This window comes from Populus nigra, chromosome 1 (assembly GCF_951802175.1).
Source record: "Populus nigra chromosome 1, ddPopNigr1.1, whole genome shotgun sequence".
NCBI lineage: Eukaryota > Viridiplantae > Streptophyta > Magnoliopsida > Malpighiales > Salicaceae > Populus > Populus nigra.
This window is the reverse complement of record NC_084852.1, coordinates 38,929,670-39,053,945: the sequence shown is the minus strand read 5'-3', so window position 1 is coordinate 39,053,945 and position 124,276 is coordinate 38,929,670. Positions and strand designations below refer to the sequence as shown.

Below are 124,276 nucleotides of genomic sequence, written 5' to 3'. Positions count from 1 at the left end.
CTAATATTTTCTAAATTCTGATATCTCTATAATCTTGCAAATCACTCCATCTAATGGTTTTTTGGATTCTGTTTGAGAATGTCATGTCCCTCCACCAAACGAAGACAACATTCATAGGTTTGCTAGAAGCATGCATGCATGAAGAGTGAATGAATGGGTCGTCGCTCGAAAACCAGGTGATGCTCTCAAGGCAAAATTACCTTATAGAACTACGGATTAGGATCGAAGAAAGATAGACTCAACACTCAGAATTTGTTATCAAAAACCATTTTTATAATGATTCTGATATAGTTTTCTTAATGGTTTAACGTTATCTTGGTAGTATTCAATAGAATAATGTAAAAGGCCATGTCCCAAAAAGAATACGAGTGATGTCTGGTAAAACATCATTATAGGATATGTTGAAGTTTTTGTTTTAACAAATCCTTTTTTTTCTTTTAGGGAAAGTTGTCAAGAGACTTCATTGCTAGAAAAATATTAGGGATTGATTAAATATTCATTATCAGATCATAGCAATTCATTTAATCATAAGAAGTTGGATTACAAAAATATATTGTGTGTGGGTACACACACTAGCTATGGAACGCGCTCCATCACGGGTTCGTATTTTTTTTAACGTAAAAAGTGATGTCTAAAGCATTGTCTTTGCGTTTCAAAGAAATAAAAAATAAAATGATTTGGAATATAGCCCCGATTGGTTGAATAAATCGGTCTTATTTTAATGAGACAATAAAAAAATATTTGGCAATGATAGCAAGTGAACACTTTTTTTTTTAAATGACCTTGATAATTTAGAGATAAAAAACCTTTAACAATGTGTAATTTGATAAAAGAAAAAATAGAAAGAAAAAAAAACAAACTCAATTCACGTAACTCTGGGGTTGTATGATAAACATGTAACTTAAATAATAAGTGGTGAGTCGACCCGAGTTAACCAGCAAAACCTTTGATCCAAATAATTAGATTAAGATAACTTTACAAATCATTGTTTTAAAAACCGACATGACTTTACAGTGTAACTCGTGACCCAGGTGATCTAGGGCTTAGATAGGGTCAAGTTTCTACAAAAATAAAGGGAGAAATGACTCCATATGATTTGATAAAAAAAAAAAGCAGGATGACTTGTAACCTAATTAGCCCTACTAAAACATAATTAAAACTCGTTGATAACTTTTTTTTAATTCTTTTTCCATGACTAAAAAATTGAGGTTGAGATTTTCCTTGCAAAAAATGCAAAGAACATGTCAAAACTCTTACAGTGAAGACTGAAGGGGGTGAAGGTCTAAATCTTGTTGTTCTAGAATTGAAAAGGCTCAATGGTATTCGTTTATTCTTTGGCAATAAATTGAACCTGCGGTCCAAAATTAATTTGGTAAAAACTATTTTTTTTTAAAGGGGTTTAGCTTTTGTTGATATAGACCTATCATATATCTTTATCCCTTATTTTTTATTTTATAATAAATAATACTTTTAAATTAATTCATATGTCTACCATACTAGGCAAGAAATACAGTTGTCCCGTGGGGAAGGCGTGCCTAACGCGTAATGGACCCTGCTTTCTAGGCTTTTACAATTCCTTACCTACTGGGAAAGCCCATTTGTAATGGACCCAGGTTCGTCTTCACCCTGCTTTTTTATTAAGGATTTTTGTCCTTTGTCTTCTCGTGTAACGCGTCAACAATCATTTCTCGTCGCACTGGTTCATGACCAAAAAGTCATTGGGTAAAAGTCAAATTTCAAAAATCAAACCAAAGCACGGAACTGTCTTCGAGGTCTGGCGTCCATGGCAGTTGTGCTTAGTTCTTACTGTTCACCGTAGCCATCTCCACTTTGGAGTTTGGATTCAAGAAAGTAAACGACAAAAAGTATGACAATATTGCTTAGGGTCTCTTTTGCTATTGTCTTATCTCGATGTACTTAGGCTAATATACTGTGTTATTCACGAGTAAAATAACTATTTGATATCTGGCTGTTAAAGTATACGAGTAAGAAAAAATGTTTGATAATTGATTCTTATACTTTTTAAAAAATAGAATTTTTTAGTTTGTCCAGTGAAAACAAAGTAGTTTTTGTATAAAATCTTTCGCTGTTTGTTCTTGTTTTGGAATCTTATTATTATAATCTTATAACTAGAGCAATAAATTTAGTTTAGTAACTCAATATTTTTTTGTTCCTTTTTTTATACAATATTAAATTCCATCATTCAAAATTGAATTTTTTTTAAAATTAAGCTTCATTATTTTTCTTGTTTCTCCTCCTGTTAGGTTATCCTGTTTGTATGATTTGGCTCGTAAGTTTTGATAATCTTAAGTGAGTTTGGCAGTGTTTTATTTTTTTTAGGCTTCTTTTTGTTGATTGTTTTTTTATTTATTTTATTGTTGCTATTTATTATTGTAAGTTAATACATTTGGATTGTTGCAGATTGATCCTCTTTCTTTTCCTTTCTTTGAAGTTGGCCTAGACTAACAATTCAGCAGGTGAGTTTTTCATGTTAACTCAAGTTGACTCGAAGCATTTTATTTTGTTATTTTTCTTTCAATTTCATCATTTAACATTGGGTTATCTTGAAATTCATCATTGTAATTTCTTCTCTTTAACAAACACTCTTTTACTTTTGGTTATCATTATCTCCTTTTTTAAAAAATAATCAGTCCATTTACTTCGTTGCCTTTTCTATCATATAATTGAATGAAACCATCTTATTGGACCTAATAAGGTCTATGACTCGAGTCGTTGATTTTTTTTTTGTTTTAAAATACACTAGTTGTGCATGAGCATCGTTTTTATACGTTACCAAAAAAAAGAAGCTTGAATCACAGCGAAGCGTGAGCCACCTATTTAGTATAAACTAAAAGTAGAGAAATTATGGTACTTACTTGTTGAAGAAACACATAAAAACAAAAGCTAGCGAGTTGTTGTTTTAAAAGATAAATCTTTTGTTTTTAAGGTTTTATTGTTCATCACTTGGTGCAAATGAATGTATTAATGTATGCAATCAACCTCTGAGGATTTCGGTGACTACTCTTTTAAAGTATGCATTTACTTTAAAAGTCAAACCAAAAGAATTTTGTAAACCCCCGGGTTAAGATTTAAAAAAAATATTAAGTTAGAATATATTTCAAGCGAGTTTGAATGAGTATTCAATTTTATAAGATAGATGTGGACACTAGGGGTCAAGAAGAAAATATTTATACAAATCTCTGATTATAATGGAAACATTGGATGAAAGATAAATATATAGATAAATAAGATATTAGAAATAAGATATTTTCTTAAGGTTATTTGAGGGATACGAATAATTCGATCGAATTTAATATCAAATTGTATTAGGAACCGGGAAAATTACCTAGAATTATCAAATAAACATGGGATAATGGGAAAACTAAAAATTTAAATAAGATCTCCAGCCTCTCTTTGTTAAAATAAGTTGTTGGCCATTGAAGATATAAAAGAGCTTTTTTCTTCTCGTTTTCTTGTTTTTCCTCCAAATATCCCATGTAAAATCAATTTCTGGGACATTATAGGTGAGATTAGTATGGTTTAAACATGAAAACAAAAGTCTTAGAAGAGATTAAAGTGATAAGAAGTGAGAGTTAGAGAGAGAAATAAGAAGATTTGGAAGAGCAAGAAGAAGAAATGGAAGAATTCACCTGGATGACATATCTCGAGTTTAAAATTGAAGGTCAAAGAGTTCTCTACCAATTATTTCATTGTTGAATGGGGTTTAGGTAAATTTTAAGTAAAATCTCTATTGTTTTCAATTAAGGTTTCTTAGTCAGAATTAGAAGAAATGCAAAATTGGTCTTAAATAGGTTCATTGGTGTGGAATATAAGGTGATTAAGGTGAAAAATTGATAAAATGAAAAAAAAAACATGGCATCAAGGAAGAGCATAGGGCTAGCCATAGGGAGAAATTTAGAGAATTGAATAAATTGATGAAAATCATTATGAATTATGATTAATTTATGTGTATTGTTGATGTGATAATGTCTGGAAGGGTATTGGTTGAAATTGTTCAATGAATTAAGATTTGCAATTATACTTTCAAGTAAGGGTTATAAGTAGAAAAGTTGGAAAATGAATAAGTGATAATGGATTATCCAAATTGATATGAAGTTAGTATAAATGAGAATAAAAAGGTTGAAAAAGAATGAAGTTAACTTAAAAATTTGAAAAGAAACAAATTTATAGAATTGGCCAAATACATAAATGTAAGGATACCATGAAAGATTTAATGATCTTGAAAAGATTCATGTATTGAATTTATTTGCAAGAATATCTAAATGTTGGGGAAAGAGTTTTGTATGACATGTACATGTTGTAAATTGCGGTGATTCTTTGTTGAAGATATAATAAGAAGGTGGAAATTTTGGTATTGGACTATGTTAAATTAAATTGTTAGAAAGTAAAGTGGTGAGATTTGAATATGAATAGTTGATGTTAAAGGACCCGAAAAGATTTAAATACCTTTTATAAGAAAATGGTAGATTTAATAAATTAAGAAATTTTATAGTTAAAACACATATTGATGAAATGTGAACTAAGTTGAAAATATATGCATTAATAATAGAAGAACTATATTTTTATGGGTATATATTATAGTGATTTTGGTTTAACATGCAGCGAGAAAAGTGAAAGAAATGTTGTTTGAACTATGTAAATTAAATGATTGGTATGTATGTTAGTAACACTTAGAAATGGATTAAAAAGATCACATGATTTTAAAATGGTATAGCATATCTTTGTACATATGAAATGGATGAAAGGATTATAATGAGTAGTACAAAAAAAAAATTGTAGATGTATTTGTGAAATTAAATGAGCAATATGGTCAAAAGAGAATCATTAAAGGTTTAAATTAAATTATGTGGGTTATGTAAATTATCATGAAATAAATAAGGGATAAAATATTGAGATTATATTTATATATTAAAGTTGAAAGAAATGATGATGATGAGATTGAATGGTTGAAATTAAAATAACAAGAATATTTATACATATGAAGAGATTGATAATATACCAAGAATAACATTTTTTAAAAAAAATCAGGAGAGACTTTAAAAGCAAAATCATATGTTATAAGAGGAACTCAAGTGACTAAAGGAGAAAGCAGGTACCTAACACCTTAACTTTTTAAAGTTATTAAATTCTTGTCAATATTTCCTTAATTGTTGTATTTTTAATGGTTAAGTATATATGTAACAGAAAGAACTAATGTATAAGAATATAATGGATGTGATACGTGTTATGATTGAATTAAAAAAGTAAATATTTTAATAGTCGGAAGATAGGATTTACATGGTCGCTGAGAGATCGAGACTAAGGTTATAGAATCTACTTAGTCACCTGGAGATTGGAGATCAGGATTAAGGTCATAGATTTTACTTAGTTGTTGGGAGATCGAGACCAAGGTTATGAATTGTTCTGTAATTGGTTATATGATGGATGACTAAAATGAGTATTTTGGGATCATAATGGGATAACTTGATAAAAGTCTTGTGAACATAATTATACTAAAGCTAATGATATGAATGATGTTCTATTTTAATTAATAATGCAAGTGAAATATCTTTGAAATTATATGTGAGAAATTATAAGATGATCACCGAGTTAAATTTTAGCATGTTGAGGAATTGGCATAAAAGTTGTGATAAATATGTTGATTTCTTCTTCTTTGTGGACAATATAAGTATATATTATGTTTAGCTAATGTATCTTATAATATTATAATTGTACAAGTCCATCGCATACTGCAATACATAGTTGACTCAATTGTATTATTGTACAGTTGTTAGGTACAATACTAAATAGTTAGCACACATTTCGCTGCGGGCTGGACTGAATTTTCTATAATTTAAAAAATGAATGCTCAAGCACTATTAATGTATTTTAAACAAGAGAAAAAATCCATGATTTAACACTATAAAAAGAAAATTGAAAAAAATATGATTGTCATTCTCGAAGAATCCAAACATATAAGGATGAAATTGAAAAAAAAAACAAGATAATAAAAGGAAGTCTAATAAAACAAAGCACCAACAAATCCAGATGAGGTTGCCAAAACTTGCGAGAGAGATCATGTGAATGAGATAACCTAGTAGAAGATAAAACAATGGGTTGACCTATGACTCGGGGCCTAGGGCAAATCGAGTTTTAAAAGAAGTTCAGTGAGAATTGACACATTATGAAACGATAAAAAAACACGAGTTGACTCGTGACCTAGTCAACCTGTGGCAAACTTAGTCAAGACCAAGTAATAAATTATTGACTATTTTCCAATATTTTTTTTCCAAAATGATGTCATCCTTATTTTGTTATAAAATAAAAAAATTCATTTGACTTGAGTCAACCCAACTAATAAGTGACTGGTATTTGCTCGGAATCGATTCCTGAAAAATAAGAGAACAACCTAAAATCTTGAATTAAATGGCAAAACCAAAAAGAAAAATCAAGAGAATGAGGATAAAACTTGAAGAAATAAAAAATTAAGATTATGGATCCAATGATTAAACTAAAAACAAATTTAATTTTAATAAAAGGGTTAAGAGTAAAAAATTAAAATAAAAATATTGAGGGCCTAACCTTAAATGTCATAAAATTTTGAATTGAAGAGTAAAATTAAAAAGAAAAATAAAATTAACAAAAAAATCTAAAACAAAATATACAAATCAAGAGAATGAGGATCAAGTTTGAAAAAAAAACCACGATTATAGATTCAATGATAAAATTGTACTTTTTTTTATATAAAAGGGTTAACAATCAAAATTTAAAATCAAAACATTGAGGGCCTATCTTTAAATATCATTAAAATTTGAGTTGAATAGTAAAATTTTAAAAATTAAATTCACAGAATAACCCAAATTAAAAATAAAAATAAAGAGCATGATAACCAAACTTAAAGAAATTAAAAATCAAGATTCTGATCAAGGATGAAATTGAAAATAAATTAAAATTTAATAAAGAGCTAATAACCAAACTTAGAAATCAAAACATTTAGAGCTAAATATAAAATATCATAAAATAAAAGGATAAAATTTATTTTTTTAACGGCTAGTATGGAATTCAATGTGGAAGAAAGAAAGAAGAGGAAAAGAAAGGAAATGGGCGACCGGAGCCAAACCATCCTTCAAAACACTACACGCACTGCCTCACGTGAAAGAGGATGCCATATAGCTTTAAACTTGATGGTAGAAGCTAGTGTTCTTCCATTAGCTGGTGTTCTTCCATTCGATGGCAAGAGCTAAACCATCATTCAAAACACTACACGCGCTGCCTCATATTAAAGAGAACGCCATGTAGCTTTAAACTCGATGGCAGAAGTCGATGTTCTTCCATTGGATGGTGACTTATGTATCACTTAAATAGCCCATAGCTTTTTTAAAAATAAAAAAAGATTGAATTGCTCATAACCCAACTTAATAATAACATAAAAACATATAGGAAATGACAAAAACACTCCTTAATGTAAAACTTATAAAGTTTGATTTTAGGGTTAATTTAGTAGTTCCAATATATAAAAAAATGTAAAAAACCAAGAATACCACTAAAAATAATTAAATGAAAATAACTTGTAAGGTGAATTAAGTAATTTAATTGTACAATTAAAATATAAGATTACTATAATGAACCTCGTGAATTTAATAATGATATTTACACCCTTATAAAGTTACCAAACTACCCTTTCAGTAGCTATATTGACTATGGGTAAAGTGGTAATTTTATTGTGCAAAATGCACATTTTAACTTTATATATAATATTTCTATATAAACTGTGTGGTTCTATTTTTTTTTTGTTTAAAACTTTATTTTTTTTAATGTATTAAACATGTGATAACTTTTTTAATATTCAATGCATCAATATCTTTTTATCATGCATGCATTTTGTGTCATTATACACATATTTAATAAATACGTGTTTATAGATAAGATGAAAAAATAAAAATGATACTAAATAATAATGAAATGTAATGTGAAATGGCCTAATAAATTAGTATTACGTCCAAGACTACTTATAAAAATAATGTGAAGTGTTTATATACAGATTATCGTAAGACAAGATTTAGGTAGGGTTCTGTATAGATGAGATTCTACTAAAATTTTATTAAATTATGAATTTTTTTATAAATATAATAAATAAAATAACTAGTTTAAAAAGTATGTGAAATATTTAATACATGACATTTAAAAAGAGAAACCATGCCAAATTGTTTTTTGAAAGGATAAATAGATGTAGATAATGGTAGTATATAAAGTAGTTTGTTAAGACTTATTTTTTATTGTCACAATATAAATTAGAAGAAATTATTTTTTAATTTTATATGAGAGATAAAGAGTTTTGAGTTTTATAAAAATATACCTACCAATAGTTTTTAGATGTCAATCTCTTATTCACTCTCAATTTTTTTAATCATGCTAATATTCTTTGTTAATGATTTTTTATTAAAAAATAATTTTCAAGAAAGTTTTTAACCATAAAAGTGAGGGATATCATTTTAATTTTGATATTAAAATAATGGTTAAGATTGTGGTAATAGTTGTTTTTTAAAGTGTTTTTTACTTGAAAATACATCAAAATAATATTTTTTTTTATTTTTCAAAATTTATTTCTGATATTACCACATCAAAACAATATAAAATCATAAAAATAATTAATTTAAACCAATTTTTTTTAATTTCAAAAGCATTTTTTATATATAAAAAAAATATTTCCTTTTTATAATGCGCAATTGCACAGTACAAATACCTGAGACTACTGGCCCAGATTGCAGACAGAAAATTAAAAAAAATAACTCCGTCGAAGCTAAGGAATAACCATGGCCGAATGGGCAATCCATGATTTTCTTCTACTGACGATCTCCTCAACTCTGTAGAACAAGACGCCAGCAGTGTTGTCTCAGATCCGGCCCATAAAATATAAAGTGATAAAAAAGTCGTAGACCCCACCTCTTTTTCAATTTTTTAAAAAACCGTGACGGCGCTAAGATACTTACAAATTGACCATTAATCACAGTCTCACACGTGTCAGGTCTCTCGCTTTAACCCACGTGGGATCTCTCAACTCCGTCGATGAAAATCTTACCCAAATCCCACCGTCACTTGATCACTTTCTTGAGAATCCACATACAAAAACGCCGTCGTTTTCCTCCTTCGTCCCCGATTCCGGCTAATTTCACTACCCACCTAAAAACTCTCTCGCTCTAAGATCTTTTTTGTTTTTGTTTTTGTTTTAATATATATTTTCAGTTTTACTCTCCCCCCCTCCCTCCCTCCCTCTAAAAACTATATAAAAATAACTTTTAAGTATTTGCTTGACTCCGTCTCTATTGAATTATTTTCTTCTACTTTTTAAAATCCAATTCACACTTTCAAAACTGCATAATAATTACTCCTTTTTTTCCTCCCTTTCTCTCTCTCTCTCTGAATACATTTTTTCTCCCTATTCTCTTTTGGTGTGTTTGTTCGTTTACAGTGAAACATTCGCGTTTGGAATCATCGAAAGTGCGGAATTGTAAAGTGAGGATCGAAATCCCTGATTCAGTTGTTCGCAGCTTTCACTTATAGCGATGCGAGATAAAGTCAGTTAGTTTTATTTCTAAACGGTGTTTTGGATCTCGCAGGAACAGGAAGCTAATATTTTCCTCAATTTGAGCTTCCGCTTCTGCGAGATTCTTTTCTTTTCTTTTTTAGAGAATTGGATTGGTATTAGTGTAGATAAGTTGGATTTAGAGGGCAAAAAAAAATGTCGAAAGTGATATTCGAAGGGTGGATGGTGAGGTATGGAAGGAGGAAGATCGGGAGATCGTTTATTCACATGAGGTATTTCGTTTTGGAGCCTACGCTTCTCGCTTATTACAAGAAGAAACCGGAAGATAATCAGGTAACTGTTTTCTTTTCTTTTTCTATTATGATTATGTGAATTTTTTAGTTTATTTGGAAGAAAAAACGGAATGGAATGGAAGTATTGAGTTATCGTAAAGCGTTTTCTGAATGTTAAATATTTTAGGTACCAATCAAAACCTTGTTGATTGATGGGAATTGTCGAGTAGAGGATCGAGGCCTGAAGACTCAGCATGGACATGTAAGTTGTGCTTTCTCTGTGTTCCTGTTAGTTACTTGGCATTATGGTGATGATGCATTGTTTGTCAGTGAATCGGATTAGGAGTCGTTATCGAATAGGTTTTTCTGCTTCTCCTATCTATCCTTGTTCATGTTAATGTGGACGTGCTCTCGTTGTGAACTGAAGGTTAAGCAAATATTGTGATTCATGGATTGTTTTAATTATTACTTTTCTACTGATTTCTGTCTGTCTGGTGATTTTGCTTTCTCTAAAGTGGATTCTTTTTGTTGATTGCTTACTTAGTAGGCTGTAACATTGTTTTTCTAATGAGGGAATGCTATAGTGTATTCTCTGGAATTTATTTTTTGTTGATTAAATGATTCTTTTTCTATCTTTTTCGTGCAGATGGTTTATGTTCTATCTGTCTATAACAAGAAAGACAAGTATAATCGAATCACAGTAAGTGCTTTTTGCTTTTAGTTTGTGAATTAAGATTCTGTCTCTTATTTTCCCCTGGTATTCCAGGAATTTTTTTGTGTTGCTGTTTTAGAAATCAAACTAAGAAGCTGGTATCTGTTCTATAGCACTACCGTTTCATTTGCTCTTGCACTTAAGGTTGACCTTTGGACTTTGAAGTGGTAGATGCTCTTTAGTTTGCCACTGATAGATTAATTTGAATTTTGGTATAACATTCTGGCAGTTTCCTATTGAGCCTTGAGTCAAATTTTCTCTCTCTCATCCTACTGAGCTAATTCTTTTTGTCAATTAATGATCACCTAAGATCATCGGACCCTGGAAACTGCAGAAAAATTTATGAGACCCTTCCTTCCTTTTCCTTCACCCTCATCTATCCTTGTTATTATAACAGCACTTCTTGTTGTTATCTGCCTTAGAAATATGCAGAAATGAGATATTCCTCTGATTACAACATGATTAACTTTCTGTGCTTCATTAGTTGCTCATTTGTTGTGGCATCAGAATTGATAGTGGAAAAATACGACCTTTGTGAGCTGTTTTCTTATTCCAGATGGCAGCATTTAACATCCAGGAACAATTGATGTGGAAGGGAAAAATTGAATTTGTAATTGATCAGGTCAGTATGCTTCAGAATGTGTTGCCTGTCCAACTCCCTTTTATAATTTTTGCTTTTAATTTAAGGCACTGATAATATAACTATTATACATTTTCCTTTTAAAGTTGTTGGTTCCATGATGATTCCTTAGATTATCCATTCTATTGTTAATATTCTTGGTGAACTATAAAATGTTCTTTTGGCTCTATATTGAACATTTTGCGATTCCATACATCCATATACGTGTTAGGTAACTGGATCAAATGATTTGTATAAGACTCATTGCTTGCTTATATATATGCAGCATCAGGAGTCCCAAGTTCCCAATGGTAACAAATATGCCTCATTCGAATACAAATCTGGGATGGATAATGGGAGGACTGCTTCTTCATCAGATTGTGAAATTCAGTGAGTGCCTGTTCAACATTATTTCTCTGCTTGTGTTAGCTGTAATTCAGTTTCGCCTGTTTTAGAACTTTTTCTTTACTCGCCATTGTATGATGGAGTAGATACTGGAAAACCTATCCTGTATTTTTGCTAGGTGTAAATATGATTTTTTTTTTATCTTTCCTGATGTAAAGTTTTTATTATTTTTTAAGCTATCATTTTGTAGTGTTATATACTGATCCCAATAGTTAGTGCCAGTTTTATCAGTCATTTGAACTGCTGTTGGAGCTAGTTTTATCAGTTATTATTTCTGATGTGGAAATCTTGGATGAAAAATGATTAATCGCAGGTTCATTGCACAGGAGGATGAAGATGAAAGTCATACAAATTTGTTGAGGAGAACAACCATTGGAAATGGTTCTCATGCTTTCCTTCTCCTACTGACTTCAAGTTAATTTGATGCAATCTTCAAGCAAGTCTCATTTTTTTTATTGGCAGGTCCACCTGCCTCAGTATTTGACTGGACACAAGAATTCGATTCAGATTTGACAAACCAGAATGCCAACAACCAAGCATTCTCCAGAAAGCATTGGCGCCTTTTACAGTGTCAAAATGGTGATTTATTTTTCTTAGCCTTTTGTATTATTTAACAGTTCATTACGTTGATGATATTCAAGGAAGCATAGCAGTTTTGATTACTTCCAATGTTTGCATGTATATGACAGGACTCCGCATTTTTGAAGAGCTGCTTGAAGTCGAGTACCTTGTAAGGAACTATGTAGTCATTTGCATTAAGTGAATGACTTTGTATGCTATGTATTAGGCTGTTATTTGTTTTTTTCACCACTTCTTGTTTCATGATGCAGCCAAGGAGCTGTAGTCGAGCAATGAAGGCTGTAGGTGTTGTTGAGGCTAGCTGTGAAGAAATATTTGAACTTATAATGAGCATGGATGCTAAACGGTTTGAGTAGGTGTTTTCCTCTTTCATTCTACATTTAATAGCATGGCTCTAGAAGCATTGTTTATGCTACAAAATATTTCAGGCGTGCATCAAGAAGCTGTTTCGTTTCAAGATGGTTTGGAAACTTTAATTATGTTAAAGTTGCTTAGACAAAAGTGCACATGCAAAACTTGATTTCAAAAAACTTTGAAAAGCTTATAATCAAGACATCTGATATCACAGATACTTTATATTAAACTTTTTGAGTGTCATATGTACTTTTCTGAAAGGCTGAGAACTTATATCAGCAATCCATCCCCATCATATTCCTTTTCTTGCCTTGTTCAACATGTATCACCCATTATTGATGGAACAAAATATTATCAAATTATGATCTGAACCTTGTTTTGGGGTAGAGGGTGGCGGGGGAGTGGGTTAGTGATCAAACCTCACCCTGGCTAGTTATGTAAGACTTATTCATGAAGCACTAGTGTAATTACTTGAATGGTGTTCTAGGGTTTTCACTTTTGTTCTCATGCTTTGCCCATGATGCATGTGCTTACACAATTCATGAGAGTCATTTTTTCCATGCCATATGCAGGTGGGATTGCAGCTTCCAGCATGGTAGTTTAGTTGAAGAGGTGGATGGACATACAGCAATTCTCTATCATAGACTTCAGCTGGACTGGTTTCCTATGTAATATCCTCTCCCAAATAAATCACACTCTTGCATATATTATGATCAAAATGGAAGTATTTCATACTAGAATGTTATTGGTCTTGTTTTGGATGTGAAATATTAAATAGTCTTATCAAACTCAAAGTAAGCTTGCACCTTGCAGTGGAATTAATTGTGTCACAACCTTAATAGGTATTACCCAAATTTGTTTGTTTTTTAACTAAGAAGCATGAATATGAATACTGGATACGTGCTGATCTTAAAAAATTGAGATATGATACTATGGGAATATGCTGATAAATATGTATTTTATATATTGCCATCTGCATTATTTTATTTTTAACCATAAACAATGACTTACAGATTACAAGTTCACAAAGCTGAGTAAGCACTTTAAGCTAATGGATAAGAAACAAGTGTTAAGTTTGTAATTCTGTTAGACTAGGAGATAAGTTCGCCTTGAATTTAACAAAATTTATCATTATGTCATCTTAAAAAGAGTGGCTGTGCATTATAACACCATAGCAAAATAATCATGTCTGACTTATGGCATAAATCAGTTTTTAGTGATTATCTTGCTCAAACAAGATTATATAATTTAAATATGGTGGGCCTGAAATAATTGGTCTTCATGTTAGCATGCACAAAGATGCGCAGGGTTTCTCATTATTTATGCAAACCAAACAATATTCTTGAGAAAACTATAGTCTGTCCTAATTCAAGGTGGAAGTTCCCTTGGTTGCGGAAATGAGGCATTCATTTGTTCTCTAGTACTTACAAATGAATAGGTTGCAGATTTGTGTGGCCGCGTGACCTTTGCTATGTGAGATATTGGCGGCGAAATGATGACGGTAGCTATGGTAAATTGTTTGGCTGTCTACACCTTATTTGATCTTCTAACTTGTTACAAGCTTTAGAAATTTCCTTCTTGTTATTTGTGCAGTTGTGCTATTTCGTTCTAGAGTGCATGAGAAATGTGATCCACAACCAGGTTATGTGCGGGCCAATATCGAGAGTGAGTTCCATTTGTGCCTTCAGTTTATGCTTAGAAATCTGAGATCAGAATTTAGATATTTAGTTTTTGGCTATATTCTGCCTTTACAGGTGGAGGTTTCATTATTTCCCCTTTGAAACCTTGTAATGAGAAACCTAGAACACAGGTGCAGCACCTTATGCAGATTGATCTAAAAGGATGGGGTGTGGGTTATGTTTCATCATTTCAGCAACATTGTCTTCTTCAGATGTTAAATAGTGTTGCTGGTGAGTTACTTCTTCTACAATTCTTCTCACTCAAATCTTCCATTGTTGTAAGGAATTGATGTCACTCTTGTTTGCTAAATTTTCGAAACACTATGTGTTGCCACGGGTACATGCTTTGTGTAGTGTGTACATCCTTTAGTTAAGAAGCTTGTATAGGGTGATATAGAACAGAGAAGAGATGGGAAAAGCAGAATGCTAGAGAGGAAATAGGGTAGAGAAGGGGGAAGAAAGGGGCAGAGGAGTGGAGTAAGACAGGGGAAGATATGAAGGAGAGAAAGAAGAACTGTATGAAAGCAGAAGTTTCAAATCCCCATAGTAGTTGAACTATGGTTAAACATGATAGCAGGAGTCCTTATATAGACACTAAACTCTAATGAAACACTAAATAAAATAAGAAATACAACAAAATCTCTAGATACTTTTAAAGATTATAATAGCTTAAAATAAGTAGATTTTCTAATTAAAATAGACTATGAAATAAAACATCATCTCTAATTTTCCTATGGCTATTGCATTGCAAATCTTTTATTTATTCAAGCCATTGGGGCTGGAGGAATGGCTTGAAATTCTATTTTTCTATACTCACATCCTTTTAGCACCCAAGCTACTGTAGTAGTTTATTCAGCATTTCCTTTTCTTTGTTTCCTTGGTCAAAGCAACTGTAGTTGGTCTATCAAGCCTTTTCTTTTCTTTGTTTTTGCTGATCATTGACCCGTTCATTGATATGATCTTTTGTGGGGTCCCCCAATTCAGTGCGTTTTTTTTTTTGTGATTGATGTTGGTTAAATAGTGTTGATGCCAAAAGCACGGTGTTCAAATTATCAGACAAGAAAGGAGTACAAGAACTTGTAACAGTTCTATTGTTGCTTTTGTAGTTTGTGTTGGTTAAATATGCAAGCACTCCAATCTGAATGTGCTACTTTTTCTGGTTTATAATTTGCATTTTCTGGCAGGACTACGTGAATTGTTTTCCCAAACAGATGAGAGAGGTGCCCCTCCAAGAATTGCTGTTATGGCCAATATGGCATCAGCTTCTGCTCCATCAAAGAAAAATGTAAAGCTGCCAGAATCTTCTGTTCATCCTACTCCACCTTCTCTCGATCAGATAAATGCTGCCAGCAGACACTCTGTAATGGACGAAGACACCGATGATGATGAAGAATTTCCAATAGCTGAAGAAGAGCAAGAGGTGCGTTTCATGCTTGTTCTCTGTCTGATTTTTGCATTGTCTTGTAAACACTTTTTTTTCCTCAATTTTCAGGCTTTCGGAGCCAAGCATGAGAATGATGCAAAGAGAACAGGTGGATGACAACTGCAAGTCTGCAATATTACATTGTTTTATTTATTTCAATAAGTTCAATCTTTTGTTGCACTACTTGGATATTTAATAACAATCTTGATAACAGCCTTGGAAGAAGAATCAGTTGATCAAATCGATTTATCCTGTTTTTCGGGTAATCTACGCCGTGATGACCGTGACAATGCCCGTGACTGCTGGCGAATATCTGATGGAAACAACTTCAGAGTTCGTAGCAAGCGATTTTGTTTTGACAAATCAAAGGTCCTCTGATATTTTCTTCATATTTCCTTTAAAAGTACATGCTCTGGAGTTATAAATTCACCATCTTATGAACTTGCTAATCTCACTCTTGTTGCATTCCATGCAATTTGCATATGAAGGTCCCTGCAGGAAAACATTTAATGGATCTTGTTGCTGTTGATTGGTTCAAAGATACAAAAAGAATGGATCATGTTGCCAGGCGTCAAGGATGTGCTGCACAAGTAAGAACCTCTCTGGCCTACCTCCCCCCTCATTTTGTGCTGTTCACTTCAGACTTTCAAATTGACTCTGGTAAAACAGTCTTTTATTTTTGTGTGTGATTGTCATGTCAGGAGCCTTGTGTGCTTTTACCATGCACAGCTCCAATCTGTGCTGCAAAATATTAAAATTTATCCCATTTCAGGGAATTGCAGTATTTTTCAAAACATGATATTCCCTAAAAGGTGGATCATCTATAGTTCACCTACGTTTTGCCAGTTAATGAACCTTGTTAAATAAAATCATTATTCATCAAGCTGCAGTCAGTTTATGTTTGGTTCAAAGCTGTTTATAGTCATCAATGTATCCGTAGTCCTAAGAGATCAAACAACTTGGTCAACTATGTTTTTGTTGATAGTGTAATTTTTAGCAAGCCTATGGTTCTTAATTCTGTTAAGACTGTAACATGTTTATGGAATTTTTTAAATGTTTCTGTAGGTTGCTTCAGAGAAAGGGCATTTCTCTGTGGTTTTTAATCTGCAAGTAAGTTTATTTAACTTGGAGTGAATTTCAATTTTATCATTTGGAGACTGTACTAGGATAACTCTGTTTTTCCTTTGACAGGTTCCTGGTTCAACACACTACAGTATGGTATTTTATTTCGTGACAAAGGAATTAGTACCTGGATCTCTCTTGCAACGGTTTGTTGATGGTGACGATGAATTCCGCAACAGTAGGTTTAAGCTTATTCCATCAGTTCCCAAGGTACTTGTCTTTCTGTTCCTCGTGTTTTTTTAAGTGTTTTTGTCAGGATGCCAGGGCCATCAGAAGCTGTGATTGCTGTAGCTAGATAAGTATGCATGATCAGCATTGTTGGTCAGCAACGCTGGTCAGCCCGCAGGAACTACCCTTTGATTGCCTAACATGCTAACAGATTAGCACATCGAGACTGATTTTTTCTGTATGAATAGACATGGAACCATGTTGGAGAAATTTTTGGAACACAGTTGACCATACATTTTTAAGAGTTGATTGAGCCAAAATGACCGAGTTGCTTTCTGTAATGAATCATGCAGGGTTCATGGATTGTGCGGCAGAGTGTTGGAAGCACCCCGTGCTTATTGGGAAAAGCAGTTGATTGCAACTATATCCGTGGTCCCAAGTACCTAGAGGTAAATACCATTCAAATTTCTTTAGTTCCTGATATTAACTCTAAGTTACTTGGCCGCCAACACCAGTTGTTTGGTCTAACATGGTTTATTCAACTGCAGGTTGATGTTGATATTGGTTCTTCTACTGTTGCAAATGGAGTCTTGGGACTTGTAATTGGTGTAATTACAACATTGGTGGTTGACATGGCTTTCCTTGTACAGGTATTTGTTTTTAATGATTAGCAAGTTACGGAGCAACTGCAGTAGTAGGGGTATGGTGTCTAAAAGGCACAGCTACAATTTGTGAATTCCGTTATATTTGGCATTAGAGCAGAGATTATGTACTACAGTTGGTGTAATGCTCCCTCACTCAGCATTCAAGTGGAGCAAAAAGTAGTTGCTAAGAATATGAGAGATGGGAGTATTGCTTTGAATAGCGCTGTTCAGATGATATTATGTTTGCCATCTATTCTCGTGCTTTGAGATTTATGCATACAGGCGTGGATAGAGATTTGCAACTTCCTGTTTCCTTGGCCTGTACAAGTTTTATCGTCGTCCATCTTCTCTTAGTTTTCCCTTTTCTGCAGGCTAATACTACAGAAGAGTTGCCAGAGAGGTTGATAGGTGCCGTCCGTGTTTCTCATATAGAGCTCTCATCTGCTATCGTTCCTAAACTGGATCCAGATCCCTCGTGACTGACAGAAACCATTATTCTCCCCACTGATTTTACACAATCATTTGTTTAGATATATGCTTGCATCCCATTTCCAATTTCATTTTTTCTTGTATCATATACTGGAATGGTCATTGGTGTTTTCAAATGGAATTTTGTATGGAAAAAATAGTGAAAGGAAATTTGTTCAGTTAATTGTTCCAGCTTCCAGTGCTGCTCCTACCATTGAAGAGGTTGAGACATGGTCGTTGGCCTCTTTTAGGAAACTGTGCGCCGCATTCGGGTCTGTTTTAGGGATTATCAATTTCAGTTGACAAAAAAAAAAAAAAACAGAGGAAAATTTGAGTTTACGTCATGGCACACGTCAGGAAGCATTATAAGAAAAAAAATCATGTATTTGTAAAAAATCAAGTTAATTATATTTAGTACTGGAATCAATATCATTATTAAAGATCACAATTGCCCTTGTTTGTATCAATTTGTCAGGTAAGCCTTTGTTCAAACTTCATCATGTATTTGTAAAATGTTGATTCAACCCAATTGGATTATTAAATTTTTTTATTATCAAATCTGTAAAAAAGTATAAGAAATAGTTTTATTTCTTAAATGATTTTAAAAGTTTAAGTTCTCGTATAAAATTAAATTTTTTCCTTAAAATTATAAAAAATGTAAGAGAATTTTCTATTTTTTTATTCCATGAATATTTTCGAAGATTTCCTTGGGAAAATTATTAATATTTATTATTTCTTAAACTTATTTGAATAATTGCCAATCATCTTACAATATGAAGAAATTTAATCCAATTTTGTTGAATAGATTAAATTTTGCAAACGTAGATTAAAATTTATAAGCGCTTATTCGTTAAATTGATACAAACGAAGCAGCGATTTTGAGGGCTATTCCCCAATATGATGGTCAACTTTCATCTGTAAGCTACTTGGTGGGGTCTTAATTTGTGCCGCACTTCATATTTGAGTTGCTTTGGTACTTTCAAGTTATCTGTAAGGAAATGGTTTTTATTTAAAAATATATTAAAATAATATTTTTTATACTAAAAAAATTAATTTGAAAATTAATTTGAAGTAAATAATTTTTTTTAAAAAAAACACTTAAAATACAAAAACAAACCAAATGAATTTAAATGTTTAAGGATAAAATTGAAAAAAACAAGTCAATTAAGAAAATGATTAAAAATAACAACTAAAAGAGTTGGCATCAAACTTGACATAAAATTTTAATAAAAAAAATGATCAAGGATGGAATTGAAGAAAAAAAAACAAATAAAAAAAATAATTGAAAAAAATAGCAATTAAAAAAAAGACGATTAAATTTGATTAAAAAATTAACAAAATCAAACAATTAAAAACAAAATAAAAAATAAAATTTAATTAGAAACAATTAATGTAAATAAAAAATTACAATTAAAAAAAAATAGTTGAATATAAAGAAAAAAATTAAAGGGTTGATATTATTTTTATGTACATAAAACCAAAAATACCTCTATAACTAAACAATAACAACAAAAAAAAAACCCTTATAAAATTATAATCAAGCCCTCAAAGTCAAGTCTAAAAAACTTAAATGGCAAGAATAATAAAACAATTCAACTATTTATAAAATTATAAAATAATTATAAAAAAAACAATAATGCTCCTAGAACTAAATAATAATAACAAAAAACCTATTAAAAAATAACAATCAAGCCCTTGAAATCAAGATTAACAAATTTACATAGTAAAGGTATTTGTGTAATTCAATTCTTCATAATAAAATTAAAATTAACATACACCTCTAAAGGTTCTCAACTATTATTAAAAAGATAGTATAACCGCCAAACAAATAAAAAATAATAAATTAGCCGCATTCGAAGAACATCCTCCTCTCAAGTGAAGCTTTAAAAATTAAAAAATAAAAAGTAAATAGATAATATTACTGTATTCCCAGACAAATTTCACTGTAGATTGGAATACAATTTAGTAACGTTGGATCTTCCGTGCACCTGCAGCTCTGCTTATACCATCACATTCCTTTTACGTGCTTAAAGCTCAAAGATTGCACTGTCCAAATTCCTCATTCAGATTTGGTCAATTGTCGATGGAACAGTACTGGAAAAAAAAACATTTCAATAATGGAAGTAAAAAGGATATAAAACAGAATGGAGATTCGATATGAACATTCAACTGAAAGAAAGAAAAAATATAAGCATATTTTTGCACAGCGGAAGTACCGATCAACAATTCTTGAACTCGTTTCCATGTAGCAGACACACATGCCAGCCATGTTCTGTACAGCACATGACGGATAAGGTTATTAACCATAGCCAGATCAAGTTGCTGAGCTCAAACGACTGCCCTTTTGGTTTATGAAATCTCTGAAGGCATCTAGAGAATCCACTGAGCTCGCTGGAAACCCATGCTTAAATTTAGCACAAAGCAAAGCTGCTCTCTTCTTGACATCTTCGTCTCTCATTAGACTCTCTATTCCCTTGATTATATCGTCTTTCCTAATCGATTGTGAGAAATCATCAGAAATCATGCACCCAACCTTGAGATGCTTCACTATCAGTTTGGCATTATAGTCTTGGTCACCTCTGATAGGCCATGCTAAAATTGGGATACCACGTCCAATAGCTTCCATGGTAGAATTCCATCCACAATGCGATAAAAATCCACCGACTGATGGATGGCTTAGTATCAACAGTTGTGGTGCCCATCCACGTATTATCATGCCTCTTTGACCTACTCTTTTGTCTAGATCATGAGGAAAATAATCTTCTTCAGTATCAGCACTAGGTAATCCTGGTGGTGGACCTGGTCTGCCCGAACCAGGTTGGATCACCCAAATAAATGGCCGGTTTAATGCTTCCAGTGCGTTTGCCAAATGCCGATTCTCCTCCATTTCAAGACCCACTTCACTACCGAATGATACATATACTGCCGAACCAGGTGGTTTTGAATCCAACCATGCTATCACTTCCTCTTCGGTGACATTAGACCCCCGGCTGGTTCGAATTTCATGGTCATGAAGAAGTGAACCAGCCGATTTCCAATATAGCTCGGGTAATAATGGACCAATATCCCAGACTGGTTTCTTAACTTGATCAACTAGATACTGAATAAATGGATGCTCAAGATCATCGCATGTATTGATCATATATGCAATCGAGCCCTTCACTTCCTCCAACCATCGTGGTGGTGCACCGGGTTTCGGTGGACCCATCATTTTAGATGGGCCCACATCACCTGGTGGTCCAGGAAATCCGCCCATGGGACCGGGTTTTCCGCCCATGGGACCGGGTTTTCCGCCCATGGGACCGGGTGGCCCGCCCATGGGACCAGGTGGACCTCCTCTACCATCCGGAGGCCGGTGGGGCCTACTTTTAAGGTCGGAGTGTGTAAGAGCCATTTCCTCCGGTAAACCTTGAAGTAAACGGATCTCCCCAGGTTTCAAGTCATCCAGGTGGGCCTTCCACATGGCATACTCCATGGCTGCCGAGCACGCACCAGATGTGAAAAACCCAATGGTTGGAACCTCAAACTGTGCAAATACTTCAGCAGTCCAGCTCATCATAACATCAACAATAACACAAGCGGGTTGTCTTGACACCGGGTTCAGTGATCGGGTTGAAATGAGGTTTTCAAGGCTTTGTGCCATCTGGTTGTGATGCTTATGGGGAGGGAGAAGCGGGTCGGGTCCTGGATGCTGCTGCAAAGGTGGTGGAGAAGAGGGTAATTCAGCTATTTCAAGAAGTGGATATTGGTGAATAGAGGAGGGGACAGCGGAGGAGAAGTTAGAGGGAATGATAAGGGTGGTTCTGAAGTTTCTTGATGCCAAGTGTTTGCAAAGTTCCATACTTGGTAGGAGATGGCCCTGCCCAAAAAATGGAACAACCCATATCTCTTGAGTCATGACTGAGATAATCCTGGTTTCTTTTGTTTACCTAAAAATCTAACTCCTTCGCAGCTAGATTTTTATAGAGGAAGAAGGAGAAGAAGACTTAATCAGAAAGAAATGGATTAACGAAGGATTGTTTTGACTGTTAGTTAAAATATGGTAGTTGGGAACGAGGCTGACTGTCAACCTGAGGTTTCTCAGAAGCCAACCGTGTCGGTGTTTTGGTTGAAAAATTTCAGACAAGGTCGTTAGTGTAATCGTACGATCGTAGCTAGCTAGTTCAATTCACGAGGAAGCAAAGGTGGATCAGATAAGATCAACTTTCGGACAATAGTTTTCACTTGCGCGAGTATATCTAGATATTAAAATGTTATTTTATTAATTTTCTTGTAAAAATATTATTTTTAAAAGATATTAAAATATTATTCAGGGTAATAATATATATTTTTTTAAAACTTTTTAGATTTATATTTTTTTTACTTTATATAAAATTACCTTAGTTTCATGATACATGTCATATGTTTGATGAATTCATTTAGGTTGGTTTATATTATTTTTTTGTTGAAACTTTTTTAATTTTATTTTTTAATATTAAATTAATTAAAAATTATTCAAGTTATTTTTAAGCTCGTCAAGTCAATCGGATCGGATGATATTATGTTGTTACGGTAATTGTGTATCAAATATATTAAAATATAATTAGTTTTTCTAAATAATTTTTACTATTAAATTGCATATAAACTAACAAAAAAAAACTATATTTATATGTTATTAAAAATTTCATATTATCAATTAGCTATTTGGCTATTAGGAGAGATGCTAATGAACTGGGAAGTTAACAAATTAATGCTAATTTTATATAATAATAATCTATTTATTTATTTTCGAATTATTTTTTGAAAAATATTGAATAATTGGATATTAGTGGATATTTAAAAAATAAAACATAATATTAGCAATATTTGCTGAACATTCACATGTCTTCAAAAGCAATGCCAACCTTGTTAACAAGTTACAACAAGAGGAGGGGGGGGGGGGGTCAATAATCGATAATAAATTGGAAGAACAAGTTACGAGGAATCCAAATACAAAATATAACAAGCTTAGTTATAGCTAATTAAAGTTCACTTATCAATTATTTATAGCGTTTAGCATTAAGAAATTTATTTTAACATCAAAATAATAACAAGATTAGCTATAAAAAAATATTCGAATTTTTTTAAAAACACGCAAAATCAAACAGGCTTTAATTTCTGGTTAACAAAGTCACTGAAGGCATCGAACGCTGCGTCGGGAGTTGCATTATCAAATATTGACTTCATTCCTACCATCCGATCACGCATCTCTTCATCACCCATTAGTCTCTCCAATCCCTTGACTAAATCATCCCTTTTGACCGTTTCTGACAAATCATCAGCCACTCTATACCCCACCTTCAGATAATTAACTACCAGCTTGGCATTGTAGTATCGGTCGCCTCTAATGGGCCATGCCAGAACAGGGACCCCACGTCCGATCGCTTCCATCGTGGAATTCCATCCACAGTGTGATAAAAACCCAGCCGTTGATTCATGACTCAGTATCATCAATTGTGGTGCCCACCCATATATTATCAAACCTCTATTTCCAACTCTTTTCTGCAAACCCGGATCAGGACGATGGTCCTTGTCGTGTTGAACAACCCAAATAAACGGTCGGCTTCAATCTTCTAAAGCATCTGCCAGTTGCTTATATTCATCTACGCTGCGACGCGCTTCGCTACCAAAAGCAACGTATAGAACTGACCCACGTGGCTTTGTATCCAGCCACTGGATCACTTCTTGCTCCCTCGAATTTGATCCCCCCTCTTGCTCTCCAATCACAGGATCGCCGATCAAACTATATGACGATTGCCAATGCTTCTCGGGTAACAGTGGGCCCACACCCAATGTCGGCATCCCCGTTTGACCCTCCATGTATTTAATAAACGGACCATCTAGATCATCGCACGTGTTAAACATCAAACCCACCGACCATTCAATTTCTGAGACCCATGGAGGTTTGTCACCCGGTCCTGGTGGGCCGCCTCCACCAGGTATCCGACCCAGCCCACCTGGGGGCCCAAGTTCTTTTCTTTTGTGATCCCAATAAGTGATAGCCATTTCTTCCGGTAGCCCGGGAACTAGACGGGTCTCACCAGGCTTGACATCATTAGCCTGGACCTTCCACGTACCCCACTCCATGGCAGCAGCACTCGCGCCAAAAGTAAACAACCCAATTACCGGAACACTGAATTTCCGGAAAACTTGTCCCGTCCAGCCCAACTGGAAATCAATGATGGCACAGATTGGCAGGGGCAAATCAGGAACCCCGCACCTGTTGGAGAGGTGGGCACGGAGGTCCTCGGCAGCTTGTTGGCTTAAGAGGTCGCATCCAGGTAATGGTCGAGAAGAGGGTGCGATTTGGGCGATGGTGGTCAGTGGGTTTTGAGCGAAAGTTGGAGGAATGACAGAGGAGAGGGTAGAAGAGAGAACGAGGGTAGTGTGGTAATTGCGTATATTGAGGAGGTTGCAGAGGTGCATACAGGGGCGGAGATGGCCTTGGCCGGGACCTGTAACAACATAGATATCACGTCCCATTCCCATGTTTTATTTAGTGAAAGCTGTCTTGTTTTGTTTTGTTGGGAATTGAGACGCCTAATGCATGCTATCGGAGAGGAGAGGAGAGGAGAATTGAGAGGCCAGAGCTATGAATGGTGACGGGACTGGAGAGGAATTATTGAGATGTAGACTGTGACTGCAAAGCTCAAAGCCCCCAGATTGCAACTTATACTTGCCTGCCTAGCTAGCTAATATGAGTGGATTTGATTTTACTATTTAAAAAAATACAAAAAAAAATATTTATTTATTATTTGAATTTGGTTTTTTTTTATGCTCACAATAACATGTGTGAATTTATCTTTAGGTGTTTATTTTGAAATATCCTTGTATGATGCAGCAAGCAAATTTGAGTTGGACCTATACATAGCCATATAAGCCCATCAAGTATGAGAAATGTACTTTAAATTCATTTTGAAAATGATCAAGAATTGACCAAACCCAATTAATTTTTACCATCCTCTCTCTCAGTCTAATTCCCATTCTTCAAAAATAAGGATTAGGATATATTATCGGACGTAAATTCCAAATTATTTCCTTAGTATTAATTTAGTCATGCTCATGCGTATCGGGTATTTTTTATCGTTAAAAACAAATACAAAAGTAAGTTAAATATTTTAGGATATTTATATATTTTTTTAACATAATCAATCTTTTATTTAGAATATCTAGAATATCTAAAATACTAGTTAGGATTTTTAGTTACTATAAATAAATTCAGATAATAACTTCTTTTTTAATTTATCTTATTAATCCTACTAATAAGATAAACATTTTTTTCCTCTATAATTAAAATCATCAAAATTCTTATAAATACTTGTTTTGATTGTTATAGAATTAAATTAAAATAGATTTCAAAAATGGCTTTGCAGTAACGTGTGGGCATACAAATAGCAACTTAATGATTGAACAATGTATGTATAAAATAAATAATGTGTGCATATGTGTGTTTGCATATTACTCTTTTATTTTATATTAAATGATAAATATTACTTGACTAATGGATACTCAAATGAATAACTAAAATCCAATGAATAGAATATGAATATTTATATTTTTCTATCCAATTAATAAGGGTAGAAATATACTAGAAACCCAATTCGTAAATACTCATTGTCATTTCTAATTACTATACTTAAGCAATCAGCGCATGCTTGTGCAATGTGAGAATTTGTTGCTAACTTAGGTTATTTACTATTGAAATTATATATATATAATTTATCATTTAATATATATACATATATTATTTTATATTATATTAAATGATAAAAAATAATTGAGTAATGGATATATACTCGAATAAATATCTAAAACCTAATGAATATGATATAAATATTTAATTTTTTTTATCTAATTGATAAAATATATGGTATAAATTTACTAGAAAATTGACGCATAAGTATTGATTATCATTCATAATTACCAAACTTAAGTAATCATCATATGTTTGTGAAATTTGAGAATTTACTGCTAATTCAATTTGTTTACTATATATTGAAATTATTTTAAGTTGATCTAAATTATAATTTCATTCATATATAAATATCTTAAAATAAATTCTCAAACTAAACAAGATAAATTGAAAATAATCTTAACATAGCACTAGCGAGTAATAAAAGAAATAAAAAATACTTATCTATTTCAGCACGAGCATATATATGGCTAGTAACCTTACAACGCATCTTAAATATATATTATTATTTATTATTATTTATTGAATAATACATAATACTCGAGTAATTGATACTCCAATAGATACAAGAAATTTAATGAATAAAATATAAATATCTAAGTTTCTTATCTAATTAATAATAAATATGGTAGGAGTATAGCAAAAAACCTCACCCGCAAATACTCACTTGTCATCTCTAATTATCATACTTAAGATATATATCACCATATATATGTTCCTGTGAGAATTTATTGCTAACTGAGTTTATTCACTATATATTGGGATTATTTTAAGTTGATCTAAATTATAATTTTGTTTATATATAAATATTTAAAAATTCTCAAACTAAACAAAATAAATGGAAAATAATTTTAACGCAACAAAAAAAATGATAATTAAAATCCGATAAGTATTAGAAAATTGCATTTGGTCCCATAAAAAAATGATAAAGAATATTTTTTATTTAAGCTCAAATATTTTTTAATTCTCTTTCATTTTTATCCTTATCTAATTCCTTGTATCTATATTTTCTTTTGTAAGTATTGCAAGTTTGCTCATTGAAAAAATTTGTGTCTTCCCTAACCCAAAATCATGTTGCAAGGCCATCATATATGTTAAGATATACACACAAATCACTTGCAACTCAGTCAAATTAATAATTTGGGAGAAACTAACTACCATGTGCTTGGAAATTTTATTAGGTAGTGTTTGTAAATGAGGTATCAGTTTTTTTAAAAGTATTTTTTATTTATAAATATATTAAAATAATATTTTTTAGTTTTTAAATTTTATTTTTAATATCAAAACAGTAAAATTAAGTTTTTTTTTTTTTTTAAATTACGGTGTAGGCAGATAAATAAACACACCCTCAATGTCCAAAAACTAGAATGAGGATACCTTGGTATTAAAAAGAGAGAAAAAGAAAAGAAAAGAAAAGAAAAGGTGATCATGTCACCTTCAACAAACAGAAATCCAATGTTGTAGCTTCATTAATTAGTGAGATTTCTTCTTAAACAGTATTTCTTTAACTTAAAATTGGGAACACAAGTAGCAAGTCGGCTTCTAGCTAGTCACCGTGTCTTCTTTTCAAAAACACAGAACAAAGGTACCTGGCATTAATTATAGCGCGCAATATATTACACAGGCTTCCAATTATGGTAGTTCACTCTTGAAAAGCATGGAAGAAGAAGAAGCAGGCCTTGAGTTTGAATCCTGCTCTCGTCTTCTTAAGAAGTAGAAAAACAGAAATACAAATAGACAAAGTGGAGAATTATAAATAGCGTTTCATGTACTTCTCCACCGTGGTGTACTTGACTTCTGGATAAAGCTCCGAAGCTTCCTCTCCTTCATCACCAATTTCAAAATTTGTAAGGCATCCCTCGTAACAAACATGGTAGTAATGTGTCAATCCAACTTGCTCAGCATAATCTTGTTCTTCATTTTTGTTCATGGACACAAAACAAGCAAGTTGATTAGGCATTAATCATACAAGGATAATTTATTCGAATTATTGATTGTTACCTTTACTTCTGATATCTAAGTATATATGCCGTGTATTTTTACTTGAAAATACAGAAAAACAAACAACCCCTCACCTCTCATGCAAGCCAGGAACTCTTCCGAGGAAATTGTAGATTTACGCAGCTCTTTCCCGATGAGTTTCTCCCATATCTGAACTACTTCTCTTTGAGATAGTATGTTGTTGGGTGGCCTAATGTACAATGTCTTGTTCAGGGTCCGAGGGTCATCTACGGTCTTGATAGTGTACATGGCAATGTCATCTTCATCAACATAAATTGCTGTCGAATCAAATACACGTAGGAAAAGAGATTAGAACGTATTTTTCTAATTTTCAATTAAGCACAAATTACCAGAGAAAAACGATCTAGCTATGTAGTAATTAACCATCCTTAATATCGAGGTACCCTTTTCTTTGCCGTTTCCCAGTATGGATACATGTTCCCTTGAAGGAATGATGTGCCCAGGTTGACATAAACCTCCAAGAAAGTATCCAGCAAAGCAGTTTGCAGAAACATATGTAAAGGGAATTCCAGCATCTTCAATTGCTTTCCTAACTAACATTTTATCGTCAAATGTAACCCGTCCAGGTTCCATAGCATTCTCCATTTTTGCAGGGTCAGTGCCGAATTCGGAGGGCAAAAATCTCTGCGACAAATTTCACCCTTTAATTTAATGTTTGTACTTAATTATACAACATTAATGATGACTGAGAAGTGGTCAAGCCACAGAGAGAGAAGGAAATTAGGAACGAAGTTGGAAATAACAAAAGATAATACACTACTATCATTAAAGAAAGAACAGGCGATTCATATATTCATATAAGTTATCTACCTTAACATTTCCAGCCTCTTTGATAGCATCAACAAGCTTGAGTTGGAGGAGGATTTGGTGGCTCCTGAAATGGACACCGGAAACTGCACAGATAACTACATCAACTAACTTAACCGCGTCGACAAGGCTTCGCTGATCATTAAAGGAACCTTGCACAAGATGGGCTCCTTGCTCCTTGAATGACAGTAACATTTGAACCTTTTCAATATCAACACCTACCTCTGGCCTATACAATACGTATGTTTCATGGCCCTGACCTAAACTTGCCTTCACCAGCCTCTTTCCCAGGTACCCAGTCCCCCCTATAACGAGCACTTTGCTTTTGATCTCCATCTGATTTCTCTCTCTCTCTCTCTCTCTCGCTTATTCTCTCTCTACCTGATCTCTCTCTCGTGGGATGGTTCATGACCCTCCCTCGTGCCATTATATAGTAGTAGCCTTGAGTCCAAGCAGATAATGTTTAAACAAACATGGGGTTACCGTTGCTTCCTAGTTTAGCTTGGGAGGAAACTTTTCCTAACAAAAATAATAATAAAAAAAATCTGCAGGGATTTATTTAATAGTATATAGAGGTTGCTTCTCTTAAAAAATAAGCTAGAGATCTCATATTAACTTGGGATACCCAACAACTCTTTGGTCCCTATCAAACTAGAGGAAAACTTTCCATTTACAGAAGTCCATTCATATTATTATTTTTTAATTAAATATATTAATTTGTGTCATCCTTTTGTAGGTGTTCGTTTCAACAGCCAAGTGCTATCCTCAATTCACTTGTGCATCTTTGAAATATGCAGTTTAATATGCTAAACTAAGCCTTTTCAATTATTATTTTTTATTCTGATCAATCAATTAAATATTAAAAGATATAATTAAAAAAATAACCTGAATCAACTTAAGTTAACCTGTCAAATTCATGAATTAAGTCATAAAAGACTAAGATAACCTCATAAAAAGTAAATCTAAATAGATTATAAAGTTCAATTCACAATCAACTTAATGTTAAATGATAAAACTAAAAAAAAATTATATTAAAAAAAATTACTTAAATCAACCAGAATTAACCCGTCAAACTCATGACCTGATTCATGAGACCATAATAACCTCTTAAAAAGCAAACAAAAAAAATGACCCGATTGAACCTGAGTTATCCTGCTAAACTCACGACTCGGGTCATGAGACTTGGATAACATCATATAAACCAAACTAAAATAAATTATTAAGCACAATTCCTAATCAAACAATTTTTTAAGAATGAAATTGGAAAAATTCTCAATCTAAAAAATGACATAATAAAATGACTCGAGTAAATACAGGTTAACCCATAAAACTCGTGATTTAGGTAATGAGATCAAGATAACATAATAGAAAGTAAACTAAAACAAATTATGAAGTCTAATCCTTGATCAATCTAATATTAAAGGATAAAATTAAAAAATAATTCAAAAAAACCGAGTCAATTGATTAACTTACTAAACCCGCAACATGGATTATGAAACTGAAATAACCACGTAGAAAACAAAGCTTAATAAATCATGATGCTCAATCTCTAATAAATTAATGTTGTAAGATAAAATAAAAAAAACATAATTTTTTTTAAAGAGAAAAATCATAGGCAAAAAGAGAAGAAATTATTGCAATGAATAATATTTTATGATGTGGTGTATAATAAATACATCATATCTTTTAATTGTTGAATAAAATAAAATATTGATGAATAATGTCTTTCTCTCTTCTCTTCGTGTTTATATATATATTCCTTTTTTTTAGGGTTTATTAATCAACATTTAAGTTGAAGTGCAGGCAACTAGCTTGATTATATTCATAACAATAAAATATATATGTCATATGATTTTCTAAATTAAAAAGTTTTTAATTTCTTATACCTTATTGCCGAATCATGATTATATTAGATATTTAGGCTGTTAAATGTGAATATTGATACGTAGTTTCTTATCCTATACATTAATTGAAAAGAAAATGATATACACCGTTGGCGTTGCTTAATAAGCAATGCCTTGTTATATATTGAATTGTAGAGCAGCTAGTAGTAGACTTGGCTTAATGACCATACTTTTGTTTTCTTGAGTCTCAAACCTTAACCGTACCGACCACCACAGTATCCACCGCATTTTTATTTTCCGTCTTCTGGTTTGTACCAAGCATGATTCCCCTCCCACCACCTTTGTGAAGACAATTAAAAGAAACGGCAATATACCGGCGAGCTGTTTCTTTGATTTTGCAGTAATATTTATTATTTTTTAAAATATTTTTTATTAGAATGTTTTTGCTCCACATATAATTAGTCGGTGAACCTACCACTTCATCTGATGACAGCATTTCTTCACTACTATTGTTGTGCCGACTCAGTGATTACATTATTCACATACATCATCATCACTAAAATGGACCTATTTTTTCAACAACGATCTAGAAAATAGATCTCTAAACTCGACAGCAAGAGATCTACAAGTATTGCACGTGGAAGAAAATCTGATCTCGAGAATAGAAATCTGATTATAAACAAGACGGTTGGTTCAACTACAAATGGAGGAAAAATTAAAGAGCCCATTTTCTAGAACTAGAAAAACACTAGATCAAATACTTGTCAGCAAGATTCAATGATTCTGCTTGGAAAAAACAGCAGAGGATGACCGTCTTAACTTTCCTCGGTTTCACATGTAGAAGATCACCAACTACGTTCTTACCTGCTCCCTGAAATACTTGTCAGAAAGATTCAATATTCTTTTTCTATTTGAGTTTTCAATTAAATTAAATTGTGTAAGAATTAACTGATTTAAATTAATTAATTTTATAGATTTAAATGTAATATTGACGATTTATAAAACCATGACTTAACTTTTAAAAAAACTTCAAGATGATATATTTTTTAAAAAAATATTAAAACAATTACAGATTAGATCGATGTCGGTCCCCTGCAACCTTGGTCATGAACTTTGTTGGGTTAAATAACTTTTTTATAATTTTTTTTATTTAATTATATGATAAAAATAGATACTCATAAAAATTGAGCACCAACTTGAAATTATCATTTATTTGAGATAACGATAATCTTATAGAAAGCAAACAAAAATAAATCATGCAGTCTATTTCACAACCAATCCAATATTAAAGGATAATATTGAAAACAAAATCAAATTAAAAACAATTAAAGGACCAAAAAAATAATAATAATATCTGGTTAGTGGGTAAGCTCGTCAAACCTATGAATTAGATAGCCCAAGCTAGCACGCTAAATCTATAAATCAGGTTATGGGCTCCACTGAAATTATAATATGTTTTTTAAACTATTTTTTTATTTAACTATATGATAACAAAAATAAACAATTATAAAATCAAACATCAACCAAACACCGAGATTTTTTTAAGACTATGATAACTTCATAGAAAGCGAAATGAAACCAAGGCCCCGTTTGTTTGTTAGAAAGTAGTTTTCTTTTGGAAAGTGGTTTTCTTGAAAAATGAATTCCTAGAAAGTGAATTATTTTTTAATGTTTGGTAGTATCATGAAAAATAAGTTGGAAAATATTTTCCTGTGTTTGGTTATGTCATGGAAAATGAGCTAGAAAATAAATTGTTAATATTTTTTCAAGTTTATTAAAATAATGAGGAACAAATCTTACAAATTAAAATGTTAAATGAGAATAAAATTGAAAAAAAAAATCTGATTTTATAAATTATATCAAATAAAATAAACAATAATTAAAAAAATAGAGATCAAATCTAACAGATAAAAAAATTAAAAGATGATGAAATTAAAAAAATTATAATTTCATAAATTATTTTAAATAAAATAAATAACAATAAAAAAATAAGGGTCAAATCTAATAAAAAAAATTTAATTAAGAAAATGATAAGAGAAAAACAAATAACAATCATAAAAATATGGATCAAAGTTGATATAAAAATCAAATTTTAAGGGATGAAATTGAAGAAAAAAATAACAATCAAAAGTTTGAGGACTAAATTTGATATAATCAGCAAATAACATAATATTTCTAAATTTTTCACAGCTTCTAAAAAGTGTTTTCTGCCCAAAATAAAAAGAAAATACTTTCCTGAAACCAATATAAATTTTTCTTTGACTGGAAAGTGTTTTTTTTACCAACTTTTCTAATAACAAACAAACACAGAAAAGTTTGGAAAGTAGTTTTTAAAAAATCATTTTATGTGAAACAAACAAAATCCAATTATAAAATTAAAATCTTAATTAACCAAACATATAAGGATAAAATTTTAAAAAAAGTTAAATTTATTATGCCCATAAACTAGCTAGATCAAACAACCAAACATGTTAATAGGTTCATTAACTTTATAAAATTTAATAATACTTTTCTCTTAAACTACTGCTAAGTAATAAATTTAGAAGAAAAAACAAAAAATTCACTAACAAAAAAAAAATTCAAACACACTGTGAATTAGAATATACAGTGTAATGAATATGGGCAAACCTTTAGTTTTTGTTAATAATTAATATTGGTTCTGGTAGCGCTAAGAAACAAGGTGACCATTTATATATTGAACACAAAGTGTATGAAACTTTGTCAACAAAACCTTATAAAATCCTGCGTTGCTCCTTTTCCCGTCATGTGGGAACACAAAATAATACATACGAGATGATATAAAACAAATATATTTAATAATATTATAATTATGAAACAGTACTAAATAAATAATAAAAATTAAAAATATGATAGAGTAAATATTTCATAACGAAAAAAAAAATTGTGTTGGTAATTAAAAACTTAGAGACTGAACAAAATAATTTGTAGCAATCTACAGTGTTTTGTGAGAAAAGATACAGTGCTTTCACCATATTATTTAGTTTTTCTGTTAAAAAAATGTTGAAAAAAAAATACAAAAATACATAAAAAAAAAAAAAAGCACTGTGAATTATTATAATAATCCACAGTGCATTTTGGTACGGGAAACAGTGACACCCCCCTAATTATATGGTTGGGAACAGAGGATTGGCCATCTACGTTCTAGAATTTCTTTATCTAATGTCATAATCCTTGAGCGTTCCAATTTTGTAGGATGTTAGAGGTGAAAATTTGATTGATAACTTGTTGAAATTTAAAAAGTTAGTATAAACCTTTCTCTCTCTCTCTCTTTTAATCCAAAACAATAGTAATGTTCTATTTAAAGCTTTATAGCAAAAACTTTCTTTCGATCTAATAGGAGGCGTGAGTTATATCAGATTAATTTTTTAATTTTTTTTAATTTATTAAAAATATTTTTAGCAATTTTAAAGTGTTTTTCTTATATTAAAATGAAATTTGATGGAATCCACGGTACAACGCATGGAGAGGATCGCCATCTACAAGTTTTACACATGGAAGAAAATCTGACCTCGAGAATACTTTTCATTTTCGAGAACTAGCTAGATCAAATACTTTTCAGAAATATTCAATGATTCTGCATGGAAAAAACAGGAGAGGATGACCTGCTTAACTTTCCTCGGTTTCACATGGCGAGGATCACCTAAACTTTGTCAACTAAACCTTATAAAATTCTGCATTGCTGCTTCTCCCGTCATGTGGGAACACAACATAATACATGTGAATCTGGTTGGAGACAGAGGATTGGCCATCTACGTTCTAGAATTTCTTTATCTAAGGTCATACTTCAATATGAGTGTTCCAATTTTGTAGGATGTTCGAGGTGAAAATTTGATTGATAACTTGTTGAAATTTAAAAAGTTAGTATAAACCTTTCTTCTTCTTTTTTAATCCAAAACAATAGTAATGTTTCTATTTAAAGCTTTATAGAAAAAACTTTCTTTTGATTCAATAGGACGCCTGAGTTATATATATAAGATCAAGTTTTTTATAATTTTTTATTTTATCAGAAAAAATATTAGCAATTTTAAAGTGGTTTTTTATATTAAAATGAAATTTGATCTAATCGGATCAATTATTATCTAGTTTTAAATCTAAATAGAGATTAGAATAAAAGAATTTGGTGTTTTACATATGCATTAATTAATGATGGTGGATAGCATATATACTTAAGGCCTTCCCACTAAAAGACATGTTCTTTCCGACCAAGTTAATAACGTTGTCTTAATTTGTTACACTGGCTATAAATGATAAGGATATTACATTACAATTACAATTATATTATAAACAAAACTAAAAGATTTGCAAGGAGTTATTGTTTCAACCGCCATATAGCTTTAGGCACTTTCAGCAGTGAATTGCACCGTGCGTGCTCCCTCTTCCTTTTATTTTTTATTTATTTATCTTTCAACGAGCATTTGATACGGTAATTGATTTTATATTTTTTTTAAATTTCATTCTCTCATATTATATTCATATAGTTGTAAATTTCATCACACGGTTTTAAACCACATAATTTGTTTTGGCTCTTGTTTTACATTATATTTAGGATATCAAAAAATCATGGTGTTAAATTAATGCTGGATTTTGAAAAATAGAATTTAATTTTATTGATTAAAAGTTTTCAAATAACGGGGACCAATTTATATACAGAAAACAAAGCAACAACCCTTTTCTTCTTCTTTTTTAATACTCATGGGAAACTCAAAACTACAGTTTGGTCCCTGTATTTTTTTACTTTTAAATTCTGATCTCTTTTGTTTGAGGGCTTGACATTTTATTTCTACACTTCATTTCCTTATATCTCAATTTCTAGAGTTCGACAACGGAAAGAAAGCTATAGAAAAATAAGAGAGAAAAAAGAGGGTGATTGGTTGATCACATTCGGCCACAAAAAAAAACTAAATTTAATATCAATAAATGTTATATTTTACTTTAAAAATGTCATAAAAAAATAGATTAGGACCGTAAATGTTTTTTTTTATTCCGTTGAATTTTGGTTTTTAGATTATTTTAGGCTTTTCGATTTTTTGAAATGGATTTAGTGAGGTTTCTAAAATGATTTTGAGATGGTTTAAGGTAAAACAAAAGGCGAAATATAAAAAAATTACATGATTATTCAATTTAAATAAATTTATGTTTTTAAAAGTTTATAATATATTCTTGATATAATTTTATCATATTTTATTTTGTCTTCAACTATATATAAAATACCAAGATTTTATTTTAATTTTTTTGTTTTTTTGCTTTTAAGATTATGATAGATTTTTATTTTGAAAACAATGATTGTAATCTTAAAATATGTTTCCGTTAAAATATTCGAGAGATGCATTGATAAAAAAAAATAAAGCTTAGATTAAAAATATATATTTATTGTAATTTCAAGTAGCTTAAATTTTGTTTTAGTAGAGTTTAAATTATTATTTCAGTTAAAAAAACTGACATCTAATTAAATGAGAAAAAATAAATATTTTCACATGACTCTAGATCAGATAGGTTAATATATATATATAATTATTAATTTATCTTCTTAAAGAAATATGTTGAATTTTCATTTCACACTTTAAATATTTCTTGATGTTGAAAAAAAGTAACATCACCTGCATTTTTATATTTTTTACGTTATGAAGTAACTTCTTACCTGTAACGAAGAGGGGATAAGGTGACTAGTTTGATCTAAGAGTATATTTGGAATTTCAAAACGTATACATGCAGATCATCATGTGCTAACTACTACACCGTTTTGCTGTTGCTGAAAGATCCCGGAGTTGGTTTAATTTGTTTGATACCAGTAACTTCCTCAGGTTGGTTCCGGTCGGTATCCACCGGTGGATACCGACCCGAACCAACCTGAATGAATAAAATTTTTGTTTGCTCGATCAGGTTTCCCTATCTAATCCAGCCACCACCACCCACCCATGCATGTTGCTCTCTTCCTCTCACTCTCTTCTCCAATCTCCATTTCCCCTGTTAGCAGCAGACGTTGACAATAACACTAGCATGCAGGCATTAGCCCCAGCTAACTCTGACTCTCAGCAAACATCAACATCAAATAAAATCACTGAAATATCATGCCGAGAGAAATTTAACAGGCATCCGATGAGTTTTTAAGACAGATGTTATTGAAGCTGGTGAGCGTTGCAAGCAAACAGCTGGTGAAACCTCCAGTATCATTGAAATATCATGTCGAGAGAAATTTAACAATACCAAATAAAATCACCAACAAAAGTTGAAGTGAAGCATACGTGTACTGCAAAGTTAATAGACAACTCACTTGTTGAGTGGCATGTGTGATCTACTTTGGCTACTGTTTTTTTTTTTCAATATTATTGAATTTATTTGGTCTAAATTTTTTTAATGATATAAATATATTGTTATCAAGTTTCATGTATATTGGGGTATTATTTTTCTTTCTTTTCTTTTATTTTCTTTTTCATCTTTTCTTTTTATTGAAATCAGTGTCAATCAATTCTAAATATTTATTTAAAATATTATATTTTTTTTAAGGTTTTGAGTCTGCTTCTCAATCATCACGAATTTAAATCATTTCAGTGTCACTGAAGATTTATATCATCGTTAATTTTAGAGCCTGTAAAATTAATCGAAATACATGCAAACTGATCCGAACACTTACCTTTTTTTTTTTATAATCATCGAGAGTATATTGAGAAGGCCATAAAGCGAATAGCCAAAGAGAAATACAAGCGATATAAAAAAGAAGAAAAAAAAAAGAAAAAGAAAAAAACTGATCTACTACAGCAAACAACAGGAAGACTACCTAAGATTTCTTATTACACCATATTTTGATGCCATCAGAAGATCTTAAGAGGTCATTTCCTGTATAATTAAAGTTTGAATCTTGAGTATGCAACCAAATAGCAACCCGATGAAGGATGGTGGAGAAACAATCAAACAAGTTTATAGTTCCCTCCTCAAAAACAATTTTGTTCCTCAGCAACCATATACCCCAAATAGTACTACTTGAAATTAATCTCCAAGCTGATCTTTGGAATTTGCCATGAACCATTTCGGGCCACTGCAGAAGAAGCAAGTCAATTGTTCTCGGTAAACAACATTGGATACCCCACCAATCCAAAACTTTCATCCAAACACTCCTAGAAAAGTTACAATGTATAAAAAGATGCTCTGAGGTTTCCAAATTTGAGCTGCAAAAGACACATGAAGCTTGTGTGGCAGACAAAACAGTCCGTTGATGGAGAAAAGCTCTTGTACTAACTTTGTCTTGTACTGCCAACCAGAGAAACACCTGAACTTTCAGAGGAGCCCCTTTAATCCAAACATTGGCTTCGAAGACTCTATCAGTCGCAGAGGAGGTATTGTCAATTAGGGTGCAACACGATTTAACTAAGAAGCTGCCATCAGAATTGCATGGCCATATAAGTTTGTCATCTTTTCCTTGACGAATTATCGTTGGCTCCAGCATTGAGAGCAAATGATGATATTGTTGCTCTTCATAAGATAAGAGCTTCCTACGCCAAACCAGATTCCATCGCCATTGATCATTCACCCATTGACCCATCTCATTAACCAAACCATTTCGAAAAGTAGAAATTTGGTAAAGCTTAGGGAAAATGCAACATAAAGCATTTGATCCTATCCACACGTCAGACCAGAAAAGGATGGAGGATCCATCTCCAATCTTGAATTTAATGTTTTCACGCAATAATAAGCCGATGACACTGTTTGGATCCAAGATTGACAAAACATCTTTCCAAAATGGGGAAATATGACCATGCAATTTTGGGATTCCATTCTCGAAAGTTGGGGAGTAAAGATGGGTTGTTACCTGTTTCCATAAGGCTTGTTCTGGTAAGCTTAGCCTCCATATCCATTTGAAAAGCATGGATATATTTTTTGACATTAAAGAACCCAACCCGAGGCCTCCTTCTTTTCTAGCTTTCACAACAATACGCCACTGCACCTTGCATATTTTCTTTTGCTTCGCCACTCCAGACCACAAGAATCTTCGTTGAATAGATGTTAGTGGATTACAGACACCTTTGGGCATAAGAAAAGAAGACATATAATATACTGGCAATGAACTCAAGACACTTTTGATTAAGCAGATACGTCCTGCCATACTAAGCATACGACCTCTCCACATGCTCAACTTTCGTCTGAAATTCTCAATAATAGGCTTCCATGTAGACAATCTTTTAGGATTGGATCCTAAAGGCATGCCTAGATAAGAGCAAGGCAAGAAATCAAATCTGCAGAAGACTGAATGTGCCATACTAGCACAAGTATCTTCCCCAACATTTATGCCAATTAAAGAGCTTTTATGGAAGTTAATGTGCAAACCTGAACAAATAGCGAACCACAACATGATCCTTTTAACTGTTTTAACCATATGAAGATTAGCATGCATGAAGATCAAAGTGTCGTCTGCATATTGTAGGTGACTGAGGCAAAAGCTGTCTCCAAAAGGGATACCTTTGAAAAGATCATTTGAAGCTGCTCTTTGAAACAAAACAGATAATCCCTCTGCTGCTATTAGAAAAAGAAATGGAGAAAGGGGGTCACCTTGGCGAATCCCACGGCCCATCAAGAATTCCTTAGAAGGAGATCAATTAATCAGCACTGATAATTTTGCAATGGAGATGCAAGTGTTGATCCAATTAATCCATTTTTCACCAAAACCCATATGCCTCATAACCTGCTCTAAATAATCCCACTGCACACTATCGAAAGCTTTGTGAAAATCCACCTTAAAGATAAGGCTCGGCACTCTGTGTCTTTTCAAAGAATGAACTGCTTCATTGGCAACCAAAAACCCATCAATTATTTGCCTCCCTGCCAAGAAAGCTGTTTGATTCTCACTAATAAGGTCATGCATAACTGCTTTCAGACGGCTAGAAAGAACCTTTGCCATTATCTTGTAAATGCCATGAATCAAACTAAGAGGCCTCAAATCTTTGAAGCCAACTGGGGAAGCTATCTTCGGAAAGAAAAAAGAAAAAAGATAGAAAAAATAAATCATGATTATCACCTGCAACTTTACCTGACTATGTTATTTTTAAATTAAAAAAAAATGATATGTGGTAGTTTGTCAAATTTTTTAAAATAAAAATAAACCGAGTTTTCCAAGCATGAGAATTGACAGGTCCCCAAATATTTGCATGAACATCCGCACTTCAATTCGGCCAAAAAACTCGGTAGCTTTTTAAAGAAAAAATGGTGAAAGGGGCAAGATGACATCGTGTACGACTCATTCTTGTCAAGCTTAGCCATCAATTGAGATTATGACTAGAAGGTTGAGATGAGATTTTTTTTTTCAACATACACCATAAACTAGATCCTTAAAATATACAATTAACTGAAAATTAATGAAGGTAAAAGAAAACTTATTTTCAGTGCATGATGTGGAACAAAGAAGATCAAAGTCAAATTCATGGACTTGAAATGTATCCCTTAATTAGCTTTGATCACCACTGCAAAAATGATCAATTCTGTAAGTGCAGAAAAACAGGATATAAGGTGCCAAAATTATTGGGTTTGTTGCTATTAATATACAGCAACCATTAATGAACGATACCGTCCATTAACAATTGCAGCAGCTTGAGTTGGAGTTGCACCAACCATGTGCAACCATCCCAAATATCAAAGGTTGGCAGCCACCATTGTTTAAGAAGAGTTAGAGTTGGTGGCACCATTCTTGTCTATAAATAGACAACGAGAGAGAGAGAGAGAGAGAAAGAGAGAGAGAGAGAGAGAGAGAGAGAGAGAGATTGTGAGTGCAGTAGAGAGACCAAGAGAGAAAGTGAAGGGCTATAATGGCAGCAGCATGCACTGCTACCATTACAGCAGTTGCAAGTGCAGCAAGAGAGCTGGGAGTTGAGTTTGAGTAAAGTGATCCTCCTCCTCCATGTATTTGTATTGTATCCTTTCTCTATCTCTAATAATATGAGCCTCTCCCGTGAATGTAGGTGATTTCCCGAAACATGTTAAATATTATGTTTCAGTGTGTTTAGTCTCCAATAAGCAATTATCAGAACATCACCGGTCTGCGCATAAAGAAACTGAAATCCCCAACAAAAATTATATATATAATGATCATTTATACTACATATGAGACTTGGTTTGTAATAATTCATAGAATACCAACCAAACTCTTCTTCCTCGACCTTAAAGCTGAACAGTTAGCTATTACTAAATTGGTGCCTACATTACATTATGACCAAATCAATGTTTTTTTTAACATAAAAAAGCATTTTTAGACAATACTAATATTTTTTAAAAAATAAGAAAGATCTAAAACATAAATCATTCACTTGATTGGTTTAGATAAGCTCAATTGATTTAATAATATAATTAAAAAAAGACATTGACAAAAAACAAAGTGGAAAAATGGCAATTATTAAATATAAAAATAAGTTGGCAATATCATACTCGTGAGGAAAAAAAAACCTCGTTAGAGACTCGTCATCGCTCTACTATAGACATCATTCCACCATAAAAAAAGCTTATAACTCTAACATTACTACAAAAGACTACGCGACGATACCAGAAAAGATCGCACGTGTCGTCAGAGTATTAACCCAAAAAACAAACCAAACAAAATACCATGAAGTGATCTCATGCTTATATTTAATTAATTAATTAATTAATTTAATTAAAAAACAAAAATTCTTTGATCTAAGCTAAATTTTACCAAAAAACAACAATTAAAAAAACTCAAGTTAACCCGGCTCATTTTTAAAATCAGTGAAAATCCTATAAAAAATAATAAAGCTTAATATCTAATTAAATAAATATTACATGATCAAACTAAAAATAAATATAAATTAAAAAAAATATCTAAAATAATCTTTTAAATCTGGATTAATTTTTTAAATAAACTCATAATCTATAAAATTCTAAACTCTAAGCGTAGTAAAAATAACTTAATTCCCGCTCAATTTAAGTTTTACTGCGTCCACTTAATAAACTTCAACAAAAACATAAAAAGTATGGCAAAAATACCTTGGAAGCACAGTGCAACCCACACACGGATTAATGTGATTCGTAAAGTGCTTCTTCTTCTTTTTTCTTCTGCTTTGAGAGTTTTTCCATTTCAGTCACCAAATTATTATTCTTTTTTAATTTAGTCCTTTAGCATTGTGTTAATGAGAAATTAGGCTCAATTTCCCCCCCCCCCCCTTCTCTGAGAATGGAACGATCTGACATTAATTTCAATTAGAAAGGGTCTCTAATTCCTCATCACTAATAAAAACACAATAAATTAGCATGGCCAGGGTTTTTTTCCAGTGAGATGGTTAGACACGCGAACATATGAACCTGGTCGTCGTCTAAATTAGATGGCAACAAATTAAAGAAATCATGGATATTCCCCCGCCCCTTTGTCTAATCAATTTCTAACCACAGGTCACTTTTCATAATTATAAAAACCATAGCTTACCATTTGCTAGCTTAGTGCTGATGCTTAATTAAATATTTCACGTTCTTGTCAGCTTTATCTCGTTTGACAAGGGATCAGACTATAGCCTTCGAAAGAAAAAAAATCAATCTAGAGGATTAATAATTAAGTTAATTAATTAGACATACCACAGATCACCTAAATGGCCTGGTTACTGTCTAATTCACGGCTTCCTTTCTCTTTTTTCTCGACCGAAACATGACAGCTTAGCTTCGTTAAGATTACATCACCGAGATTTGACAAATAAAGCGAATATTTTTATGTTTAATCTAGCCATAAATATCTTATTTTTATATATGTAATTTCTTTCTAAGAACTTTAACCGACGTCATCCAACGCGAATATTTTTGTCACCTAGTTAACCCGTCCGGCTCCTCTCTGAACCGCCGGTGAATGAATTTTCCTAAACTACTAAACCATTGACAATTTCAAGTCACCAATTCAATAGTATCTTGTGCTACAAAAGAATAAAATAAAATAAAACGACCGTCAAGATATAAATTAATTAACAAAATCACGACGAAGCCTTTTGCAGAATCTTTTATATAAGGCATGGTTCTATGACTCTCGAAACAATCAAAACAAGAGAGTCATGGCAAAGAGCAAGGTTCTTGTTGTTGGGGCTACTGGGTATATCGGTAAGAGAATTGTGAAGGCAAGCATAGACCAAGGCCATATAACCTACGTCCTTCAACGTCCTGAGACAGGCCTTGACATTGATAAGCTACAGCTGCTACTGTCATTTAAAAAGCAAGGAGCTCGCCTTGTTGAGGGTTCATTTTCCGATCAGCAAAGCCTTGTGGAGGCAGTGAAGAAGGTTGATGTTGTCATTTGCACCATGTCCGGGGTGCATTTTAAGAGCCACAACATTTTGATGCAGCTCAAGCTCGTGGATGCCATCAAAGAAGCAGGAAACGTGAAGGTACTTGAATATTTATGATAATTCAGTTTGTACTCTAAGCTCTTAATGGCTATCTCTGCATATTTTTTTCTCCTCCTTCGGGCTATCCTGCATGCAAGTGATGCCGTTCAAAGTTAGCTATTAGTTTTTAACATGGAGGTGTTTCGTTGTTGTTGTTAAAGCTGGTAGCAAGAAGCACTCTGGAATACTGAATAATGGCTCCACATAATTTAACCCTTTCCTGAGATAACATTAGAAACAATAGCATACGACCTAGTTAATTACCTTCTGGCGATGATCTAATCGCTTAAAATAAGATAGCGGTGGAACTCCACCATTTAAAGCGAAACAAAGCATGATATGCCTGATCACTTTAGTCGTTGTACTATAATCTATTTGCTTATGGCAAAGGCCCAAATTAAAGGCTTGTGCAATACACTTTCCACTTTAAAACAATATCCTAATTAAGTTCATATAAGTGACTACTTCTACCCATTGGCCACTTTAGGATATTAATTAATAATGAAGATCAAATTGTAGGTTTCTTAAGGATTTCTAACCAAAATAACAATAAGTTAATGTAAGATAACATAAAAAATAATTGTCACGCATGCTTAATTTTGTATTATCTTACTAGGGTACTAATTAAGAAGTCTAAACATACTTCTATTGAGTTGTGGCAGCGTTTCTTGCCTTCGGAATTTGGTATGGACCCAGCAAGAATGGAGCATGCACTAGCACCAGGAAGAGAAACATTTGATCAGAAAATGATTGTAAGAAGGGCAATTGAGGATGCTAAGATCCCCTTCACTTATGTATCCGCTAGCTGCTTTGCGGGTTACTTTGTTGGCAACCTCTCTCAGCTTGAGACCCTAACCCCTCCAAAAGATAAAGTTTGTCTCTATGGAGATGGAAATGTTAAGGGTAGGTGGTAGTGAGGAGAAAGAAAACCCTTAATCCTATTTGGTTGTAGTTTGTACTGAATAATGCTATATGTTGTTTTGTTGTTTAGCTGTTTATATGGATGAAGATGATATTGTTTTGTTGTTTAGCTGTTTATATGGATGAAGATGATATTGCAACATACACAGTCAAAGCAATAGATGATCCTCGAGCATTGAACAAAACGTTGTACCTAAGGCCACCAGAAAACATTCTCTCACAAAGACAGTTAGTTGAGATCTGGGAGAAACTCAGTGGAAAGAAACTAGAAAAGATCATCATTTCTGGAGAAGACTTCCTAGCCTCCATGAAAGGTACATATGAGGGCTAACCAAAAAAATGATCCAATATCATATATACATCACTCTTTTTCATCTTTTTTTTCATTGTTTGCCTTGGTTATATTGATTGATTAAATTTTATTTATGTATGTGGCAGACAAGGATTATGCAGCAAAGGCAGGAATGGGGCATTTCTATCATATTTGCTACGAAGGTAGTTTGACAAATTTTGAAATAGGAGAAGATGGAGAAGAAGCTTCGAGCCTTTATCCAGAAGTGAAATACACTCGCATGGATGAATATCTGAATATCTTTGTTTAAAATGTAACCCACATCCTACAACAGCAGTATAATGAATATCTGAAAATCTTCTTCTTGCTTGCTTGCTTGTTTTTGTCCTCCTGCTCTATTTACGTTTTGTATCATCAGAATGATATATATCAAGCACAAATTGTGTGGAATGTTTTAATGAAACGATTAGTGGGCTAATCAATTAATATTACTGCTCTTTTATTCCGTAGTGATTTATCTTGAATGCCCATATGCTTGCTAATTTGGGGCCTGGCCCTGAGTATTATTGACCTTAAAGCTTCTTTCGAAGATTAAGGCTTTTATCCTTAACGAAAAAGGAGGCCTAGCATCTGGTATAACAGGGCCTGGCTGCTTAGGCCATGATGACAAGTCTTAAGAAGACAGAGGGGCCTAGCTCCGACTCGAGTGTTCTGTACAAATGTAACCTGGTAATTTACGTGAATGCAGTTCTCGGAGCTTCAGAAAAATGAACCATACACAACAAATTGTAAATAGAGGATCTGTCAAGTTTATAACATAATTTATAAGCAGCTTTTTAGGGTCACACTATAAGGAGTTGCAAAATGTTTGTTATGGAAGTAATTACTAAATATTACCACTAATTTATCTCCTATATGAAAGCATTTTGAGTTCTAACTCAGATCCATTTGCAGCAACAAAATCATAGGTACCCATGGTGTTTAAGTCAAAATGTATGGAATCTCCTTGAAGGTGGTGCTTCACATCTTTAGTTTCCTGTGTCTGTCCCTCTCTATCGATATGGATAGCCGAACCATTTGTCCTGATATTGACGCCTTTCAAATCAGTGATGCATGGTTTCCTATCTTCTGCATTCAAATTCTCAATGAGACTAGATATAGCCAAATTGAAGCCTGTTAATTGAGCTCTTGTAGCTTCTAAATTCCCATTTCCGTCGTCATTCAAGTTCTGTGAGAGGCTCTTCTGGGCTTTCTCCAGTATGGACTGCAAGTACTTCCCTTGTGCCTCTATTCTCATCTGCAGCTTCTGCTGTACCTGTTGTAGAGAACATCATCAAACTAGAAATTTGAGAATGACCTGGCTAAGTTTAGTGATAGTCTTGGAGCAACTACCAAAATAAAGAAACAAAGACAGAGAGAGGGCAAACTCTTATGTGAAAGTTATACCTCAAGCTGTTCTTGTAATGTTTTCTGTACTTCAATCTGACTATCAAATGCCTCTGCAACTGGGATTTCTCTGTTTCGAGCATACATCAATTAGTACCAACATTGAAATTTGCGAACAAACACGTTTCGCCACCATACTCCTTTTTTTTTTAATGATTTTTGCCTCGATACAAAACTTTTTATGGATTTTGTTGTTTAACTCGTTATTGCTTTAAGGACTGTACCATCCATCCAACTCCGTTAGTTTGAGTGGTCATTACCTCTAGAAAATAACATGAGGAACTTTTAAAAAGTGACCAAAAAAAGAATAAAAAAAAAAGAAAAAAGAATCACATTTTCGTAAATTAAAAGAACCTAACTCATTAAAAAAACATTTCAGTTTCTTCCTTTTTTAAGATTTTCTTTTCAAGGACAATCCTTAATGGAATTACTAGTTAAGGGGCGTAATCCATAAAAATCTCTGTACAAGGGCAAAAACAAAAACACTTGTAGATAGAAATAAGCAATGTTCAAGGAAACAGTCAAGGGCTTGAGACATCCAGGAAAAATCATGTTTTTTTCTCTCACAGAAACTACATGTAAATACAGAAGAATGATGGCGGAGCATACCCTTGTTCTTTATCCATTCTTGGTGAACTGGTACTTGTCGCTGAGGAACCATGACTGAAGTTTACATATGAAGCCCCTAGAAGTCAATTGAAGGGGGTAAGTCGCGAGACTAATAATACACAGAACTAATTGACTATCCAAATTCTTGTAAGAACTTTATAAGCTACAATGGGATCAAGTGCCAATTTTTCAAGCTGAAACCAGTTTAATTGTGTTGAAAATGGAATAATAAGAAAAGCAATGATGAACCAACCTCTGCTCTCCCTGCTTTGTTCTGAAATGTTCTGTCTCCGAGCCTGGTGCCCTAGTCTGTATTTCTGCAGATAAATAAGCCAGCATATTTACACAGTCATAATTCAAAGGCAAAAGGAAAAGAAATAGAACAAGCATCAGTGATGTGAGCAACATTAGTTATGTTAAAACTGTACCTGTAAATGACTCTTTAAGTGGTACAATGTCAAACCCTTTAATCCCATTAACCTCAATACTGACTTTGGAGTTGCCTCTGAAAATAAATCCAGTCTATATAATTAGATTAACTACGAGATTAAAGAGAAAACATTCAAATGTAGACTCAAGTTGATGAAGTTCATACAAATATTAAGAAGAATTCGATAGTAAAAGACCAGATATATGAACTGTATTGTCATTATCGTGTTTCAAGTGCCAGCGGCATTGTTTTAGTCAAGACAGAGCCTGTGTCTTTGTATCACTGGGAGCAGTTATTTCTGATATAGTTTCTGTAAAACCGAGTCAAAACCAAGGAGAAAATTTGCACCAGCTCTAATCATATTTCCTGGAAGATTCCAAATGAGCTAAGCGTGCTAATATGGCTATTTCAATTAATATGGGCAACTGAATCAAGCAAATCATCAATCTTGCAAACCCCTCCTAGCTAGCTAGAAATTAAATAAAGTTTAAACAAGAAAAAAAAGAAAGAGAGAGCGATGAATTTAGAGTGAACTTACTGTCAGGGCCACCAAGCTTGGTGACAGCATCAACAAAACGATCATGAAGATCAGCAGTCCATCTAAGTCTTGGCTTAGGGTCTCTTGTCATCATCACCATCCCATTCTCGTATGGATAATTCCCTCCCCCACCAAATGTTGTTCTCTCCATGTATAACACCCAAAATCTCCCACAAAAAGTATCTTTTCTACTTCACTGGCTGGAGAATAGAAGTCTTCAAGCAGCTTTTTTGCTTCAGCTCTTTCTAAAACTCTTTCTTTCCCAGAACATAAGAAGACCCAAAAGTGAAAAAGGAAGAGAAGGCTCTCAAGAAAGTAAAAAAAGAGAGTCGAGAGGATTTGTTTATGTGGAGCAATTCTTTGCAAGAAGAAGGGACCAAAATTCAACAAGTGTGCGTAGTAATGGAGAAAAACCAAATACAAACAAGTGCACACAAGTGCTTATATAGATTTTTTTTTTTTTTACTAGTTATTTGAACAACAACATGGAGTTCTTGTTTGATTGAGGAAGGGACAAAATAACATTAAAACAAATACTTTATTAAAAAATTATAGATTGAAGTGATATTATTGATTGAATATTTATAAGCTAAGCCTATGTACGTAGCTTGCAATATTTGATGTTGAGGAGATATATTAGTAACATATTTTTAAATTTTTGGATGTGAGATTTCATGTTATTTGATTGCAAAATTCTTTTATTTACAAAAACAGAAGAGTAAAATAATATATGTGTGAATGGACATGCTGAGGAAAGCTCGGCGAGGAATCTGAAGCAACATGGCTGAAGAAATTTAGAATGGGAACACATGTTAACGTTGTCATATTCATGTGTACATCAACACACCATAATAACCGCCGGATGTAGCTTACGAAAACATCTAGATGATCCAACGGTGGAAGGGTCACTGAGACCGAGCGAAGGACAAGAGCAAGGTATAGATTTATGCCACGTAGGATCCAGCGTGGAATATTCGCCGGCGGAGAAGATGGAAGGAATATTCGTCGCGTCACGTGGAGGGGCCGCAGGAAGTGTAGGTGGGGACAAGATGGGGACCATATAATGCTGATTGAAACGACGGTGTTTGACATGTGGGCGGTGGTCCAGTTCATGAATCAGCCACGTTTCGAAGTCCCCGTGAGGGACGGTGAGGGCTGGAATGCTTGAAGCTTCAAGTTGAGAATTAGTGACTACCAGGTAATTAATTTTCCACGTATGTAAATAATTTATATCGTGTAATGATTGAGTTGACGTAACTTGGTTAATTTTGTAAGTTCAAAACTAATTTATGCAACTTCTAAAAATATAACTGGATTAGAATAATTTTAAGATAATATTTTTTTAATATTAAAATAATAATATATTAGATTAACTTAGGTTATTATGTAAAATTTATAATTTGTGTTATGAAATTATGATAATCTCATAAGAAACAAATCAAAATAAGTTATGAAATGTAATTCTTAACCACCTCAATAAAAGATAAAATTAAAAAAAAATTGCAATCGAGGTTATAAAACAACCTAAAAAATTAAAAAAAATTAAAAACAACCTAAAAAATAACATGAGTTAACCTATCAAACTTGCAATCGAGGTTATAAAACTAAGATAATCTTATGGAAAGCAAATCAAAACAAATTATGAATTTTAATTCTCAATATTGAACGATATAATTAAAAAAAGAGCATAAAAACAACCTAAGTTAATATTTCAAATTCATGAACCGGGTCATCAGACTGAGATAACCTAATAGAAAAAAAATGACTTAATTTAACATGGATAAACTTGTCAAATTCACGAATTTAATAATGAAACTGAGATAACATCATACAATAAAATTCCCCACCCTTTTAGTTTATAGTTGATTAATTAATCAATGTCACTCATAAAGATCAAACTAGTGATATTATTGAACCCATCACAAATTTGCAGCCGTTGGTACATTGGGGTAATGAGTAAGATTTCACTTCTTCTTCTGAATTAGACATAATATGATCTGTCACGTATAAATTATTAATAAAGTTTTTTATAAAAAAAAAGTCAACGTTAATTTTTTTAAAAAAATTAACCATCAACTTGTTTAATAGAATAAAATCTAAACCATTGAAATCAAATGCAAATCTACAACAAGATATGAGGAGGCTGCGACTCCGGAGTTTATATATATATATATATATAAAAATTAAGTGGCATGTACTGAATTGAAATTATTTACGTGTTTTTATAATCCAAATATATAAGAATCTTATTAGTGACTAAAAATCTATAATCTAAGATAATAATTAATATGATTTGAAGTTTATTTAATACTTTCTTAAGATACTATATACGCATGCACACACATGTATACTATTAATATATAAATCAATTTAATTTGAATTGTCAAACTTTTATTTTAACAATTTTAAACATTACACTTCATTTAATAAAATAATTATATAGACATGATGTTTTATGTAACCTTTTTCATTCATAAATATATCTCAACTTAATTCTTCTCAATATAAGAAATTATTCGTTAATCAATTAATCATGCGCTTTAATTATAATCTATCGCCCGACGGACATGGATTTAAATTAATAGTTTGGGTTTTACTAGTATATATAATCTATTGTGTTGTTATATTCCTAACAACTTGAAAAGAGTCTGATCCTTTTACAATGATCAAATTAATCTTATTAAATATTTTTTAAAACATGGTTATGATAGAATCATAAAATGTGAGTGACTTGATGATGTATAAAGATCACTTCTTCTTCTTCTTAATCACGAGTATACACACCGCATTAATTTCTCCTAATAAGCATATATGAGTTAATTAACTAGTTTTCAGCACGTTGAATAATTATTTAATTTGATAGATTAAATTGTTAGGTAAATTATTAATATATGATTAATATAATTATTTTCTTTTTTCTTTTTTTTTAAGTAAAATTTTTTCAACTTAAAATTTATAAATACTCATATTAATTTATATTTAATTTTTATCAAATAAAATGACGGTTAGAAGATTCGAACTTATAATTATTTAGCTAAACAAAACTCTAATATTATGTTAAAAATTAATTTTAATCAATAACTTAAACTATTAATTAAAATACTAATATATAAATTATAAATTATATTACTTAATAACTTCATCTATTAATTAAAATATTAACATATAATTTATATATTTCTCTCAATCACTGCATTCGTACGAAACAGTTTTGCTCTCACCCATGTTTTCGGGTTAAAATATGATTATAAAAAGTGTCCGACTCCGACAGTGAAGGTGAATGGTCGTGGATTAGGTTAGGTACTTTGTTTCGTGGAAAGAGAAGCTACCGCCCTCAACGTAAAATATTCCTTTCGTGTGCATGTCTAGTGATGAATCTATCTCCGGCTCCGCCCTTCCTTTCTTCATATTCTCCTTTTCACACTTGTTTTTTTTTCCTGTTTGAAAATTGTAACTTCTTCATTTTGTTTTGTTTTTTTAAAATAAAATAAAAGTAATTAAGATGTTGGCTTGTTCGAAGGTAAGAACACCCCAAATATTATATTGTTTCAATTTAGCCCCCAAACAGATTTTTTTTTAATTAATTCTTGATATCATACTATAGCAAGCCTTCTCTAATCAACTTAATTGCTTTCAAATAAAAGGCCTTTATAATCACTCCTCAGAATGATTCGTCCTTTATAATTCGGTGCCTTGTAAGTCTACCAATACCTTGTCGAAACACCCTTGACATTTCAGCCTTTCTGCCTTAGCCACCCATAGAATAAATCTTTCTATAGGTACCACTGTCAATTAACATTGCTGCTTCATGATGTCCCGTTTTTTATGGCATCGCATAGTTCTTGGGGCAGACCATCCTGTGAATGCGTGCAATGTGATTTCAGGTTCAATCCTAGGTTCTTGTGCCACCACTACATCTCCATCTTGGTTATCCTCTGATACTAGTTGATCCTGGTATCCATCACATCTCCAACTGAGGTTTTCTGCTTCTATGCCTAACTGTGAAACGTTAATTGCAATGGAAACATAGGCCTTGTGCTCTCCTCCTTTTCATTTCCTCCCATGATAATCGCCTGATTGGAGTAGCAGGCGTTATGGTGCCTTCACGAGTTGTTGGAGGAAAAGCTATAGGAACTTGTGCAGGCAGTGATGGTCTTGAGAACTTCCGTTGTCGTGAGAGCTGATAGTCTCTCATCCTCGCGAAACTAATAGCATCCTTCAGTGTTTTTGGTTTGAACATCTGAATCCCATCAGAAATCTCAGCCTTCAAGCCTCCCATAAATGTTCCTTATCAAAGCTTTTTGAGTTCACCCTCGGAATCTGTTGCCAAGCTTCTCAATTTCTTTCTGGTAGTCTCTTAAAGTCCCTACCCGTTTGACCCGTGCAAGAGCTTCATCAAAGTCTTCACAAAGATATCATGCTGCAAGCCTTTTTTTCAAACTTCTCCCAAGAAATCATTTGCCCTTCTTCCTGGAATGTCTTGCGGATCCACTGCCACCAGTGGTTTACCTCCCCTTCTAGATGATAGGGCCGGATAGGCCACTACGGAAACCCTTTGAAAATCTACAGTGTCTTGATACTCGAAATACTAATTCACGCAGTTAAACCATGACGTCGGATCATCTCCTGAGAACCGTGGGAACTTTAACTTTGTTGTTTTAGATGATAAAACATGCCTACAATTCCCTCATTAATATCAAGGTTGCAGTTGTCATGGTTTGAAGATTCCTGGTCTAAAAGCAAGACATTAGAGATGCGATTGAGGGTCTCCTCTAAAAGGCAAAGCTTGCCAGTCATGCCATTCTCCATTTTTTGCATCTCATCCTGCACTAAACCAAGCACTGTTTCCAGATGCTCAATGCGTTCTTTATTGGTTCCCAACTCATCCTGCACTAAACCAAGCCCTGTTTGCAGATGCTCGATGCGTTCTTTACTGGGTTCGATGAACCAATTCACTGGTGATCTAAAATTCCAAGGGATAATATTCTCCTAGGGTGAGAATGAACAATTTGGACGAACTATTTCTTGTATTCATAATGATCTCCTAAACAACTTTCTATAGCCAATAATCACTGCCCGCAACTATCACTCACGTTCACCTCATCCATGAGACTTAGAATTTGGTTTAAGGCTTCTTTCTGAACGTCGTGGCTTAACATAGAGGCTTTGGAATATCATAATCATTGTATTCATCCCTAATTTTAGAGTAGATCGTTACTTTTGACTTTTTACAATAATCCTAACAAGGAATCTTCCCCAGAAATACCACAGTATTTCTAACGTCTTCATGCTAGACAACCTTTAAAACCTTTTCTGAGTGCAGTTTCATCTAAATTTCTTCCTATGAACACAAGTTTGTTTATTCTCTTCTCATCAGGTCCCCATGTTTTGCCCGGGCAACCATCCAATAAAGAATGCACCCCCTGAAAGAAAAGCACCATGGAAGGAGGTGAGGATTTGAAGGAAAAAAACATGAAGAAAATAACCAGTTTGGATCTGCAAAAAACCTAGACGTATAATTGGTTAATAAATAAAGCATAAAAAGTTGTGGGAAAACCTGGAAGATGTATCGTTGATCAGAGCCGGTGACGGACAAGACACCTTTCATCCGGTACAAGTCATCACCTTTTTCTTCAATTAGCCTTTCTAACCAATCATCGACCTGTTCCATTTACAACCAAAAAAGAATTTTTTATACATCAAAATGTTTGTAATATATGGTTCTCTGTGTCTCTCAAAATTGAAGACAAGAAACCTTATAGATGAAGGTAAATAAGTCAATCCATTAACATATAAATCTTGTATTTTACTATATAATAAAAGTCAGGGTAAACTTTTAAAGAGGCCATAATGCCTTCATTTTATTTTTTATTATCAATTTGTGATTTTTTTTTATTATTATTGTCAAGTTGAGAATCGTTTTTTTTCTATTATAATAATTTGTTTTCACTTTTAAGAAATATAGAATGTTAAAATAACTAAACCTGAAAAAGGGAAGAAGAATAGAATCCCAGACTCACTAGCTAAATCACAATTCTTTTGTAATAATGGGGTTAAATCAATTACATATATAGCATCTAGGAGATTCCTTCTTTTTCATTTTTTTCTCTTTTCAGCTTATCTTAGCTGTCAAATTTCTTTATCTTCTTTTGTTGTGCCAAACAAAAACAATCCTTGCCTTGACAATTGATTAGTCATCTATATTATTCAGTAGATTAATTATGATTAATTAACATGCAAGAAAGTTAATAGTAGTTCTACAATTACTAGTTATGTTATTCATGAATTTAATGATATTTTTAATTACAAAAAGTGTTTTAATGTTCGATGAATAATGATACGAAAGATGGAAAGTTCACAGAATGATGGTGATAACACTGTTATGGTGGTTGAGATGATGGATAATGATAAAGGCAATGGCGGAAAGGTGGTGTGGAATGATGATCATGGTGAAGTGATTCAATGATGAAAGAGGTTACAACCACAGTGAAATAGTGGCAGTGATGGTGGCCGATGAAAATTTATAAGTATATTGTTTTTCATGATATATTTTATAAAATTTTATGAACTTTAAATATTTTCATGAAAATAAAGCAATCAAAATATCAAAGCTATTTGAAGAATACTGAATCCAACATATGAGCCTCCAGAGTAGGGATGACAATTGTAATTGTCCCCAGGCAAGTATGTCTCCAATTACCCAAATGAATATGGGTATAGAGGGACTTTTCATTCCATCTAGGATGGGGCAAAGACAAATATAGAGGATTAAAAATTACTTCTGACGATGTTAAGAGAAGTTTGTGGAGGTAGACGTGAATAACTGAGTGAGACATCATGTTAAGAAATTATTACAATTTTATTTTTTATTATTATATTCATCATATATGATGAAAATAATTATCTATATATTTATATTTCATAGGATTGATTTTGAGTTTGACAATTTCACAATATAAATTTTCAAATAATATTGACATCTAATAAACTCATAATTCGGGAGTACACAGAGAGAGAGAGAGAAACAAGTTCTACAAAAAGCTAGAAATAGACTTTGAATATTTGATATCAATGGCAGGTTAAGAAACTAGAATATTTTAGTATTCTTTGTTTATCATGTTATATTTTTAACAATAATATTTTAGTATTCTTTGTTTATCTATATATTTTTTTCAAGTTATTTATAATTAAATACACTAGGTTGAGATGGATTATTTTGATTTGTGCTCTTTGTTTATCATGTTATATTTTAGAATAAACTAGATTGGTGGCCCATGTGTGAACCACACTTTTTTTCAACCTCAAAAAAAAGAAACTAGAATAACTAATATACTAGTTTGGCCGCGAGATGGCGTCATACACACCATCCGAATAACACGAAAGAACCCATGCGCGTCCGCGTCAGCCCCAAGCGCAACCGCCTTTTTTAGATTAAATAATATTTTATTTATGAAAAAAATACTAAACTACCCCCACCAAACTTGATAGCTACGAAAGAAAAAAAACAAAACAAAATGAAAAGACAAAACACCCCTTGACCCAGGACAAAAACAATTATGATTCAAGGGCAGTGTGGAAATTTTGTTGTGCAACTAAAATGAAAGGGTCAAAAGTGCCCTTGACTATCAGTGTTTTATTTTTTGCCTCCAAGGGCACATTAGTAATTTAAATGTGCAGAGAACAAAAAGACCATTATACCCCTGCTCCCAGAGCCGATTGTGTTAAGTTTGCAGGGGCAAAACAATAATTTCACTGATCTAAACCGTAATGTCAATGAGTCTATAGCTACAGTAAAAATACTACCTCTTGTAGTTTCTTTTAATATTCCATAACAAGATCATGTCTCGTGGATGTAGGGACATGCTATGTATCAAATTCAAAATAACTTTTTGTATTAACTATAATTTTTTATTTCCTTATCTAACATTTATATAAATAAAAGACTACAACTTTAAGATACATAAAAGTCATCTCTCTCTTGTTTTCTTGAGAAGAAAATTTAGTGATTAGTTATTAACTAATTCAACTTATCATTAAAATGGAAAATTTTAAAAATGTAAACATTATTTTAAAAACTAAAAAATACAATTTAAAATATACAACTTTGATAATTATTTGTTGTCAATATATTAATTTTAGAATTACATATGCAAGCTTATTTTATTATAACAAATCAATTAAAGTAATTGATTAAACATATATATGTCTTATTTGATTTGATTTGTTGGAAATTACCTAGCACTTCTATTTTTGTATTTTTATGTTGATTTGTTGATCAAATTGCAAAAGAGGACAGTTGGAAGGGGTTAGATGCTTTTTACTAAATGAGGCAAAAAAAATATTTCTTTATGGATCTTTTGTGTTAATTAAAAAAATTAAGGGGGGCAAATGCTTCCCTTAATTGCTTCCTTGTGAACCTAGATAAAATTATTTAAATGAACAACATTGACTTTGAATATTTGATATCAAGGGCAGGTTAAGAAATAGAGTACGAATATCATAAATCCACACATTAAGAGAGTAGGAATATCCATCTCACCAAAGTGTTTAGTATGTAGATGCTAGATGTTCATGATTGAAAATATGTTGAGATTTAATCCATAACAGAAAGGAACAAACTGCAATACCTCATCAAGGTCAAGCATTCCCTCGAAAACTATACTGACACTAGAGACAGCAGAATCATGCACATGGTTGTGGTGATGCCTTTGATGGTGTTCTGCAATCAACCATAACAATTATGTAAGAAAAACCTGGATATCAAAAGAAGCTAAAGTAGATATTGTATTCTGATGGAGAAACAGATAACAGAAATGACGAGAGCAGGAAGGGAGTGCTTCTTTCAATGGGTTTGGTTTTCTTTTATTTTATTTTTTATTTTTTTGCTTTTGGAGTGGTGGAAAGGGAAAGTTTGGCATCATAAATTTTAGAAATTTTTGGCCCCCGAGGGTACATGAGGCATCATATTCACGCCTGCCAGGCCTAGAATTGCTTCAAAAGGTTTCACCACTGGATACCTGATGAGTGGCCAGAACTGCCTATGAAGCATAGACCATGCATGTTCCTTTTTGTACTACTTTTGGTCATCAGTCATCATAGTATTACATGAAATTGATTGACTGTGAGACCTATCATTTAAGAATCACAATAATCTCAAATCCTCCAAAATTCTGATTACAAAAACACCTCATCAGCACTGGATATTCATTTCTGTCCATGAGATATGCAGAATATTAAAAGCAACTATAAGTTGGTCAAAAATGCCAATTTACCAAAATTTTCATAAGTGCACATCCCCGGTAAATGATTGCTCAAAATCACAACATTCAATTCACAATCTCTCATCAAATAATCATCACACAATTTCTGCTTCCTAATAAATTAACAAATAGAGGGTCACAGAAAAGATGATAATAAAGAACAAAAGACAACCTTGTGTGGTCCCATGTTGATGCATCGAACTGCAGGAATTGTCTAAGTGAACTTCTGAATCAATTCTGCAGAAATCAACATATCCAAGAACAAGAGCTCAAACTACACTATAAGTAACAGATATGTTTTCTACAATTGTAACATCCAGAAAATAAAAATATTTTGCAGTGTGCTTATTTATTTGTGTGTCAAGGAAAAATATATTTAGTAGAACAATTATAGTTAAAAGAAATAAAGTAAAAGAAAACAATTTGATGGGATTCCTCACTCAAAGATAGGAGCATTAACCTTTCGAGATCATATCCTCCCACTCCCAAGACAAAGTCCATGTCAACAGAGCCATATTTGGCTAGCTTAATTGGAGCCATCCCATTGATATGCTGGGAAAGGAATCAATCATATACAGATTAGGATTCAACTTAGAAGATCCTACAATATGTGATTGTACAAGTGAAAATCTTACCTTGATTCTCATAGTCAATCCCTTCAGTTCTTCCTCAGACACCAAATCTATCTGCCAAAAGGTTAGAATAAATAAATGGTAAGATTGTATAAATGGTTAGAATAAATATGTGATTGTATAAGAAACATCAATTCCTCTAGGGCTTCAAAAGGATGCAAATAGAGGTATCTGTAAATAAATGGTATGATGAAGAAATTAACCGACAAGCATTGGCCAATGCATTCAAAGACGGCATCAAAATTAACCTTGTTCAATATAATACGGTCAGCATAAGCAACTTGTTCTACTGCCTCATTTACAACAAATCTAGGTTTTACTTCATTCAAATGTTGCAAGACATGCTTGGAGTCCACCATAGTAACAACTCCATCCAGTTTCACATAACGAGAAACCAGCTCATCAGAGCAGAATGTTTCTATAACTGGGCCTGGCTTTGCAAGTCCTGCAAAAAGGTTTCATATATGATAGAGCAGTTAAGCTTTCAGGATCTATACCAATGCAGTCAACTCGTGAAAAGGTAAATTTTACCTCACGCAGTCGACGTGTTTAGTAGAAAGAATAAGAAGGCTATCATGAAACTGTTACAGGACAAAGAATGAGAAATCCATGACAATATAAGGTTTTAATGGGGCGAATTTATTTTCTTCCCCATCTTTCCCTTTTTCTGAGAGTGGATGTTATCATAAGACTTTATATTTTCATTAGAAGTCAAATAGAAAGGCAACCCAATATCCAAATCTGCATTTTGGCACCAAACCATTTTTTACCAACTCTTGACCAATCCCAAATGCCCCCAAGCTTTTTAACCTTATAACTAGCCCTTGATTCACATTGCACAATTAAAATCTTAAAAGTCCTAGGAACATATAATACCTGTAGTTTCTATAACAATATGATCAAATTTGTCTCTATTTTTCTTCACCAGCTCCAGGAGCATTTTAACTAGATCTCCTCTTACTGTACAGCACAAGCAACCATTATTAACCATAATAATGTCGTCACTTGCAGTGGAATGACTGGCAACCAGCGATCCATCAATATCCACCTCACCAAACTGCATGGACAGTAACCAAAATAACCATTAAACTTTTTATAAATATAAAGCAGAAACCCATGGACAGGTATTTTTTGGCTAATGAATTCAATATTTACAACACTATTAATTATTGCCCTTCATGCCAATTTTTTGGACAAAGAAATACCATAATAAATCCGAACAGCACTATTTTTCCTTTAAAGCGAGAGCCAAGGTTATCAGTAATTTTTCATAAGAAAACAAATAATTAAAAAAATAACCAAAAGCATGTAAATTTGTGAGTAATGTCCATACCTCATTTTCTATGACAGCAATCCGCTTGCCATGCTGAGATGTCAGAATATGATTCAGTAAAGTTGTCTGCATTGTCGACAATTCAGTTCAAATTAAGAGAAATTAAATACAGTATAAAGAATCATACAGGTGAAAAAAAAAGGGATGCTATATCTTGAAAACCCGAAGCATTTAAATGGTATCGGTGCTTTCATTGAGGAAAAAGGAAAAGATCAGAGACTGCCCAGAAAGCAGTTCAAGAAGCAGAAACCAAATAAGTGTGTGTGAGTAAGAAAAAACCTTTCCAGAGCCAAGAAAGCCAGTGATGACAGTAGCAGGGACACGAGTATTGGGGCTTGGAGCAGAGGCGCTAGTTTGTTGTGGTTCAAGAGCAGAAGATGAGAAGGTGGCAGTTTGGGAGGAGTGGAATTGTCTGGAAAAGAGGGAGTGAATGTTTCTAGGGAAATATGAAGGATTTAGGGAAGTGTTTTGGAGAAGTTGGTAGAGATTTTTGCGTGAGGTTCTTGAGACAAGGAATTTGATGGAGCCCATCAAGTTTTCTTTTTTTCTTGGTTTGATGGTTAGAGAGATTTTGAGTGAGCGTTCGAATGGAGAAATCTAAGAAACTAGAACCCTGCTGGCTGACTCAGTTCTGTCCAGTTAGGGACTTAGGGTTTTAAAACCAACTGCCCTTCTTGTTGTCCATATTTAACTAAAGAGCCGCTCCTGCCATTTTTGTAAAAAAAAAAAAGCTTCGTGGGCTTGGAAAAGGCATGTAAGGCAATGAAAATTTGTTAGTAAGAGTATCTACATCCATGTTTCTTAATTTTAGCTAAATTATAGCTAAACTAACTAAAAAGTCAATTTAGCTAGTTTTCTAATTACTATGCTTCTTATTTTATAATTTAGTGTTTGGTACTACATTTTAAAAATATTTTTAAAAAGGTTTTAAAATTTTTTATTTTTTATTTTGCTTTAAATTAATATGTTTTTGATGTTTTCAAATCATTTTGATGTGCTGATATTAAAAATAATTTTTAAAAAATAAAAAAATATTATTTTTAATTTGTTTTGAAATGAAAAGTATTTTAAAAAATAATTATTAGCTAGTTCTTTAAAATATACAATCACATGCTTTCTAAAATACAGAATTATAGATATTTTTTATTTTTTTATTATTCAGACTATATATGAGATGGATATTCAAGTGTATGTTATTTTATGTTGTTTATTGCTTTCAAATTATTGTAATGAATTATTTAATAACATGTTTAAAAATTCATTATTTTACTATTGTAGAAATTAAAAATAATAAAAAGAAAATGTATACAATTAAAGAAATAATGAAAAATTAAACAATGCATATTAATTAAAACCACTATTATGCCCTTTAGATAATACTTTAATTTGATATATCTCATAATGTTCAACTAAATATCAAAGCATGCTTGTTGTATATATCAATATTATTCTCTCATTTTCCTGTTGTTGTTTCAATAATCTCATTTTAGGATGATTGAACTTTGAGTAAAAGAAAAAGAAATTACGGGAGGTGTATTTTTAATATTTTTTTGATTTCTTTTCTTACTTTTCAATCATCTAATGTTGAAATAATAATGATTGATTTTGAATTTTTTAATATGCAATCTTTACTTCATTCCATTGATATAAAACATCATTACTTTAAAATATTATAATAAATTAAATCAATTTAAGTGTTTGAGTTTTATATAAACAATACTTGGATCCACAAGTGAAAAAAAAAATTTACATGCACACCTCATCATTCAAGAATGCAATATGCATGTTTCTATCCCCCGATTCAATTGAGAGCAGATGCCTATGAAGCCCCGATTCAATTGAGAGCAGACGCCTATGAAGAGATCGCTTTGGCTTAAAAAAAGGTTGTCTGGATTTATCCATGGCCTGTTTATTTTATTTCTTTTTTTGAGAATTCTATTTTCTTTGATCGGATCAAAAATGCTATTGATAATTTTGCTTAATTCTATTTAAATATATATATTAACATGTGATATGCTAATATATGATATGTAAAGTCACACACGAACGGATCGATTCCATCTATTTTTTATCTCCCCGTGAATTGTATGTTTGTAACAATAGCATAGGCAAAAACAAATTGATTTCTTGTTCTTTGAGCTCCTTTTTATGTTTTTTGACACATTAGACTCCCAATTTTTTAACAACTGTTGTTTGTTACAAATAAATAATTAGGTGTTTTTAACAACTGTTGTTTGTTACATTAGACTCCCAATTTTTTAACAACTTTTGGAATCGAATGACTTTACTTGTGCATGTCCGTGTTTTAATGGTTTTTGGTTTGTGATCTTCTGTTCATCATTAGGTGTTTCAGCTGTTCTTTCTTGAGCTTTCTACTTGAGGCTTCGATTCCAATTTTCAGTGTTGGTTGTCAGTGACTATATTGCTTACTAGCTATATTTTTAATATAATAATAGATGTATTTATTTAAATATATATTAAAATAATATTTTTTATTTTTTAAAAAATATTTCACATCAACATTTTAAAATTATTTGAAAATATCTAAAATAAAATAATAATTTAAAATAAAAAATGTTCGGCTCAGGAGTCTCAATGCCTCGGTGCTAGTCAATATCGGTGAAATTGGATTTGTTGAACGCCCGAGAGCAGGGCTAGAATCGAGTCATGAAGACGCAATTCAGACCAAGTTGGGATGGAACTGGAATCGGGTTCAAGGCACCTAAGATCCGAGTTAATTCATGGTATTCGAATAATAAAAACAAAAGTTAATTCGGATACTTTTAATATAAAACAGAAATCAAACAGAGCAGTTTTTTATTTTAAAGAAAGGTTATAAATATAATTGTTTGGAGAGATGGATCAGAATCCTGGCTTGGTTTCTCCGAAGAGAAAGGTCGCTCAGTTTATTCAGCTTCGATCATTTGGGGAAAAAATCATCACTTCCATCTCCAGCAAACATCATCTTTCTTTTCAGATAAGAACACAAATTTACATCAAAATCAATTTATCAAAAAAATAAACGTATTTTCAAAGCAGGATCGGTTGCCAATAACCAATCAAAAAAAAAATCTGGGATTTATTTTCTCTCAGACAAATGCCTCGTATTGTCGTCAAGGAGAATGGAATGGATATAAATCGGACTCGTCATCTGGTTTCATCATCACAGAGAAAATAAACCCCAAACTAACATGAAATCAAAAGGATACTGTAAAACAAATAAGAAGATCTAAAATACAAGACAGCAAAATTTAATAAGAAGGCGGAGAGCACAGAGGATGTCTATCTACACGAAAATCAGATGCAAGCTAATTAAGCAGCGGCCCTCTCTTTTATAGGCGCTGTGCCGTTTAGGGTTTAGGGTTTTCTTTTAACATTCTCTATGAAACTACGCTAATGCCCCTGGCCGCTAGGAGTGTTTCGTTCGAGCGGAACTCACTCCCGAGAAAATAAGAGATGATTGAGAATAAGATGATTTTTTGCAAATATATATATATATATATATATATATATATATATATATATATATATATATTATTTTCATTCATGTAGTCTTTTTGAGTAAATCTGCACGAGTCAGAGAAAATAAATGACTGTAAATAGGATTGACTAGCTATTTTTATATTTGATATTGTAAGACGGTCCTGTTATTATTACTTGTGTCCAATAATTCTATTTATTCAAATAATTTTTTATTTAATTTAATGATCATTCATACTAATAAAACATTAAAAAGTGGTTAGTAATAATTAAAGACCAAACTTAAAAATAAAAAATTAAGATATTTAATCTCACAACACGGGTCATGTATCTAATTATGTTTAATAATTTTGTTTTTTATAATAAATTCTTTATTTAATCAAACAAAAATACGATTGACTCGCGCTGCACCGCAGGTCAAAGAAAAATAATATCTATTTATCGCTAACCTGTTTTCTAAAAAAAAAAATTAGTCATGAATTTAAAATTAATTGCATACTATACAATATTTTTATCTAATTTTGAGATGAAAATATATTAGATTTACCTAAGTCAACTCAGGTTTACATGCAAAACCTGCGAGGATAATCTTGTAAAAAATCAAATTGAAAAAATAAATCCCTAATTAACTTAACATTGAAGGATGAAATTGATAAAAAAAATAGCACTCAATAAAAAAAACCCTCAAATGAATTCAAGTCAACTAACCAAACTCTTGATGCATGCCATGCACATCATCAAATTCAATAAATCTTTTATCCTATAAATTAGTTTTCATTTAATTATACAGAAATAAAGCGAATGAGTTTTTTTTTTGCATTAAATATATTTTTTTTTAAAAAAAAAAGGACAAACATGCAAGATTAAGATAACAAAAGTATATCATTGATGATAAATAGTGAAATTATAGTATTTTTTTGTCTTAAGTTAAATTAAAAAAAATAGATTGTCAACAACAAAGGTTGCGATTGTTTTTAGAAAAAAATTGAAGGAAAAAATACATCAAATAAAAATATTAAAAGAAATAATAGCTTGGATATTGTAGCTTAACCCTTAAAACCTACATTCCAATTCATGTACTCAACTGGGGTTAATAATTTTTTTTCTTAAATTTATATTTATCCTAAATATAAAATAAAAAGAGAGCCCACACCTACATTGGTTAAATGTTTTTCTTTAAAAGAGACGAGTGATATTTTTTTAAAAGATTAGACGAGATTTTATTTACAAGCCAAAGTTCCAGCCACTATAGCCTGTAACCACCATAGTGGGTGGAAAATTATGGTAGTTGTTTTTTTTTTAAAAAAAACTAATTTTTAAGTCATCTCAACCCCAAAACATATTACCAACACTCTTGTAACATCCATAAACCAATTCATTAGCCCAAAAAATCCCAAAAAATCAAAAATCAAATTGGGTTAGGTTTTTCTACCTTGACTTAGAATTTTTTTAGGCAACATCAAAACTCCAAATAACTACCACCAAAATCATCTCATCACATGAAACCCGTGAATACCAAGAATAATCATATTAGTGGATTTCCTCTTTTATTATCGGAATTCAACAATCTTTCTCTCTCCTATTTTAAACCAGGAATTGACAAATAATAAAAATAAATTTTTTTTACCAAAATCAAACTAAAAAAAATTTAAGAGACCAAATGAGTATGGTTTTTAAAGTTAGAGGACTAAGTTGAACTATTCTTGAGAACTTTGAACCCACTATCTATTTTAGCCTCTTTTCCACACCGATCTTTTTTTTTCAATCTTGTCATTGGTCAATAAATTTGAATTAGTTGTCATTTAGTTTGTCCTAGATGCAATTGCTAAAAAAAAGACTTTTGACGGCCAAAATAAAAATAAAAAAATATTTTTCTGAATAGTTCATCTGGAGTGAAATGTGAGAGAATCAACAATGCAAATCCCTACGGTAAAATTCCCATACCTGTTAGTATTCGTTAATTATACTTTCCTGCGTTTGGTTTGCTTGGAATGAAAATGAAATGGTAATAAAAAATTGATTCCAGTTCAAATAAAAGTAGAGAAGATTGTTTTTTTAATTAATTTTAATTTCGATGAATTCTTAATGATAACAAATAAATTAAGTAATCTTTTTTTTTCTTTTTTTTAATCGTAATAAACTAGTATTTCATTGGAAATATAATTGATTCATGTTATTGGTTAACCAAACAAAATTCCATGAGAACCCCCTTTTCTCCCAATTCTATGAGCAACACAGCAAACACAGCATTAACCATTTTCGATTCGTTTGTGAATTGGGCCCAATCCTTGATTTTATCAAAATTTAAATGAACAGAACCCAAAAACTTAGAAAAACATGCCAAAATCCGGCATGTGAAACACAGTTCCTCTCAATTATAACTGACAAATCGTTGAAATAAACACAATGCACCAAAATATCTAACATAAGCCACTAAATGGAGATCGGTTTTGATGATCCCATAAATAAATCATGGAGCTATTACTGGCTGATACTACTGTTCGAATTGCAGTTCAAACTGAAAAAAATTGTGGCGGTATCGTTGTTGTTAACTAAATGCTCAAACTAAGTTCCAACTGTTGTTACAAAAACTCTGCCCTAAGCCATGGACATTTTCGTCTTCCATCCAAGTAATTGGCAGCATCGGAAGTTTTAAACACAGAAACTAAGCTTCTTCATGACTTTGGCATAGGCTGCAGGGACAGTAGATGGTTGTCTAAGTCTACGTCTTGATTTCTTTGACTGCATCAAACATAAAATTTCTGTTGATTGCAAGTGAAATCAGCTAATAACAAATCACAACCCAAATAATGAAATACTAACGGTCAGATCATAACAAGAGGATTTTCTGCTGGTAATTGCAATTTTTGGAACCTGAGAGGAGAGGAATAGGGGGCGGGGGGCACTTCACAAATAAACAGTTCAAGTTGTGTTCATCTTATTTCTGATTGAGTGAAGTTCAAACCCATTAACACCACTTCTCCATTCAGGAAAAGAATCTTCAAAATGCCACCTTCATTGGCCAATGTATCTTCCACCGTCATTCCTCAGGTTGGGTACTAAGGCAAAATATGATTTACAATGTGCTAGGGGATACCATGGTACTTTAAACAGAAGCTAATAGGATAGTTTTGTCCGCCATCAATAAAACTCTTCAACACCACAATGCAAATGAAAAGAAAATCGAGTTGAGCACACCAGGACCAAAAGAGATCCTAAATGCAATGACCTAGGATTGGCAAATGACACCAAAAGTATACTGTTAAAATCAAGGGCTGAACTAATATACAATGTGATTGAAACATGTAGAAATCAGATCAACATTGCAAACTTTCACATGACGCATAAATGAAACTGGGCCACCTAAAAGGGTATTTCACAGTACTAAAGGAGGCTTCTTATTTTCAAACTCAGAATGCAATATAACATGTTCAGCGTAAACTTGATCAATAAGAGGAGTGTAGTCAAGCAGTAGTCTCCATCCTTTCTAAAGCATCACTACAACTTCGCAACAGGCATAACTTACAAAATGCTAAGTAGAATTAGCTTGCACTTTATGTAACGAGAAACCAACTATATGAATCAAATACTGGGAGATATGCAGCAAAAGACCATTTCAGTTTCAACAATATGAAAGGAAATAAAAATGAAAGTGTGAAAATACTATAAGGCATACCTTCAAGTGCGCATTATGATTCTTGCCCTCCCTCCAGCGACGAATAGTCCCATCATTCATTGTCCTAAACCTGTCCTTATACGACCTGATCGATACAAACTAAACCAGTAATTCACAAATTTTTAAAAACACTTTTGAAGAAAGAAAAGAAACCAAGTAAAACAACTTAAACTCACGAGTAAGCCTTCATTTTAAACTTTTTGACTTTGGAGGTGAGTGGAGTCATTGGCTTCCTATTCTTTTTCCGCTCCCTTGATGAAACATGACGCACTTGCACCAACTGAAGGCACACCAGAGCGAAAATCCTCTTAGAAGGAAAAAAAAATTCAACATTTGCATAATAAAAAAAACTAATGATTCAGATTTAACATCAACTGGAAAATTTCCAGAATCATGTTGATTGTTAGCAGGGAAAAAGAAGGGAACATATGGGAAAGCTGAACTCAAGTCAACAGAATTATGCTCACCCGTCAAAATTTCAACTTCTCTATCCTATTTTAAAAGTGGTTGATGGGAAGGCACATGAAATCTAGCATTTCTAATGTGTTAGTTATATCCAACATGGCTGGGATACACCGCATGACTAGTCAAGTGTTAGACCAAATTAGACATGGGTTCTTCAAATTCTTTTCCAGAATTCAACTCCTTGGCAATAATGACCATACCCTTTTGGACAATAATTCTACAAGCATTAGTTTCAGGTCAGCCAGTTTGCAAGACGGAAAAAAAATGGTTGGCATTTGGTGCAAAATTATTGAATCAAATATAGAATGAGGTACAAATTGTACGACCTGAAAATAACAGTTCATGCAAAGACTGAAGTACGAATAACTAAATCTGAAAAAAAAAATATTTCTTTGCGGCATTTCGTCAGTAAACATGCATACAATAAATAATAAAAAAGAGAACAATCATATAAAACAAAACCAAAGAAACCCATAAACCTTACAGGGTGTGAGAGTGGAGATAGACGAAAAGAGGGAAGAAATGGTAGCGAAGGAAGCTGAATTGGTAACGAAGAAGATGTGTTCAAAAGGGACCCATTAAGACTCCATTTACTTGAAGCAGCGGCGAAATGGAGAGGTCGGTGAAAAAATTGCGGAGACGAGTGGAGAAGGCGATGTGAGGAGGAAACAGAGGCTAAAGACCGAAGCTTTGTGCACAATCTCTGCATTTCGAGAATAAAAATTACGGGTTTTGATTTGATTAGAAGGTGAAACTGGCAGGCGTTTTAACCAGTGCTTCTCGATTCTTTCATGGGTTTTTGCCTTCGGTATGGGGATTGTGGTTTGAGGTTGGATGTTTGGTAGATGGGTTAATTAGAAGCCTTACTGTTGGGGACTTGTTTGCCCGTATCGAGTTAGGACTGTCCTTGTCTTGGACAATGTGGTGAGGGTGACTTCATCAATCATCAATCTTAAAATGGGTTAATTGCACCCGCAGTCCCTCTACTATACAAGTTTGATTAATTGAGTCTTTTTACTGCTATTTTGATTATTAAAGTACCTCTACAGTCTATTCCAATTTCCATTTACAATCAGCATCCTGAAATATGTGACGATGATAACAATTTTTTTTATATGTTTTGGGTTGTTTTAATATATTAATATTAAAAATATTTTTTTAAAAATAAAAAAAATTATTTTAATATATTTCGATATGAAAAATACTTTAAAAAATAACCACAATTACACTTTCAAACAGACTAATAAAAAAATTATACAGAAAATCTTACCTTTAAAATACGAATTTCATATAATAACTTTATATGATACAAACAATAACAATAATTAGATAGAAAATGATAAAATGTATTTTTTTTTCGACAAGCAATAATATTTTTAAGCTACTTTGTGTAATATATAATTGAGATCAAATTGATATTAGGAATAATGCTAATCCAAATATTGACAATCAAGAAATGAAGAAAAGAAGCAGAATTCTTCGATCATCGGGTAAATCTCTTTGGTTAATGGCAAATGCTCTTGCCGTGGTTTGTATAAAATAAATTTTTGAAATGTAAAAAAATAATATCTAAAATTTTAGAAATTTTTTAGAGCTATTATTATACTTGATATAATAATTTAAACTTAAGATTTCTTAGACCCAACTCTATTTTTATTTCAAGTTTTAAATTAAATGATATGTGACTTGTTTTTACGTAACTAGTTAGTGTAGATTTCAAGAAAAAAAAATAGAAGAAATTTAGAATGACGTAACTACCAATCCACCCGAGTGAGGATTGGTTGGCATGCATAAAATAATAAAAAGTAAAATATTTTACGAAATGTTATGAACACCGAAGCAATCTCAAACTACAATATCAACTCTCCTGGATGTTTTAGATTTAGATTGAAGTATTTGATATTATAGATGAAAATCAACATATTTTTGGGTTTTTAGGAATGTAATAATAATTGTTTTTTAAAATATTTATTTTTAGAAAATACATCAAAAAATGTTTTTTATTTTTATTTTTGAAGAATTATTTTTAATATCAGTATATTAATTAAAATGATATTTTAAAAAATTAAAAAAAAATTAAAGCAAGCATGAATATAAAGAATCCAGTAATTATAATTCATTAAAAAAAAATCTTTATCAAATACACAAATTAAAGCAGAACAGCTTGTCGAATAACACTATAAATAAAAATTTCATATAGGCAACAACACGCCCATCTCAAACAGTTGAGGATGGAGTGTACGTTGCCACTGCCACAGTTATTTGGTGAAAAAAAGAAAAGAAACATAAAGATAATTTATTTGTCTGCACATCAATGAATAACTGTGGCAGTCATACTCCAAAACATTGTTTTTTAACTCTTATGAAGGTGTTCCCTCCTCAACATCTTTTGTTACAACATTGCCTGCCGTATCCAAGCCAGCAACGGGTGAGCCCTCTTGACCAAACTCCTCACTCACAAGCCTAGCAGCCATGGCTCCTCCAAAATCACTGATGTTTCCGTAAATCAATAGGATAGCTCCAGAGATGGCAGTACAAAATGCAACTCCAAAAGAAGTTCTAACGTTCCCAGGGATTGTTGATGCAGCTGCAAAGCCTATACAAGAGCCAAGAGCTCTCCCCCAAGAAAACCATGAAGAGAATACTCCTTCTTTTCCTTGTGGTGAGCAATCAATTATTAAAACCCTTCCAAAAGCATGCAAGAGTCCAGCCGATGTACCTTGCAATACAGCAAGCCCCAGTACATTCTGTCTCTGCCAAGTGTTGTTCTTATGGCTGAACCCCATTAGCCCTGATGTAAGTAGAGACAAGAGAAAACCAAACAAGTGCATTTTCATCGCATTGACCTTAATAACAAGCTGTATTGGTTGCATTAGTGGCAGAGAAATCAATGGGAAAAGGAAGTAAAGTAGCCAAAAGAAAAGTATAAAAACAGGTTTAATGCATAGATCTCCTAAGAGATAGAGCACTGTGCTAGTGAAGATGCACATTGTTGTAAAGGAGGACAGAAAGGACACAATTACGGTTCCAAGAGCATGGGGGTAATTGAAAATGGAAAGCAGATGGGCAATTGATGATATAGAAGAGGCAGGAGTAGTTGAACTAGTTGGTTTGATGGTAATGATATGTGATATACCAACAAGCCATTTAAGGCCACTGAAAATTGAAACAACCCAAAGAGCAACAAATCTCCTTTCTTCACGTCTAAGCATTTGGTAAGAGAAGGCTGACATGAGGGCGGCCCCTAAGCAACCAGCAGCTGTGGCATAAAGGGAAAGCCAACTAGAAACCCCTCTTCGCAATTGGAATTGCTTTCTTTGATTGATTGGTCCAGTGAAGCCTCTGATCATGCGACCAAGTTGGCGGGTGTGGGAGGCCATAGCAACAGTGCTACCAGCTATAATGGCTGCAATATACGGAGGGAAAATCCAATGGACATTGAAGAATCCTGTAGGCAGACAAAAGAAAGCTCCAACTGCTATTGCTGCTGCGGGAATTATTTGTGGTTTCTGGCCATGGTCGAGGTACTTGGAAATGGAGCCAAGTATTGGAGCAGCCAAAATCAAGCCTATACCCCAGGAGAGGGAAGTCCACTCTAATGGAGAGAATTTAGCGTTGCTGATGTTAATGGATTTATTTGTTATGGCGTCGTACCTGCAGTTTAATTAAGGACTAGTTTAATTACCTCAGAAAAACACACGATCATAATATTTCACGAGTCATTCATTTGTTAATTCTTTGGTTGTACACTATAATACAATAGCTAGCAGCTAGCTTACAGTCTCATCTGGTCTGCCCCACATAACAAGCCCTTCCTGTTCATTACCAAGTCTCCAGCAGGTTCTGCTGGTGAATGGAAGATCTGGCTTATGATGAGTGGGAAAAGGACTGGAACAAGAGTAGTATGAATGAAATAGGAGCACAGTTCATATAAATACCAAAGCCAAGTTTCCCCTGTAGTAGGCTTTCCCACAGTTCCTGTATAAGCCCCGTAGACCTCTCTAGCCCTCTCAATTTTCATCGCTGTGTTGTGCACATCAGGTGTAGCCGTATCTTTCACATCTTCAGTAGCACTAGCACTAGACACCTCCCTGGTGTTCGTCGACGAACTGCGTGCACAAGGTGCGGCCATATTCTGGTTACTGTCAACAATCTCAACGCAACCGCTTTCCGCCATGCTGCTCTTTTACGCCAAGAGTGATGGAAACAATGAGAAGAGGAAGTGACAAGCTAGCATTGGAGAAAAGGGTCAAGAGTGTTATAATAATGTTGTAAGAGCTTGTGTATGGACATTGATTCATAGGCAGATAGCTGGCACGAATTCTCGAGAATTTTACAAACCTCGTTTTTGTTCATTTATATATATTAACATAGAGAGGATATTGGCATCATTCCATCATGCTTGTGGATCTCTTGTTTCATGTATCAGAAAAACCAACGATTTTAGAACTACAATCCAAAATATTAACATTGCACAATGCAACCGATGCCTTGGTGACGGCGACGTTGCATTGTATTATTACTTGAAGCCTCCTTGGAAGTCAAACTTAACAAGAGTGGATCATAAAGAGTTAATCTTCTTATATTCTCAAAATCAGATATTAATAATTTTAGCATGATTAAGTGATGTAATTGAGCTGCCCGATATACTTTAACACAATTACTTGCCTTGGTCTCTCCTCATTACGAGGCCTTTACATTTCTACCTCACTATTGGATTTCATTATTTTCTTCTATGTATTTTATATTTTCCATGAAGTTATTTCAGTTTTATAATATGAGTTTGGGATGGAAAAAAAACCGATAAACTTATTAAACCGAGAAAATAAAAAAAAATAACCGAAAATACCAAACAAAAAAAACTGAATTAACCGATTAAAAAATTACAAAAAAAAATTGGTTCGATTCGTTTTCAGTTTCTAAAGTCTAAAACCAATTGAACCGAACCAAACTGAACCAGTTCAACTAGCCAGCACTTGAAAAAAAACCACCTATAAATACAATGTTTTCTAACCCTAAAATCACATTCGGCCATCAGCCCCACCCCCCAACCCCCCCAACCACTTTACTCCCTTCTCTGCATATCTCTCCCTTTACTCTCACTTTAGTTTCTAAGTAAGGAAGCCCTTTTGAAAGCATTATTCATTATCTAAGTGAATCCCGTCGTGACAAGTTTAAAAGAAGGACTATTGAAAGCGGGGATAACAAATTATCTTCTCAGGAAAGCTAGCAAGCCATCTACTTTCTTTCCTTCACCCCTTAAATAGTAAGGCTTTCCACCCTGCCGGTCCCAATAAAATAGATGATATCATTGAGATACCAAGATGAAACATTACTTTAACAAGTTTCAAGGAATTATTAATGAGTTGTCTGCAATGGGTATTAACTTTGATGATGAGATACATGGATTATAGCTTCTTGAAAGTTTACCAAACTATTTAGCATGTCACTGTCTAACTTAGATGTTCTAAACAAGGAGATGAGAAGAAAGATATCGAGCTCGTCTTCCCAGTCACTAATTATCGATTAGAACCGGTTTGGAAGGCAAAAAATTGAACTGAACCTAATCGGTTTGAATCGGTTTTCGGTTCAGTTCGATTCAAAAAATTAAAAAAAATTCAGTTTGATTGTTTATTTTTGCTTCAAAACCGGACCGATCCGGAAATGCTCATCCCTAAGTCTAACAGGTTAATTTATATTAATTCAAGTTATTTTTTTTATTTTTAATTAATTTTCTTCTCAGCTTCATTTTTTAACATTCAATTGATTGAAAACTTGGCTACAATAGATTTTTATTTGTTTTCTATAAAGTTATCATGGTCTTATAACTCAAATCATGAGTTTTACAGGTTAATCAGGTTGGATTAGGTTTTTTTTTAATTGAATATTTTTTTATTTCATTCTTCAATGTTGGTTTGACTAAGAATTTGATTTTATATATTTTTTTATTTTATTTATTTGGATTTATTTCGATCTTATAATCAGGGTTTAACCAATTAACCTGAATCGACTCAAAATATATTTTTATTTTTTAATTGATTTTTTTCAATTTAATCCTTCAACATTGGGTTGATTGAGAGTTGTGCTTCATAATCTTTCTTATTTGATTATTTTTTTTGGGTTATCATGATTTTATAATCCAGGTCACGGGTTAGCTTGGTTGCCTCAGTTTTTTTGTCTTATTTTTAATTTTTTTTAATTTCATCATTCAATAATGAGTTGATTGAGAATTACACTTCATAATTTTTTTTGTTTGCTTTTTATGAAACTATCTCGTTATTATGACCCGGGTCACGAGTTTTGTCGGTTAACTCGGGTTAACTCAGGTGGTTTTCTCGTGTCTTTTTTTTAATTGTTTTTCTTTTTAATTTTATTCTTCAACAATGGGTTAATTAAGAATTGAACTTCATAATTTATTTTAATTTTTTTTCTATACAGTTATCTCGATCTCATGACTAAGGTTTAACAGGTTAAATAAGGCTGACTCGACTCACTTTTCTAATTGAATTTTATTTTAAATTTCATCCTTCAATATTGGATTGATTGATAATTAGGCTTAGTTATTTCTTTTTATATGTTTTCTACAGGGTTGTTAGGGTCTCATGACTTGAATTGGAGATTTAACAAGTGAACTTGAGTTGATAAAAGTAAATCTGAGTTGATTCGAGTAAATTCAAGTAGATACAATATATTGTCGTCTCAATATTTAAAAAAATATATCATCTTGATTTTATCTTTTAGTCAAATTATATTTGTATTGGTCGTTCAAACTATTTTTGAACTTATAAAGTCAACTATATCACATCAGGTTAATCCGCACATAATTTATGTAGTTTTTGATAGAAAACATGTTAATAATATCTTAATATTTTTTTTATGTTCGATAAAAATTTAATCGAACTTATAATGTAGTGCAAGCAATTATCTAATGGTAATTGAGAGAAGATATAAAAACCATAATATTTTTTTTCATGTGATGAATTCTTGCAAACCGGATTAGTATGATGTAACATGGTTCTAAAGCTAAATCGATGGAGTTGAAAATCACCTCAAACTAAAATCCCATATAAAAAAAATATGATCCACTAGAGTGGAGCCAAATCACAATAGGAAAAAATCATGTCATATAAATAAACTATATGTATTATAAAGTAGAAAGCAATAACAAGAAGGGCATTTGGTCTAGTGGTATGATTCTCGCTTTGGGTGCGAGAGGTCCCGAGTTCGATTCTCGGAATGCCCCTCGCTTTTAAATGTTTTTCCATTTTGAGTCAGTTTTGCATCGCCTTCATTGAAATGACCGTTTGGCATGTTCAGTAGAATAAAACCCAGATGGAAAAAGGAAACGTAGATAGCATCATCAAAGGTTAAGCAAAAAAATGCACTTGCCAATACAATAATAAAAAAAGGCTATGAACATCACCATATATTTTTTAAAAAATCAATGGTATTTAATAAAAAAAATTCTAAAATCAAAATCATTTTTTTACTAATCTATTTCAATGTGATGAAATTTAAAATGTTGAAAAAAATAAAAGTTAGGTAAGTGGGCCTGCGGGCTTAACATATAAAGAAAGAGCCATGGCCATAGGTCTTTTATTTAAAAGAAAAAAAAAGGGAGAACAGCCCTTTTGTTAAAATAAAATTACACAAACAAACACACTATAGATTCTGGAAAGTTGGGAGCATGTGCATTTTTATCCAAAACTCATTTCATTTTTTTTACTTCAAAACACATAGTAAAAACTCAATTAACCAACCTAACAATTCAAACACCCTTAATTTGATTGAATACACAAATTCAAGCAAAGAAATATTTTCTTTTAAGGGTAAAACCCCTTATACACTTTATCCAACAAGATAAAAGGTAAAAAACTCTAAATCGAACTTTTCTTATTGAGTGGAAATCATTAACATTAACAAGTTATTTTGTTTTCAAAATATAGACAATTAATGACTTTCTTTCTCTTCACCTATAATATGAAGACTCTCTCCTCTATCAAACCTAAAGACCTAAATATATATATAAAAAAACTTATGGATCAAAATGTATAATTGTAAAACTAAAGCGACCAAAATAAAAATTAAAACAAAAACCAAGGCTAAACCTAAAAAAAAGGATTGAATGAACAATTTTGTGCCAAAATAAAGCCTTCATTTCCCACACACTTTCATTTTTAGTCTTTTTTATTTTTAATTTTATATAAAAAAGAAAATTGAATTAGTTTTTGCAAAATCAAACATCAAATGAATGTCAAAAGGTTCTTTTGACACTAACAACTCAATAAGAAGCAAATACAAAATAAATTATCAAGTTTGACCCCCTAATTAATACAAAATAAAACGATAAAATTGACAATAAATATTTAATAAAAGAAAAAACATATTGAAGTCTGTAATGTTTTTACTTATAATGAACAGTGCATTGTACATCATACATCAAAAGTCTAGGCCATTTAGTTGTAACTAGGTAGGTGACTTGCGCTGCGCTGCAGGTCGGATTAATTTTTTTAAAATATAAAAAATATATTTAGACTAAGCCATTGTTTTTAAATAAGCAAGAAAGATTCGAGACCCGGATTATTGACTTGACTAGGTTCAATAAACTTAGTTAATTTAATAATATGATAAAAAAAGACATCGACATTAGATAAAACAATAAAAAATTATAATAAAAAATGAAATGTCTGGTGAAGACTCATCGTAACTTTGTTATAAACACCGCTCCACTACCATAAAGAGCTCACTAAAACAATTCTAACACCATTATAAAAGGCTACATGACGACATCAAAAGAGGCCATACACGTAATTGAAGAAACGACCTAAAATGCAAACCAAATAAAATATCTTAAAGTAAGCTTCTTATGCTTTTGTCTAGTTAATGAGTTTAATTTAATTAAAAAGTAAAATCTCTTTAAATAAAAGCTAATTAAAAAAAACAAATAAAAAGACATGAGATAATCCAAATCATTTTCAAAATCAATGAAAAACTCTATAGAAATAAAATAAAAAGAATAACAAAACTCAATCTTCAATTAAATAAATATTGAAGGAAGAAATTGAAAACGCTTAAGCTTTAGAAAAGAAAAATAGAAAAGGCTAACTTGGATGAATGTTCTAAACCTGAATTAATATCCCAGACTTGCAACTCTATAAATCCCATACCCCGACTCAATAAAAATTTTAATTATTAACCAATTTAATATTGATTAAGAAACTAAAAAAAATATCAATTTATAAAAGAAAAAAATCCTTCAAAGATTTCAATTAATTGTGATATGAGTGTTCTATCTACTATGATCATCAATCATGGTATCAAGGTGTAAAAACCTCTTTTAATTATATTAAATTGGTGGAATTGATTTTTTTTTTGTGAGTGAAAGAATCATGGAATGGAAAGATTGAGATTATTTTATTAAAATAGAAATCAAGAGATTACAATGGGATGAGATTGGAATTTAAAGAAACTAGGGACTTAATATCTCTAATTGAAATAACTAAAGATTAAATTAAGAAGAAGAAATGTTTTTTTTTTTTGTCATATTCGAGGTAGCCTGGCACTCTAATATCTAAAGTCTAAGCTAGTAGTTTAGAAACAATTAATTGCTGGCCTAACCTCCAATCTCCTACCAATATTTATAATAGAAATTGTTAACATTATTTTTTTTTTAATTTGAAAGACTAATTTGAATTTTGAATCAGATTAGGGGGCCTGGATCTGTTGAAGACCGATTATTCCCTTGTCCATTCGCTGTTGTTTTCCTTTGCTTCCACGTGCCCGCCATGCATGATTCCATAAACATCAACCGTCCATCTCGCTCCATCTGCACCGTTGTTTGTAAGATTAATCATCAGCCGTCCACGCTTCATGCATAAACCTACGGTAGTAAGGTGACACCTTGATCGTCAACCCTCCATCTGCTCTCCACCTGTTTGTCTTGCCAGACCACTTTGCCTTCCAGAGACAGCAACAATCCCAACCCCTCGTTTCCTGCAAGAGAAAGCGATTCCATAAAATCAATCAACGCCGAAGCCTGCAGCGCAAACTCTGAGAATTTTCATGATTGAAGAATTATTTCCAGTACAACTGAAGGAGATTTGATGAGCGGATAATTGAAAGAATAAGAATAAGAATAAGAAGATCGAGAGCATTTAAAAAATGGAGGCAGTCTTGTCTTTACAGCACAATGCCGTGACGAGGACAGGAATCATTGCTCATCGATAGATTTTTAATTAGTTGATAAAATTATTAAAATTATTAATATTAATTTAAAGAACTTCTGATGATGACTTCACCTTGAAAGAACAGTCATGTACATTTTTTTTAAATTTTTTTTTATAGAAATATTTAAATTAATTTGTACGTAATTCGATTAATTTATACAGATTTTAAAATTAACAATAAAGTAAGATTCATCATTAATATTAATAATTTTAAAACTCGAATCTAAAATTACAGAAAAAATAAACTCCGTGATATCAGTCATGTATATTTCTTGAATGAAATCATCATGACATTCTTTTATATGAAGTTACATACAAAAGTTTTTATTTTATTTTATTATTGTATTTGTTGTTTTTACTTTGAAATCAATTCATGATAACGTTGGTTGGAGGGAACTTATAAAAGATGTTATCCCAATGGAAGGAAGGTTTGAAGATCGGGCTCTGATATTTTCATTTCGAGAACTTAGAAACGTAAAGGTATCTCAAAAACCAAACATACTAAGAGATTGGAACACACTTGTACATAAGAAATACAAATTAAAAAGAAGAAAAAGGTAAAAGATTCTGGACCTGCTTGGATTTTTTCAGGATCCCACACGGGTCTCTTAGTTTTTTTTAACCCATGCTTGGATTCTCAATATTTTATATTGATCCAATACATATTATTTTTTAGTAGAATACAACTCAAAATATTACATTTATAAAATGACTTTTCAACCACTCTTATCTACAAAAGAACAAGACTCGTGAGCTATAAATATTTCATGAATATTTCAAGCACTAAGTTTATGATTTTTTTATTCTCAATGTTTTTAGTATATATATATTTAGAGCTTATTTTTCTAAAATATCATTATATTTTTTTAAAATATTTATTTAAACATTTGAGAGTCTTTAAATTTACAAAAAAAAAAAAAAAATTTTACATGTCATCAATTACCTTGATTCACCGGAGACTATCTAAAAGCTATCATTCATCTTCACTAAAAAAAAAAAAAATCAAATTACTAAAATACAAAAATTAATGAATTATTCAAGGAATAATCTTTATTCCCAAAGTAGTTGAATATTTTGGTACCTCGTGAGGAGAAAAAACTTTAAATAGTTTAATCATTACAATCTTAGCTGGATAAGATCCTTTTATATCATGGTGTGAATTTCCTGTGTGACGTGTGACTTGTATAATTGTACGGCAATTTTATGAATTGAAAGAAAAAATAATTTAATTTTTTTCTCCAAATAACTCTTGTTGATAATTAATGGGGGGTCGTATTAAGATTTTAAATTCAAAATCACAGGCATCATTTGACTACTTGTGATCTGTCCATAAACAGCTCATCTATTACAATTGAAGGCAGCTTGCGCGGCCCTGTCTTGTAACCCAAAAAACCAGAAAGGAAAAATCGAAGGCATCTCCATTATCCGACACAAGTTCGCACACAGAAGCATGGTTCAGGCACGGATTCCTGATTTCTGGAGAAGGAAACACGATGAACATCCCTGTGAGCCCATCTTTGGCCGCTGATTTGAATAATAAAATAAAATAAAATAAAATAAGATAAAAGCCCATCTTTGGCCACTGATTAAGGGATTCTTGTCAAGATTAGGTCTAGCTTTCCACCGCCAAGAAAAAAGCTGGAATTACTCCATTGAAGATGGTAAAAAGACTTTTTTTCACAAGGAAACAAAAACTAGCAAAAAGCGACACATGCACAACAGAAAATAGACCCACCAGCTCTCAACTCCCCTCTCTCCCTCTCCCTTTCCCTCATCCCCACCATAACTCCTCCATCATTGCCTCACATGCACATGCACTCTCGAGTCAAAACAAAAGAGAAGAAGCAACAAGCTTAACTAAACCCAGATTCCTCAAGAAATTTTAAAAAAGAAAAAAGATATGGAAAGTGAATAACAGCCTTGACATCCTCAACCCAACAACACATGTGTTACAGAGGGATCCCAGTTGGACTTGGCATCTCCACTTAATTTCTCTTCCAAACAAAAATCACCATGGAAAGGTTTCCACCTCCTCCCACTTTCCTTTTCCGGGAAAAAAAAGGCCCACTCACTCAACTTTCCTAACATATTATAATTATCAGAAAACTAACTACAACAGTAAAGCCATATTCTTTTCTTTTTGTTTCTCCTAGTCCTCTCTCTTTCCTTCCTAATTCCTTCACCAACTCTCTCCCTCTGTTTCTCTCAACTCTATCTCTCTCTGTCCTTCTATTGTCTACCATGGCAACTCTTCAGGACATAGGAGTCTCAGCTCTCATTAACATTCTTGGTGCTTTTGCATTCTTGCTAGCTTTTGCTCTCCTCAGAATCCAACCCATCAATGACAGAGTTTACTTTCCAAAGTGGTACATTAGTGGAGGAAGGAGCAGCCCAAGAAGGGCTGGTAACTTTGTGGGCAAATTTGTCAACCTCAATGTCAAGACTTACTTTACTTTCTTAAGTTGGATGCCTCAAGCCTTGAAGATGACCGAAGCAGAGATTATCAATCATGCTGGTCTTGACTCTGCTGTTTTTTTGAGGATTTACACTCTCGGGTACTCTTCTTTTTCCCATTAAGAACTCTCCATTTTCTCAGTTTGATAAAATGCTCTCGATTTGTTTGACTGTGAAACCAGTAGGTAGTGGAAATTGAAAATCTTAAAAGGTTATGAGTGACAGTGAAAGTTGCTCAAGTGAATTGGAGGCAATTTTTGAACTTTGGCTTCTTGGAGCTTTATGTGGGTATCTATGCAGTACATATGGTAATCTTTGCATATGTCCATCTTGAGTTGTTTATTGAAGAAGATTGAGAGAAGATGCTTGTCTTTCTTTGCAAGTTCATTTAGTGTACCATTGACACTGACTGATGCTCTTAAATTGCGTTTTTTTTTAAATGGGTTCCGAAGAAAATCCCATTTTGCTGTCTTTTCCTTATAACACCAGTTAAGACTTTGAGGACTTAATTATCAGTTTTGGCAGATGTTTAACAACTGCTGTTTTGCAATTCATCTGGCAGCTTGAAGATTTTTGTGCCAATTACAATTCTTGCGCTCTTAATTCTCATTCCAGTGAATGTATCTAGCGGAACACTATTCTTCTTAAGGAAAGAATTGGTTATGAGTGACATTGACAAGCTTTCGATATCAAATGTTCGTCCTCAATCCATAAGGCAAGTTTTTGCTTTTGCATATGTATTTTAACTTCTTTATCATTACTTTGATGATTGTTTCTCTACTCTTTTCTGCTTGAATTATCTTTCTGTTAATGGATCTGATTTCCTAACAAATGGATGAAATTGACACTTGGCTGGTGTTACTCATCAAACTGAAGGAAGAAAAGGGAAAATCCATGATTATGCATGTTTTTTAGAGGCATAACATAGCATATTCCAGTTGAAGTTTCAGAAATTACGTAGGCATGACTTATTCGGATATTGTTAGTTGAATGGCACTACATACTGGGTTTGTCTTTTCGTTGTTTCATATATATCTTCATTTGAAGTTGTAAACCTCTAATTTTAGAAATATTAGTTGCAAAATTGTGTAATTCTCTTACTTTTTGGCAACATTGTGTCTAGATAGTCCAACCTGAGAACCTAAGAAAAAAAGGCCGCATAAAGAATGGCTTCTTTATGTTCTATTGCTTTATTACAACTTTGAAGATATATATTTTAGTATATTCTGAGGAATATATTTTTTAATCAATTTCAGGTTTTTTATCCACATAGCATTGGAATATGCATTCACTGTATGGATTTGCTTCATGCTCTACAAAGAATACGATCATATAGCATCGATGAGATTGCGCTTCTTGGCTTCAAAAAGAAGACATGCTGAACAGTTCACTGTGAGTTGGACTCAAATTTTCTTCACTGTTTACGAGATTATTTTCTGCATGATATCAATCAAAAGCAAACAACCACATTGTTCGTATCAAAAGCAAACAACCACATTGTTCGTTTCAGTCCTCAAATTTCTTGTATTGGAAATTCATTTAGTTTATATGATGATCTAACTACATGCTTAGTTCTGTTTTTTAGAAGGCTTGCTTCTTGTTATTTTTTTGGTGTATTTGACATTTGAAGAGACATGATCAAGAAAGAAAAGAAGTAGATGCATCTCATGAGTAAATTAAAGGATAAAGCTGGTTTTCTTCTTATAAACTTATTATCTTTTGCAGGTAGTGGTCAGGAATGTTCCACATGTTTCTGGCCGGTCAGTATTAGACACAGTGGAACAATTTTTTCAAACAAACCATCCAGATACTTATCTTTGTCAGCAGGTATTATAGTTTTATTACGATTTATCTTGACTAATTTATCTTTTTTTTTTTCTGTAATTTTAATTTTGTTATGTGAAAATGGTTTTCTTATGGATTTTATGTTTGAATGATGTATCCATGATTGCGAGTTCTCTTGATTAATTTTCCGACTATTTTCACGAGTAATTTGATTAAAATAAAAATAGTCTTTGCATGGATTTTATGGAAGGATGGTATACGCATGATTGATGTGCTTAATGTTTTCTTAGCCTTATAATTTATTGAAGAGAATTTGAATTTTCTTTTCAGGCCGTCTATAATGCAAACAAATTTGCAAAGCTTGTGAGAAAAAGAGATAGACTTCAAAATTGGCTCGATTACAACCAGCTTAAATTTGAAAGACATCCAGACAAGAGGCCCACTCGAAAGGTAAGTTTTGTGTATTTAGATGTGTAGTTGTGACTTTTTTCTATTATGTGTGTGTGCATTATTGCATGTGTCAGCATGAGTTTGTCAAGGATCATTGGGAAAACTAACAAGTCTTTCACCACTGAAAAACACATAAATAATTCAAGTTTTCCAAGTGATTGTAAAATTTATTTCATTTCAATTTCAGGTCCATCCATGACCTACCTTTTCCCTTTGTAGCTTGTCAAATGAATTATAGTTTATATGTGTGTAAAATTTTACAAATTAGGACATTCCAATTGATTTGAAAATTAATTCACGTGAGCTATAAACATCAAGTCTAATAATTGAATCAGTGGTAGTCAGATGTCATGGAATGGTGTAAATCATGGAAATCATACACCTTTTGTATTAAGCTTACATGATCAGAAGTCTTCTTTTCTATTAAAAGAGCATCACATTGATGGTTTGACTTGTTTATTTTTCAGAAAGGTTTTCTAGGACTTTGGGGTGAAAGAGTTGATTCTATTGAACACTACAAACAACAAATGAAGCACTTGGAGAAAAACGTAAGTCATGAGTTCTTTTCTGTGTTCAGCCTATCAACATTTCATTACGTTAACTTAGTTGTCCCATGCCATATTTTTTAACTTGTTTTGGATTCAATGTTTTACTTCTCAAAATTGTTGATTAAGACTCAGGTTACCGATTTTAAGACTATTTTGTTGCTTAATGCATTTATTTTCTGCCCATATGTTTCAGATGGCATCGGAACGCCAAACAATTCTCAAAGACTCGAAATCTATATTGCCAGTATCTTTTGTTTCTTTTAATTCGCGTTGGGGGGCTGCTGTTTGTGCACAAACACAACAGAGCAAGAATCCGACTTTATGGTTGACAAATTGGGCCCCAGAACCTCGTGATATTTATTGGCGTAATCTGGCTATACCGTTCATGTCATTGACAGTCCGAAAGCTTATAATATCTGTGACAGTTTTTGCCTTGGTGTTTTTCTACATGATACCCATAGCTTTTGTGCAATCCCTTGCAAACTTAGAGGGTCTCGAGAAAGTAGCTCCTTTCCTCAGGCCAGTCATAGAATTGTAAGTAGTGTAAATGTTTCTTCATTTTGTAAGTTGTCTAGTTTCATGCCAAATGAATCAAATTTATACAAATGTGTCTGTCTCATATTTTTAACATTGTTGAATCTCTTTTAACATATTTAGAGAATTTATAGTTAGTCTTCACGATGTCATTGTAATTAGCATTTGCAACTGATGTTCTTATTGCCATTTTATTGTCCATGCACATTTCTTTATCTATGCTTCCTTAGTATTTGAAAATACTGTTGGCAATTTAACTTGATGATTTTGGTCTTAACATCACTACTGTGTTATAGTGGATTAGATGATCATTAATGTGTTTTGAAATTGAGGCATTCTAGGCTTGGATTAATGACATTTTAATCATACAACGATTTAGATGCCTTTTAAGATTTGGAATGCAAATAAAAGTGCCTTGACCTCCTTACTAAAGGGTTAATTTTGTGCAGGAAATTCATCAAGTCATTCCTACAAGGTTTCCTTCCTGGTCTAGCACTTAAAATCTTTTTGTACATTCTACCAACAGTTTTGATGATAATGTCGAAAATCGAGGGATATATTGCACATTCAACTCTGGAGCGAAGAGCAGCAGCAAAGTATTATTACTTTATGTTAGTGAACGTATTCTTGGGAAGCATAATTGCTGGAACGGCTTTTGAGCAGCTGGATGCTTTTCTTCACCAATCACCAACCCAGTAAATTCGATATCTCTATAATCTTAGCTTTCCTAATTTCTACATTTGAAAAGTTTATTATAGATGTGGGTAATTTGGATGAGCTAGTGATTTTGTGATTTAGTTTCCTTTGATGCTTCTCCGAAAATTACCAATGTTGACTGTGATGGGATAAAAGCACATACATAATTTCAATAATGATTCAACTGAAATCTAAGTGTTTGAAAATTTTATTTGGAATGTTGACTGCGATGGAGTAAAAACATATATAGAAAATGAGTTGTGGGTTTAACCTTTTACCTTGAAACATTGATAAGTAGTAAGTACCAATCATGCTATGCAAAAAAGGAAACATCATATATCCATGTAATTGGATTGCAACTGGTTCTCTTATACAACATAAGAGAGAACAATCATATGATGCATATATCACAATATACCATTATCTGATTCTTAATTATTTCGCGCCAAGCAACCATATATTTCGAAGTTTTACTCATTTTTTCATCAATCTTTATCTCTCTATATGTTCCAATAATGATTTAAGAAGAAAATAATTTATTGCAGGATTCCTAGGACTATTGGGGTTTCCATACCAATGAAGGCTACCTTTTTCATTACATATATTATGGTTGATGGATGGGCTGGTATTGCTGGAGAGATTCTCAGATTGAAGCCATTGATCATATTTCATCTTAAGAATATGTTTTTGGTAAAGACTGAAAGAGACATAGAAAGGGCCATGGACCCTGGTAGTGTAGATTTCCCAGAGACTCTCCCAAGCCTCCAACTATACTTTCTTTTGGGAATCGTGTATGCAGTGGTTACTCCAATACTGCTTCCTTTTGTTCTAGTATTCTTTGCTTTTGCATACTTGGTTTACCGTCATCAGGTTAGTATTTTCAGGATGCTTGATTTTTTACAACCTTTGTACTATGTTTACTAGCATTATGTTATTGGCATCTTTTAAAATGGATTGAGCAACTTCTTTGAATTGACCTGAAAACATATGCTTTGGGATTTTAGATTGGCCAAGATTTGGAACCCATAACCATGTTGCGTTTGTGATTGTCAATATGATATTCTAGAAAGCCAGTTGTTTGGCGTTATCTAACATCTTTAGTGGTGCGATCTTGTCTGTGGTGTCCACACAACTTCTTTTGTAGGTTTATCTTCAAAATTAAACACTGACGAAACTCCTACGATAGCCTTTTTCTTATAGAAGGAGCTAGATCTACCTTGCTATCAGTGGGATGGAGAGTTCTTTCCCCCATAACAATGTCTTTTTCAGAACTGTCATATCCAAAGGCAACATTCAGTATATCCACAAATGTGTTAAATTTGCTGATAACTTTTTATATTCATTTGTTATTACAATATTATTAGTAGTATTATTGTTCTTTTAATGTATTCTACAAAGAAACTTGCGCATAGTTAATTTGGTAGATAACCGATCAACCAGGGACTCGTTTTTGCAAAGGGAGATTGGGACTATGGTTTGAGTCCCACTTTAGGCCGGGAGGGAAAGCTCAAATTCTAAATGCCTTACTATTTAAAGAAGATGGATTATATAAATAAATGCACTATTTTTTATATGAATAAAAAAAGTAATGCTAGAATTCTTTTCATGGTCAATTATCTTAATACTGTTACTGCAGTATGTTTTGTACGCATTAGTTTTACTTGTTGATTTGCATGTCTACTTAATGTTGCAGATAGTTAATGTCTACCATCAACAATACGAGAGTGCTGCTGCATTTTGGCCCCATGTTCACAGCCGTATAATTGCAAGCTTATTGATATCTCAACTCTTACTTTTGGGCTTGCTCAGCACAAAAAAGGCTGCTAATTCCACTCCTTTGTTAGTTATCTTGCCCATATTGACATTATCCTTCCACAAGTATTGCAAGATTCGCTTTGAGCCTGCATTTAGGAAGTACCCTCTTGAGGTAAGTCTTGTGTTTTGCTAGTTTCGAAAATCTCATTACATTATGAAATCACCTTTTCAACTTTAAATTTGAATAGAGGCACGAGGTATGTTTGTCTTCAAGTTCTAATCCCACTGTTTTCCTCTTGGTACTACTTCAGGAAGCCATGGCGAAAGATATAACAGACCGTACTGCAGAATCTGATTTGAACTTGAAAGCATATTTGGCTGATGCATATTTGCACCCAATTTTCCGTTCATTTGAAGAACCATTGGTCGAGGTCAAGGTAGAAAAAAACAAACCACAAACTGCTAGTGATCGAATCAGTGAACTCAGCTCCCCTTCTTCCCCACCACATCAAGTCAATCATCCTTCTTCCCCGCCACATTATGTCTATCATCCTTCTTCTCCACCTCAGCATGTCTATGACCCTTCCTCTCCATCCCATTATGCGTATCATTACGAAAATGATATCTTTCATGCCCCCACCCCACCCCATTATGCCTATCATTACGAAAATGAGCCTTGATATTATGGAGCTACTAATCTACAAGATCGATTGCTAACCATTTTTTGTTTTTGTTTTTAAATTCGCAATTTCGGCTGCTCATTTAGATTGTGTAGCTTTTTTTCCTGATTGTAATTATTGGTTTGTCGATGTATTTGACTTTGAGAAATTTCATAGGCATCCTAAACTTCGTTTCTTACTTTTTTATTTGTGAATTGTCCTGGAAGTGTGTTCTAGCAAGTGTAGTTGCTCGGTTGCAAAGATTCTGCGGGGGCAATGGCCAAGAGTCGAGTAAGACCTGGGGACCTGTGTATGTCTGGTTCCACCACCCCCAAACTATCATGCACATGAGTCAATAGTTCTTCAGAGGCCTAGAATATGATACGTTGAAAATTTTGTTTTAGCAAGTTCTACTTGTCTTAACACACTGGTTACTTTCAATCTCGCATCAAGAATAAACTCTATAGCGGGGTGTTTTGGAGAGACTATGATAATGCTACAGCAAGTGAAAAATACAAATTATAGAGGTAAAATTCCAATAAATACAATGCTAAAGAACTAAATAAAAAACATTTTTTAAAAAACAAAAAGATATAGCAATGTTCTAGTAAATGGTGCTTTATGAGGGGAGCTAGGTTAGATTTATGAATCTTGTAGGTACTTTATAATATTTTTTTTTAATTATATATTTGTGTGTGTTTTGGAATATAAAAATATCCTTTAGGAATTTTGAAGTTTTCGTTAAATTATGCTTTGATATTGTTATGTTTAGTTAGAGGATATATAATGAATATACTAATTCTGATGAATTAAATATTGAATCTTTTGAGAAAATTAATCTCAGTACTGATGTTTAATGTAATTTTTTTATCAACTAAATGCTTAACTATCTCATGTTAGTCAACTAAGACAACCAAAGTTTAAAATTGATAATATAATTAAAGATCTATCATGTGGTTTTTATATATTAATTATATGTACTTGTAAGTTGAAACAATATAGAAAATATGACTTTATTTAACGAGAGCTATGCTGCATGTTGGGATAAGACTTTTTTGAGTATATAAAAGAAATAATATCCAAGTTGTGCGGAATTTTTTGATATTATAATTAAACATGATTTAGTGAGTCAGACGAAACTCTCAATTTGATTCCTTGTTAAGTTTAGGTTTTCAATTAAGTTATATGATAATTGTTTTGACGTGACTCAGTTAATTTAGTAAATCCAAAAAAAAAATGAATCAAAGAACAAAAAATGATATAAAAAACAAAAAACAATTACGTAGGTTTAAAAGCAACCTAAACGACCATTAAAAAAGAGGGTTTGAATGAAAAAAAACTGAAGCTCACATCTTTTTTTTTAACACTAAGATGATGATGTGTTGGATCGATTTCAGTTAACCCGAGTTAACTCGTCAAACTCTTGGGTTGGATTGTGGATTCCAATGAATTCAATAACATTTATTTTAATTGTTTGATAAAAGAAGATCAATTCAAAATAACTTAATACTAAAACATGAAATTGAAAGAAAAAAAAATCATCAAAAACTCAATGCCCAAGAAATGTTTTTTTTATTAAAAAAAGTCAAGCAAGACACAAGTTTGAGTGGCCCAACATATTAGGGCCTTAATAAAAGTCATCATCATCGAATTCCATTCATTAAATGAAACCCATCGAACATAAAAAAGAATTCTAAATTAATAAAAAAACACAAAATTAAACTGAAAAAATAAATTCATTCTTAACTTTGGTTTGCTTTTTCAGCAAGATGAGAGTTTAAAAATATCTCAATAACACCCTTATTGTTAAGAGAAACTTAATAACACTAAAATTAACTTTTTTGATAGAAAAAAAAAGACAGCCAACCACTTCTATCTCCTCTTCTATTTTCTAGTGACTCTTTTTCTTTTTGAAAACCAGGATTTGAAATGTAAAACAAATAAAAATTAGTGATGAAATGTGAAATCTAAAAAAAAGGATCATAAAGGAAAAAATTAATACTATGGGGACCAAACTATACTTTTTATGACAATGTATTTAAAAAGTAGCATTAAAGAATTAATCAGTGTATTTACCATGTATCTCAACAGTGATTATAGAATGAACTAAAAGTGGTGGGTGTTTTGCTGGAGCCCACCTCACAAAATACTATTGGCTGCACTGCTCATTTTGAGCTACACCTTTTTTTTTTTTATCATCAAGCTTTTGAGCTTTTCACTTTCATCCTGCAAATATTACATTAACATGGTTTATTTACATTTTTTTCCTTCTGCATTTTCTCTCGTGTCTATAGTTTTGAGCAACATTCGAAGATTAATTGAGTATCAATTTAGCAAGATCAAACTTTAATTGTGGTTAAAATAGAAATTAAAGGAAGGAAGACTTTGAAGGAAAAGAGAGAGAGAGAGAGGGAGAGACCCCATTACTATTTTGTCACGGAAGGCTTCAATTTAATCCCTTAATTTGTAGTTTTTCAATCATTTGATCCTTGTTGCTTTAGCAATTACTGTTTGGTATAAAACTTTGTTTTTCTCATATTTCAATCCCCGGATGTTGCAAGAGAGAAGAGAAAGTAATCAAAAAACTTTGAGGAGAGAGAGAATACCAAGAAGGTTATATTTTGATCACCAAAAAAATTATTTTTTTAAAAAAATTTCAATGAGTAAGTCTTCTCAAGAGAAATTTTATAGAGGCTATTTTTCTCTATAAAAATGTTGGAAACAATAAACAAGGGTCTGATTAGTTTTCTTATTCAATTGGTCTTTAATTTTTTTAGTGCTTAAAGGTGTTTTGGGGCTGAAAATAGGTATATCGAGGTCTTTATGATTTTTTTAGGTGTTTTTAGTTACAAACAAGTTGAAGAAAGAGTTTTTGGGGCTTAAAAAAGATATAGTCGGATTTATGATAACAAGTAATTCGGAGCACTCAAGTGTGGATCTTCTACAACTAGACGACGAGACCCAAAAAGATTAGGTGAATGACCTAACATATGCTTTTATGAACCAGTGAGACATGTCTAGACTCAAGAGGAGGTTTGGTTGTGCCAAATCAGAATAATAGCTCAAACCGATTGTAACTTTTAATTCGATCGTTGGATCAGACTAAAATCTTTACAGGAGTTTCTGAAGGTTGTTTCTCCTGTAATAGCCACTATTTCGCTATGTAGATCATCATATCTTGAAATATTGAAAATTTCACAAAGGCCCTTGATTTTGGGAGTTTTGTTATTTTCGAATTTCATGCCTTACTTTAGATTCTATTATTGTTTCCTTTGTATTTTTATTTATTTTTCTTGTTGAGGCAAGTTTCTAATCTATTTAAGGTTTTGTAAACCTTCTAAAAAGAGGGACTTGATCATTCTTATTTTTTAGACAGTAAATTATGAATTTAGAGTTCACATTTGTAGTCCCTTTCGCCCATCAAAATTATGTGTTTTATATGTGTTTATTGTCTTTTAGCTTTCACCTGCATAAAAAAACTTGAATTTTAATTTTATAATCATCGAAGATGACCAAAATATATTAAAAAAGTGACAGGTTATTTGCCACAATAAGTGACTTATTACCTATTAGATAAAAAAAAGAGCAGGCAAAGTGTAATCCTCTCTTTAAAATATAAAAATAACCATAGCTAAACATGTGGGCTTGAACTCCTTGAAGGCTAACTAGGTTGGTGCGCTTGGCATGCCTAACCTAACATCACCTATTTTTTTTTATTTTTTATTTAAATATTAATTAATATCCTCTTATTTATTTTTTAAATTATTTAGCTTAGTTTTTTATTTAAAAGATAGTGATTTATTTTTAAAATATTTTTAAATTTTAGAATGCTTTGAAGAAATTATTATAATTTGTCTACAAGTGCTTTGCCTTGTATTTCATATAAATAAGTTATATTTTTTAATGGTGTATTTATATTAAAAAAAAATCATGATATCCTGAAACATATCCATAACATAAATATTTTTTTTTATGTTAGAAATTAACTTGAAGTAATACCCATAACATACCAAATAAATGTATAAAGCTAGTACTTACTTAGATTTCTTCATTTCCATACTTTTTTTTTCAATTAATTTTTTATAAACTTAGATAAAAGTATACGTTATTCATTCAACCAGTTTTACAACGATAACTTGATTTTATCTTTTATGGCTATGCACGCGTTATGACTTGTGACTATCTTGTATGAACGTTCTGGGTAACCTATCTATCTTCCCCCTATAATTATAAAATAAAAATATGGTAGTCTAAAGGTTTGCCTTTTCTCGCACTGAAAACAAGTCCCAGAAAAACTATTTACAGTCAAAAAAATTTCAAGGAGTGTTTTGAGATTTGAAGAAAACTGGAGGACCGACTCCCTTGAGGTAGATATTAAAACGAATAAATATTTCATGTTTGTACTTTATAGAGAAAGACAGCAAGCAAAAAACGGAACAAGAGCATCAGCTGGTAATGACAGTGAAAGTGTGACACAAGAAACTCAAAAGGCGCTCTCTTTGAGGTAATGAATGCAAACTAGAAGTTGTTCTTCAAATTTAGAAACAGTCAAATTAGCAGAAATCAGCTTTTTCTTTTTTCTAAGATCTTGCAAGCTTGCTTCTTCTTTTTTTCAGTTCATGGGGTTTTGATGTAAGTACTTCTTTGATGTAGGTTTTTCTATTTTTACCCTTTGATTTTTCAAGACTGAAGTGGTTTTCTTACAAGGGTTGTTTTCCTTTTTTTTTCTTTGTTTTTTTCAAGACTTGTGCTTTTGTTATAGGTTTAATCGGTTTTCAATTTAATTTTATAAATAATCTGTTTTTCGGAGCTTGAACTCGACTGCATGCTTTCAACATTGCTCTTCCTTTTTTGGTACTGTACGTTTTTTCCCCTTATGAAGTGATGTGGGGCTTGTATTATGTTTATAAACTCTTGCCTTGTAGTAACTATGGCGCATATCCTAAATGTTCTCTGTAGTCCTTACGATCTTCCAGCAATGGAATGAGCTTTTGGCCTGTTTTTTTCTCTGCTCATTCATGAGTTTCTGTGCTGCCCTTATGCTTTTTGTGATTTACAGGTTCAGCCTCTTTTTGAGTATTCTTACTTGATACAGCTTGCAAATAAGTACAATTTCAGGTCTTTCTACTGAATTTGAGTGATGTCTTTCTTTATGCATTTCCTACTGCTGTGCCTCGCTGCCTAGTCTTTTCCGAGTACTCTGCCCTTCAATCTTTTCCAGAGCAAATTATCATCATCAAATGTCGAGAATGATGCATTTCCTCATTCATACTATCCTATTTCAATATGCTTTCCATGATTAGTTTGGCTAGTGTAGGATTTTACCTTTTGGTTTTAATAAAGAGGGAATTGATTCTGGCATGAATTAGCCAGCTCTTTTTTAATCATATCCTATTTGTTGCTTTAAGGAGGAAGTTTTGCATTTTAAAGTGATAAACTCACTATCCTTCAACAAAACCTGTGGATTACAAGTGGAATTTGGGTTGATATAGATGTCAATTGCAGTTGAGCACTAGAATTTTGATTTTCCTGGGCAACCTCCTGTTGCACATAGTGTTAATCCAGTGGTAATGAAGATGGGGACAAACTCTAGAAACCATCTGATACCAGAAGCAAATTTTTCCTGGTTTTATCCTGGAAGTTTCTTCTCTTCACTGAAAACAAATTCAGGTTTTGACAGAACTCAGATTGATCCACAACCGGGCCTTCCAGTTGCTCCCATCCGTTCCATATCTTCAGCTGATCTTGCTAAGAGTAACTCGGGAACTAAACCCACAAAGGCTAGGAAGCAGAAGTCTGCTGCCAAGGATTCTAATCAAATCCCATCCAAGGTTTTGGGGCCAAAGCAACCCAAAAAGATATCTTCCAAGAAAACGAAGGGACAAATCACACTTGAAGCAAAACATGAGAAAAAGAATCTCGATATCGATATTGGCAAAGTAAACTTTGATCTATCTGGGGTTCCTTCTCCATTTTGTTCTTGTACAGGTATGCCTAGAGTTTGTTACAAATGGGGTGCTGGTGGATGGCAATCGTCATGTTGCACTGATAGCATATCTGAGCATCCTCTTCCCATGAGTTCAACTAGGCCTGGTGTTCGCATGGCTGGGAGGAAAATGAGCAATGGAGCATATGTGAAACTTCTCCTGAAACTGTCAGCTGAAGGTTACAATCTTTCTCATCCTCTTGACATGAAGAACCACTGGGCTAGACATGGTACTAACAAGTTTGTTACAATCAAGTAGAGATCTGGAATGTTGGAAGCTATGTATATATAATTTCGCAGCATACCTAATACCCATCCCTCTGCGGGTAATTTGTAGTGTATTGCTGCTATATACTAGGGATGTTTTTATATAGATTGTAAATATGGTTCCTCTAGTGCTTCCTGTTGTCTGAAACTTTTCTTAGAACGAAGTTTGCAGCGGTTGCGTATCATCATTCCATGATATGCTTGTCTTGGCATCTTTTTAGGGCCTCTGAATCAGTATATTATTTGCTAGCTTTCTGCACAGTGCTGGTCAGAGATAGAAAACCGAAATGTGAGAATGTTGTTCCTGGTGATTATTTACTTTTTACTTTATGTTCTCAAGTTCATCAAGAATTCTGTCATGTGCTTTCCGAATGAAATGTAGACACAAACTGAATTAGAAAATATTATCATCTCTTGATTTCCTGGACCTTTTCTTCCTTTTTCTTTTTTTATATGTTATTATAATTATTTCAACGCCAGATGGTGATGGCAGTGGATGTCATCTGGAAAACCTTTTCTGCAAGACGTCATTTCCTTTCTATTTTCAAATAACTGATTACTTCCAATGATACTTCCAAGCGCCATTCGCACACCCTAGGTTTCCCAATTTGAACCTGACATCAGGAAAAACTGCTTTGAATAAGGCCTAAGCTTCTCTTTGCTTGTATGGTCGAATTTGTTAGTTTCTCTTTTGCAACTCTTACAAAAGAACATCAGTACTGTCCTTTTAGAGCGTCAAAGAACAGCATTCTTCTCACAACTTATGTCATCTAGCTTTCTTTCCAGATTAAAATGCTTCATAAAGAAGAAATTTTTTTGATGATTTACGCCTTTAATTCTTCTCACCACAACTTGTGTCCTTTACATTCAATTGCTGCTCTCCAAAAATAACACAATAATGTATAATATTGCCTCTTATATGTCGATTCTCAACCAAGGAAACACTCTTTCTGGACAGTCTTGGGAAATCAGACTGAATCAGCTCACGCACTAAAAAAGAGAGGGCCAGTAATACTTGCAAACCTCACACCATGTCTCTTGACATCTGGTCGTTTCACATTTTCTTTGCACGCCCAGTGGAAAAGAATACGAACCATGCATTTTGATTAGGCCGTTCATCCTTTGGATGAAAAAAACTTTGAATTTGTAATTTGGAATAATTTCCTGTTTCTAGCTGCAAAATTGGCGATGCAAGAAAAAGCAGTTCTGGGCTAAAGAGAAAAGAATGCTGCAAGATCCTGATCTCGTATGAAAATTCTGAGCTGATAATTCATATGTTTTTTATAATCTATATTATACAGATCTCCATAAAATTATAACAAATAGATACAGTGTTCTCAACTTCTCATTCTTATGAAGACAAACCTAACACTCAACTAAAGCACAAAAGAAACGCTGAAAAAGAGAAACTGAAAGGGGGTAACTTTAGAGAATGAATGCCTTGTTCAATATGTAAGGCAGTTTATTAGGTTTTAGAGAATGAGTGCATTGTTCAATATGTAAGGCAGTTTATTAGGCTTTTGTGGCTTCTACTGGGGTTTTGGCCCTGCTGGCAATGATTTGCTCAAAGAGGTCTCTTATTTTCAATCCGACGATTGTTTGGAAGAGACCTGTTCCATTGTTGCTGCCGGGGAAATCAGCATGCTTCAACATTTGTTGGGTAACTTCTCCGTAGAACTTGGTGGAGAGGTTGCTTAGATGGCTTTCGACATAGATGAGTTCATCTAATCTGTCAAATTGCCCATCCATTTCCAGTACAGACACCTGAGAACAAACAAAACAAAACAGAGTATAAGTTATAACAAACAAATTAAAACGGTAGAACTTGAGCTCATTGTTTTCTCAGACCAAAGAACGAATGCATGGGTCCCTTCCTGCATCATTAACTAAAGAACAATCCCCAAAGATCCATACTCCTGCAGTATATTCTAAAACAGGTCAAACCTAATCATATTTAGAACTTCAGACCAGTTACCTCGTGGCCGTAATAAGTGTCGGGGCCATAGGAGAATTTGATGCCAGGGTAAGAGCAGGTGAGCTTCCTACCACATGGTATCCATGAAATAGAAGAGCCTTCATCAAACAAATAAACAGGGCTGAAAAACTTCACCCCCTCTTTCATTATCAACCTAACTCTTAAAACCTTCCCTTCGTTGTCGTCTGGAATGAGTTGGGTTGGCAGCACTTCAATGACTGCATCAGCATATTGCTTTTGTGGATCTGCAAAGTGGGAAGAAAAAACGAAATAAGCAAGCTTTCCGAAAGATATTATAGGTTCATAAACAAGCAGGATACAAACACATCAGCTGGAAGGAAATATTACCAATATAAGCATCAAAATCTGGCTTGCGTGCTTCAATACTAGCTTTAATGCTCTCAAGACTGTGTCCTCGCTCTGCCATATCCCTCTACAACCATCATTCATGACTTCTTTAGATAACAGAAAATGGCGGCCATTGATTTAAAGAAGTTGAAAAGGTAGATTTACATGGCTAGTTAATTAATTACCTGAATTTTCCATGCAAATTTAACCTCATTGCTAATGTCCAAGTAGATACTGAAGTCTAAAAGATCTCTCACACGTTGGTCATACCTACATATTTTGTATAGACGGTGACTATAAGTCCAAGCTCTTGCAAACAGATGTTACTCAGAAAGATTGTAATAATAAATTACATTACTCTTTCCTGTGTACAATTTGGTTTTGTGTAGCAGCATAATACTATAATCCTCATCTTACATGAGCCATCCACTGATCAAAATTTTCTTTCCGCGGTCTCCGAGGCCAAAACTTTTGTGTTAGGGGGCCTGGACACTAGTCATAGTCCACAGCTAGCCTCGGCGCGCAGTATAGAGTTCTAATTCCTCTGCCTTGTAATTGAGATAGAGGAACATTTAACATATACTATCTCAGGATCAACAATCCATTTTTGCTTCTTTTCTCAAATCATGCGTGGTATTCTTAAGAAAAATCATCAATATATAATATGTGATATATAAACATGCATGCATGTTGTCTTTATGCCTTCATGTATAAATCATAAATAAATATATGTTACATTAAGTTTTATGAAAAGGAAAAAAAAAACATTATTAATTATGCATGCAGAAGTAACAAATTCGGTTGATGGAATATTCTTCTGTTTAACTTTTCATTAAAAACGGGGAGGGGGAAAAAAAGATGATTCCAAGATTTCACCAACGCATGTATGGTAAGGGGAGTGAGGGAGACAGGCAGAGAGACAGTTCAGTATATTCATTTTTTTTTTCATAAAAACAAAAATAAATAAATAATAAAGGAAATTCGAAGCTGTAGTTTTACTTACATTGGATGCAAACCTTCAATGACAAGGATCTTAGGAGGCTTAATAAGCTCTGGAGGATCCAAGAGACCAGTAACATGATTGTAAATAGGTTTCTCAACAGCAATCCCATCTTTAATGGCCTTAACTTGGTCATACATGAGATCGAAGTCGTTGGCTCTGGGGTCAAGTGCTGTGACACCCTTTTCTTTCCTTCCAGTCCTATCAAGTGAGTGATAATCATCTAAACATATCACAGTTGTTGTGTCACTTATGAGTGTGTTTGAGTCAGGATTTCCACCTTTTGGTGGCTCTGCTGCACCTCCAAAAACACTTGTTAACCTCCTCATGAAGGTACTTTTACCACACCCAGAGTCTGCAGCTAGACCAATAACAACAGTCTGTGTGTCAGCTGAGCAGGTTATCACTGCACTGCTAGCTCTCTTGCTTGTTTTCTTGTTACTGCTATAGAACACTACATGTTTTTGGGTAAATCCCAAGTGGGTTTTTGTTGGCGTGGAGATTGAGCATGTTGAATTAAGGGACTGAGTAGTGTATACAGTGCAAACTGCCATTTTTTTTATTTTTTTTTTCAGAGAGCTAGCTTGAGAGTGGAAGAGATGAAGGTGAAATGAGGTCTTGGAATCCTATGCTTCTCAGCTAGTTTTGAAACGAGGACATGTAATGGATTTGTGGACACTTTTCCCTCAAAGGAAAAGTTTGGAACACAAATGAGTGGAGGAAACGGGTGGGGAAAAAAAAAAGAAAAGATGGCAGTTTGTAGGGGAAAGAAAAGGGTGTTTTGGCTGGTGATGGGAGGCTGATGTGTCTTGTTTATGTTTTCTGTGACTACCCCTTGTTTTTTACAAAGATGGAGGTGATATTAAGGGAGGGATAAAGGGGACATGGAAGGGTGTAATTTAATGCACATGACTAAGATTGTCATTTCGAATTCCTTTTAATTCTGAGAACTATACTATATATCCCGACCGCAACAATTTCATACGTATATATACATGATAAACAAAGAAGCATGGTGGTCATATATGCCATGCCACGTGGCATCAAGATGGTGGATGGTTGGAGATGAGGGTTTTGGGGCGTGGAAATGGAGGGGAGATGGGGCCAATACGCCCCCTATTCAGTCTCGGAATGTACTTTTTTTTGTGTAAAAGGCTGAGATACTCTGAAAGTAAATGCTCATAGTTTTGTTGTTGCTAATCATGTTTCGGGCCAAACTCTTCATAAGCCACCGTATCATACTCGCAGGATATCAAGAAAAAACAGCAAGAGCAAGAATTTGAACCCTTAACAACCTCAAATTCACTATTTCAAACAAATTTATTCAAACCAGTGGCTGAGAAAAGGAAATAGGAATTCAGGCTGGGAACATAAAGGGAGTGTGCACAACAAATGCAATGTACATTTGCCAAGAGAATTGGAAGCTATTATTCGAGCTTGGGCTCATTTTGGCAGCTATTATTAGTATAGTTCATGTTAGAATAGTGAAGTTACTGAGCTGCTGTTCAGACCGAAGGGACCAAAGGGAATTGCGATAACCGAAGGGACCAAAGCCTGGTGCCATCACACTATTCTAACATCCAGTGCCAGATAATCATTTTCCACCCAGTAGCAAAACGGGGGCCTGATGATCTAAATATTTTGGACTTGGTAATTCTTTCCATCCTACAAAAGAGAACTACTGCCTTGAGGAACATGTTAGTTCGTTCAACATGCATAAGCAATTGATGATATATGCTTCAAACCAAAGTCATGTTTGCTAAAGCCCATTGGATGACTACTGCTACGTAAACCCATCTTCAACAGAAACGCATATTCTTTGACAGCTTCCAACTCCGTTCAAAAACAAAAACACTGTGGGCAGTTTTTCCCAACTTCGCCATTCCGGTCTTCCATTGGGAATCAATACAATGGGCCATGGCTATTATGCTAGCAAACCAAAATTAGGGGGGGATGGAACTCTTTTCAACACGTTCAGGAGACAATCATCTGGAATCCACAAGCTCAGTAACTTCACTAGTGCTGTAAGGCTTATTTATAGAAGGAAATTTTTTTAATATTGATGCTGAAGTCTGAACAGCAGCTCGGTAATTTTTGAAATATAATGCTCGCTCGGGTTGTATCAACTCACATGATAATCACTACAAAGAAATGAACATGTATATAGCTCTAGAAAAAACATGTATATAGCTCTAGAAAAAGGAATATACTAAACCACCCCGGGAAGCAGCAAGACTTGAAAAACTGAATCGAGTCCCACGCCTAAATTCTCACTTCTGCCCCCTGAAATACATATAAATTTTCTGCATAGGGGGAAAAAAGAAGCAAAAATCAAAGTCAGAAAAAAGAAAATGAAGATAGAAAGGAGACTACTAAACATCAATACGCATTTATGAAATCCCAAATGGGCAAAGCTCTACCCAGAAAAATGTACGTGTAAAGAAATCCTTCTATTACTACGAGTTGCAGGAAATAATGCAAGTTATGCCCCATTAAGGGTATATTCTTTTATAATAACCTTTTTTTTTCTTCTCCTTGTCCAATATAGCTTTTATAGAATACTCATGTTAATGGTTCCCTGGTTTTTTGCACGTCAATTCTCACTCAATCCCCACAACCAATCCCTGAAACCTAGATTAGGTTTTCTTTTCTATTCTTTTTTTTTTTTTTTTGGGAGGGGGGGGGGGTGTTGATAACAGTAGACAAATTCATAATATCTAAAGATAAAAGAATCTTACCTGAAGGACCCACAAGCTAAGAACTGACTCTAAGCAAAACAGGCCAAACCCTACCAGGTAGAAAATCTGCACGAAAGAACATTAGTTCAACATTAGCGTTTGACAGTAGTGCATACAAGAATGAAAGTGATGTGATGTTATATCCAAAACAAAATATATCATGTAAAATGATTGGATTGTCTCCAAGCATACTTGTCATGATGACCTTTTAAGGAAAGATCATAGGAGAATGCAGCATGCGAAATAATAGCAAGATAAGTTAATGGCAACATTCAATTGGGGATCCTAGGACTTCTCATACCTTCAATGCATGTAAGCCCCCCAAAAAAAAACTAAGCAACAATTACACATAAGAGATAAAACCATGATCAGTTAACTCTTAAGTTAAAATTACAATATATCCTGACAACTGAGGGCGGTGAAATAAGAGAATTAAAATGTTAGTGTCCAATTTGCCCTTTTCCCAATCCATAAGGAGGCCCCAAGGGACTTGGTGCACAAAAGGGCAATTTTAAACAATTAATACGTCCCTCTCCAACAATTAATTGGTATTCTTGTAATAATAAAGACAATATTAGATTCTTTAGCTTCTTTGAGACAAACAAAGTTTTTTTGTCAAATATATGGAGAACAATAGTAAAATTACTGAAATGCTATGTTAGAAGTGTCATAAATATTTTGAGAGTCGAAAATCATAATTGTCATAAAAGAGAATCTATCTCTTTTTTGTCTTCTTGTCGATTAAAGAGATTATATATGTAATTTGACATTCTAGAGGACAAGAAACCCCTATACGCTGAAATGTCCACACCATGTTGCTTGTAAGAGAAATAAAATAAATGTGAGATGCCAACACTATTCCACTTACCCCAACCAACAAATGATCAGAAATGACATCAACTGCTGGAAGGATGCCCCTGTGATTGATAACAAGGTTCAAAGCTTAGTATTCAGAATACAAGTTACGACAATCAATATCAATATTATAAGACAGATCATCAATTTAAATTTTGTATTCTAAACCAAGTGTGATAGCCAGCCATGAAATCAAGTACAAGAGCTATAAGAACTTACGTCAATGACTTCCCATGGAAGACAATTGGAGGAGCAATAGCAGCAAATATACAGAAACCAATATGTATCTGGGCACATTCATTGATCAGTATGTTAAAAAGATGCATTAATTACAAGAAATGATGCATTACATAGTCATGGTTGGTAGATAAAGCTAACCAGGTAGAAAAAGAAAAACCAGCCAAACTTCAATGCACTATCCGTCCTGCAAGTTTAAAAACAATAAGCCCTTTTTAACAACCATGAGAACACCAATCCCTAAATCTTTGGTTCAAATTTACATCGAGCAACCATGTGTCTACTCACCACTAGTGCATTGATGTAATCTATGTGGAAACTTTTGATGTTTTGATTAATAGTTATATTTCCAAGTTCAGTTTAGGATTCACATAGATAATTAATCATGTTTTCTGCTTATAGTAAGTTTGCAATCTTCCTTTTCTCCTCAAACACAAACACAGATTTAAGAGGTTGGTTTGGCGGCCATGAGTTTCTGATGCAAGTTTTCTCTTGCCTACATGCGAGACCCAAAAACACTCAAATCACTCTCACACACATACACAGTAATTCATCTCTCTTTTTAAGTCAAAACCCTATGAAAGAAACTTCTTTTCCAAATCTCCCCTCTGAAACCCTTCGGATTTTTTATCTAGATCCAAATCCTAGATTTAGCTGATTCATTACTTCAGGGCTTTGGGCTATTGTTTCAACATTAACCGAACAAACATTGGAAACTCTTTGTATACATCTGATTAATTAATAAGGTGGGATTGATCTTTTTGGCAAGTAAAATAAAATAAACCAGTCCAGAAATTTGTCAATTAAAGCAATCCAATTCATTGATTCAAACAAATGTTAGTTTTCCAAGTCAGTCCATGCAGATAATAGTTACATGACATATTTGGAAAGCTTCGAATCAAATAAATATGAAGGCATAAACAAATACTTGCCTCATTGCTCGATAGAGAGGCCTGTACCATAGGACATATGAAAGAGGACATCCCATCAGCACATAGATTACGGCAAGGAAAAAAATTTTGACACCTACATATCATGAGTTTTGTGAGATAATTCAAATTGCATTGCAGCCCTTAGACACATTGTTACTGACATCATTGGGGAAAGAGCTTACCTCCACCTCTAATCCAACATACTGTCACAGCAATTAAATTGAAGACAAGACATAGAACTATACCTGCAATTACAGTATCAAAAGAAGATTAATAATTGCTGCTTATTATTAAACCTTCACTAAACATTTCACAGAGTCCTCACACACCTTTCTTACTGACAATTATAACCACTTACGCCCAATTTCTGGTTTTCCAGTAACAAAAACTTCTGGTACAGGGTTTTGACAAAAGAAGAGTTGCACAAGCATTGTACCAAAATGGAAGAAGTCTACAATGGATAGAAAGGTTGTTGGTGTTTATCAAATGCTGTATGAGAATTGCTCCAATGCTTTTACATTACACATTCTCTACTACCATGAATTTACTTGCCATTCAATTATTTTAGAAACCCTAGGTGAAGACTGGAAACGTTACATTTGTTGGTTTGAATAGTATCAAAAAGTAACTTGGAATCCAAGAAGAAAGCGTATGATCAAATTTGCAATATAGAAGATTTTAAAACAAAAATACCAAGAGAGAAATTTCAAAAGACAAAAAATAATGAGCTCCTACCTAACCAACTGGCAAAAGCCAAATACTGTAGCCTTTGAGCATGGATAGGTATTTCATTTGCTATATCATGATGGATGATGGGAAAAAATGGTGGCCAGTTTTTATCATCTGGGGTGATGCCAGCTGAAATACCACATTAAACACAAAAGAAATTGAGTTAGCAACTTGATCAAACATTCTACAGAACCATAAATAATGATTCTAGAAACAACAAATTTTCTATCCTGTAGTCCTTACTCTTAGCAACAGCATCTTCCCTCCTTTTGATTTCCTGTCGATGACATAGTTAGAGTAAAAGCTTCAACACAACTTAAAATCTAAGTATAATAATTTCTCACTATATGATAAGTTAATAGAAGCATGCACAGGAAACTAATAAACTCAAAATCAATTTTTGGGAATCCATGATAAAAAAAAAAAAAATTTTGAATATCATAAACCAGGTGATAAGCTTGCATATAGAAGATATTAAGCGTGGAATTGAAAAGAAAAAAACCTTTTCCCTCCTTTTAAGATCTGCTTCCCAAGATGCAAGATCTTTCTCCTTCTTCTTTGAGTCCTGCACATTCAATACAGAAATCATACGGCTTAGAAATCTGCAAACTCAAGTGTACTAGTAAACAGGGAAAATCCAAATTTCATTACATTCATTGTATCAAGCGGAATGTCAACTGTTGCATCATTGTGCCCAAATCCCATTGGTTCATGCCCCAAAGGAGGAATGCGTGCCTTTGATGCAGGAACACTTGAGCCCTTCTGTAAAGACCACAAGTAACACGATGAACCACAACAAAACAAAAGGTCAGAACGGAACTACAAACTAAAAGACAAGAGCATTGCATCAACATACACTGATTTTTTCCAAAACCAGTTCCCTAATCAAATCGGACAACAGGAAGTGTCGGTGGTCCAAAATTTAACCAGGGTTAAACTCGGACTGATATATAAAAACTAAAAGCTTGCGAGAGAAAATTTGACTGGTTTGACAGAACCCAGTTGACAAATCTTGGTCAAACTAAGGTTGACCAGTCATTGACCAAGTCTTACTTCACCCCAGTGGTGTTGCATCAATTGAACCCATAACTTGACTACTACTTCCTTCCCCGTTATTATCATCAATCAAATAAAAATTTTAGTGTACCTCAAGAAATAAATTTATTATCATGTACGAATTTAGTCAGCAATTAGTCCACTCTGATACTATTTTTCCATTTACTTAACCAACCAGCAATCCTATTAAAGCTTCCTTTTTAAAAAATTAAGCTCTAAAAGTACATGTTCAGTTACTCAGCTCAGTGTATTATATTAATTAAATTAAAATTAAAATTAAAAAAAAAATTCGAAACAAAATGTCCACTTGTTCCCTTCCGTAAATTTAAACAAAAGAAGTTTCCATATCAGATCCAGATCGATAAACATAAATGCCCTGCCCATACTACCTTCGCATGGATCAAAATATAGCAGGACTACACCACATAAAAATACCAAGAGGAAGCGGATCTGAGAAAGGACAAAAACGGAAAGGAAAGAAGGAAAGTTACCGAGAAGGGATTCACTTCTTCCTCTTCATCGAATGGGTTAGGGTCGCTGTTGAATCGATTCATAGTTCTTGAATTCTTTCAGATCCCCAATTTGACAAACAGAACACAAAACTTTTAGAGAGAGAGAGTGCCGATGGGTGTGTGTTTTTAGAGAGAGAAACACACTCGTCGTTAAGAAGTGTTGTTGTTCAGGTGCTTTGTTTAGAAGGTGGAGAGTTTCTTTTTTTAATCCTTTTTCGGCTTGTGAGTAACGCGGGATAAATATTAGAAATTTTGGGGGGGGGGGGGGGGGGGGGGGCTCCCGTTTGACACTGTGATTTGAAATATTTACGGTTTTGTCAGGTTGCGTGGGTTTTTCAAATTTGGGAAAAGCTGACGCCGTTGAGATGCCACCGAATTTTTGAATTTGAGAGTGTGTTTTAATTTTATTTTTTATTTTTTGTTAAAATTTTTAAAAAATTATTTTAAAATTAATTTATTTTAGTATTTTTAGATTATTTTAAGGTGAGGATATTAAAAATAAATTTTAAAAAAATAAAATATATTAGTTTAATATTTTTTAAATAAAAAATAATCTTCAACACAATTGCAAACACTGTGGGATTTGAATTTTGCCAGTGAGTTCATGCCACGCAAAGAATGGATGTCACGTGTGGAACACGTGATGCCTTGGTGGCAGGCAAGTGGAGGATTTAGTAATTTTGCAATTTCTGAACGTCGCCGAGCACCTAAAGCCAATCACCAAAGCACCTAAAGTCGGTTGGACGCTTCCGAGGATTTTACGTAATTACAAAGGAATAAGAGTTTTGCGCGTTGAATTTCGTCGTGTCAATTTGACCAGTTGAATCCCTTTTCTTTTAATTTGATGAATTGCATCCCTCTACTTCCAATTCCGTTTGCATAGGCACCCTTCACCACAGCCGGTTAAAAACATGTACACTAAATATATCACACGTTTATCAATTATTTTCAAGTGAAAAAATATTTTAAAAAATAATTATTACCGCAATATAAATAATATAAATGAGCTCTATATATGAGAGTAATAATATCATTTTATCTAATATGAAATTCTTAACTGAGAATGTAAAATATAATTTCTCAAACAACAACAGAATCAAAAGAATCAAAATGATAAAAAATATTAGATTATCAAAGGGTCAATGTAATTTTTTCTTAAAAAAATATTTTAGGGTTTTGTTTTAATTAATTGAAAATTGTGTGAGTAACTATCCAGGTTTTATCATGTATACTGAAAATTGTGATAGATTTTATTACGTGTTAATCTTGCAGTTTCGAATTTTGATATAGAATTGAGGATGTTTCTAGACAATAGATGCTATGGTAGAGGCTGCTAATTGTATATGGAAAGAGGAAGCATCAATTGATGAGGGAAAATGGGTTGTCGGTCGATGTAAAATCTGGTAAATATCACTTTTAACATTGCTAGGATAAAAAAGGCATGCAGTAAAAACTATAGCATTGACAATTCTTATTGACTACGAGAGGGCACTTGCAGTTTTGTTGAGTTTTTCAAAATAGATAAACAGAGTGGAAAAAATACTTTTAAATTTTTGTATGAATATCCAGATTCAGCTATACAATCTATGGTTGTTTAAGGCTTTTATAAAAGTTACATGAAGAACAACTTTTTATTTAAGGTTTAATCAACTCTTTATGGGTATTTTTTATAAATTATAAATCTTTCAACTATTTAATTTCTAATAATAAATCATATGAATTATCATATCATAAATATTTTTTAGGAAAAAGGGTTTGTTATATCTTAGGTGCTAGTTTTTTTTTTTTTTTCCTATTGTACCTATTTTTAAAGGTATATTAATGCATGTTTGTTGTTTACTAGCATCTAGAAAAGCTAGAACATTGGTTAGTGCTATTTTGCAAGTTGAATCAAAAAAATTTTAATATGAAAAAAATATTTAAACATTATTAACATGTTTTTTCATTTAAGAGTTAACACAATCAACTTGAAAAGTCTCAAAATAGTCTGAATGACTAATAAAAGAATAATTTGACTCAAAACAATTTTCAAGGTGATATATTTTTCTTAAAATATCGAGATAATAACATACTATATCGACTCGGGTTAACCCATGTTAACCTATCAAGTCCCTGATCCAAGTCATGAAACTATGATAACCATGGAGAAAAATAAAATTATGGAATTTAATTCTCAATCAACCTAATATTAAAAGATAATTTTAAAAAAAAATAAAAAATAAAAAAAAACATATTTGAGTCAACTCAGTTTAATCCACCAAACTCGCGACTCGAGTTATGAGATTTATATAACCCATAAAATTAAAATAAATTATAAAACTCAATTTCAAATCAATTCAATGTTGAAGGATGAAATTAAAAAAATAGTTAAAAAATAACAAAAAATAACCAGATTTAATTCACAAATAACTTTTTAGAACAACCTTTTAGGTTAGGGTATGTAAATTATGATTATGTGCAAAGATTATTTGATATTAAATTATTACCGGCTATAATTTTTAAGAAAAAAACATACATATGAAATCCATGTATAGTCAAAATTCACAAATATTTTATTTCAAAAAATTAAAAGAAGCGATGAACATCAAGATTTAATTCACTATGATATTTGTGATTTAAAATTTGTATAGATTAGAGATGAAGTTATAAAATATTGTATAGATTAGAGAAAACATATTATATTATTTTTATACATGGTTTTATAAAATATTGTTATACTTCCTTGTTAAGAAGTAAAGAAGAGCCTCTTGAAATGTTTAAATATTATAATAATGAAGTTAAAAATCAATTGACCAGAAAATATAAAGGTAAAAAAGAAGAAGTGATAGAGTTAGAAAATATCATATAATTTCAGTGAATTTTATTCTAAAAATGACATTATTCATTAAAATGCCTTAACTTTTTCAGCTTAATAAATGTTTGAAGAGAACTATTATTGCCACATGTTAATCTAGTTGTTTTAAAAAGCAAGCAAAACTCCAATCTTTTTCTATTTTTATTATAATTAGAAATGAAGTTTTTTTTATATGATTGCCATTGAGATATTGTAAAAGTTGCACACCACGAAAGATGACATTTCGCCTTATTGTCTCATCTCCAATCACTTTATGTGACCATAAAATTGGAATCTAAGTTTTTTTTACCATAAATATCTATTTTTAGGCTTGTTTTCACTATAAACACCTAAAAGTATCATAAAAAACTTTAATAAATTCATTCTCAACCTCGAAAACACATTAAAATTACAAAAAAATAATAATTTAAAACTAATTGAATTTTTAAAAACTTCATGAGTCATGATCTAACTTTATAAGCAAGATGAAAGTCACATAACATCTAATTGAAACTCATCTCGTTAAAAAAAACTATTTACATTCAAAACAATTTTTTCCATAGCCAAAATCTTGTCTAACTGGTAACATTTATTTATTTTTTATTTTTTTAATGATTCTTTCTTTTTTCTCAAACCAATGACCAATGTGAGAATAAAATAAATTCTCTGACTAAAAAGTTCAATCCCTAAACTAAAGGGATCAAAAACAAATTTTGATAAAACCCCAAAGCAAAATTGAACAAAAAAATGGAGAGGCTAGTTTTTTAATAGGACTGCCTTTTTTTGGCTTCTTCAATCTCGATCCTCTAGTTTAATGTACCTTTTAGAGGTATATAATGTTATCATGGTACGGCGAGAGTATAGTTGCAATTGTTTTATAAAGTGTTTTTTATATCGAAATGGATTAAAATAATATATATTTTTTATTTTTTAAAAATTATTTTTAAGATCACCGCATCAAAACAATTCAAAACGTTAAAAAAATATTAATTTTTAATAAAAAAAAAATAAAAATAAAAAACAATTTGAATTGTTTTAAAAACCCGTGTTTCCAAACGCTTCAAAAATGCTGCATAGGTGACCCATTCAACTAAAAAGCTGAGGGTAGGTATGATTTTTATGATCCATGGAGGGATACGTCTTTTGAGACGAAGGTTTGTGCTTCTAAACATCATTACTTGCCTTTAACGTTAGAACACCCTGACAAGACTACATATTCTTTCAGTTAAAATCCTTTCGCCAAGGAGTATATTAAGCTACCAGATTTGGGTTCAGTGCCATATTCTCGTCGATTCCAACGTAAGTGTTCATTGCTTTGACCAAGTTCGATGATAACGACAACAACAATATTAGACTAGGCACTAGTTCTTCAGGCGATCAAAAGTGGAATATTACCCTTGTTTTTCACGGATCTGTTGCTCGAACAAGGAGTGTTGTCTTCATGAACGGTGTTTTCTATGTCCTTTTTGGACAGGGTATAGTCGGAACCCTTGATGCTTCCTAGCAGGACTTGACAATGGTGGAAAATTTGAAGCCTCAATATCTGGATGAAGTTTTTTTGCAGCAAGAAGTTGAGCTTCACATGCTGGAATCTCAGGGGATTTGTTGCTTGCCTTTTTGGATAATGTCAACGATCGTTTAAGATTATTCAACTTCGATCAATCTCAAATAGCCTGGTAAAGGTTTAAGCTTGGAAAATCGAACTGTATTTTTTTTTTGGCTGTGGCTAGTATTTTACTTCAATAGTTGGGAAATAGGATAATTTAGTCAATAAATATAGTTTTAAAATTCAGCGTAACCCATAATTATTCCATAATCTAGACTAGGATTTTAGAAAAACAAAAAAAAACAAAAACTCAATGACTCAATCATAAATCCAATTGCTACTTATTAATTATTCATATTTTTTTAATAAAAACATATAGTTTTAAAACCAGGTGCACTTCAAAAACAAGCTAGGTTTTTTATTTATTTAAAAAAGCTGCCCAGCAAGTTAACTCATTATCTTATATTGAAATGGCCTGGCCATGATTGTTGCCATTAGTGAATTAGCATGGAGAATATTTCGACACCAAGGTAAATTGAGAGTTTCAGGTGGGTGTTGATTTATGGCTGGTAATGTGAGCCCAGAATACATTTTCATCATTTTTTTCTCTTTGAATCTGGGCTGTGTATGTCCAGGCCTCTCTCTCTCTCTCTCTCTCTCTCTCTCTCTCTCTCTCTCTCTCTCTCTCTCTTGTTTTTGAAACATTTTTTTTTTCTGATTCTTAATGGGGTTGCCAAACAAAACAATTTTCAATCGGGTCCTCCAGATGTCACCCAATTAGCCCCACTATCGAAATGTAGCAGAAAACATGAAATGATTTTTGCTTTCACAGACTTCAAATCTTAAGAATCTAAAATTTAATAGGTGAAACTTATGGGCTGGGATTTAGACCGTTTTATGGGCCGCTGAGACAATGGGCCTTTTGTTCCCTTTTAATGCAATCCCACAGCAGTAGTCTACGACCAGGGAGCATGGACGACGGATCTAACTGAGGATAAAAAAAATAAAAAATAAAATCTTTTTGATAACATATATATTGTTCTTCAGAGTGACCCCATTGGACTTCATGCAATCCATGCACAGCCACCACGAAATCATCAGCAAGCTCGTTTATGTCACTATGGTGCTCCAAATCATCATCATCATCATCATTATCATCATCATCATCTTGTTGTACATTAATAACAGAACTACACTGTCCATTGTCCATCATTACTGACCTGTCTGTTGCTATTTCGAACTCGTCCAATAATTCATCTATTAACTCCTCCAGATATCCCCAGTCTATCTTCCTTGATCCCTCGCCGCCGCCGCCGCCGCCGCCACCACCACGGTTCATGATCAAAGACTTGCATGCAATCTCGTGACTATCTTCATCTTCTTCATCATCATCATTATCCTCGTCCTCGTCCTCGTCGTGCATGTTCAAAGTCTTGAAACATTCTTCTTTATATAGGGAAAGAACAAGAGGATTTAGTTTGAAAAAATCGATACCCAATTTATCTCTCCTCTCATCGACATGGTTGTAATCAGATGGAGAAAATGACGGTACTTCCTCTTTCTCTTGATCATCATGATCTTGATTGTATGAAAAATAACTAAACCCCATTGTCGTGATAGTGAAATTGACAAACAAAAGGATATATAGTCAGTGGAAGAAGAACTTTGAGAGCTAAAGTAACCAAAAGTTGAAAGTCAAGAAACAGGGAGCTGCTACCGATGAAGAGACTTGGGAGAGAATGGACAAACAAGATCTGTGACTAGACTACAATGATTTGACAGTAATAATTAATTGGTGAGGTTCAGTTTATATATAAACACGGGAGCAAACATGGAGTCCTACTAGGATTAAACCTTTTGCTAACGTTTCAAATCCATTTAGAATTCTCTCATCTACTTTCCTGAACGGAGTAGGATTCACTCTACAACTACCTATGTCGGTTTAACTGCACTTCACAACTTCAAATAGAATTATTATTACTCATCTAATCACTAAATCAACCAATGCAAAGCACATTTATCAATTGCATATTGTTTCATCGCTACTGTGGTTAGACAATGAAAGTACACCATTCATACATCAAAAGCAACAGATATATACGCCAATGATCAGAGCCAGATAGGCCTTGAAGAGCTTGCTTGCGTATTTACAGTATCTGTTCATACACTCAGCATCAAACATAAGACAACAGAGAAACGCTACTTTCAACAATCACCAATTTCATTGTCTGCTTGTGGCAATGGCGAGGTTTGCTGTGCTGTCTCCTTTACTAAATGTCTCTTAAGAATGGACACCCCAGACCCCATTCCCTCTATAAGTTGAATAAACAGGGGCTATGTGTGAAACTCTCTTACAGTCTTCACCTGGCTCCTTTACTGTGATCCGGAACAACTCATCTGTCAGTGTCCAAAAACTGAAGCACTTTCAGTTCAGTTAGATGCTCTGGTCCGGATGTAACTCATGATAATTAGCTTTAAATAATAATAAAATATTTCTTAAATATTTTAGAAGGCCTCATTTGGCCCCTGTTCACCTTAAGCCGCCTCTGACAACAACAGGCAGGAATTGAATTTGATATGCACTCATTCAGACAATCCATGCTCGAGATTAGTTAAATAATCATTACACTGTGCACCAAGGAGGATGCAGGGGAATGGAAGAGATAAACATAAACATGATTAATTTACAATGATCTGTATATACCAGACAGACATTTGATAACTAATCACAGCACGTTATTTCCAAGTATAGTTGCGTTTGTACAAACTAGGGCTAAGCTGGGCAGAATGTTTGTCTTCTATTTTGGCACTCAATAAAGAGAAGATATCCCAATTGCCATTATTCCAATAGGTAGAGTAAACATCTGGCACATGTGCAACCTTCAAGTAATCTCCATCTTCTCCATTCGGATGCAGAGTCATAACTAGTTCTTTCGGCATGTTGAAAAATTCCAATACTTTCAGTGTGCTCAAGTGTTCAATGCCTGATGGCACCCTCCACAACGATTTGCAGCTTTGGACTATCATCTTTTCTAGACTAGGCATCGCTCCCTGCTCTACAATTATCATCCTGAGCCTGTCTAGTTTATTTAGCCCCAAAAACTTGAGCCGCTGAAATCCCTTGGCTTGAAAACACAAGATCTCTCCATTGTAAACCTGTACGAATTCAAGATGCACTAGATTGGGCAAATATTGAAGAGATAGCAGTGGATCTTCACTTAACTTACTCCATTTTAGAACCAACTTGACCAAACTGTCCAGTGAAGATATCCAATCTGGAAACTTCTCCATACGTCCTGCCAAGTACAATCGTTGAAGAAATTGAGGAGGCGATGCTAAGTAGTCCAGATCAATAATCTCGCTTTCTGTGATTGAAGTAACTGACAAGGCACGAAGATTCGTCAGCCTTTCAATAGAAGAACAGAGAGCCTTTCCATGTTTTTTCTTCAACTTAACAATTCCTAACCTTCTCAACTGTTTCAATCTTCCCAGTTCCAACATAAGATTCCTGCCTTGATGTGCCTCTACGAAGCAAAGCTTTTGTATGGATTGTAGACCTCCAATATGAGCTGGTGCCTTGAAACCGTATTTGGTGGGGATCCGGTCATCAGAATCAATTTCATAGCGATACACCAAGAGGTAGCAAAGTTTTCGGAGCTTCCGAATCTCAGCAGGCAATATAGAAACCTGGGCATGTTTCAGATCCAACGTCTCAAGATTCTTAAGCTTGCTAATGGAACTTGGAATGAAACTCACTCTGGTATTCCTCAAACTTAAATATTTTAAGAGGAAGAGGCTGACAACTTCATTAGGAAATTCCTTTAGAGGTGCACCTTCCAGATCCAGCACGTGAAGCAGCCTGAGACGACCAGAAAATAAGTTGTGCACAGGAGACTCGTAACTACAATCTGCCCCCCAGAATGTCAGCAATGAACGAAATCGAGAGGCAACATGTCTTTGCTGTTTACTTGGCATGACATTATGCATCGACACACGACGAACTTTTTCTGGCCATATCGTGCCTTCCTCCTTGGCAATTGCCACAAAGTCCTGATCCTTTGCCTTTGTAATCATAATCTCACGCAGGAGGTCATGGACGCGGCATGTTTTGACCCGTCCATCACTGGTTGCCCTAACCACTTGAACCAAGCTTCTCTTCATGAGCTCATTCAGGTAGTCTTGTGCAACTTCCTCTACTGTCATTCCTTCTTTGCCTTTCACAAATCCTTCAGCTATCCACAATCGAATAAGCCTCATACGCTTGATTCGATTACCCACAGGGAAGATGCTGAAATACAACAAACAAGATTTAAGATAGTAAGGCAAATCATTGTAACTGAGTGATAGTATTTTTCTTGCACTCATCAGCATGTCATTTTCTTCTAATCCAGCACCGAGGCTAAGATGTACCATTTCCCATTCGTCTGTTTTACTCTTGTCCTTTGTTGCCAGAACACCACTAATTGCTACAATTGCAAGCGGCAATCCCTCACATCTACCCAAAATTGTTTCTGAAACATTCTTCAAATGTGGAGGGCAAAGGTTATCCTGAAATATCTTTTTGCAAAACAAAGTCCAAGATTCTTCTTGAGACAACGGATTTAAAGGGTAGACTTTGTCAGGGGAATCCATGCATGAAGTAGAGGCAACTTCAGTATTACGTGTTGTGACCAATATCCGACTGCCACAGATGTTGTTCGGCAACGCATCCTGGAAAGCACGCCAAGCACTTGTGTGCCACACATCGTCCAGGACAATCAGGTATTTCTTCTGTCGGAGGAATTCATGGATGACACTCCTTAGCTTATTATAGTTCATGCTGTCCACACCTTTTGGATCTGGTTTCCTGTGAACACGGAAGAGTTGTTGAATCATGTCTTTTAAGAGGTCCTCTCTCTTAAAAGATTGAGATACAGTTATCCAAGCTCGGAACTTGAAGTGTTTCTTCACGTCTGAATCATCATAGACCTTTTTGACCAAGGTTGATTTTCCCAAGCCTCCCATTCCGACCACAGAAATCACTTCACGTCCTGATTTGCTTCCAAGAAGCCACTCGATCAGCTGCTTTTTGGGTTTTTCAATGCCCACCAGATCAGCTTCTTCTAGTAGAAGGGCATCCTTTTGACATTCAAGCCTAGGGATGCTGATGGAGCTTGATCCTTGAATCATTATATTATTTTTATTGCAGTATCTTCGATGTGACTCTGAGATACTGATCACTCGAGACTTGATGATTTGAATTTTTGAAGCAATTCGACGCCGAGCTCTTGCATCCTTAATAGAGCGAGAGATTTTCCTGAAACAGGAAAAAAACCCGTGCCCAGTATCACTAGCAAGGGATAGGCTGAAATTATCGAGAGCATCCTCCGTGTCATAAGCTGCATCTCTCACTTTCTTGATCAAACATTTTAGAACAGGATCACCGTCTTCCATCGCATCTGCAAGTCTTAGGAAGGCTGTCATGAACTCAAGTTCATCACTGATATACTCTGCTTCACCCTGGACTCCTGCCAGTTGTTTTCCCCTTTCTGCGAGGAAGTCTCCGAGCTTGGTGAGTAAAAAAGTAACCACGCCCTCAGACATGGACGGTCTTTTTAGCTTTCCAATTAGTGTTTCTGAAACTTCAGGGAGTGCAATAATGGTGTTTGGAGTTGGGGTTGGCTTGTAACTTTCGAAAGTTAACTCTGTCTACATAATGGCATTGCATAGATATATCTGGTAAATCTGAATGAGCACTTCCTTCATGAAAATGATTTTTAGTAGCCAATGAGATGTTTTCTTAAGAGTGTAGGCCACTTCCAATCACCATCAGCTAGGCTAATCTATAATTGCTGTCTACATAGTTTACTATTTCAATCTCTAGGCAACTTCTCTGTTATCGCGTGTCCATCTGTCTAACCAGTGCCTTAATCCTTTTCTGAACAAGGAAATTCCTTCTCTCTCTCAGGGATAAAAGGCAAATTAATAATTGTTTTTTTTCCCCATGTAGTTTCAGCAAAGAAACTTAAAAAATTTGTTATTTTCTTCTCAGAAATTTAAGACCCTGCTGTTGTCAGATACAAATGGATATTTAAGCCCACCTTGCTGAATGTAAAGAGATGAGGTGGTTGAGTGTAAATCCTGCAATGTAATGTCCAACCAGCTAGATGGTTACGACATTAGCTGTTTTAAATTAATGTAAAACCTGTCCAAGACAAACAATCTGACGCCAACACGAAGGTTTTACAATCAGCTCTAGCATATAAATATTAGAATTATGGGGTGGAAAACGACCGGCAATATGTGCATCGAGGAATAAATTAAAGATAAGATTAGAAAAATAAAAGGGTGATTCTAGCTGACACACCATTGTTAGGTAATATCTAATAAAATAGCCAACCCCAAGTTGAGCTGACGCTGCTTGCTTTCAGCTAGTGACACGATGCTCTCTCACATGCAGACGATACTATAATAGATTGACGGGGTGTTTGACACAGTTTTCTGTTTCTGTTTCTATTTTTATTTTTTAAAAGTGTTTTTGGCTTGAAAAAAACATTAAATTGATATTTGTTTTAGTGTTTTCTGCTTCCCTGTACAGATAACAAGGTAACATGTGCTTTCTCTGCATATATAGTTGATAAATCTGTAAGTATTTACCATTTGATGACAAGGAGTTTGGTTTGGATACTGGTATCCCAATTGCAAGTTGGCATGCTGTTTTCAAACTGGAACTTATTAAAGTGGTTTCCTTCGTTTTTCCTTATGGGTTATTTTGTTTGTTTTCTGGAGGTATTGAGAAGAAAATTGTATTCAAGTTTGCAGAGAAGATTGAGAAGAAATTCTTGTGTTTTTTTTTTATATTTCATTAATGCAGCAAACTCTGCTTTTATATACAATGCATGTAACTGATTCTATTATTTTAGGAACCAAGATCATCTCATCCATTCATTAATGGAGGGTCACGATTCTGACACATGTAAGAAACAGTTTGTAACTGATTTGTAATAGTAAAAACGACTATAACTACCATAACGTTCTTAACTGCCTCCTTAACTGATTTAACATAATTTCTTCCATTTCTTCATTTTTCTTGCTATAGTCTGCATAGTCTTCTTCCAAGGCTTCAGCCACAAGTAATCAGCTTAGGTTTCAACAGCCTCTCCTAAGCTGTTTACTAGTTTAACTCCAAGCTTCAGCCTCAGTTGCTTGAATCTATCTTTAGACAGTGCTTTTGTGAAGATATCTGCAAGTTGTTCTTCACTTCTGCAGAACTTCACATTAATTACTCCTTCTTGCAAAGCCTCCCTTATAAAATGATACTTCCTGTTTATATGTTTTGTTCTCTGATGGAAAACAAGATTTTTGGCCATTGAAATTGCTGACATGTTATCACAAAACAAGGGTGTTGCCTCAGCTTGCATTTCACCAAAATCATCAAGAACAAACCGTAACCAAATGGCCTGAGCAGTTGCTTCAGATGCTGAGACATACTCAGCTTCTGCAGTTGATAATGCTATTGTGTTCTATTTCACAGAGGACCAGGAGAATGCTCCACTTCCAAAGCTGAATGCATAGCCCGAAGTGCTCCTGCTATCATCTTCACTTCCTACTCAATCCGCATTACAAAATCCAATAAGAGTTGCTGATTGATCCCTCACATATTCAATCCCATAGCTGAGAGTTCCTTGCACATATCTTAGGACTCCTTTTGCAGCTCCCATGTGAATCTTAGTAGGTCCAGTCATGAACCGTGATAGTAAGCTTGCAGCATACATTAGATTAGGTCTTGTTGCTGTGAAATATAGTAAACTTCCTACTATTTTTCTATAAAGTCCTTCATCAGCCAACTCACTCCCATCCACCTTCTTCAGTTTCTCACCAGTGGCCAAGGGAATGGAGACTGGTTTGCAGTCATCAAGTCCAAACTTACTAAGCAAGGATTTGGCATATTTTCCTTGATGAATAAATACCCCTTGATCGGTTTGTAGTATTCATATGCCAAGAAAATGATGAAGGAGCCCAAGATCAGACATCTCATACCTCTGCATCATTTCTCTTTTAAATTCACTAAGCAACCTTTCATTGCTGCCAGTGTACACAATGTCATCAATATAGATTGAGACAATGATCAAATTACCTTCCAGGTCTGATCTTATATACAAAGTAGCTTCACTTGTGCTCCTTTTGAATTTGCAAATAGAGAGGCATGCATCAATTTCACTGTACCAGGCCCTCGATGCCTGCTTTAGTCCATACAAGGCCTTCTTTAGTTTGTAAACTTTGTGTCCTGCATTCTTTACTTCAAACCCTTCAGGCTGCTCAACATATATTTCTTCTTTGAGGACACCATTTAGGAATGTTGACTTAACATCCAACTGAAACAACTTCCATCCCTTCTGTGCTGCAAGTGCAATGAGAGTCCGAATTGTGTCCAACCTTGCTACTGGTGCAAAGATTTCATTGTAATCAATTCTGGATTTCTGTGCATATCCTTTTGCTACAAGGCGAGCCTTGTATTTTTGCACTGTTCAATCAAGATGAAGCTTAGTTTTGTACACCCATTTCACTTCTATCACAGGTTTATCAATCGGTCTCTCCACCAATTCCCAAGTATTGTTCTTCTTTATCACTTCTAATTCTTCCTTCATAGCCTCCTGCCAGGCTTTATCTCCAAAAGCTTCTTGATAGTTCTTAGGTTCTATGATGCACATGTGACACCTTGCATATATATCTTCCAAGGTTTTCAATTTTACTGGAGTAGAGCTAGGTGAAGATTATTGACTGTTATCACTGTCAATATTCTCAGCTAACTCTCCAACTGTAGAATTTTGATGGCAGTGTTCAACATTATCGGGTTGAGCTGCAGCAGAGTGTTCTTCAGAATTTTCACCTTCAACTTCACCTCTTTCAAGATTGAGAGACAAGTGGTTTTGGTTTATCAGATTTCTTTCCCAATTCCATACTCTATCTTCACTGAAAATCACACTTCTTGAGAGAACAATCTTCTCAGATTTCAGGTCATATACTCTATACCCCTTCTCACAGCTACCATATCCAACAAACACTCCCTTTCTAGCTTTACTATCCCATTTTTGCCTTAGTGATGATGGGATATGAGTGTAGCACAAGCAACCGAACACCTTTAGATGCTTGACTCCTGGCTTTCTTCCCGTGAAGGCTTCAAATAGAGTCTTTTCAATAACTGATGTTGTATAACATCTGTTTAGAATATACACAGCTGTATTCACAGCTTCTGCCCAAAAGATTACTGGCATTTCTTTCTCTATCAGCATGGACCTTGCCATTTCATAAATTGTTCTGTTTCTCCTCTCTGCAACTCCATTCTATTGAGGGGAGTATGCAATTGTCAGCTGCCTCTCCATTCCTTGTTTTACACAAAATTCTTCAAACTCATTTGAGGTATATTCACCACCTCTGTCACTTCTCAGCTTCTTCAATTTATATCCACTTTGCAACTCAACAAATGCTTTAAATTTCTTGAACACATTGAGTGCATCAGATTTGTTTATGAGGAAGTATACCCAGCACATTCTTGAATAATCATCAATGAATGTGATGAAGTATCTGTTCCCTCCTACAGATTCATTCTGTATTGGTCTACACAGATCAATGTGGATTAATTCCAGTGGATAGCTTGCTCTCTACGCTTGCTTTTTATCAAATTTCTCCCTGTGATGTTTGACTGATGCATAGCCTGCACAAACATCTTCTACTTCTGTCAGAACAGAAAGTCCACATACCATCTCTTTCTGCTGCATCTTCTTCATGCTAGCAAAGTTCAAGTGTCCCAGTCTTCTATGCCATATCCAAGAGTCCTCAGTCACTGACGCTTTCCTTGTTGCAGGTGTGATGGACTCAAGTGAAAGTGGAAAGCATTGATTTCCTCCCATGATCACTATTGCTATAACATTATTGAGGCTTTCATCATCAAATATTACTACTGTGTTACCTCCAAAAAGAATGTGATAACCATGCTCCATCATCTGGCCTACACTCAATAGATTTTCATCCAATTCGGGAACAAGCAGTACCTCTTTTATATATCTTTTCCCATGCTGTGTTTCCATAACCAATGTGCTTTTTCTAGTTGCTTGCATAAGGTCTACTGAGCCCATCTTTACTTTGCACGTTACTGTTCTATCGATGTTGATTAGTTCAGATTCTTGAGAAGTCATGTGGTTGCTGCAGGCACTATCCATAAACCATACCTTTCTATCTTGTAAACTTGCAGAATGGCAAGCATAGAACATGGTTCCAGTGGTAACTCTCTCTTCTTTTGCATAATTTGCTAATTGCTTGTGACTGTGACTTTCACAGTCTTTTGCAATATGGCCAAACCAATTGCATCTTCCACATCTTGGTTTTCCTTTGTGTCTGCATAATCCAAAGTGTTGCTTCTGGCAGACTTGACACTGTGGCTTTACACTTGCTTGACTACTCCCCCAAGCAGTGTTGTTCCGGCTTGAATTGTTATAGTTGTTTAAGTTTCTGTTTGGAAATGAATTTGATCCCCTCATGTCTTGTGATTGCCATATTTGAGAAGGTCTGCCTTGGAAACCCTTGTATGAGCTACAGGCTTGATTGTTTCCAACCTTTAAACTGCTAAAGGCTTTCTTTGTTTCTGTTAGCTTATCCCTTTCATCATGTATATCCTCCTTCTTATCATAGACTTTAACAGAAGCAATGACTTCTTCTGCTCTCAGAACATTAAGATCTCGTGTCTCCTCAATGATTGACACAATGGACTTATATCTTCTGCTTAGACTCATTAACAGTTTCTGCACAATTCTATTTTCTGATACATCTTCTCCTAACGATTTCAGGTTATTCATAGTTGCAAAGAATTTAGCTAGATATCCATCTAAGCTTTCACTTTCTGACATTCTCAGGTATTCAAAGTCAGCTCTCACTGCTTGAAGTTTTACAGCTCTAACCTTTTTATCTCCTCTGAATTCTCTGCTCAAAATGTCCCAAGCTCCCTTTGCAGTCTTCTCATATCTTATACGTGGGAAAATGTCGTCTGTTAATGCTCCTTGTATGAGGCTTAATGCCTTTGCATTCTTGATTTTGTCTTCTCTGAATCTAGTGGGTGTTTGCAATATAGTTTGCTCAACTTCACTCTCTTCATCGCCTGATCCATTTGCAACCTCAGGTGATTGATGAGATTGTATTCCAACTTCTATTACGTCCCATAGATCAAATGCTATGAGGTTTGTCTCCATCTTTACAGCCCAAAAGTCGTAATTTGTGCCATTGAACTGTGGAGTTCTTAAATATCCTTCAGCAGAGCTTGATCCTACCATGTTTGAGTAATTAACAGTTTAATCAATCTGTTTTTCACAATGCACGCCCCTCTTAGGAATCAGTTTGTGTGCTCTGATACCATGTTTGTTTTCTAGAGGTATTGAGAAGAAAATTGTATTCAAGTTTGCAGAGAAGATTGAGAAGAAATTCTTGTGTTTTTTTTTCTATATTTCATTAATGCAGCAAACTCTGCTTTTATACACATTGCAGGTAACTGATTCCATTATTTTAGGAACCAAGATCATCTCATCCATTCATTAATGGAGGATCACGATTCTTACACATGTAAGAAATGGTTTGTAACTGATTTGTAACAGTAAAAACGACTATAACTACCATAACGGTTTTAACTGCCTCCTTAACTGATTTAGCAAAATTTCTTCCATTTCTTCATTCTTCTTGCTAGAGTCTGCGTAGTCTTCTTCCAAGGATTCAGCCACAAGTAATCAGCTTAGCTTTCAACATATTTCACTCCTAATCTAGGCACACGTAACTCCATAACCACACCAGAACCTAACACCATGGACTGACCTCTACAGAGGAAGTGGCACATGGGACTAGACAAGATAACCCGAGAGTTGAATTTACGTGTGTCGGCATTGTTGCGTGGGCTGCAGGTCATGGACTTTGCTTTTCATCTTGTGTTCTATTGTCTCTTCTTGTCCTACCCAGCCTTTATCCAGTTTCATTAGCACATCAAGCACATATGTCTATAGATGGAAGCCAAAGAAAGTGCTTAGTTGGTCTACCTAAACTAAGCTACTGAAATCCATTAGATTTTGAAAAAGAATAGCTCTTCATCATATGATTGAAAATCTGGATTGTTGCTTCCATTTAGGAGAGATTTTTTTTTGTATGTGTCTGTGTTAAAATGAAAATTTGTCACTATGCTGATTTCAGAGTTCTGCAAGTTTCGAATGGCGTTTATCTCTTCGAAGCTGCAAACGCAGAATTTCCTGCCCTTGGAACTCTTTTTATTTTGGATTATGATTTTTCTTTGTTTGGTTGGTTGTGAGCTATCTTCTCTTTTGTGGTATATTGTCGTTGTTGCAGTGATTCTGAACAACAAAAATAACAAAGGATAATGCTTGTGTTTAAGAAGAGATTGATGAATGAAAAGCTTGAATACTTTATTCATAACTGCAGCTCAATTTATAGAGCTGATACATAACAAACTCCTACGATCATGGTCCTACATTCAAGCCATGATCAATTGATAATGGAAATAACAGAGCTGCGAAATAGCAGCAAGAACAAGAGAATAGGAACAGAATTGACTAAATAAAAAATTAAAGAAAGAATAAAATTCCAGCTCAGCAGTCCTGAACATTATTTCTAACATATATTTATAAACATCATAGTTTTTGTAAGGAAAGTTTGATCACATTCATTAAAAAAAAAAATGCTGTCATTAATTTACAACCGACTTCGCAACATCATAGCTTTAAGGAAATCGCGCAACCTCTAGCATCTATCACAAAATTACAGATGCAAATCATGGCTTCCAATCAGGTTGCCTTTTCAAAAGAATGTTTGGTCTTGCATAATTGTAGTAGATTTCCCAATTGCCATTTTTCTGATAGGTGCAGTAAATCTCAGGCACATTTCGAACCTCATGATAATCTTCACCGTCTCCATCCGGATGGAGCCTCCTGATGAATACGTTGGGCAAATCAAATGGAAGAATCTGCAATATTTTAATGAATTGGACAACTGGCTTTTGGAGAAAAGTCCTTGCCGCTCTCTGTGCAGTTCCATCAGGCCGTAGCCTCTTGACAAAATCATACGGCATGTCAAAAAAATCAAGTGCTTTGAGCTTAGCGAGGTGTTTGATTCCAGAGGGCACCTTCTGCAGTAGTTTACAACCCTGGACAACTAGCTTCTGGAGAGAAGGCAATGCTCCCTTCTGCACGGTAATAGATTTGAGCCGTTCTAATTTGTTTAGACCCAAAACTTTAAGCTTTTTGAATCCTTCATGACTGAAATGCAATGCTTCGCCACTATAAACTTGTATAAATTCAAGGTGCACCAGATTAGGCAAATTCTGAAGAAATAGCAGCGGATCTTCACGTAAGCGACTCCATTTTAAAACCAACTTGACCAAACTATCAAGTGAGAGTATCCAGTCTGGTAACCTCTCTAAACGTCCTGTCAAGTATAGTCGCTGAAGAAATTGAGGAGGAGAAGATAAGTACTCCAGATCAATGACCTCGCTCTCTGTTATTGAAGTAACAGACAATGCACGAAGGTTCGTCAGCTTATCAATAGAGGAACATAAATCCTTCCCATCTTCCTTCCTGAACTTTATAATGCCTAACCTTCTCAAATGAATCAATCTTCCCAGTTCTGACATAAGTTTCTGGCCTTGGTCTGCTTCCAGGAAGCAAAGCTTTTGTACAGAAAGTAGATTTCCTATCTGAGCTGGTGCCTTGAAACCGTGTTTGTTGCGAATTTGATCGTCAGACTCAGTTTCATAGCGATACACTAGCAGGTGGCGAAGCTTTTGGAGCTTCAGAATGTCAACAGGCAATTCAGTGACTTGGGCATGTTTCAAATCCAAACTTTCCAGGTTCTGAAGCTTGCTAATTGAGCTTGGAACGGAATTCACCATGGTATTCCTCAAACTTAGATACTTTAAAAAGATGAGGCTGACCACTTCATTTGGAAATTCCTTTAAAGGCGTGCCTTCCATATCTAACACGGTAAGCAGCCTTGAACGACTAGAAAGCGAAATAAATTTAGGAGGCCTGGGAAAAGAATCTATTCCCCAGAACACCAACAATGAACGGAGGCGAGATGCAACATGTATTTGTCGCATGCTTGGCATGGCGTTATGTATCGATACACGGCGGACCTTTTCAGACCAAGTCATGTTCTGTTCCTTGGCTATCGCAACGAAATCTTGCTCTTTTGCCTTTGTAATCAGTATCTCACGGAGAAGGTCGTGGATGCGGCATGTTTTAACTTGTCCATAACTGGTTGCCTCTACCACTTGTACCAAACTTCTTTTTATGAGCTCATTCAAAAAATCTTCTGCAACCTCCTCTAATGCCATTCCCTCCCTTCCTTTCACAAACCCTTCTGCTATCCACAATCGAATAAGTCTCATACGCTGAATCGGTATGCCCTCAGGGAACATGCTGAAGTACAACAAACATGATTTGAGATAGTAAGGTAAATCATAGTAACTGAGTGATAGTATCTTCAACGCATTCCTCATTCTGTTGTTGTCTTCTAATCCAGCACCTAGACTATGGTACACCATTTCCCATTCGTCTATTTTACTCCTGTCCCTTATCGCTAGAACACCACTCATAGCCTCAATAGCAAGCGGCAGTCCTTCACATCTTCCCAGAATTCTTTCTGAAACGTTCTTCAAATGTGTTGGGCAGTCGTTGTTTTGAAATACCTTCTTGCAAAACAAAGTCCAAGACTCTTCTGGAGATAATGGATCCAAATTGTACACTTTATCTGGGAATTCTATGCAGGCAGTCAGGGCTACTTCAGTTTTTCGCGTTGTCAGCAATATATGGCTACCACGACTGTTGTTTGGGAACACAGGTTCAAAAGCATCCCAGGCATCAGTATGCCACACATCATCTAAAACAATGAGATACCTTTTTTGCTGAAGGAATTTATTGATTACCGTCTTTAGCTTATCATTGTCCATGTTGTCCACTCCTTGAGGAACAGTTTTCTGGAGCACACGGAAGAGCTGTTGAATTATATCTTTTAGAAGGTCCTCTTCCTTGAAAGATGGAGAGAGGGTGATCCAAACCCTGAATTGAAAGTGTTTCTTTACATCTGCATCATGATAAACTTTTCTCACCAATGTGGTTTTACCCAAACCACCCATTCCAACCACTGATATCACTTCACGTTCGGATCTGCCTCTGACAAGCCACGCAATAAGATGCTTTTTGGGCTTTTCAATGCCAACTATATTTGCTTCTTCAACTATATTTCCTGGCCTGGCCACCCTTGGTGTGTGGCTGGAGCTCGAGCCTGGCTCCGTTATGTTGTTCCTGATTAAATATCTCCGATGTGCCTCTGAGATATTTATAACTCGGCTTTTGAGTGCTTGGATTTTTGAAGCAATTTGATGCCGAGCTTTTAAAGTGATGATGGAGTTGGAAATTGTTTGAACAGAAGAACAGAACTTATCCCCATAATCATGTGTGAGACGCAGCCTGAAAAGATCAAGAGTATCTTCCATGTCATACACAACATCTCTCACTTTCTGCACTAACACTTTAAGTCCATCATCTTTCTCTTCCATCGCATCTGCAGCTCTTAGAAAGACCAGCATGAACTCTAGTTCATCCCTGATGTACTCAGATTCTGCCTTAACACCTGTCAATAGTCGCTCCTCTTCTTGGATAAAATCTGCAAGCTTTATGAGTGAGAAGGTCACCAAACCTTCTGTCATTGTCAACCGGCTCTTTCTTTCTGTTGTAATCTGATGTTTGTTTAACCACTGGATTTAGTTCAATGGCAACGGTCTCTTATAAAGGAGAAGATCCCGGGTTCAAATGCTGAATCAGGTGGGATAGTAAAACGGCTTAACAATGAGCCAAAGGACTCTAAAGTATAAATGAAAAAACTAAATTTGAGTTAAGATTTGCTTTTTGGATACAAAATAAAGAGAATTGTTTTTTCTGGTTGAATGAGAAAATATTTTCCATGCCTCTTTATCAAAGTTAAGAGACGATTGGAAGTGTTTCAGGGTTCATTGTCTGCGGGAAGAGAGACACAATGTGGTGGTAAGAAGGTTTGCTTTCATGGTTTCAGGATAAATCTCAGGTTAGGATATTGCTGCTCTTGAGTGTAAAGCATTCAAGAATGGTGCTTGGAGAGGAGTTGATTTGTGATTCTAAATGCTGCAGCTTGTATTATATATACAGTTTGATCCAGCAGTGCTTGGTCAACTAGGCATGCCTGTTGCTAGAAAATGTTGAAGTTCCTGGTAAATATTGCTTTAAAGATGTTTTCGATTCCTGGCCAATGATTTGTTTGCTTGAGAGCATAGGTTACTCCCAACCTCCATCAGCAAGAATATTATACTATTCACGTTGACATCATTTACCACTTGCAGATACCTTGTCTCTAATCCTTGTAACACAACGATGCAAGTAGCAAGATGCCCATGTTCTGACCTTTCTTTCTTTCTTTTGTGTGTATGGTTATGAAATATCAACTACAAGCTCATTACTTCTGACATTACCGATTCAACTGATTATGAAATATCAATCAGGAAAAAATAAATAGATTGTATTCTATTAGAGGGTATAAAAAAACTGCTGGTTGACTGTGAACAAATAATTAATGTTGTTCTTTACTCCTGAAATAGCTGGCATGATTATTACAATCACACGCGTTGTCATTTTTAATCTATACATGACAATCATTGATCTTTTCAAGTTGATATATCTTCCTTAACATAATATATATGGAGAGTGGATATATATCAACAACTCCCAACTTGCTTGTATTTTGTCACAGATAAAATGACCATTCACTTCTATATGTCTCGTGATGCAACCATATTATTCGATAGTTTCACCCACATTTAACTAATGTTTTGTCTATGTTTTATATATAAAATGCTTGATATTCTTTATTTTATGTTTTGAAGGCACTTTTGGATGAAAGATGCAAAAATGAGTAAATTGGAGGTAATTGGCAGATTTGACCTTCAGTCGATGTTTTGTGCAGAGCGTGAGCTCTAGAGGTCGAAATGAAGTCATTTCTAAAATGAAGAAATGAGTCTAAATTACGTTCCGAAGCATCTAAACCGATATCCAAGTTTCTATTTCAGAAATTTAGCTCCTCTAAGTCAAAGCTTGAAGATTTCATGTAAGACTATTTCTTCTTTTTTAGAAAAATAGTTATTGAAATACTTAAATGTAAATAATCTACTTAAGGGAGGACTATTTTGTAAAATAGAGACTAGAGTTTCCTAGGATATAAAAAGAATGAGAGAAGAGAAGGGGGGGCAGCCAACCAAGAAGAGAAAAACTCCCCCTTCCTCTAAGAAACCCTAAATTATGCATTCTTCCTTCTTTTTGATTAGTTGTTCAACAAACATGCAAGGCTAAACACTTTTTCTTGGTTGCAAGGACATGAAAAACTTCGAATTTCAAGAACTGTGAGATTTATTTTACCTTTTCTTTTCTGTTTATATGATGAATATGTTTGTTCTTTTATGCTTATTTTTCCTGTGATTGTTTATTTTAATTACTAGAGTGGACTCTAAGTTATTATTGTAGACAATCTATTGCTAATTTTGATATCAAAACCGGAGTTGTGGTATATGAACTTGTGAAGCAACTGAGTTTAATAATTGTGGCAGATCTACATTATTAATCTTAGGGAGAACATTCAATCAAATCAAACATAGACTGCAGACAGTTATGTTTTCTTGATTAATCAACTTATCTAGTTCTTAAGGCTGTCATTGAATTAAATTACTAGTGCGGACACTGTGGTTGTTTGATGGTTAAGGTTAGTTATATGGCGGATCCGTTAACTAACCAATGTTAAGAAGAGATAAATATTCGGAATATAAATTAATGTTTTGTTTCCATGATCAGTTCTGATTTCTGTAGGTGGATGTTTACTTGCGACCAAGGTTTGTTCTCTTGATAATTTTCTGATTTTATTTAATTTCACTTGATAGTTTTCTATTTTCTTTTGCTTTATCCTAGATAACGTCCAAACCCCCCCTAAAATTGCATATCATCTAGCATAAAAATTTGACTTGAACCTTCCTCGTGGGATCGACTCCTTACTTGCTCTATACTATCTTGTGTGTTATGTTTGAAGTTAGGGTAATTAATTTGTGCGACCGCGACATCGCAACATCTCGCTCTTTCATGAAAAACACAATTGGTTGCTATATGTAAGGCTGCTTTATTACCGCAATATAACAATGTTGTTTTTTAATGTAATATTCACAAATCTTTGAAGCCAAGATAATTCACAACAAGTACCTATCATGGCTCCATATTTAGCTTCTG

The 124,276-nt window shown here is 33.6% G+C and overlaps 15 protein-coding genes and 3 non-coding genes across 22 annotated transcripts; 5 read left to right on the top strand and 13 right to left on the bottom strand.

The window, feature by feature from the left end:
* Positions 1–9,247: 9,247 nt before the first annotated feature.
* Positions 9,248–18,173, top strand: LOC133675465 (protein ENHANCED DISEASE RESISTANCE 2). Its single transcript, XM_062096854.1, has 23 exons — positions 9,248–9,575; positions 9,712–9,877; positions 10,004–10,078; positions 10,463–10,516; positions 11,085–11,150; positions 11,434–11,537; positions 11,866–11,933; positions 12,015–12,131; positions 12,242–12,282; positions 12,383–12,483; positions 13,058–13,153; positions 13,931–13,995; positions 14,079–14,150; positions 14,240–14,395; positions 15,349–15,584; positions 15,657–15,696; positions 15,802–15,956; positions 16,076–16,177; positions 16,653–16,697; positions 16,779–16,919; positions 17,231–17,326; positions 17,426–17,527; positions 17,893–18,173. The coding sequence occupies exons 2-23, from the start codon at positions 9,740–9,742 to the stop codon at positions 17,998–18,000; spliced, it is 2,178 nt and encodes a 725-aa protein (XP_061952838.1). The 5' UTR covers positions 9,248–9,575; positions 9,712–9,739; the 3' UTR covers positions 18,001–18,173.
* Positions 18,174–19,756: 1,583 nt separating this feature from the next.
* On the bottom strand, positions 19,757–22,094 carry LOC133691831 (probable UDP-glucosyl transferase 73B6). The gene is made up of 2 exons (XM_062112438.1): positions 20,206–22,094; positions 19,757–20,083 (listed from the first exon to the last, which is right to left on the bottom strand). The coding sequence occupies exon 1, from the start codon at positions 21,885–21,887 to the stop codon at positions 20,304–20,306; it is 1,584 nt and encodes a 527-aa protein (XP_061968422.1). The 5' UTR covers positions 21,888–22,094; the 3' UTR covers positions 19,757–20,083; positions 20,206–20,303.
* A 925-nt stretch (positions 22,095–23,019) lies between these two features.
* Positions 23,020–24,731, bottom strand: LOC133701508 (UDP-glycosyltransferase 89B2-like). The gene has a single exon (XM_062125448.1). The coding sequence runs from the start codon at positions 24,494–24,496 to the stop codon at positions 23,573–23,575; it is 924 nt and encodes a 307-aa protein (XP_061981432.1). The 5' UTR covers positions 24,497–24,731; the 3' UTR covers positions 23,020–23,572.
* Positions 24,732–27,271: 2,540 nt separating this feature from the next.
* On the bottom strand, positions 27,272–29,025 carry LOC133699112 (bifunctional pinoresinol-lariciresinol reductase 2-like). Its single transcript, XM_062122260.1, has 4 exons — positions 28,533–29,025; positions 28,106–28,346; positions 27,776–27,979; positions 27,272–27,614 (listed from the first exon to the last, which is right to left on the bottom strand). The coding sequence occupies exons 1-4, from the start codon at positions 28,863–28,865 to the stop codon at positions 27,451–27,453; spliced, it is 942 nt and encodes a 313-aa protein (XP_061978244.1). The 5' UTR covers positions 28,866–29,025; the 3' UTR covers positions 27,272–27,450.
* A 13,288-nt stretch (positions 29,026–42,313) lies between these two features.
* LOC133692775 (isoflavone reductase homolog) lies at positions 42,314–44,426 on the top strand. The gene is made up of 4 exons (XM_062113920.1): positions 42,314–42,750; positions 43,413–43,653; positions 43,782–43,985; positions 44,110–44,426. The coding sequence occupies exons 1-4, from the start codon at positions 42,421–42,423 to the stop codon at positions 44,271–44,273; spliced, it is 939 nt and encodes a 312-aa protein (XP_061969904.1). The 5' UTR covers positions 42,314–42,420; the 3' UTR covers positions 44,274–44,426.
* A 323-nt stretch (positions 44,427–44,749) lies between these two features.
* On the bottom strand, positions 44,750–47,562 carry LOC133692782 (myb family transcription factor PHL11-like). The gene is made up of 6 exons (XM_062113933.1): positions 46,987–47,562; positions 46,447–46,523; positions 46,272–46,335; positions 46,019–46,094; positions 45,410–45,479; positions 44,750–45,278 (listed from the first exon to the last, which is right to left on the bottom strand). Exons 1-6 carry the CDS (start codon positions 47,135–47,137, stop codon positions 44,868–44,870), a joined length of 849 nt encoding a protein of 282 aa, XP_061969917.1. The 5' UTR covers positions 47,138–47,562; the 3' UTR covers positions 44,750–44,867.
* A 4,589-nt stretch (positions 47,563–52,151) lies between these two features.
* On the bottom strand, positions 52,152–58,973 carry LOC133694103 (uncharacterized). The gene is made up of 10 exons (XM_062115545.1): positions 58,491–58,973; positions 58,212–58,277; positions 57,755–57,935; positions 57,127–57,323; positions 56,882–56,932; positions 56,707–56,798; positions 56,419–56,483; positions 55,614–55,705; positions 52,544–52,648; positions 52,152–52,409 (listed from the first exon to the last, which is right to left on the bottom strand). Exons 1-10 carry the CDS (start codon positions 58,740–58,742, stop codon positions 52,272–52,274), a joined length of 1,239 nt encoding a protein of 412 aa, XP_061971529.1. The 5' UTR covers positions 58,743–58,973; the 3' UTR covers positions 52,152–52,271.
* Positions 58,974–61,068: 2,095 nt separating this feature from the next.
* On the bottom strand, positions 61,069–61,160 carry LOC133681246 (small nucleolar RNA Z103). The gene has a single exon (XR_009836480.1). It is a non-coding gene; the product is annotated as a small nucleolar RNA Z103 (small nucleolar RNA).
* A 135-nt stretch (positions 61,161–61,295) lies between these two features.
* Positions 61,296–61,383, bottom strand: LOC133681214 (small nucleolar RNA SNOR75). The gene has a single exon (XR_009836463.1). It is a non-coding gene; the product is annotated as a small nucleolar RNA SNOR75 (small nucleolar RNA).
* A 2,635-nt stretch (positions 61,384–64,018) lies between these two features.
* LOC133698841 (uncharacterized) lies at positions 64,019–66,706 on the bottom strand. 2 transcript variants are annotated; one of them, XM_062121933.1, is made up of 4 exons: positions 66,317–66,700; positions 65,544–65,647; positions 65,368–65,452; positions 64,019–64,433 (listed from the first exon to the last, which is right to left on the bottom strand). In XM_062121933.1, exons 1-4 carry the CDS (start codon positions 66,539–66,541, stop codon positions 64,344–64,346), a joined length of 504 nt encoding a protein of 167 aa, XP_061977917.1. In that variant the 5' UTR covers positions 66,542–66,700; the 3' UTR covers positions 64,019–64,343. The 2 variants fall into 2 exon arrangements, with proteins under 2 accessions (XP_061977917.1, XP_061977925.1); XM_062121941.1 differs by lacking the exon at positions 64,019–64,433 and adding an exon at positions 64,606–64,920 and having other exon boundaries at positions 66,317–66,706.
* Positions 66,707–67,983: 1,277 nt separating this feature from the next.
* Positions 67,984–70,138, bottom strand: LOC133684578 (uncharacterized). The gene is made up of 2 exons (XM_062106845.1): positions 69,612–70,138; positions 67,984–69,486 (listed from the first exon to the last, which is right to left on the bottom strand). The coding sequence occupies exons 1-2, from the start codon at positions 70,007–70,009 to the stop codon at positions 68,193–68,195; spliced, it is 1,692 nt and encodes a 563-aa protein (XP_061962829.1). The 5' UTR covers positions 70,010–70,138; the 3' UTR covers positions 67,984–68,192.
* Positions 70,139–73,003: 2,865 nt separating this feature from the next.
* Positions 73,004–73,075, top strand: TRNAP-UGG (transfer RNA proline (anticodon UGG)). The gene has a single exon. It is a non-coding gene; the product is annotated as a tRNA-Pro (tRNA).
* Positions 73,076–77,884: 4,809 nt separating this feature from the next.
* LOC133675446 (CSC1-like protein At1g32090) lies at positions 77,885–85,146 on the top strand. The gene is made up of 11 exons (XM_062096819.1): positions 77,885–78,613; positions 79,075–79,227; positions 79,769–79,904; positions 80,238–80,339; positions 80,628–80,747; positions 81,215–81,295; positions 81,489–81,829; positions 82,279–82,524; positions 83,071–83,395; positions 84,219–84,452; positions 84,592–85,146. The coding sequence occupies exons 1-11, from the start codon at positions 78,300–78,302 to the stop codon at positions 84,958–84,960; spliced, it is 2,421 nt and encodes an 806-aa protein (XP_061952803.1). The 5' UTR covers positions 77,885–78,299; the 3' UTR covers positions 84,961–85,146.
* A 4,030-nt stretch (positions 85,147–89,176) lies between these two features.
* Positions 89,177–91,531, top strand: LOC133698482 (protein BASIC PENTACYSTEINE7). Of its 2 annotated transcripts, none has more exons than XM_062121432.1 (2): positions 89,177–89,443; positions 90,348–91,531. In XM_062121432.1, the coding sequence occupies exon 2, from the start codon at positions 90,510–90,512 to the stop codon at positions 91,182–91,184; it is 675 nt and encodes a 224-aa protein (XP_061977416.1). In that variant the 5' UTR covers positions 89,177–89,443; positions 90,348–90,509; the 3' UTR covers positions 91,185–91,531. The 2 variants fall into 2 exon arrangements, with proteins under 2 accessions (XP_061977416.1, XP_061977407.1); XM_062121423.1 differs by having other exon boundaries at positions 89,999–91,531.
* A 905-nt stretch (positions 91,532–92,436) lies between these two features.
* On the bottom strand, positions 92,437–95,418 carry LOC133675426 (phosphoribulokinase, chloroplastic-like). The gene is made up of 5 exons (XM_062096798.1): positions 94,519–95,418; positions 93,701–93,785; positions 93,516–93,600; positions 93,168–93,412; positions 92,437–92,956 (listed from the first exon to the last, which is right to left on the bottom strand). Exons 1-5 carry the CDS (start codon positions 95,067–95,069, stop codon positions 92,705–92,707), a joined length of 1,218 nt encoding a protein of 405 aa, XP_061952782.1. The 5' UTR covers positions 95,070–95,418; the 3' UTR covers positions 92,437–92,704.
* Positions 95,419–96,546: 1,128 nt separating this feature from the next.
* On the bottom strand, positions 96,547–101,794 carry LOC133675437 (secretory carrier-associated membrane protein 4-like). Its single transcript, XM_062096809.1, has 12 exons — positions 101,554–101,794; positions 100,658–100,768; positions 100,509–100,571; positions 100,250–100,283; positions 100,013–100,135; positions 99,460–99,522; positions 99,278–99,371; positions 98,487–98,532; positions 98,328–98,395; positions 98,122–98,170; positions 97,254–97,319; positions 96,547–96,818 (listed from the first exon to the last, which is right to left on the bottom strand). The coding sequence occupies exons 1-12, from the start codon at positions 101,614–101,616 to the stop codon at positions 96,786–96,788; spliced, it is 813 nt and encodes a 270-aa protein (XP_061952793.1). The 5' UTR covers positions 101,617–101,794; the 3' UTR covers positions 96,547–96,785.
* A 6,745-nt stretch (positions 101,795–108,539) lies between these two features.
* On the bottom strand, positions 108,540–111,980 carry LOC133696501 (disease resistance protein RPM1-like). Of its 3 annotated transcripts, none has more exons than XM_062118713.1 (2): positions 109,181–111,980; positions 108,891–109,109 (listed from the first exon to the last, which is right to left on the bottom strand). In XM_062118713.1, the coding sequence occupies exons 1-2, from the start codon at positions 111,534–111,536 to the stop codon at positions 109,039–109,041; spliced, it is 2,427 nt and encodes an 808-aa protein (XP_061974697.1). In that variant the 5' UTR covers positions 111,537–111,980; the 3' UTR covers positions 108,891–109,038. The 3 variants fall into 3 exon arrangements, with proteins under 3 accessions (XP_061974689.1, XP_061974697.1, XP_061974707.1); XM_062118723.1 differs by having other exon boundaries at positions 108,908–109,109; positions 109,198–111,980; XM_062118705.1 differs by having other exon boundaries at positions 108,540–111,980.
* A 6,583-nt stretch (positions 111,981–118,563) lies between these two features.
* LOC133696493 (disease resistance protein RPM1-like) lies at positions 118,564–122,190 on the bottom strand. Its single transcript, XM_062118692.1, has one exon. The coding sequence runs from the start codon at positions 121,684–121,686 to the stop codon at positions 118,753–118,755; it is 2,934 nt and encodes a 977-aa protein (XP_061974676.1). The 5' UTR covers positions 121,687–122,190; the 3' UTR covers positions 118,564–118,752.
* Between the last annotated feature and the right edge of the window lie 2,086 nt (positions 122,191–124,276).

What these genes read in the sequence shown, in the direction of transcription:
- LOC133675465 (XM_062096854.1), top strand. Translation starts at nt 9,740, where the DNA reads ATGTCGAAAGTGATATTCGAAGGGTGGATGGTGAGGTATGGAAGGAGG. An exon ending in AGAAACCGGAAGATAATCAG is followed by an intron (nt 9,878 to 10,003) that starts GTAACTGTTTTC and finishes TAAATATTTTAG; the next exon opens with GTACCAATCAAAACCTTGTT. An exon ending in TCATCAGATTGTGAAATTCA is followed by an intron (nt 11,538 to 11,865) that starts GTGAGTGCCTGT and finishes GATTAATCGCAG; the next exon opens with GTTCATTGCACAGGAGGATG.
- LOC133691831 (XM_062112438.1), bottom strand. Translation starts at nt 21,887, where the DNA reads ATGACTCAAGAGATATGGGTTGTTCCATTTTTTGGGCAGGGCCATCTC.
- LOC133701508 (XM_062125448.1), bottom strand. Translation starts at nt 24,496, where the DNA reads ATGGGAATGGGACGTGATATCTATGTTGTTACAGGTCCCGGCCAAGGC.
- LOC133699112 (XM_062122260.1), bottom strand. Translation starts at nt 28,865, where the DNA reads ATGGAGATCAAAAGCAAAGTGCTCGTTATAGGGGGGACTGGGTACCTG. An exon ending in GGGAAACGGCAAAGAAAAGG is followed by an intron (nt 27,980 to 28,105) that starts GTACCTCGATAT and finishes TTGATTCGACAG; the next exon opens with CAATTTATGTTGATGAAGAT. An exon ending in GTTCCTGGCTTGCATGAGAG is followed by an intron (nt 27,615 to 27,775) that starts GTGAGGGGTTGT and finishes ACAAAAATGAAG; the next exon opens with AACAAGATTATGCTGAGCAA.
- LOC133692775 (XM_062113920.1), top strand. Translation starts at nt 42,421, where the DNA reads ATGGCAAAGAGCAAGGTTCTTGTTGTTGGGGCTACTGGGTATATCGGT. An exon ending in AAGAAGCAGGAAACGTGAAG is followed by an intron (nt 42,751 to 43,412) that starts GTACTTGAATAT and finishes GAGTTGTGGCAG; the next exon opens with CGTTTCTTGCCTTCGGAATT. An exon ending in TGGAGATGGAAATGTTAAGG is followed by an intron (nt 43,654 to 43,781) that starts GTAGGTGGTAGT and finishes TTTGTTGTTTAG; the next exon opens with CTGTTTATATGGATGAAGAT.
- LOC133692782 (XM_062113933.1), bottom strand. Translation starts at nt 47,137, where the DNA reads ATGGAGAGAACAACATTTGGTGGGGGAGGGAATTATCCATACGAGAAT. An exon ending in ACAAAGCAGGGAGAGCAGAG is followed by an intron (nt 46,095 to 46,271) that starts GTTGGTTCATCA and finishes ATTGACTTCTAG; the next exon opens with GGGCTTCATATGTAAACTTC. An exon ending in AGAATGGATAAAGAACAAGG is followed by an intron (nt 45,480 to 46,018) that starts GTATGCTCCGCC and finishes TGCTCGAAACAG; the next exon opens with AGAAATCCCAGTTGCAGAGG.
- LOC133694103 (XM_062115545.1), bottom strand. Translation starts at nt 58,742, where the DNA reads ATGGGCTCCATCAAATTCCTTGTCTCAAGAACCTCACGCAAAAATCTC. An exon ending in ACCGTATTATATTGAACAAG is followed by an intron (nt 56,933 to 57,126) that starts GTTAATTTTGAT and finishes ACCTTTTGGCAG; the next exon opens with ATAGATTTGGTGTCTGAGGA. An exon ending in GGAGGATATGATCTCGAAAG is followed by an intron (nt 56,484 to 56,706) that starts GTTAATGCTCCT and finishes TGATTTCTGCAG; the next exon opens with AATTGATTCAGAAGTTCACT.
- LOC133698841 (XM_062121933.1), bottom strand. Translation starts at nt 66,541, where the DNA reads ATGCAGAGATTGTGCACAAAGCTTCGGTCTTTAGCCTCTGTTTCCTCC. An exon ending in TTTAAAATGAAGGCTTACTC is followed by an intron (nt 65,453 to 65,543) that starts GTGAGTTTAAGT and finishes TGTATCGATCAG; the next exon opens with GTCGTATAAGGACAGGTTTA. An exon ending in ATCATAATGCGCACTTGAAG is followed by an intron (nt 64,434 to 65,367) that starts GTATGCCTTATA and finishes TGTTTGATGCAG; the next exon opens with TCAAAGAAATCAAGACGTAG.
- LOC133684578 (XM_062106845.1), bottom strand. Translation starts at nt 70,009, where the DNA reads ATGGCGGAAAGCGGTTGCGTTGAGATTGTTGACAGTAACCAGAATATG. An exon ending in GGGGCAGACCAGATGAGACT is followed by an intron (nt 69,487 to 69,611) that starts GTAAGCTAGCTG and finishes ATTAAACTGCAG; the next exon opens with GTACGACGCCATAACAAATA.
- LOC133675446 (XM_062096819.1), top strand. Translation starts at nt 78,300, where the DNA reads ATGGCAACTCTTCAGGACATAGGAGTCTCAGCTCTCATTAACATTCTT. An exon ending in GACATGCTGAACAGTTCACT is followed by an intron (nt 79,905 to 80,237) that starts GTGAGTTGGACT and finishes TATCTTTTGCAG; the next exon opens with GTAGTGGTCAGGAATGTTCC. An exon ending in ACAAGAGGCCCACTCGAAAG is followed by an intron (nt 80,748 to 81,214) that starts GTAAGTTTTGTG and finishes TTTATTTTTCAG; the next exon opens with AAAGGTTTTCTAGGACTTTG.
- LOC133698482 (XM_062121432.1), top strand. Translation starts at nt 90,510, where the DNA reads ATGAAGATGGGGACAAACTCTAGAAACCATCTGATACCAGAAGCAAAT.
- LOC133675426 (XM_062096798.1), bottom strand. Translation starts at nt 95,069, where the DNA reads ATGGCAGTTTGCACTGTATACACTACTCAGTCCCTTAATTCAACATGC. An exon ending in ATTGAAGGTTTGCATCCAAT is followed by an intron (nt 93,786 to 94,518) that starts GTAAGTAAAACT and finishes CAAAATATGTAG; the next exon opens with GTATGACCAACGTGTGAGAG. An exon ending in AATTTGCATGGAAAATTCAG is followed by an intron (nt 93,601 to 93,700) that starts GTAATTAATTAA and finishes TGATGGTTGTAG; the next exon opens with AGGGATATGGCAGAGCGAGG.
- LOC133675437 (XM_062096809.1), bottom strand. Translation starts at nt 101,616, where the DNA reads ATGAATCGATTCAACAGCGACCCTAACCCATTCGATGAAGAGGAAGAA. An exon ending in TTCCATGGGAAGTCATTGAC is followed by an intron (nt 98,171 to 98,327) that starts GTAAGTTCTTAT and finishes TATCAATCACAG; the next exon opens with GGGCATCCTTCCAGCAGTTG. An exon ending in CTGATCATTTGTTGGTTGGG is followed by an intron (nt 97,320 to 98,121) that starts GTAAGTGGAATA and finishes TCTTTCGTGCAG; the next exon opens with ATTTTCTACCTGGTAGGGTT.
- LOC133696501 (XM_062118705.1), bottom strand. Translation starts at nt 111,536, where the DNA reads ATGTCTGAGGGCGTGGTTACTTTTTTACTCACCAAGCTCGGAGACTTC.
- LOC133696493 (XM_062118692.1), bottom strand. Translation starts at nt 121,686, where the DNA reads ATGACAGAAGGTTTGGTGACCTTCTCACTCATAAAGCTTGCAGATTTT.